General features: G+C 55.4%; 7 protein-coding genes across 12 annotated transcripts in view; 1 reads left to right on the top strand and 6 right to left on the bottom strand.

Moving 5' to 3' along the window:
• Positions 1 to 1921, bottom strand: part of TVP23C (trans-golgi network vesicle protein 23 homolog C) — a 9899-nt gene extending 7978 nt beyond the window's left edge. For 2 of the 6 annotated variants that reach the window (XR_012676691.1, XM_075169802.1), the window contains exons 1-3: positions 1829 to 1921; positions 914 to 996; positions 1 to 45 (exon numbers count right to left, since the gene is read on the bottom strand). The exon at positions 1 to 45 is cut by the window's left edge and continues 100 nt beyond it. Coding sequence is in view for 1 of the 6 variants with exons in the window: in XM_075169802.1 (XP_075025903.1) it covers positions 1 to 45; positions 914 to 996; positions 1829 to 1840 (140 nt within the window). In the remaining 5 variants the exon portion in view is untranslated. Of the gene's footprint in view, positions 46 to 366; positions 685 to 913; positions 999 to 1789 lie in introns of those variants that run through there. The other 4 variants (XM_075169803.1, XM_075169804.1, XM_075169805.1 and 1 more) reach the window with 4 other exon arrangements.
• A 4785-nt stretch (positions 1922 to 6706) lies between these two features.
• Positions 6707 to 18312, bottom strand: FBXW10B (F-box and WD repeat domain containing 10B). Its single transcript, XM_075170137.1, has 12 exons — positions 18109 to 18312; positions 17881 to 18008; positions 16790 to 16903; positions 16144 to 16256; positions 15504 to 15707; positions 14380 to 14501; positions 13685 to 13833; positions 12596 to 12738; positions 11729 to 11887; positions 10647 to 10846; positions 9451 to 9639; positions 6707 to 7858 (listed from the first exon to the last, which is right to left on the bottom strand). The coding sequence occupies exons 1-12, from the start codon at positions 18227 to 18229 to the stop codon at positions 6993 to 6995; spliced, it is 2508 nt and encodes an 835-aa protein (XP_075026238.1). The 5' UTR covers positions 18230 to 18312; the 3' UTR covers positions 6707 to 6992.
• A 5878-nt stretch (positions 18313 to 24190) lies between these two features.
• On the bottom strand, positions 24191 to 29085 carry LOC142091170 (cytochrome P450 2C5-like). The gene is made up of 9 exons (XM_075170108.1): positions 28770 to 29085; positions 28106 to 28268; positions 27586 to 27735; positions 26632 to 26792; positions 26282 to 26458; positions 26036 to 26177; positions 25426 to 25613; positions 24603 to 24744; positions 24191 to 24406 (listed from the first exon to the last, which is right to left on the bottom strand). The coding sequence occupies exons 1-9, from the start codon at positions 28944 to 28946 to the stop codon at positions 24213 to 24215; spliced, it is 1494 nt and encodes a 497-aa protein (XP_075026209.1). The 5' UTR covers positions 28947 to 29085; the 3' UTR covers positions 24191 to 24212.
• A 12115-nt stretch (positions 29086 to 41200) lies between these two features.
• Positions 41201 to 73808, top strand: ARHGAP44 (Rho GTPase activating protein 44). Its single transcript, XM_075170136.1, has 20 exons — positions 41201 to 41253; positions 53514 to 53553; positions 56187 to 56291; positions 56382 to 56458; positions 57274 to 57385; positions 58253 to 58329; positions 59117 to 59234; positions 60814 to 60882; positions 60968 to 61049; positions 61879 to 62006; positions 62151 to 62262; positions 64120 to 64201; positions 65062 to 65142; positions 65229 to 65342; positions 65481 to 65572; positions 65871 to 66051; positions 66588 to 66605; positions 66901 to 67122; positions 69720 to 70069; positions 72890 to 73808. Exons 1-20 carry the CDS (start codon positions 41201 to 41203, stop codon positions 73039 to 73041), a joined length of 2265 nt encoding a protein of 754 aa, XP_075026237.1. The 3' UTR covers positions 73042 to 73808.
• Positions 73809 to 76215: 2407 nt separating this feature from the next.
• USP43 (ubiquitin specific peptidase 43) lies at positions 76216 to 95336 on the bottom strand. Its single transcript, XM_075170135.1, has 15 exons — positions 94812 to 95336; positions 91607 to 91747; positions 87807 to 87907; positions 84467 to 84559; positions 84001 to 84136; positions 83797 to 83920; positions 82940 to 83102; positions 82713 to 82824; positions 82050 to 82153; positions 81698 to 81775; positions 81468 to 81597; positions 80923 to 81271; positions 80098 to 80256; positions 77830 to 77967; positions 76216 to 77747 (listed from the first exon to the last, which is right to left on the bottom strand). The coding sequence occupies exons 1-15, from the start codon at positions 95334 to 95336 to the stop codon at positions 77032 to 77034; spliced, it is 3069 nt and encodes a 1022-aa protein (XP_075026236.1). The 3' UTR covers positions 76216 to 77031.
• Positions 95337 to 104376: 9040 nt separating this feature from the next.
• On the bottom strand, positions 104377 to 125626 carry CFAP52 (cilia and flagella associated protein 52). The gene is made up of 14 exons (XM_075170107.1): positions 125527 to 125626; positions 124154 to 124353; positions 123268 to 123404; positions 122482 to 122610; positions 121357 to 121456; positions 120773 to 120889; positions 113813 to 113913; positions 112676 to 112846; positions 110656 to 110804; positions 109837 to 109982; positions 107523 to 107674; positions 106786 to 106888; positions 106504 to 106615; positions 104377 to 105701 (listed from the first exon to the last, which is right to left on the bottom strand). Exons 1-14 carry the CDS (start codon positions 125603 to 125605, stop codon positions 105526 to 105528), a joined length of 1872 nt encoding a protein of 623 aa, XP_075026208.1. The 5' UTR covers positions 125606 to 125626; the 3' UTR covers positions 104377 to 105525.
• A 2365-nt stretch (positions 125627 to 127991) lies between these two features.
• LOC142091168 (TBC1 domain family member 24-like) lies at positions 127992 to 136721 on the bottom strand. The gene is made up of 7 exons (XM_075170106.1): positions 136619 to 136721; positions 133539 to 134574; positions 133085 to 133243; positions 131575 to 131638; positions 129996 to 130091; positions 128998 to 129274; positions 127992 to 128137 (listed from the first exon to the last, which is right to left on the bottom strand). The coding sequence occupies exons 1-7, from the start codon at positions 136719 to 136721 to the stop codon at positions 127992 to 127994; spliced, it is 1881 nt and encodes a 626-aa protein (XP_075026207.1).
• Positions 136722 to 137200: the final 479 nt, after the last annotated feature.

Below are 137200 nucleotides of genomic sequence, written 5' to 3'. Positions count from 1 at the left end.
GCACTGACTCGGAAGAATAAGTGGAAAAATGATGCCACTGGATGCCTGGAATGAAGTACAGTACAGTCACAGCTCTTTCAGACAAGACTGAAGCAATTTCAGAGAAACAACATTGCCAAGGCGATCTCCCGCCAACTCACAGGATAACGATCAGCATCGTAACATGAACCCAGTGTGCAATGACTGCTGAAAATATGGGAAATAAACTGACTAGAAGCTCGTCATAAGGAAGACACACTCTACATGCAGTGATATCCCACGTGCAGGCAGAATTTGGGGTGGAAGGGGACAGGGAGTTTTACCTGGTGTTCAATGTAAGGCAATTTTTATGGGGTAAATTTAAAAAAGTTCTGACAGAGGAAATACCTCTGAAGGAAAGATCACATTTCTCAACACAGCAGACTTGCCCTTCTTTCTGATTTCTGCAGCTTCCAGATCAGAGAAGTGCAGTACAGAGCCAGGGTCACCACAGCATCTGTGTATGGACGCCGCTCTGTGGCAGCAGTTTGGGCAGAACGAGGAAGGAGGCGGCTGGACCGACTACGCCAGGACATGGCAGACAGCAGGGCAGCACCAAACATACTCGAGAACGAAGACTGGGGAAGAAAAAATGGACTAGCCCAGAACCAGCACTCCACACGCTGAGAACCTCCCATCACACAGTCATTGTACCAGTGTAGATCCCTTACACACAGAAAGACAAACACATATTAAACGTGAGGGCATCCAGAGCCATGAAGGCACAGATCTACAAATCCCAGCTGAGCATCTGGAACTGGCACTCTCAGTTATCTGGAAGTTACTCTCCATTACCTCTAAATAAAGAAGGTATTTGCCGATGTAATATGGCAGTCCTTCCTTCCTCAGGCTTCTGCCTGGAACTCATCTAGAAACTCTCTCTACGGTCACTGACCTTATTTTTGACTTTTTTGATCTCCTGGATACATCATCATCCGCGTCAAAGAGAGACACATCCTCAATGTCATCATTGCTGTCCTAAAGCGGGGAACAGATGCAAAGAGTTCAGAAAAAAGAATCTGTTTGCAACTTCAAGCAGGGACAGTTTTGATTACCCAGAACATTATGATGGCACCTTAAGATAAAAATGAATTTGGGAAGAACGTGAAGATTTAATCACATACAAAAGAAAGAAATACAGTAATTGGATTCTATTCTATTCTATGTTTTGATTTGTGTTTTGTGAAACCTGCACAAACTCGCAGGGCAACTCCAAGGCTCCGTTCTGCACCCAGGCACCTAACTTCACAGCCTAGTCTAGGGTCCTTTATTCGTCAATCCTCTTAGAGAACTTATTACCCTGTACAAAAGCTATTCCTATGTCAGGCAACAGGTTCACATCCTCCTGCATTTTGGTGAAATACTGCTGACGGAATGAGAATTGATTATTTTTACAGACAGGGCACGTCTCTGTTGCAGAGATGTGACACCAGCAGCACCAGACTTGCCCAGAAACCCCTTTCCTTGAGCCCAGCCCTGCCTCAACGCCTTTCAGCCGGGACAGCTACGAGCAGCATTACAGAACAACAAACTGCCCAGTCCCCCTGATTTTTAATCGATTCCGGATCGATTCCGAGCGGGTTCTGCAGTGTTCCGCCTCCCCAGCGCGCTGGCAGCGCAGCCCCGGCGGCTGCAGGCCTATGACAGCAGCAAGCGCCTATCTACCGCCCCCCCCCGTGCCCGGACGCTGTCGCTGTCGCAGCGGCCCCGGCCCCGGCCCCGGCCCCGGCCCCGGCCCCGGCCCCGGCCCCGCTCCCTGCTCAGGCCCTACCCGGCCCCGCTCCCGGCTGCCCGGCGGGAGCCGCCTCACCTGCCGTAGCATGATCGGAGCTCCCTCACTTCCGCTTGCCGCGGTGCGTCACCGTCGCGGGCCAATCCCGGCACGCACCGCCACGCCCCTCCCTCCCGCGCGTGCGCGCTGCGGGGACGGAGCGGGAGACGTGGCCGCACGCCTCCCCTCCCCCCCCCCCCCGTGCCGGTGATGTCCGTTAGGGGCCCCGGTTCCCGCCGGCCGCGCCGTGAGGGAGGGCGGCGGCCCCCGGCCAAGAGGCGCCTCAGCGCCAGGGAGGCGAGCGGGGCCCTGGGGGGCTCCTCCAGGAGTAATCCCCGGGGCGTCAGGCGGGGGGAGCCCGAGGGAGAGCTTCCAGGGGAAAGCGGCTTTTCTGAAGCCTTCCCCGGGAGACGCACTCGGAGGAGCAGGCGCCCTTCCAAAGCCGGGCTCCGGGTTTTCAGCCGCCCTCTTCACTCGCCCGGGGCAGGCGGGGGTCCACGCCCGCTAACGCAAGCCGCCTGTACACCGCTCCCAGCTCTCGCCTCACTGAGTAGGTAATAAAAATCTCTGCTCCAGGTACAAGTCAAAAAAAAAAAAAAAATCAAGCAACTGGAGGTCTAGAAGATGTGATAGAAAAAGCTCAAACTGGAATAACGCCCTCAGATCGGTATTTTTAGAATATAAGGAAAAACTGAGCAGCCGCGCTGAAAAGAAAGGGGAAACGTTCATCTTCAATTTTTACAAAGTCTACAGAAAGGCACGCAGCTTGCAGGGAAAAAAGTGCAAGTTGTTGGGGCCCTGATTTCAAAATTGCTCATTACAGCAATTGGCGCGAGCGTACGCGAGGAGCGAAACCCAAGGATCCGTCCGCAGCTGCAAGCTCGCTCACGTTCCAAGGAAACCATCTGCAAACAGCTCATCTGAAACGCGCTGCCCGACGTTCTTTGTACCTGAACAATTTAGGCAGAAAACACGCGTTGGGGAAGAAATGAGTAAACTCCTGCTTCGTTTATAAAGGAGGATGACAAAGTTAACTATACGGTTATTCCTTCCAATTGTTCTTCCATCCGTTTTGGCCAGTGCAAAGGAACAAAGAGGTTGTCTTGCAATGAGGCGTGACATTGTTTTATTACTTGCCGCCTATTTGAAGGATCATTACTTGATCCTATTTGAAGCAAAAAGGATCTCTCCCTTTCTGGATCACTCTGGTTTCAGCTGTAACTGCCTACCGGGTGGATCTGGCCATTGCTGTATTCTTGAAGGACTATGTATTTAGTTCAGATTTCGTTATTTTGGGGACTAGCTCATCCTTTGGTGTATTCATATGCCTTAAAAAAGATTTCAGACCTGTAAGACTATGACCTCTATAACAAGTCAATCATCAAAGCAAAGATGTAGAAATCCAGAGCTTTTTCAGGACAAAAAAGTCTCTAATTGGTCTGACCCAGGAGTACTTTGAGCTGTTTTGGTACCTCTTCTGCTTCACTTCTCCCACATGCTGGTGGAAGAGGGAAGAGCAAGCAAGGGGGACCTGTGTGAGCTCTCCTTTAGCACTAGCATGTGTCAATAGCAACGGTCCCTGGTTGTTAGTTAAAAATACCATCATCTAAAGCAATAATGTGGAAGCATATCAAGTGCTGGTACCACCGATGCATTCTCGTTGGACAATCTTCCCTGTGGTTTCTTTGCAAAAATCTAAAACCTGGTTGTGGTGCGGCATAAGAGATACTACAGAAATTACCATCAGTGTTGCTGCCACATAGTTAATATGTTGTTACTGTTGGAGAAAGGCAAATTTCTTGGGACCTCTGAAGATACGCAGCACCACTGCCTAACCTCTGCGTTAAACTATCAAAAAATAAAACAAACCAAAAAAAGTCAACCAAAAATTCTACTGAAAAACCTCTGAAGGAAACAGTCACCTGTTTGGGTTTTTTTTTCCTTTTTTTTTTTTTTTTTAAAGCATATGGCCAAACATTTGCTTTGAGGACAAAGCAAAAAAAATACTAATAGTACTTTACGCTTTATTATTCTGTGATCAATACAGCACTTTCACACACAGCATTCCCTCCCAGATGACCCCCAGGTGCGGTTCGATACCGGGCACAGGGCACACTCCACGCCGGGGAGCAGCTCTCTGCTGCTTTCACCTTGTTCGGGCATTGCTGTTGGACAAAGCTCCCGTTCCTCTGGGCATTCCCACCCACCACCACCGGTACCTGCTGGGGGGCAGCGATGCATCAGGCTCCTGCGTACACTGTCCCCAAAACGCAGCTGGGGCCCCGGACCCCACAGTTAGAGCCATCCAGGGGGAAGACCAAGGCGTGGAGCTGCGGCTACAGGGAAGATCCCCAGGCACGCAGACTGTAACCCCGGGGCTCCAGGATTAATAGCCCTGCTCACTCATAAAAAGCTCTGTTATCTGCTAGTGGCATAAGTGACACAGCCCTCCCTCTCTTGACTTTCTCAAAAACTGTACTGGATTAAAATTAACACTTTATTTCTATGTAACACCTGAAAAACCACAGCAGAAAGGCACCATAGAAATAAGCGTGTTATGCAGCAAGTCAGAAGACTTAATGTTCATCATGTAAAGACCTGGCTGTTTAATGGTCTTTCTCAGACATCTTTAATTTTTTTTTGTTGTTTTCTAATTTAGAAAGGGCAGATGTAGAGTTGTTAGAATCACCGCTATCTTAAGTCTGAAATACACGATCTAATCTCATGGTGTGTGATCCAGCCACGAACACGTAAAATGTCCTTTTGCTTCAATACTGCCTGCACACAGTTTTGTTTTCACATCAATTTAAAGACAATATTAAAAAATCCATTTTGTTTACCTAGTTAACAAGTACACTTGCAATGCTCACTTAAGTCAGCATGCCATTTCACAGGCAATCCAAAGCTATTGCTGATAAATACAATACTATATAAAAACTTAATTTACTTTTCATATTTTTGCTGTTGCCTCTTTTTAATACTTTCTTGCTCCTTTTCTGTTCACCGTGTGAAGCGTCAGGCACCATTCCTCTGCTGAAATACAAACACTTCTAGCTATAACCAACACTCGGGTGAAAGCACGTTTTGTTCAGAAGCGCTTGTCAAGCTATACAGACAAAATTGCCTTGACATCAGTACGGTATCATCACATCAGGATAACACGATCTACGCTTTGGGGATGACAAATAAAAAGTTAATGGCACCTAATTACAACAAAACTCTACTGAAACTCTTGCCACCACTCTGTCTGGCTTTATCTCTGCTTGCGGGTGCATCATCCCTGCACAACACCAGTGCTGCCCACAGCACCCCCAGTTGTCACCTCTGCACACCCGAAAGCCAGGTGCGCAGAAAGGTCAATTTAATTCAGAAGTGAATTGTTAAGATAGTAAAACAACCTCCTTGTAGTTACCTCCATAAGTGACTTCACGTACCGTGTATGACGTCTTCCCATACATTAATTCCCTTCCAATGCATCTCTGATGCCCAGCTCCCAGCTTTACATCCACTATGCTGAGCTAAAGCCGATCGCAGAAGATCTTGGTCCAGCTCTGCCTTTGTAGGTCATCTCACACCGCCTCCGTTCGCCGTAGCATCTTGTAAGTGCCTGCGGACCCACACCTGCAGGGACGTGCTGATTTACTGGCTCCAAATAGGAAGACAACACTCTAATCCTCGCTTCGGCATGATTAAAAAGGCATCAGCCTTTCCGTGATGTTTTTCCACCGGGCTCCCTCTATTAGATGCTTTTTTTCCAGGGGGGTTGTGCCAAAGGGCCTCTGGCTGCAGCTGCGCTTATGCCAGATTTCTTGTGAGAAAGTGCCATCCCGTGGCTAAGTGTGAAATCCTTGCCGCCTCGCGTCTCAAAACTAACGTCAGGCAAAGCCACCCCAGACAACTATAATCCGTGTTATATAGCACAGACGAGCTGCAATAAGGCTAATTGCCAACCTCCCACCCTCACTCATCCCCAGCCTGGCATTTCAGCAGCAAATCTGAATTGCAACAGTCCAACTCCCCCATCTTTATTAGTTTCTGGCTTCTTTGTAGTTTTACATGGACACTTAGTTTTTATTACCTGTTTCTTATTATTCTTTAGGGAACAACTATTGTTATTTTTCACTGTTAGCAAGGTCTGGCTTAATCACAGGGTTTGGAAGTTGAAGACGACATTAAAATAAACAAACCAAAACTAATCACCACCCTACTGCACGGAGAGTTTCACAGACTTTCATCTCAAACTGCTGCTGAAAGGACTCTTGACGTGACCTTGGGCAGGAGTGTCCTGCCTCAAGCCTCTAATGCAGGAAAATAACAGAGAGGTTTCTGGTACACTGGCCCAAATACTTGAAGTTAGACAATTAGAGAGGTTTTTATCTTCCCAACTTAAGCCAAGGTAAGTCCTGAGCATTAGTGGAAATCAAGAACATTTAGGCATTATTATCCACAAAAACAAAGAAAGGGAAACCACTACCTTTATTTTTTATTTAATACAAATTAGATTTTAAGCTGCTTTCCAGCTGGGTGGCCCCAGCCCCTCCTGATGCCTGGGGCTGCTCCTCCCCAGGGGCAGGACTTGGCACTTCCCCTCGCTGGACTTCACCAGGTCTCTCTCAGCCCATGTCTCCAGCCTGTCCAGGTCCCTCTGGGTGGCAGCAGGACCCTCTGGTGCATCAGCCACTCCTCCCGGTTTGGTGTCACCTGCCAACTTGCTGAGGGTGCGCCCTGCCCCATCGTCCACGTCATTAATGAAGATGTTAAACAAAATCAGACCTAGCATTGACCCTTGGGCTACACTACTAGTTACTGGCCTCCAACTAGACTTTGTGCAACTGATCACCACCCTCTGGGCTCAGCTGCTCAGGCCGTTTTCAGTCCACGCTTCTTCAGCTTATAGACTCTAATCAATCCACATAAACTCTAATAAGATTTTTTTATTATTATTCACACACAGTTGAGCCATATATGAGTGTCAAACAGTGCTGTGTCTGTAGTAACAACAGGTCTAGCAAGATAAATCCAGGAGAGGACTCAGACCATTCACTGTCTTGAGAAATAGCTGAATATACCAATAATATCTCTTAGAAAAACTTACAGCAGAGATGTCTTTTATACTTAGAAACCAGAGGGATCTTGACATGGCAGACTCAGCTGGACACCTGAATTCCCAGATACGGGTTGGTTGTTGGACTACGGGATTACCTCAGATAAATGTATTAAGCCCAAGTTCAGGAGCAGCTATTTTCCCCTCCTCAGTAAAAGAGTCTATAGGTAGGCCTTTAATTTTCCTTAACCAGGCCTTCTTGCATGCTCTTTGCTGGTCTTCTGTGAGCTTTGCCTGGTGTGCCTGATACTGAGCTACAGTAGCTGCCTCATACCCCTCCTTCTGTTTTCCTGTCAGAAGCCTGAACCCACTGTCACTCCGGGAAGGGTCTGCAGCATACGGACAAAAGGGTTTTTTCCTCCTGGAAACAGCTTCATTTTTCCTTTGTGCAATCATCGCTTGTGTCGATTTGATCAGTTCAGAAGAAGCTGTAAAGGGATCTATAAGCTGAACCCCATCTTTGGTGAGAGGAATAGCTCTACCATGACCACTGTGAGCTTTCTTTTCTCGCAGCAAACCACAAGTCTTGGGACGTACAACAGAGGGAGCAGGGATGGAGGAATGCACAGTGGGCCCATGCAAAGAGTTTTTCAGCTTGAGCTGCAGCATTTTGGTTTCAAAGGGTATAGAAATTTTTTTCATAGTCAGAGAATCACGGTGCAATCTCACACGTTGGAGCTGGAGTGACTGATCCTTTTTGTGTTGCAGAGGGGTTTTGTATATTTGTACCTTTTCAGGGCGGCGTTGCTGACGTTCCCATGCTTCCCTGACTTCTGCAGTGTGCTTAATACTGGAGCTGACTGGGGCCGATTTGCAGGCGTTCTGCAGCATGTTGACCGTTAAGAAGAATTTGTAGGGGGACATTGGACAACTTGGGCCTCTTCTCTTTTCATGCTGCAAAGTGGCTTCTGCCCCGTCGGGATGTGCAGGTACGTAGAGAGAAGGGCCATGTTCAGATTTGCCATCTGTTTCCAAAAATAAAACAACACATTTGAGTTGAGGATAGTTTTTGTGATCGTTGGTGGCAGGGTAGTACTCTGAGTAAGACTCAGGGATGGGTGCTGGACAGGCAGGCGTATGGACAGTCCCAGTTAATCCACAGAACAGGCAGCATAGGAAGCCACAAGCCAATGGTGCCCATTTCGGTTTGCTCATCCTTGGCCTCACTAGTGACGCTGCCAACGTCAGAGGTAATTCTGTCTCGGTTAACTGAGGAGTGCTCCTTGCCGTAGCCTGTATGGGTCAAACTAAAGTCAGATTCCGTAACATAGGTTGTATTTTGTGTGGATGGTGTGGTATCCGCCTTGTTTGAAACTATGGTTTCTAAAAGGAATGAGGTTCCCCACCACCTCTTCCCATGCACCCCTTTCTTGTCCTACAGTTTGTGCTTTGGGAAAAGGCTTCAAGACAGGGCCAGTTCCTGGTAGAAATCCTTGAAGTAGCCAACACCTGAGAACCACTTTGAACCATTACTACTCAGAGCTGCATTTACGTTGGAAATCACAAGATGTGCTTCATAGCCTAGCTTTGCTGCCTCAAGGGATGCGAGGAGTGACCTGCGCTGTATGACAGACACATCAAGATGGATTGGGCGATTATGGCCTTGACTAAGAACTAGATGGGGATTATATGGCCTTGACTAAGAACTAGATGGGGATTATGACACAGTCTGCATAAGTCCCATGGCCCTGCCGTAGCAATTCACTCATCACTTTGCTTTGCAATGTAATGCTATTCACGTATCATTGCTTTGCAACCCAATTCTGATTTTCCGGACTGGTTAACTGAAACTTCTGCCCTCTAGAAATGTATTTCAGAGAACATTAAGTTACAGTGCAGAAAGCAGAAAGGCAGAATACAGCAAAACAAACTCATGAAAATTACTGCTTGTTCCTCATTCACAGAATTTAGGACTGTTTAATCCGCACATACATATGACCCTGCATCTTAGCTACAAACGCTAGGAGTTTGGGGTTAGAGACTTGGAATTGGTACAGCTCTTCTGAAGTAAGATGTCAGAGTAGGTCTTAAACTTTAAAGATCCCAACAGATTCTGAATATAAATCCTGAGAAAAACTAACTTAAGGAGACAAATACCATATGGCCCTAGACTATGTTTGTGATCTCAGTACTATCTCATTTTCAAGTGTCAGGTTGCCCCGTCTTTCCTGGCTGAGACAATTTACATAATATTTTTTAAACAATTTTGAGTTACTGCTATTGATTAAATACCAACTACTTGAATAAATTTTATGCAGAATTCTCCTGCACCTGATAAAGAAATCAAAAATAGAATAAGGAGACAATAAAAAACCTAAATACCAGAGAACTAAACCTTATAGCTAGAGCTGAGCACTTGTCCTGTTTATTGGATTGATCTAAAGCAGCTTCTGTAACCGTCACAGGCTCTGCAAGTGATCTGTTTTACCGCTGCAAACCTTTCATTCAGAATGGGCCTGGCTTCTAGACATCCTTACCTTTTGTTTAATCCATTCATTTATCTTAGATGCACTTGTTTGAAGAATTACTGTCCTACCTAGCTGTGAAGAGTCCTTACCAGTATCTGCTGGGATTCTTGCAGAACGTGCTCTCGCTGACTTTTCTGAGGCAAAGGCATGGGGTTGTTTGGTGCCAGGAATGAAAAGCTTTTTCTGCTGCTCTGCCTGAATACGGAAAGACTTTTCAATCTTGAGAAAATGCTGCTGTTGCTGGCAAGCTGCTGATTTCATCAGTTCATAGCCGAGAGCTAGAAAACAGAAGAAAAAGTAATCTCTAAACTTCACTGGTGTTAAACTTATTTTTTTATTAAATAAAATCTTCATAACTGATGGGATTTCAAGCCTTGGGTTACTGTTTTGCCTCTTATCACAGCTTTTAAAGGTCTAGGTATTAGAAGTATTCCAAAGATATTTGCTTAGCAGAAAACCTCACAGAATTCAAAGATGACAGCAAACATTGATTTTTTTTAAGTATTAAGTATGTATACACAACCCATACTTTTTTTGCCACTGAAATTAAAATACATTGCACTCCCTGTTTGTTTCCTGTGTCTACAAACTGTACGTCTTTTACCAAGTAGAGCTGCATCAAGGAGGTTAGCGTCTGATGGCCTTAAAAGCATGAAAACTTTCTTAGCCCATGAGTTTATCTGCAATATACAGTCTGATTGCAGAGCAGGAAGATTTGTGATACATACTGTATTAAATAACTGCCGATTTAAAAAAAATAACATCATAACGTTACAATTTAAAAGGTGCCTGCTTGTGTGCAATTGCATTTCCCAGTGGTGGCAGATCCTGAATGCAGGTGTCCTATGGTTTTCTAAAGTATTTTCTAATAAATAATTCAAGCACTGAATCAGCGGCATGTATCCATGCATGCCAGCTGTAAGAATATAAATCATACTACTGATTTACTGGTTTCTCTGTTACTCAGTTAGAAAGTGACAGTGCCTGTCTTGAGAAACGTGTTGAATTTATACCAAACCTTTCTAAAAAGGTACAAAGGTTTTACAAAAGCCTGGAAATGACAGAACTATCGAAATGCAAGAGCACATCTACCAGACTGCGCTTTAAAAAAGCAGAGAGTCTGTATATTGATTCAGATGAAGGCAGTGGGTACTCAAACTATTTCTAACTCATTTTATAAAACGATGCCGAGTATTGCAGAGGCTGTACATAGTGCGTTGAGATGCTCCACAGCCTTTCGGTGACCAGCAGTGGATCCAGCAAGACAGCACGAGCTGATCAGCACCTTGCGTCTCCAGAACGAGTCGATGCGTCTGCCCGAGGTCGTGGCGTTTCGTTCGCTGACGGTGAAGCGGGGTTCTGCTTGAAGTCCCCTTGCGCTGGTTTTTCTTCCCCACCATCTCTCGGTCAGCATCTAAGGTATAGTCCCACCTGACATCCTCAAACTGGAGCATCAGCAGACTAGTTGGTGAATTGATCACCATCCTGGAGAAGGGAAGGAAAAGCCGTTAAAAGCACAGAAATCATTAACACAGCAGTTACTACCTAAGGGACCCATTTGCTTCTGTGCAATACAAAACCCGAGGGCGCTTAAACAGATCCGAGATAACTATCGCCTGTTTAAGGAAGCAGTAGCAATTAGTCCCATCAATCAGATGCTGTACATTGTAACTCATGCTCTGCATGAGCTCCATGAGGCTCTTTTCATTCAGCTCTGTGGCAAAATTAGTTTTAAAATAATGATGAAAATTGCCAACAGTGGACTGAGCTAGATCAGTGCAATGCCAAAAGAAGCTGGAGATACCATATTATTAGGGACATTTAAACCTAAATTGGAGGGTTGTACTCGGTCTGATTGGGATGAAGTTAGTTTTCTTCATAGCAGCCCATATGTCGCTGTGGTTTAGAGTTGTGCCCAAAACAGCACTGATCACACACCAGTGTTTTAGCTATTTCTTACACAGAAGCTGGGAACTACCTTTAGTTTAGAGGTGCGGAAGTGGATGAACCTGGGAGGATTTTCCATTATTGGCTTTTATAAAGAGACAGTAGGTCAGGGAACAGGCAAAGGCTCTGTCAGGCCTTGGCTTGATTCTCCAACCTCTTATGAAATTTGGGTTCTGCATTCAGCTTTACAGTTGGGTCCACATCTTAAGTTGTATAGAAACAGGAAATTGTACATTGCTGAATGGACTAAGAAAAATCTCTTTTCAGCCATTGTTAACAAAATCAGATTATTAAAGCAGTCAATAAGCAGTAGAGCCCTTTAAAACTTGTTTGTGAGAAGGACAGTAGAAGGAAAAATACACAATTCCTTAAATTACAATGTAATCTACCTAATTTGGTTCAGAGACCGATGGCACCAACCTATTTCCTGTAACACAGAAAGAAGATACGGGGTCCCCTCTGCTATTGGCCATCAACACTTTCAGGCAGCTTCCAGTCAAGTAGTTAAAGATACGAATCTTTCCGTCAGCACAGCCGCTGATGACTCGGAGATAGAGGAACTCCAGAGACAGAACTTCCCTGAAAACAACAGGTAAGTGTCGGTACATTCACCATGCTTTCACAAGGAGACACGATCAACTACCTCTTTTGTCTTGGAGGAGATGCAGAGGTCTGCCTCATCAACAGGCTAAAGAGAGGAGCTGATCATTATTAGACCTTTTAAATATCTTGACGTCCTTCATAATCACTCCATGTCCAAACCAACCAACCCAGTGCATCCTCATAGCACCCAGTATGGTTATGACCATCTGCTGCATTTTAAATTTAATTTTGATGTCTAGGAAAGTAAATGAAAACAATAGTTTTCACAGTTCTAATATACAATTAAAGTATTAGAAAATGACGTAACATACAGCTGGTAGGGTTCAGCGTGTAACTCGGCCACCTCCAACACAGACAGTGTCTGTTCTTGACCAGGTTGTGTCATACCCTGTTGCATACAGCTTGGGATCCTTGAAATATTGGACTAGGCACTGTCAGTCTTAAGTCATCCCTGTTTGTGAACAAGTGCTTGCGTATTTGCATTTGTTATAGGTCTAAACTGACAAACGCTGGTTGTGACCACGAAGTGCCTGACACTGTTTTTAAAATTAAGATTGTTGCAAGCAAGGATCTTTCAAATACTAGGACTGGTAATTAAGGCATTTTCTGTTCCTACAAGGGAGACATTTTCTTTGCAGATTTAGTAGACTGTTGAATACAACTTGAAACACGTCCGATTCCTACTTCGGGTGGCGGAAAGCTATTAGGCATCTCTTAAGGTTTCCCAACATGCTCCATCCCAGGACATATCCATCGGTGCTTCCTGTGACTAGGTGCCACTGATCAAAGGACAAGCACTTAACTGGGCCTTGGTGCCCCTCTAATGTCTGCAAAGTAAAAGAAATAGGTGCAACACTGTCAGCAATCTGGATATAAGTATGCCAAGATATCTTATGACATTCACAATACCAGCCTCATATACTCTATTGTAGTTTTATTGGGTGTTACTATAACATACCAATACACCCTATGGATAACTGTGTTAGTTTTATAGTCACTTACAAGAAATATTCTGGGCTTGTTGCTGATGATGAGCTACTGGCATGGAATTAACATCCATTTTCCATCTTTATTACATATGCTAAATAGATGTTACTGCACCAAGACCTTTGTCATCTATTGACCATTCACCCAGGTGAGAAGAGATTGGACTGCCCTGAATGTAGTGGAAAGGGCAATTGCAAACTTAGCTCAGCCGGAGCTGGGCTATCTTGCATCTGAGATGCATCTCGATTTGCAACTCTCTTCCCCACAGGTAGAAAGAGCTTCACTCCTCTCAGATGTGGCCTAATATTAATTCTGGACACCTGCTAAGGTAATTAGCAAACTCTGGCCTCAGCCTTTACATTGCAGAGCAGCTATCCAGCTGCTTCAGCTTTATAAACTGGTTCTGAGAGCAAGTTTCATATTTTGGGCTAACTCATGATACCCCCAACGCCAAGAGCTGTTAGTCAAGCCCTTCCACCCTCTTCCCAGGTTCTGAATGTTTCTACAGAAGCAGGGGTGACTATCTACAGAAAACAAGTAGTGATGGGGGTTAAGCAAGGCAAATCAAACCCTGGGTTAAAATTGACAGTTGTTTGCAAATCAGGTTTTATATTATTTGCTCATGAATAATTCTGCAGTTTCTTTTATCAGTTTAGACTGCTTTTGGCTTTGTTTTTAGGGATTAGTTTCTTTTAGAAAGTCTTTGGCAAAAACAAAAAGCTATGATAAACTAGCACTGGAGATTTTTGACCGTTTGGCACAAAATTATCCACCTAAGAAACTTACTTTGATCAGAGTGCCCGTATCAGCACACCAGACTTTCACCAGCCCTCGGTCACACCCACTGACAACATGAGTGCCATCCATTTTAACCACCCAAACAACACTGTTGTGCTTCAGAGTCTTGAGACATTTCCCACTCTCCAGGTTCCACACTGTTAGGGACAAAGGAGAGAAATATTAAAAATATATATGCCCCAATGATAAGTTTTGCTGAGTACAACATGAATTAAAAGAATTACAGTTGCACATCGTACCTGTAGCTCTGCGTGTAGCCAAGTGTTGACTTAAAAAGTATAATTGCATGGCAAAAATTTTAAATGCAAAGTCCAGAAAATAGCACACCCTTTTCATCCTTATTCTATAAGCTAATAATAAGGAAACCTCTGGCAAAGCTGAAAGTTGGTACCACTTTCCCAAGAGTTGGTCCAGCCCTATAGCCACAAAGGCATTAAAACTGAATAAAAGCAGAAATAAGGAGAATTTATTCAATGACACAGAGACCTTGCGTGTGCGTGTGTCCACAGCTTAGGCTGTTCTGGAAGCAAATGTATGAGGCACTAAAATTCACCCTCCGATTTATAGACTTACTTTCATACTCTCACACTGCATGTGTCACACTCATAATAACTCTCAAGTACTCTGCCCATTGCTCGCTACTATTTGCCTTTGCCCGGGAAGCTGCTAGTTTTGGCTCTCACCTTTCACCATCCCATCTCTGGCTCCTGACACAAACTGCTCTTCGTGTAAATCCAAGCAGGTGATTGTCCCACAGTGACCATTAAAGATTTTCACACAAGCACCACTGTATATATTCCAGCATCTACAAAGGACCAACGGAAAAGGGAATACAGTGATTAACTTGACTGATGGCTTATTCATGTTATTCATTATTTCCTACTTAACAGGCCCAGCTCTTCTCCCATACTCACTATGTTAAAATCAGGAGTCATTCCACTAAGGTGTCAGAGGATTTGGAACGATCAAGTCAGGCTTAGTATTAAATTTTTACCCATATACTTTGTTCTTCTGCCTCCAAACAGCCTGGAAACGTGTGGCTAGATTTCACCTTTGGCATGGTTACCTTCAATTAACCTTAAAATGTAGAGCTTTACAGATAAGGTTGTTTCTTTACTGACCGGTGCCAAGATGATTTCTGTTGACTTTATCTAAAGAACTCAGGCCTGCACCTTAAACAAACAGCCCTTGGAGTGGGAAGAGCAGAGAGGACAGAGCCTAAGTCGGTATAAACTCCCTTTTTGTTAAATGCTGCCTTTGATGAAGTCGTGCAATTGCCGTACTAGAGCCGGACAACCTGCTGCTTAGCTTTTTACCCCTCACCATGATAGTTTTGAGATTTAGTGATAAAATGTAAGAGCTGCTCATCTCCACCCCTTGTCTCAGGGTGCGGTACCTGGAAAGCAGCAGCTGTACAGCAGGTACCAGGGTCTTGAGCCTGCTTAGCACAACAGGCCTTCTGAAACGTCACGGAGAAACCCAGCCTCCCTGAACTCGATGCTGACCTTAGCGAGGCCAGAATCTCACTGCAAGTGCCTATGGGAAACATACCTGGTGTTTTAAGATGCTTTAGGAAAATCTGTGCATCACTTATCTTCCTATTTTATCATTCAGTACTGGGTGAAACTGGGAAACAGAAGCTGTCCTATGCGAGTAGGGAATGTGTTTCCTTATCTACTGTCCTTCATTACTCTAATGAAAATTATAGGAAGGAGGATTCCTAAAGATCGGGGTGGAAGGACTAGTTTCATTTTTCCTAGATTTGCCAAGGGCTGGCATCCCGGGGCACAGTCCCCATGCTGCTCACCTGATGCTGAGATCAAAGCTTGCACTGAGAACAAACCCTTTCTTCTCATTGAGGAACAGTGCTTTGATGCTCCCAGCGTGGCCAGAGAGCAGAGGCGGCACTTCTTTCATTCTTGACATACCAAGAAGCCTCACTTTTCGGTCTGCAGAGCCAATGGCTACCAAGTTTCCACCACTGTAATGGATTATTCTGCTTCGGTCTGATCTGGAGAAGAACCAGTGACTGAGGTGAGCTTTAGCCAGCTAACAAGGTACAACAGGCATTTATCTGATGCTTAATGGTCCTCGTTGAGCAACCTGATGGGCAATACGCTTAAGCGGGTGAATCCTTTGCAGGGCACACAACCAAGGTCCCTAGTTCTGCATAACCATGTTTGCATCTGGAGGGTAAGCTTAAAGAGGGGAGAGGGCTCCTCCCGGCCCTATATCCCTTGTGTTACACTGCGGATTGCTTACCCTTGTGTCTTAAAAAATAGCTTATCTTGGTATCTTTATAAATAACTGGAGTTGACACTGAAGATTTCTTAACACTGGTGCCGAGAGACCCTTCTCTGGCCATACATTCCCCCAGAAGGATTGCAAGGAGCGGGATAGGTTTTCAGAAGCCACTGTTTGGCCCTACAGCTGGGCAGTCTACTCACTGGTCTGTGAGGACACGAATATTGTAGGTGCCACAGAAGACATTTCTCTCTTCCAACTGAATCGTGTCAGTTTGCAGACCGTGATAGGCTGCCTGCAGATTGTATTCCTCCTCCTGATGGAAAGAAATAGGGAAATACAAGTCGAGAAGGGGGAATGCAGCATTATTCCATCAGCTTGGTCATCACTATAGTGATGAGACCAACAGAGACAGAAAGTGCTGGTAAGGAACACCCAGACTGCAGGAACTTCACGTTAGTGCAGAAACGAGGGGTGTTCCCGTGCCACGTTCTGTGGCAAAAATGGAAGACCTGACAGCTGCAGCCTTTATTCTTTGGGGAAAAGGCCGTGTTGTCGTGATGCTGCCCAGCCTTGCCAGCACCCCGGCCTATGCATGCGACTGGGGGGACACATCAGGTCAAGGCAGGAGTTCAGGGATGCAGGCTCCCTCCCATGCAAAAAGGGGCTGAGCAAGCTTTGGTCCTGACAAATTGCTCATGATGGTGCAAGCCAGAAGCAGGAGTAGGAGAAGAGCAAAGCAACTCCAAATTCACTGTCCTGTCTTCCAAGACCACCATGTCCTCCTTCCTCCCCAAATACTGAAATGCAAATACAATGAAACATGGAAGGCAAACAACTTCAACATACCTTCGTTTTACTTTCCCAGTTCACTTCGATGACATCACCCTCTTCATTTAACTGCGGAATTGCCACATCGACTGTTTTAGCATAGTTTGAAACTGCTCCTCTAGGGCATAACCCCTGGAATAAACCGGTAGAGGCAACACAGTTACTGCAGAGCCCATGCACACAAAGGACGCTGCTCATGTGCTGATGCTGAAGTTACATGCAAAGCTGAGCTGCACTCACTGGCTTCTTGTTATTGTTTAAGAGACCTGGCTTGCATTTACCACTTTGTTGGTATAAGATTTAACTTCTTGTGAAAAATAATTGCTTTTTGGTTTTTTTTTGGGTTTTTTTGTTTGTTTTTTTTTTTTTGAAACTCTAGTCTTAAGCTTTTAATAAGCTGCAAAACTTCAAAGTGCATCTCATCTTTGGCGAGCACTCAGTTGATTCAGAATCCAAACCCACTAAGATGAGAGGCTCTTAAGAATCTTAAATATTGATAAAGATGTCATTTTTGGTGTGTGAAACCTTCCATTAAGCCTTCTTTGAGTGCTAGCACAGAACTGAGATTTCTATGCTGTCTTCACAAATCAAAGCATGCAAAGACTCCCAACTACCTCTGGGGATTTACCTTTACACTTAGCTTGGTGTATGGCAGGTCTATACTAACCAGGACAAGCCTTTCCTAAAAGTTCTGCTTTACCAGCTCTGACTTCTCACAAAGAAACCTAGCATTTCCATCTTCCTATGTGAAGCAAATAAAGCTCATTTTTGAGCTGCCTCAGGGAGCCATTGTAGCTCTGCCCCATTTCCACTAGCTCCTGGAAGTCCAGTACTTGCATTTGTGACCAAACTCTGCTTTCTTGATTACAAGAATGTTTTGATCTATCTTTAGAGTCGCAGGCTCTCTAAAGGTCAGTAAAAGCTATTCTGTTGTGCTTACTTGTGACAGCATGAACATCTAACCTGGCTTAGCTCTGCAGGTGGAGGAAGAAGGAACAGAGCAAAGTTGGGAGGTAGCGTCTAATAAAAGCATCTCCATCTAATGGCTTGGGCAGAAAAACACCCTCTTTTTAGTGTGCATAATAATGGCAGAAGCCCAGGCATCATACCTGCAAATACAGGATCTTCTCCTGTACTATGCTTTGACACGCACGTTCCCTCTTGACTTCGTTGGCCAGAGAAGCCCAGCATCTACTCACAGCAGCACATGCATTGAGGGATTTTTGATCCAAAAGCCCTGAGAAATTAAAGGGACAGATTGGCTAACCGCCATCCACACTAGAAACCATTCATTACCCTTAGGGGAAACCACCCCTGGGAAATCAGAGCAGCTTTACCCAGGATGTACATGGACAGGTGAGGTGGCAGGCAGCGAATGAAGTCCTTGGATTGGCCGGCATTAGAGAGCAACTGGAGAGATGCAGGAACCACGGTGACATCTTGATCAGCTAACGACATAACAGCTGAGTTGTCCCCTGCATCAGGACCCTCCTGGATGAGGCACTCGGTGTTTTGGGGCCAGAAGCGCGTTGCTGGTGGTTGACCACCTAGAAGACAGGGGAATTTACAGTCTTGTAAGTGCTTGAGCTTTGGTGGCTATTAACAGTACCGTCGTTAGTAATGCGCTGCACGAGGGGGTTGATCTTAGTCTGCCTCTCCTGCTAATCCCTTTGGTGCGGTACCATTCAAAGGAAAATGCTGAAAACGCTCAGGGTCTTGCAGGACAGTTCACACCAGTGGGGTCTGAGGGCAGAGAGTGACAGCTCTTCCCACTCACCACTGCCCTGAAGGGTAGCCAGGGCTCTTCACAGCTGGAAAAATCCAGTGATCAGAGGGGCCATGGGAGACCCTGGGTGAGCTTGGCGGGGACGCAGTGTGACAGTTTTCTCTTTACAGATACTTTACCTCCTCCAGCTCTATCTACAGCAGTCACCAGTATGGGAGAGTGACTGTCCCAGACTCTAAGGGGGAAATACCAAAACAACCTCATGCCAAGGACATAGCACTTCTTTACTGAAAAGAGTGGAAAACCTTCTCTTCCTTTAGCCATTGGATTTTCTTCAGTGAAAAAATGACTTGGGTTATGACATTGCAGAAGGAAAGAGAGGGGGACAAATTTCTCCGTTGTCCCCGAGATAATGGAAGGGTAAACACAGCTAACGCCCTTCTCACATCAGTAGTTTTTGCCTACATCTCTAGCATCTTTGCCAAACTTCAACCCCCCCCAGTGTAAGGCTTTCCTTCCTTTTAGGTGCAACACCAGCCACAGCGCTAGGTTTTGAAATTCAGGTTGTGCTGGTGGAAGACCTTACACCTGGCAGAACAACATCTCAATCAGCAGAAGGGAAGACACTGTCTTTCGTCTCTTCGCTATGAACATACTGTCAGCACCTCAGCAAAGTCGGGAAGTAACTCAGAACAAAGCCAAGCATCCGTTGAATGGCATCACCTCCTCTGGCATGGCACTTTGAACTTTCCAGCTAACTATTGCCATGGTCTGCCATGCTTTTTTCCAAAATGACCCAGAACAGAGCTGTTCCTAGGCAGTGCCAGTTGTTAGTGTCCTGGTATGAAACACCATAGATTTTTTTTTCCCCCCTCTAGTATTAAATATTCAGGTAGTGGTACCCATCATACTAAGCTGGCCAGTTCTTGCAGATGAGGTTTTACTTTTAAGAGCTGCAGAAGAAGCACTAGCAGGCCATAGTGGAAATCGAATCTGGGCACTGGGCTGAGGACAGCTGTCTTCCTTGAAGCTGCTTTGGGATTCAGCAGATGATCCATCTACATCTTCCTCTGGAAGAATTAAGCAAAGAGTCAAACCTTACAGTAGGCATCTTAGAGCTGGATTAGGGGATTGCAGAAGTTAGAATAGTAAGTATCTAATAAATAAATTATGCTATATTATTTATTCTATCCCTTCTAGCTGTGCAGAATTAGTCCCTTCAGCGCTTTCTTTAGTATGGTTTTCATCATTTAAAACATTCAATTCACAACCACCTCTCCTGAGATGCGTTGCCCAGAAGAATTAATGACGAAGTTGTTTTCATTACGTTGTTGTCAACTATACTCCATTATAAGCTATATTCCTCTTCGCATTAACGATCACCTCATTTACAGGGGTACTGCACACATGCAGGCTGACACTGAGGCAGAGCTGGCCCTGGGAGGCTGATGCTGGGTCAGGATAAAGCCACTGGGTCTGAGTCCCACCTGGCCCCATCTCCTGCTGCCAGGAACACCCCATTCCCTCCATGACCTGTGCTCACCCCCGGCTTTGCCCACTCATTTCCTACAGCTGGAAGGAGCAGAGACCTAAACGATACCAGATTTGCAGTATTAACCAGAAGGTTAATAGCTCAAGGAAAATAAAGCTACAATTAATAGTTGTGTTGGCTGGGCGGTTTCTTTCAGCAGTTTTGTACCGCCCGCATGGGGAATTTTGCCACATGCAATAAAATACCTGCTAGAGAGGGGAACAGCCAGAGCAGCAGCATCGGGAGCTGCCAGACTGCTGCAGATGACAGAAAGGAACCTGGGTAACGTTACCTCCATCTTGGCATCTCCCCCGACCGCAGGCTGGCCCAGAGCATGACCCGAGAAAGCTCAGAGGCAGATCTTGGTCTCCGGGACAGAGAGAGAGTGACTGCAGCACTCCACATTCCCGAAGGACACGAGATACCCTCGCAAACAACTGATAATCCCAGCCCCACCACTCTGCACACAAAAGCTCATTCCCCAGACAAGGAAGAACAGCAGCAAGGACCTGCGGGCTGTTTCTCTCCGCCGCTGGCCCTGCGGGGAAGGGCTCTGCTGAAAGCCACGCACCGGCGTCATGGGTGACATCCTCCTGCCCAGCGCACAGCTACTTTCAGTCGGTGTTAAACTCGGCCACCTTGCAAGTCTCAAGCTGGGAGAAACCAAGAGGATTTCTGGAGCTCGGCACAGCCCCAGCAAAGCAGTAGCTGCCTTTCCTGCGCCGATAACCTCAAAAGGCACTAAAGGGAAAACCACCACGGCGTCAGCGTCCCCAACATCCAACCCTGCAGGCCTGGCTGCCCGAGGTGCGAGGGTTTTGGTCCAGGTTTCTGCCTGATAAACAGTAAATGAAGCATCACCTGAAGGTCCGTGCCGCGTCCCAGTATCCCCACGCCCGGGTCCCACGCACAGTTGGTGGCGCCCGGGGTGGCCACCGGTACCTTCACCGGCCCCGGTGATGCCGGAGCCCCGGTCCCGCGGTTCGATGCCGCCGGCGGGCACCGAGCCGGTACCGCTTACCCGCCCATCCCCGCCGCGTCGCGGCTGCTAGGAGACACCCGCTACCGTAAACCTCCGACCTCCCTGCCGTATTGCTGCTAATAGCCGCCCCTGCCGCAAGCAAAGAGCCGCTAAACGGCACCCGGCGGGTTTCGGGGTGACTGCTGCCTCCTCCTCGGCTCTGCCCGGGGGGCGAGGATGGGGAGCCCGCGGGCAGGGCAGGGGCACAGGCACCGCAGAGCCCCCGGAGCACAAGTCAGCTGGAAAGTAAAGCAAACGGATGTAAAAAGTCCCAGGGAAGCGGGAGCACAGTTGGCCTTTGGACACCACAGTGTGTGGTTTTTAGACACAGAAACCCAGAGGCTATAAATGTAAGCTGGGCAGTGCTGATCCAGGGGGTGTTTGGGAAGAGATTGTACAAAGATGCTTCGGTCAAACACACATTTTTTACTTAGTTTCCCAAGTCCCAGGCTTCCCCAGGTTGAACAAAAGACCTGGTTTAGTCATTTAATGAGTCAAAAGCACATGTAGAAAAAGAGTAAAGGCTGGTTCATCCACCATTTGGGAGAAAGTAGGAGGATTAACTAGGTCATAAAAAAAACCCCTTTTGACAAGAAGACAGAGCAGTTCAGAACAGCCCAGGTGGGAAAGCAGCAGAACAGGCAGGCAGCAAGAAACTCGTACCCCCCTCATCCCTTGCAGAGACGAGCACAAGACCCCACGTACCTGCATCTTGCTCCATGCAGCAGGTTTGGGGCTCTCACTGCGCCCATTTGGCTCTTTCACCCGTTGTAGGCAGGAGTGGAAATAACAGCGCTGGATGGAAACACGACGCTTTCAGCCCTGCAGAGATTTGAGTGCTGCCAGTGCAGTGATTTCAAGTTTGGTGTCTGCAAAACAAACATGCTGTGCAAAGCTGGCAACTCTACAGGCTCAGACACCCAAACCGCCATCCCATGCACATCCCCACACGGGATTTTAATGCAACTCTTCGGCAGAGTGAGCAGAGAAGAGCAGGGCTCCAGTCTCAGCCATTCTTCTCCAGTGCAGGGTTGTTTTCCTGCCACAAAGAGCTACTTACAGCAAGTCCGCTCCTTTTCACCAGTTCCAAACCCAGCTACAGGCTGCCTCTGTGTGCTTGCTTGTTTAAATAAATCGAAGCTTGGAGTTCCTCTCTGCAGAAATCACAACCCCTCCCAGAGATGCATTTCACTCCCTATGCACAGAAATACTCCTCTCACAGTGGTATCAAGGAAATAATCTTCTACTTGCAAAATGGGATGGCAGCACCCGCCATCGAGAAACTGCTGTCCCACGGTGAGAGAAGTCCCCAACATCCCCAATCTCCCCTACCTCCAGGAGGGTGCAGCCACCTCTCCCTGGGGCAGGCTCCCTGCTGTCCCCCTCTCCACGCTTGCAGCAAGGCAGCACCCCACCAAAACCAGCCCTGAGACCCCAATTGCCTCCCTGCCCTCCAGTCCCAGGCTCCATCGAGACCCCGAGCCCCACTGCTGAGACAATACCCTCTGCAACAAGCCCAGCCGCCTGGCCAGGAGCAACCGGAGGGCTGGGAGCACATCCCACACTGCCAGCTCCTCTCAAATAACCCCCAGACTTACTGTACCAGCTGCACATGAGCACACAGAGCTGCACTGGCACCTGCCAGTATTTGCTAGAGGTAAATATTGACGTGAAGGACCTCAGAGAAGCACAGCCCAGTTAGCTGAGATAGCAAGCTGAATTTTTTTTTTTTTTAATCTCTTTTCTTTTCCCACATAATCCTCCTGAGCTACAGCTCTTCTATGCTGCAACTCAGCCCTTTTATTGGAAACCTGTGCTTCTTCTCCAGTTGAAATCATTTCAGCTAGAGCTCAGGTGGCTCTGCCTGTCCCTGGTGCAGGCAGGGCTGCCTGCCTGGGGAGCCTGCCCCACGGCCAGAGCCATGGGGATTAGTGCTTTGAAGCAAGCAATAAATTCCTGAGATGCATAAAATTCATTTGAAGATTAAAGCCGGGGAGGCAAATCAGCTAAAACAAACTGAATGTTTTCCTGGCTCAATCTGTCCTGGGACACACAAAAACCTGGGAAAGATGAAGACACCCCGGGAATAGACACGGACCTGAAGTCCTGTATCTGAGAGGTTTGCACTGGGAAGAACTGGACACAATGGGAAACATACTGGTTCTCCAAGGCCTGGAGACACATTCAGCTGCCCGCTGGCGGAAGGAGGAGCCCGGGCCATTGCTGAGGCTGGGTGGGGTCGGCATGTGTCCGGGTCATTTTTCCCTTGCACAGGTATTTAAAGAGAAAACCCTTTTCTTTAAAGTCCCAATGTTTTGGAATAAAGGCTGGAGCGTGCCTAGGGGCCAGCAAGCAAACCCCTCTTCATGCAGGGGTAGTTAAAGTAGCGCAAGCACAGAAGACGTATTGAGCACCCTGAGAAGGAAACAGTGACCTTGGTGGTAAAATACTTCTTGCTTCCCAAGCACAGCACCCCTCTCCTATAGCACGTTTCCTCCTTGTGCATCATTTTTTAACATTTTGGTGGCCTAAAGGGTGTTTACAAGGGTTTCATCCCCTGTGCACTGGGATGCGGGGAGGGGAGCGAGCGCGATTTGCAGCGTCATGGACTTTGCATGATGCGGGAGGGTCCAGAGAGGGGGCAAAGCAGGGAAGCAGAAGTGTTAGGTACCCCCAACTTGTCACCTTGGTTGTCGTGGCTGGCTCACACACCACCTGTGAAGGGCAAGGAAGCCTGAGCATCACCGCCCTTGCGTCAGGAGGCACCGCAAGTTCCTTATAAACACCAACATCCAGTTATGGTGGTTATTTTTATTGCACTCTTAATCTCTCATCAAAATGAGGGAACACCCAGCTGAGCCTGGGGAGCCACAGACAGCCCTGCCACAAGGAGCCGGAGGTTCAACCAGAGCCGATAGATACGGCGGGAGGAAAACCAGTGCTGTCTTCCTCATGTTACTGGGATGTGGAGGGGAAGGGTTGGGAGCCAGGATGCCCATGGAGCTGGTGGCAGAGCTGTGTGGCAGATCTCTGAGGAGAAGCTTGAAGCGACCCTCCTGCTTGGTGGTTGCCGCTGTAGAGCTCACGGTTTCATGACTTGCTCTGATTTTGGAAGAAGTGAAGGCACCAAGAAGACCCCTTCCTTCTCCCCGCTGCTCTCTGCTTAAGAAGACACCGGGCGCCGAATAGCGAAGAACTTGCCCGGTATTGCCCTCCTCTCTATCTCGAGCCATAGGGAGAATAAATCCGTCTCCTTGTACTCGACGGCGAGCTGGAAGGTGAAGCTCTGCAGCAGCGTGGTGAGGAAAAGGAAGAGCTCGATGCGGGCCAGCGCCTCTCCTGGGCACATCCGCTTCCCTGGGGGCACAGAAAAGGAGGGTCGGCACCGGGCTGATGGCCTCATCCAGCATTTGGGGAAAAAAAGGCATAAGTGATAGCGAGAAAGCTCATATGAAGGGTATAACTGGTGTCAACATTCATGCTGCCGGTCCCTGGAGCGGAGCCGCTGCAGGCAGGGTGCTGGCAAAGGTGGGGTGCAGGGCTGAGCACTGACCTGCCGAGAAAGCCATGAAGGCTTCGCGCTTCCTGAACTCGCCCTTCTCATCCAAGAAGTGGCCTGGATCGACTTCTTTGGGGTTCTCCCACTGGGTTGGATCCGTATGCACGGAAGAAAATACCGGAACAACAGCTGTGTCCTGCGGGAGAGGGATGGGGCAGAGGAGCAAGGAGGGACATCGGCATAGGGCTCTGCTGAGCTGAATGAGCACGTGAGGAGCACCTGGGGGGCACAGGGGGAGGCTGGGTGCACACCCCGATGCCCACCCAGATGCCCGTGGGGAGGCAGCCCGGAGCGGCTCTGTGCCAGGCAGGGACAACTAACGTGGGGCTCCCATGGTCCTGCCGGTCTCCGTGCAGCTCATGAGACAGAAGTTATTGAGTTATTCCCATTGATTTCTGTTAAAACGCCTCTCGCTGCCCAAAGTCCAAAGGAGGGAGGTGTTCCTTCAAGGTGGGTGTTGTGCAAAAGGCTTGGAGTCAAACCCGGACCGGCAGCCGTCCCCAGATCTGCCGAGGAGGTGGGGGCTGGCTTGGCCCCGCGCCGGGGCGAGCTCCGGCTCCCAACCCCATCACCCCTGGTGGCAAGAGGTGTTTTCCAGGACAGGCAAGGGACATGGGTATGTGGGCATAACTGGCAGCAGTATTCACCTCCCCCTACTCCACTAAAGAGTTATTGCCATCGCCCCCCACTGAAGATTGAGAAACACCCAGGACCTTCAGGAGTGAGCAAACAGGCCAGGGGCAAAAGCAAATCTCCTTCAAGCCCCCTGCCACCCCTCCCCTCGGGGACACAGAGAGTCCGGGGACACGACATTTACCTTGGGGATGTAATGGCCCCTGAACACGATGTCCCGCGTCGTCATCCGCGGGAAGTTCTCGATGCGGGTCTTGTGGAAGCGCTGCAGCTCGTGGATCACCGCGTTGGTGTACGGCATCCTCAGCTTGTCCTCCGTGCTGGGGGCACGGCCGGCGCCCACCACCACATCAATCTCCTCTTGGACCTTGGCTGGGGAAAAGGCAGGCGTAGAGCTGTGGTGCTTGTTGTGCAGAGCCACCCCCGTGATTTCTCACTGCCCTCCATGGACACCTATCCTAGAGCCAAAGGATGACCTAGCAGAGAGGGAGCGACCTGGCATAACCCCTCGGACAGACCAGAAATAGGCTGTCTGTCCGCATACCTCCCTGGACCAGGCAGGTTCAGGGCATCTCTCATGGGCCAGTCCGGGGCCATCTGCACGGGCAGGGATGGGGAGAAGGGAGCAGGTACCCGGATCCCTCTGGCCTGTGTGTATCTGTGTCTAATGGCTCTCACCCTTGGGTGACCCATTCAGGATGATTGGGACCCTCCAGGGCTGGAACTCTGTCTGCACCTTTGCTGCACCGTGACCTCCTCAGGCACAGGGCGCAGTCGCATTTTGCTGCTCTTACCTTGAATATGGGGGTATTTTGCCAGGATCAAGAGGAAAAAGACCAGGGTGTTGCTAGTGGTCACTGTCCCGGCACCAAAGAGGTTGAATACTGACATGACCAAGTCTTCATTGCTGTACATATTCTCCGGTCTGCTCTTCTCCTGCAAGGATGCAGTGGGGAGGGGATTCAGTATCGTCTGCGTGATTTTCCAGGCTGCAGCCGGGTCTGGAGGGCAACCCTCGCCCCGCTTTGCACCACCTCTACCTTCTCCGCTTTCATAAGGAAACAGTCGATGTAGTCCCGGGGGCAGCTGGGATCCAGCGTCAGCTTGTGAAGCTCGACTCTTTCTCGGATGTAGTCCTTCAGCTTCTCGCACTCGGCCAGGGCTTTCCTGTGTGGCCCTGGGAGGTGGTGCATGATGTTGGGGAAGGTGTTGTAGACCTGCGGATGGAGGAGGCACAGGAGGGCTCAGGTGCCTGGATGGAGCCTCCTGCACCTTCCCTCAAAGCCATGCTGTCCCATCAAAGCCAAGGAGTGACCCAAAGCCAAGGAGCATCCCTTGACTGCCCGAGCGCATCAGACAGAAGGGTGCTGAGCACAGCAAGGACGCCTACCACAGCGATGGGGGAGAGGAAGAAGCTGATGTAGTTCCCGATCACATTCAGTAACTCCAGAAAGGCCGTGTCGCTGTAGCTGTAACGGCTCCCGAAGACAACAGAGCAGATCACGTTGGAAACTGCATGTCTGAACGTCGTCATGGGCTCAAAGGCGTTTCCTGCAGCCACAGAAGAGACAAGAAAGGCGTCAAAAAGTCAACAGTTATTTATCTGCTTCAACACAGAAAACACCCTTCCTCCCCCTTCCTCCCCCTTCCTTTGAGCTCTGAGCCACAGTTGAATCTGCCAGGTCTAAGAGCCGAAGCAAAAAGTCCTCCTGAGCTGTGGGCTCCTAAATCTACCTCCCTGCTCCTAAACCCCTCCCCAGTGCTTGGGACTGAGGAAAGCAGAGGCACCTCCAGGTGCTTTGGGCTCCCACTGAGGTGTCCTGGAGATCTGGGGGGGCTGCAGGGCATCTCCCTGCGGTGACCAGCCCCTCGCCAGCACCGCTCATCAGAGTCAGAGGGGCCAGCGTACAACTGAGCCTCCATCTCCTCTTATACTCAGGAAGCCCCAGAAGAGGTGGTGGCACTGGCAGCAGCTCAGGTTTGTTGGAGAGGAGGACATCACCATGATGACCCTGCAGTCACCAGGGCAGTGTCCTATTTGTGCATTCTCAGTGCCATGCAGTTTAGTTTCCTGTTTCTGTTCTTTTGGCATGAAATGTTCCTCGGTGGTCCCCCACCGCGTGCACCAGTTCAGGAGCAGGATCTTCCACCCTGGCCTTTAAGCCATGACTGTACCACATCCCTTCTGCCCTCTCTGGGTGGGATGGAGCTAGGTCTAAGCCATCTCTCTACAAGGATCATCCACATCAGCCGTTGCAAAAAGCTCCAGAAACCACACATCCCGTGAGACTGTTGTGTGTCCTCCACCTGCCCCAGGGACCAGGGTGGACAGGACCCACGTCACCTTCGAGTTTTGCCAGCAGCTCCACCAGGTGCTGGGCCTCCTGCTGCACCCGCTGCGACATGGAGTTCTTCCCCATCCCAAAGTCCCGCAGGGTGCTGAGCGTGAACCTCCGCAGCTCCCGCCACTTCTCCTCGTTGTTGGAGACAAAACCTGGAGAAAGGCATTGGAGACCACTCACCTGCCCGCCCCACCAGTCCTCCCCGGGAACGGGGGACCCTGCTCTGAGCCCCGCTGAGGAGCAGTAGGGCACTGAGCCAGAAGACAACCCTGGTGTGTGCACAGTGTCCTTGAAAGGCTGAGGATCTCTACAGAAACTCAGAACAAAGCTGGAACTGCCTAACTGGACTTAATGTTGTCCTCAGACAAGAGGCTTAATAGATGGAGGGACTTGCAGCGTGGGAAATTACTATTTGAGGTCTTGGGTGTTGAGTCCTTCACTAGACTTGAGCATGGCTAGCTGCAGTCAGGGTCTTTCTACTCAAAGAGCAAGAAAGTGCCTAGAAGAAATCCAGACACCTACCGTAATCTTTCGATAGCTGTGCCAGGAGGGGTATTTCAGGTCTCCCTCCAAACTCCTCGGAGTGGCCCAGCAGAGCATCCTTCACCACCTCGTACCCGCAGAGCACCACCACCGGCTTCAGCCCCAGCCAGACGGTGAAGACGGGACCGTACGTGCTGCTCAGCTGGGGGAGGACAGGAAAGCTGCAGTGAACGAGGGTCCCACACCCCAGTTTAATTTTAAAGGAGGTCTCGTGGCCACAACGCTGGCAAATGCACGAGCAGGGTGGGGAAGCGCCTCCCTCGAAGCCGGCGTCCTCGCCCCGCTCCCACCCTGGCCCTGTCCCCGGGGGGTTTCTGATCCCGCTGCCACTTTGGGCGTTCAAAGCATCATCTTTGGGAAGCAGCTCTGGATGGTGGCAGTGCCACAGCCTGGAGAGGGATTCGTGTCAGCACCCTGGGTCCCTTACAGGAGCAGAATGACTTCAATAACAGTGTTGATTATGCTCCCAGATTAGGCAATTCTGGCAGAGCAAGAGAAGAGGGAGGGAAAGAGAGAAAAGAAAGTTGGGAAAAGAGTCACCCGCACAATTCCCCGTTTATTTTGGCATGGGGCATTCACGCTTTCTCTCCTGCTGCCCTGCCAGGGCTGGGAGTGGGTCCAGCACCACCAGCTCCTCTCTTACCTTCTCGTAGGTCCTGTAGAGGGGCAGGACATCCTTTTGGCATAGGTTGCCCAGAATGGGCCACGGGGCCGGTCCTGGAGGCAGCCGGCTTCTCTTCTTGTCGCTTCTCCAGACCAGGAACCACAGGATGGAGAGGAGGAGGAGGGTAACGAGCATCCCGGCCGATCCAGCATCCATCCTCACCCCGTGCTGCTGAGCAGGGAAAAAAAAAATCAAGAAATTCCCCCTCCAGGGAGAAAATCACAACTGAGCAGTGAGCAGAGAGGAGCCGAAACCCGCTGCCTCTGCCCTTCCTTGCGCTCTATATAGGCACAGCCCTTCCTACGTCCCTGGGGTTGTCTCCTGCGTGTCCCCCTCGCCGCTCCCCGGGCGGTCAGTGACACGGAAATGCTGGTTTCTCCCAACCAAGCACATACCTGGCCCCGCGGTGTTGTAACACAGGTCTCAAAGACCTGACACGGAGTGCTGGAAGCATTGCAAAACCCCACAGGCGTGCAGGGGGAGGTAGCGGCTCTCTCCTCCCTGCGTTGCTCCTCCTCTACAATTTTTGCTCGGTGCTCCCTTTTGAAAAGTCACCTCGCATGTCACCGCAAGGTCGTTGCTCGTCTTGTCACTGCCTTGCTTACCAGTGCAGTGACCCAAGAGGGAATGTTCTTGTAAACGTTAACCGAGGGAGCCCAGGAGCGGGGCATGCGCGGCTGGTCAGGTACCTGTTGGGTGACAATTTTCCATCAAACTCCTTTCTGATGGAAAATGGATCAGAACATAGGAAAAACACTTTTTTTTTTTTTCTGAAATATTTTGCAAATCCGCTTGGGTTTTGCAGGAACATCAATCCAAGGTGTTGCCGTTATTACAGGTGTAGGATTAACTCTTCCCCGGGCTCCTCCGGCTTTTTTGGGGCTCTTCCGATGCTTTTGAACATCTTGCTCTGAGCACCAGCACATCTGGCTGCGCGCGAGCACGTCTGGCGCTGGCTCAGCCACCTCACCTCTGGTCGAGAGCGCTTGCAGCCCTTGGCCGAGCGAGCTGGTGACAAGCCAGTTCCCAGCGAAGGGAGCGATTTCCCCTGGAGGAGAGGGCTGGAGGAAGAGAGGGAGGAGGTTTGAATTCATGCTGGTCCCTGCAGTGGAAGGAGACCCTCAGCAGAGGGCATTAAATGGTATTCGCTGAGAGGAGCCTGAATTATAACCCTCACCCAGAGCAGAGGAAAGCAGCATTCCCCGGCGTCCAGCCACAGGATGAATGGCCGGGAGCCAGGATCGCCTTTGGGCAGGGCCGATGGAAACAGCCAGGACCTCTGCACTTGCACCCTTTTTTTGGCCACGCAGTGGGGCGGTTCGCAGGTGTCGGGCCAGGGATGCTCGACACCGCTGGCTGGGCTCGTCCCAGCCGGACTCTGCTTTCCCGTGGCCGCGGTGCAATTCCTTCCACGTACGCACCAAATCTCTCTCAAATCGCCAAAAAGCAACTGGCAATGAACCTCCCGCAGCCCTGGGACTGCTCTCTTTCAGTATTTTGATTTTTTTTCCCCTTGCTCCATGCTGCCGGGGGGTGGAGGAGGCTCCTGCCTCCACCAGCACCCCAATCGCACTCCACAAAAGGGGTTTCGGGGGGAGAGGGTCATGGCAGCCGGAGGGGCAGCCCCACAGCCCAGTGCCAGGAGCCCCATAGCTCAGACCCACGGGGGCTGAGGGCAGGAGGTTACCGTGACTCATTTGTTTACCCCCTCCCATCCCATCCCGTTCCTGCTCTTCCCACGGATCGCTCTAAATTCTTGGCTTGGGTGCCTGCAAGTGGGGAACTTTGCTCGGGGAGGTGATGTAGTGACTGGGATTTTGGCAGGGGGGTGAACAGCCTCTCGGTGACCGACACCATTTTTCCCTTGGCAGCCAAACAATACAAAGGAATCACTTGAACAACAGGAAAAGAAACAGCCGTGGGGATTAATTTGAGCTGCAAAGTTTAAATCCGATGGAAAATTCCCTCTTCTGCGGGTGAGCTCAGGCAGAGCCCGTGGCCGCCTGCTTGGACACCGATAGCATTTCAGTGCGACGCTTATTGCTACAGCAGGTTTTTTGAAAGACAAATGTCTCTAATGCAATAATAAAAGCATTATTAATAGAGAAAACAAAAAAATCACCCTGGGCATTAGGAGTGCGTAAGTCCAGGTCACCCAACAAACAGTTTAACAAGAAAGAACTCCCAGGGACGATGAAATTTTGTATTTGTCTTCTTGAACTGCTTAATAAACTTTGCTTTAAGTTTCTCTTCATAGTCTGCAGAATAAATTAAACCAGAAGACCCGCAATATAGTGTCCCTATTATAGCATTTGTCAAGCGTGTAGGAAAAAAAAAGGGAAAGGTAGAAGTTGTTGACTAAACTTTTAGCAGCTGAATGCCACTTTGCCTGAAGACAGCTCAGGAGGGAAGAGCACAGACGGGCTTTGGTGCAGCCGCTTCTGCACTTTGGGGGGCTGGGACCTAAAGTGAGCCCAAACCGCTTCATATGGACCCAAAACTGTTGGTACTTTGTCCGTCTTTCTACTGATTTTCTTATAAGGGCTTTTGGAGAGCAGGGGTCTGTAGAGAAGCAGGCTGCTGGAAGGCTTTGAGATGCCTTCAGGAGCAGTCGGTGGGACCTTTCTGCCCCAAAACCTAAAATAGTAGGGACGGGTCAGCTAAAAACCCACATGGAAGGACCCACGTGACGTGAACAAAAAACAGGAGGATATTTTGACTTCTAAAAAAAAATTTCAAAATCCATTTGGAGATTGCCAGGGCCTTTGGATTTTAATTCAAAGTCATGTTTTGGGACAGAACTCATGCAGAAATAACATGTAAAAGCAATCAAGGAGCTGAGCAGCCCATGCCTGCCCCACATTGTCTGGATGCTCCCAGGGCGCAGGGGGAACGTTTGGTCCTGGCCATGCCCAGTCCCGGTGCCCGGATGGAGCCCGGCTCCTGCCTGCCACGCTGCGACTCTGCAGGGGGACGGGGAAAAACATTGCTCAATTAAATGGTCATGTTGCTGGATGAGACCCAAAATATATCAGAGGGGTAGATTCAAGGAATTAGAAAAAATGATGCTCATGGGATATTTTTCGGTGTAGACGTGTATTTGGAAAAGCTGCGAGGCAAACACGGCAGTGCTGAAGTGAGAGAAGATGACTCCAGTTAAATAAAGAAGTCAATAAACTGTCTGGATTATTAGATCTAGGAAGATCTGCCGGAGGAAATCATAACGGTTTTTCCTGTCTCTCAGCAGTGATACCTCGCAGTTGGTGTCAAAAAACCTTGGCAAGGATCAGGACACGTCCCGTGACACGGGGAGGAGGATGGGGAGCAGAGTCACGGCACGGCTGGGAATAGGGTCTGGCTCGCGGCCGCAGAAACACCAAGTCACCGAGGCTGAAGGCACCTCTGGAGGTCATCTCCTCCAACCCCCTGGTCCAGCAGGGCCAGCGGGAGGAGGCTGCTCCAGGCTGTGCCTAGTTGGGCTTTGAATATCTCCAAGGGTAGAGTCTCCACAACCTCTCTGAGGAACCTCTTCCCATGTTGGACCACCCTCAGTAAAATAGTATTTTCTTATGTTTAAGGAGAATTTCCTAGATTTCAGTTTCTGCCCATTGCTTCTTGTCCCTTGGCACCACTGAGAAGAGTCTGGCCCTGTCTGCTTCACCCACCTCCATCAGGCATTTATCCACGTGGATAAGATCTCCCTGAGCCTTCTCCTCTTCAGGCTGAACCATCCCAGTTCTCTCAGCCTCTCCTCGTCAAAAAGATGCTCCAGGCCCTCAGTGATGGCTGGACTCGCTCCAGCATGTCCATGTCTCTCTTGCCCTGGGGACCCCAACACGGTACACAAACCCCAGATGTTTCTCACCGGTGCTGAGCAGAGGGGCAGGATCTGCCCCTCGACCTGCTGGCGATGCTCTGCTTAATGCAGCACAGGAGGCTGGTGGCCGCATTTGGTCTGAGAGCGCATTGCTGGCCCATGGTCAGCTTGGTGTCCACCAGGACCCCCGGGGCCATCTCTGCCAAGCTGCTTTCCAGCTGGGTGGCCCCAGCCCCTCCTGGTGCCTGGGGCTGCTCCTCCCCAGGGGCAGGACTTGGCACTTCCCCTCGCTGGACTTCACCAGGTCTCTCTCAGCCCATGTCTCCAGCCTGTCCAGGTCCCTCTGGGTGGCAGCAGGACCCTCTGGTGCATCAGCCACTCCTCCCGGTTTGGTGGCACCTGCCAACTTGCTGAGGGTGCGCCCTGCCCCATCGTCCATGTCATTAATGAAGATGTCAGACAGCATTTCTGGAGACTTCTGGTCCACAGGCTTTCAAACACAGCCTTCGTGGCAGCACCGGTGGGTAGCTGTTACACCATGCGAGGCTTCAGCCTGGGCTTTGCGGAGCCCACCCTACCTCCATGCCCTCCTCCTCGCACCCTTCACGTTGAAGCCATTTTTCAAGGCTGATGCCCAGATCCCACCTTGGGTATGAAGCAAAGTTACGCCCGCGGGTTCCCCTGATCTCGTGCTTTTCTTCAGCTCTGCTGGCTTAGAGTAAGCCGTTACACTTAACACTAAGGCAATTAATATCATCCTAATGCAATTTTCCCTCCGTCAGCAGCCCAAAGCCGGGGCACTCTGGAGGTGCTCTGCTCACCCCAGGGCCTCGACCGCGCAGAACGAAGGATGCGTAAAAATAGCTGCAAACCATTTTAGTCTCTCCTCTTTTTCCCTCTGCAAGCGCAGGGGTGAGACAGCCCCGGCGGCCGCTCGCTGCGTAGCCCAGGCCAGCTAATGACTAATGGGAGTATTTTTGGTTGCTCTTAATAATGCAGCAGTACTCGCTGCATCGGAGTCTGGCCGTAATTATAGGGCGAGTGTCATTTGTCATCGCTGTCATCTCCTCTCGCTGGGGTGTAGCTCCACGGCAGTGTGATGCTAGAGCCCCATTCACACTCCTGGGAGTCATTTCTGGGGTTTGCTATGGGATCCCTCAAGAAAATCCAGTTTTACAACCCAGAACTGCTCTGGTTTGTAGGAGAGGCATGGTTTGATTTGTCTCAGTAATAAAAATGTGTTTTGTTTGGTCGCAGGGCTTTTTCCAGTGTGAGGCAGGCAAAGTGGTGGAGCAGAAGCCCTTCGCCTGCTCGCTGTCCTCGTGCTGTTACTACTCACCTGCGTGTCTCAGCTGAGGTCCTCGGCCGAGCCACCCGCCACGGTGGCTGCTCGTTGGAGATGGATAGCATCAGCGCGTTGTGGTCTTAGCTCTGGTAACGGCCCTGGCAGCGTGGGCACTGAGCAGGGCTTTGGGCTTTAAGATACCTACAAGCCCAACCCTGCACCTTGGAGGGTTCAGCACTGGGAGCATCGGGTCCTTCCTTCATCCATCTACACGTCGCGGTTAAACCAAGCAGACGTTTGGTCTGGTTTTCCATGGCTTGCTCATCCCAGGAGGAGGACAAGGCTTTCTCCAGTGCCAACATGCTTCTTCTGGTCCTAATATCCGTGAGACATCTCAAAGGTCTCTGGGAGCGCTGTGGGACACTGGGGACGGCTCCTGCTGCAAGTGGGAGAGGCAGGCAGGTAGTCCTGCCTCCCGTCTTGCCAAGAAGGAAGACGTAATTCAAGCATGAAGATGAAGCAATTCCCATTTGCGTTCAATAAATGTCATCATCAGTTTGCTTCTAGTCTACCGTGGTTTTAGTTTTAATACAGGGGCAGCAGCGGGCGATCTGTACAGCGGTGGCAAAGGAGAGCAGAGCATGATCCCAGTGTTGGGAACAGCCGTGGAGAGGGTAATGGTTAATCAGGGACTGCCAGCCTTCGTTTTGATTCCTTCAGTGGTCAGAAAAAAAAGAGAGACAGACAGTTTGCCCGTTAATCAGAGTTTGCACAGAAGGCAAACGAAGGTAGACTGTGTTTGAAGTGCCTGCGGGATCAATTCTGCTCCAAAGCGATGCACATCAAAGGCGGGCATGCCCTGAAGGTCGCTCAGCCCAGGAGAGCCGGGCATGAAGACAGCCCACGTATCTATTAATATTTGGCCGGAGACACGCACTGGCAGAGCGTGGTCCTGGTCTGCGGGTGCAGGAACACCCCTGCCGCCGCACCGTAAATCGAATAAGCTGGATGAATCACCAACGGGTGGAAATTCATCACCACCGTGGGAAACGACCTCAAGCACCGCCTTTGTGATTGGACCGAAAAATGTGATTAAACTTTCCTATAATGTTTTAATTAGTAATCTTCCCCCTGCTTCCCCATACCTCCTGTCCGACGTGTGTCGGCCACGGCCGGGCGTGAGGGGTGGCTGTAGTGGATTTCCAGCCGCACCAGGCGCTTCCCATACGGCCTCCCCTTGCTTAATTACACAGTATTAATCTCTCCCTGTAACTCCCTGGAGAGCAAGGCTGGCTGTGACAGGGAGGATCAGTTTGTGCTGCTTGTACTCGGTCTGGATTATGGACAAAAGGTGTAATTGTGTGCTCCGAATCACTCCAGAAAAGGAGCCCGCTGCTCTCCCTGCACCCTTGCTCCTAATGGGAATAGTTGCACTGGTCCCACTCCCAGTTCTCGGTAAACATGGCTCTATTTTTAAACAAGATGATGCAGCTTTCCAGGGTGGGTTGCCTTGTGAGTTGCCAATGAGAACGTGCCAGGAGCCCAAGTACCATCCAGAAATGTTTGGAGAGAGCAAATCTTGTGCCGTGCGCATGGAAAATTAGCTGAGCCTTCGTGTGCTCCCATTTTCCCTGCTAGTGAGATGGGCATCCCAGCGGGGACGTTAGTGAGTTGTTATGAAAATCATTTAAAGGCTGTAAAATACAAGGGATTTCTTAGAACAGCTGCACTGCCCTGAAACCTTCGTGTCCTGCTGTTCACCGTTCCTGTAATAATTACAAAGAGGAGAAAAAAATCCCCCTCCTTCTCCCCTGCCACCTTGCAAACACGCCACGTCCTTATCCAGGGCACGCCGTTCCTTTGCTCTGTGTGTGTGTATTTACCACATCTTATAAACCTCATTAAAATATGTTAATTCCAAGAAAGGGAAAAAATAGCACTTGCACTCGACGTGGCTGAGCGCGATGCTTACACCCTCCCGAGCACATCTGGGAGACATGCACCCGGGGAGCCGGGCTGGTGGCCTGGCCCTGGCACCGCGTCCCTGCAGACGGGACGGCATGCTCCCCGGGGACAGGGAGCACCTCCGCCGGGGGCTTTCTGGCTGGAGCTGCAAAAACCTTCCTCTGTGTTTCTGTAATAAGTCACAGGTCCTGGGCTTTGTTTTCGGGGCTCCCTGCCCTGTCCCTCTGGCCGGGGAGGGCAGAGGGGTGCTTGGTGTGCCCTGCGCACCCGACCGAGCCATACGGCTTTGGGCTGGGGACAAGGGACTCTGGCCATGGCTGTATGTCAGCCAGGTCCCCTCTCCCAGGGCATCTAACCCCTGGTATCTGTGTCACCGCCGGCCACAGGCGAGGCAGGGAGGGATCCCTGCGGAGTGGAAGCAGGAGGGAGCCAGGAGCCGGACCCTCCACGGGAGCCGCCGGCACAGCCCCGAGCAGCAGCATCGCTCGTTACCCATGCAAAAAGGGGCAGCTCCGGTGCCATATGCGACGCGGCGGGACGGGCGCTGCTGAGCCAGGTAAGCAGATGGCAGGTGGAGCCGAGCTGCCCTTCCCTGGGCGAGTGGCTTCGGGGGCACGGCAGCGTGCCAGGCGGCAGCGGCCAAACCCGAGTGGGCGTGGGGAGGGCTGCGGCACAGTCGGCATTGCAGCGAAGCCCTGCTGCTTGGGAATGTGCTCCTTTGTCGCTTCTTAGTGCCCGAATGATTATTTACATTTGCATGGGAATAAACCAGAGAGCAGAGAGTCCGGTGCCTCCTGGTTTTTGGGGAACGGTGTCCTGCGGAGGATGAAGGCTTGTGCTCCAGCAGCAGCTCGGCCACAGGGTTTTGGTGGTGGTTGTGGGACGGTGGGTGCCAGCCAGGTTCGGCCAGGCTCGCCCGCAGCAGGCGGGTGCCCGCTAACCAAATGACAAGGGGTGGGACCTTACTGCGAGCTCTCCGGCCGTTTCCCCCGCTCCCCGCCTCCCTTTCCTCCTGTTTTCCTGCTGCGGGAATTGCACAGGCACCGCTTCCATCACGCCCTTCGTTATCTCTGCCTCCTGGAACAGAAAACAGGGAAATATGATTAAAGCCCTTTCGCAGGGGAACTTACCAGCCTGCGGAAAGGCCATTAGCTTCATCGCTGCTGGGGGAGAGCATCCTTGGTGCTCGCAGGGCTGTCATCAAGACAGCAGGGGCTATTGCTCCTGGGACGTTCACACCACGTAGCCCAAGCACGGCACCCACCAAAGCCCGAGAAGAAGCACGGTGGGATGTGACATTCACTTGTGACGTGTTTTGGGAGCAGGTCGGGTCACGGAGGGATGGATGTGGGTCAGGAGGAGCCTGCGCTGGACCTACGGGTAGGGGCAACTGGGCCAGCGCCCGGTTCACGTCAGGGCTGTTAATTATCATGTGGTTTTCCACTAAAATGGGTTGCTTTGATGCTAATTTGCTTTGACCCATCTGGGCCGATGCTATCTGATCTTGGAGGTTCAACAGCTCCGAGATGGTGGGGGGGTGGATGGGAGGGACAGCTCGATCACCATGTGTACAAGGCAAGAAGGTTAAAGCCAGAAGCAAGCTGAGGTGGCTAGATTGACCTTATTGGCACCACTGTGTTGGTGAAGACAAGAAGAATCCTCCCTGACATGGTGTTTTGAAGCAGCCTTTGGGCCGGGAGAAGGTGGGCACCATTACAGTGTCCTACAGGGTTTTTCCCAGGGTTGTGTCCATGAGTTTTACCCTTCCTGCTCCAGTGAAAGGTTGTAAACCATCTCTCCAGCAACGTCTCAAAACATCACATGGTGGGAACCACAGTTCTGAACTCTGCAGCTCTCCGTACCTCTTCAAAGGAGCCAAAATTCCCTGTATCCACCCCTAGACACCCCATAAAATGTCCCCTTTTGCCGTCCTGCAGTAATCGTGCAATTAAGAGTGGAAAAATAGAGAGAAGCAGCACTGGGCCTGCACCAGCTGATGCCAGGGGAGATGCCAGCAGCTCCCTGGCTGCAAAACGTTCCTGGATCCTAAGACGGGTTGTGCCTGTGATGCACCGAAAGTGTCACAGCAGCACAGGGACAAAAGGCACCCCTGGGTGCAGCCTCCCACCCCACTCCCGTGGGCACAGTCCCATGGGAAGACCCCACACTGGGGCACCGTCAGAGGCTTTGGGTTGCTGCAGCGGGAGCCCCGGTCCCTCACCCCCATCCCGCTGGACGGAGGTGCTCAGGAGTGGCTGAGCAGAGCTGGAGCTGCTGCTGGGATTGCTCCTGGTGTGTCCCAGCCCGGCCGGGGAGCTCGGCCACCTTCCCCTCCATCCCGGCGAGCCTGCGGTACCCGATCTCAGCCCTCATGTGACAACAGCTAAATTTAGTGACGGGTGCTTGCAGGAGCTCTGGAGCATCCTCCTCGCTGCCAGTCCCAGGGCTTCGCAGCACAAAGACCCCCCACCAGCAGCCTAGACCCCCCGCCAGCCACCCGTGAGCCCCAAAACGGGGATGTTCCCCCATCAGTCCTTGCCCTCCTGCACCGGGGGGGTCCCTGCGTGACCTGCCCAGGCACAGCGGTTGACAGACCCAAACCCCATCCCTGCGGTGCTGCAAACTCCCCTGGACTGGCAGACACTGGGCTGGGACTTCACCTCCTGGGGCAGCCCGGTGCAACCCCGCAGCGGGTGCGGTGCAGGGGAAGGAGCTATGTTGTTGGGCTGGGGAAAGCGGGAGCACAAAATTAGGCTGGATTTGAGCTCAAGCCCTGGGGCTGCTGTGAGCGATGCTGTTCCCACCGATATTACTCTTGCTTTGTCACCTCCTGGCAGTCTCAGGGGGGTTTCAGTCACTTAAGATGTCCATCATCACTCCTCGGCGCTTAATATTAACCGAGAGCATCCTCGCTCTTCCCCAGACAGCTCAAGGGGGGTTATTATGGGGTTGCCTAGGATTTTTTTGCCTGATTTTGTAAGCTCTGCATGTTAGACCCCCAGTAAAACATCCCTGGGAGCTGCCTGCTTTGAGGAGCTTGCGAGAGAGGCAGCGCAGGCAGCTGCCCAAACGCCGAGAGCAGGGAGACGTGGTGTGGTGCTGCCTGCGGGCGCGGGGAGCGGGCGTGAGTTTTGCAAGAAAACGGTAACGGGGGGGAAGGAGCATTATTTTACAAATAATGTAAAAACCAAAAAAGCCTGGGAACGTCCTCAGATGACACCGAGCAAAGGAAGAGAGGGGCTGCTGTGCGGCCCCCGGCACAGCACAACTCGGGGAGCAAACAAGCGCTACCCCCAGCACGGTCCACCCAGGGCAGCTTTTGCTCTCCGTAAATGCAAAATTTCTTGGCTTTTTCCATTAAATGAGCATTGATTTATTTTTTCCCTGGGTTTTCAGAAAGCTGGAAGGAGCACGGCTGGGGCTTGATCATTTATTTTTTTAGGAATTGTGCTCCGGTTTGTTTGGACTGACCGAAATAGCAGCTGCAGTATCCCATCTTCTTAGTTTGGGGGATGATCGACGGCGTGCCTAGAAGCTCGTGGGAACTGCTGACTACTGGAAAATCCTGTCAGTCCTAAAAGAGGCTGTAAAAATCCTGGGAACACCTTTCTAGCCCCATTTTGCAGATAGGAAGGCTGAGGCCAAGGGCTGCGACGGAGCAGATGCTTTGCAGGGCGCAAGAGCGACCGTGGGTTTCCTGACCCTGTTTTAGCGCGGTGAAACATGGACGTATGGAAAAGGTCTGGGGATAATGGGGTTTCAAAGTGGAGCTCGCAGCCCGGTGCAGGGCTGCCTGAATGCTCTGCTGCCCGAGCCCGGCTGCTGCAATGGGAGAGAGCGGCCACTGGCCCAGCCCGGCCGGTGCGGGGCTGCGTCCGCGGGCAGCGCTACCCTCCGAGCACGTCTCCGAGGGCTGGATCCAGATGCAGGACGGGGAGAGTGGGATGGGGAGTCTGCAGGTGCCTTCAGAAAGCATCACCGGGCTTTTCCTAAGCAGGTTTCACGTCATCACAGGGATCAGTGCCTTAGATTTCTTTATTCCACACCAAGAAGCTACAGGGAATCTAAATCAATCAAGTGTCCTTCAAACTGGGGTTGATGCCAGCGTGGGCAGAGCAGCCCTTTTGGGGCTCAGCTCAGGCCCTGGGCAGGCAGGGGGGTGATGGTACGGGTGAGCATCACCCCACCTTCTCCCCCAGGGTCTGCAGAGCCTGGGCGGCGTGGAGCAGCCAGGCAGCCAGGTCCCCCGGCTGGGACGGCTCCTGCTGCCCTGCCCGGGCGCTGCGGGCAGGCTCCTGCTCCGGCTCCTCCGGCGCTGCCCAGGGATGCGCAGCAGCGGGATGCTGTTTAAACTTGCTGCTGCCCCGAGCAAATTCTCGGAGCTCCGGAGAGCAGAGATGGGGGATAGTGGGGGGAATGGTGGGGGACAGTGGGGGGATGCTGGGGGAATGTCAGGGGGATGCTAGGGGGATGCCAAGGAATGCCAGGGATGATGGAGGGATGCTGGGGCCATGCCAAGGGATGCCAGGGTGACGTCAGGGGGATGTTGGGGGAATGCTGGGGGGATGCCAAGGGATGCTGAGGTGATGTCGGGGGGATGCCAAGGGATGCCAGGGGATCCTGGGGGGATGCTGGGGCCATGCCAAGGGATGCTGAGGTGATGTCGGGGGATGCCAAGGGATGCCAGGGGACGCTGGAGGGATGCTGAGGCCATGTCAAGGGACGCTGAGGGATGCAAAGGGATGCCAGGGGATGCTGGGGCATGCCAGAGGGATGCCAGGGCCATGCTGAAGGATGCCGGGGGGCTGCCAGAGGGTGCCGGGGCCATGCCAAGAGGTGCCGGGGGGATGCCAGGGGATGCCAGGGCCGTGCCGAGGGATGCTGGGGAGATGCCAGGGAATGCCGAGGCCATGCCGAGGGATGCTGGGGGGATGCCAGGGATGCTGGGGCCATGCCGAGGGATGCCGAGGCCATGCTGAGGGATGCCGGGGGGATGCCTGGGACCAGGCCCGCTCCAAGGCCCCCCCTGCCCGACAGAGCCCGCCGGGGCGGGCGGCCCCGGACTACATTTCCCAGGGCCGCCGCGGCCGGGGGCGGTGCGGGGCGGTGCGGGGCGGTGCGGCGCGGAGCGGAGCGGGGGGCGCGGAGCGCAGGCGGAGGCGCGGAGCCGCGCAGGGGCGGCGGGCCCGGCTCGGCCCGGCTCGGCCCGCTCGGCCCGGCTCGGCTCGGCTCGGCTCGGCCCGGCCTGGCTGCGCGCCGGGCGAGGATGCGGGAGGGGCGGCCCGCGGCCCCCCGCTGCCCGCCCGCCCTGCCCGCGTAAGGGGCCCCCGCGCCGCCGCCACCATGAAGAAGCAATTCAACCGCATGCGCCAGCTCGCCAACCAGACCGTGGGCAGGTAGGGATGGGGACGGGCCCTGCCCGCGCCCTGCCCGCGCCCTGCCCGCCCAACAGCCCCCATCCCGCACCCTGCCTGCCTCCTGCCTGCTCCCTGCCTGCCCCACTACCCCTGCACCCTGCCCGCGCCCTGCCTGCCCCACTGCCCCCATCCCACACTCTGCCTGCACCCTGCCCGCGCCCTGCCCGCCCCACAGTCCCGATCCCACACTCTACCTGCACCCTGCCCGCGCCCTGCCTGCCCCACTGCCCCCATCCAGCACCCTGCCTGCCTCCTGCCTGCTCCCTGCCTGCCCCACAGCCCCAGTCCCACGCTCTACCTGTGGCCTGCCTGCCCCTGCTCTCTGCCTGCCCCACTGCCCTGACCCTGCACCCTCCTAGTGTCCTGCCTGCCCTGCTGCCCCTGCTCCCTGCCTGCTCCCTGCCTGCCCCACTGCCCTGATCCTGCACCCTACCCATGTCCTGCCTGCCCCACTGCCCCAGCATCCTGCCCCCTCCCTGCCTGCCCTGCTGCCCCTGCTCCCTGTCCGCGCCCTGCCTGCCCCTCTGCCCCCATCCCACACTCTGCCTGCATCCTGCCTGCTCCCTGCCTGCCCTACTGCCCTGATCCTGCACCCCACCTCTGTCCTGCCTGCCCCACTGCCACTCCACAGTGCCCACTCCCTGCCTGCCCCGCTGCCCCTGTTCCGTGCCTGCTCCCTTGCCTGAGCCCTGCTTGCCCCACTGCCTGCTCCCCTGCCTGCTCCCTGCCTGTGCCCTGCCACCCCACTGCCCCTGGGTGCTCCCTGCTCCCCTGCCTGCCCCACTGCCCCTGACCCTGTACCTTGCCTGCACCCTGCCAGCCCCACTGCTCCTGCTCCCTTCCTGTACCCTGCCTGCTCCCTGCCTGCTTCCTATTGCCCCCGTTCCTGTCCCTGCTCCCCTGCCTGCACCTTGCCTGCCCCACTGCCTGTGCTCCCAGCCCTCAACCTTCCTGCTCCCTGTATGCCCCTTCCCCTGCTGCCCTCATCCTGCCTGCTCCGTGCCTGCACCCTGACCACCCCTCTGCCCACACCGTGCCCCGCTGCCTGCACCCTGCCTGCCCCACAGCCTGCACCCTGCCTGCCTCGCTGCCCACACCTCTCCTCCTGCCCATTCCCTGCCTCCTCCCCTGCCTGCAGCCCCAGCCTGCGCCCTGCCTGCTTGTTAACCCCTGCTGGTCCCCCTGCGCCACCCTGCCTGCCCCACGCCCTTTACCCACTGCTTCCCTGCCTGCCCCTGCCCTCACCCTGCCTGCCCCTACCCACTCCCTGCGTCCCAGGGCTGTGCCCACTGCCCGGGCACCCCAGCCCTGATGCTGCGGGGTGCTCCACTGGCCTGCTCCACCCAGCACCCATGGGTGGCCCTGGCGGGCTGTGGGGCAGGGGGTGCAGGCAGGGTACAGAGGGGCACATCGGGGTGCGGGTGGAGGGGCCGTGCCCGCGGGGGTGCCCGTGTGCGCCGATGCGCGGCCAGACCCGGGGTTTGGTGGTGGCTGTTGTGTAATTCCCGGAGATTTTGCAGCTGGTGGCGGGGGGGGGGTGTTATTTATTTTTACCTTCCCAGTGCGGTGCTGGGGCACCAGCACCGGCACCGTCATGGCTGGGGCGTCGGGCTCAGCATCCCCTCGCGGAGCCGAGGGCTTGGACTTCCACTGGCATCTCCTGCCTCTCCCCTCGCCGTGTCCCCCGTGGCGATGGAGGACCCCCGGCCGGCTCTGGGTCCTCGGCCGGGCTGGAGGTGGTGGGTGGTGGCGGGTGGCTGCCGCCCGGCCCCGGCGCACGGGCACGGGGCTGGGGTGGGCACAGGGCACCGCCTCGGGGCTGTGCGGGAGCGTGGTGCGGGAAGGGTGTGCGGGAACGCGGTGGCAGGAACATGGTGTGGGAATGTGATGGCGGAACGCGGTGCGGGAACGCAGTTTGGGAGCGTGCCGCAGGAATGCGGTGCGGGAGCACGGTGCGGGAATGCGGTGCAGGAGTGCGGTGTGAGAACGTGGTGCAGGAGCACGGTGCAAGACTGTAGTGCGGGAGCGTGGTGTGGAAACACGGTGTGGGAATGCGGTGCGGGAGCATGGTGTGGGAATGTGGTGTGGGAGCATGGTGCAGGAGCGTGGTACAGGGAATGCGGTGCGGGAGCGTGGTACAGGAACACGGTGTGGGAACGCGGTGCGGGAGCATGGTCCAGGGAATGCGGTGTGGGAAGGCGGTGCGGGAGCATGGTACAGGAACACGGTGTGGGAACGCGGTGCGGGAGCATGGTGCAGGGAATGCGGTGTAGGAAGGCGGTGTGGGAGCGTGGTACAGGAACACGGTGCAGGAATGCAGTGCGGGAGCATGGTACAGGGAACGCGGTGCGGGAGCATGGTATAGGGAACACGGTGCAGGAACGCGGTACAGGGAACGCGGTGCAGGAACGCGGTGCAGGAGCGCTGGGAGACCGGCGCTTGCCTCCCTTGGGGGAGCAGCAGGAGGAGGCTGTTTTGGGGACAGAGCGTGTGGTTTTCTCCGTGCGTCTGCACTGGGCCGGGTTTGCTCTCCGGACCCGCCGAGGAGCTTTGCCACGTCTCCCGCCGGTGGCCCGGGGGGGCTGCAGGGCAGGGCTGACCCCAGACCCCACCGCTGCCGCGTGGGAGAGGTGCGCCGGGCACCGCGCGTACGCCCGGCTTCAAAATGGTGCCGCTGAGAAGGCGAGCATCCTCCTTCCCGCATCCCCCGGGAGCGCGGGGCCGTGCCGGGCTCCCCGCGGCCCCCGACTCGCAGCCTGCGGAGCGGGGACGGCGGCCGCGGGGCTTGGAGCCGCTAAACCCCTAATCCTCTTAGGGGCTCGCTGCGACGCCGGCTCCTGACGGTACCCGGGCACGGCTGCTGCCTGCGGAGCTGCCTGTGCTGCCGGACTCCTCGGGCTGGGTTTAAGGGCGGGGGGGGGACGTGGCCCCCTCTTTGCTCAGCGCTGGGATGGGGCGGCTGGAGCCTCCGCAGGGCTCGGCAGAAGCTCGGGGACCATCCTCTTCCTCGGATGTTTTATCCCTCTTCCCCACCGCACAGCCCGGAGCAGCCCTCTGCAGCCAGCTGGAAATAAGGAATAATAGATGGAAAGAGGGAATAATAGATGAAAATAGGGAATAATGGATGGAAATAGGGAATAATAAATGGAAATGAGGAGTAATACATGGAAATGAGGAATAATAAATGGAAATAGGGAATAATAAATGAAAATAAGGAATAATTAATGGAAATAAGGAATAATTAATGGAAATAAGGAATAATTAATGGAAATTAGGAGCAATAATAGAAACCTGGGTTTTGTCTCCCCTGGGAGAGGCTCGCCGGGGTACATGCGCCGTAACCCTCTGGGGTCTGAGGGGTGTCCCCTCCTGCTTGTCACCAAACTCCAGTGGGCCACCATCACCCTGCGCTGCCAGCGACCCTGAGTCCAGGGCTGGGGACCACCAGGCTGGATGCTGCCCCGAGGCTGGGGTCCGCACCGCACGTGGAGGTCGTCCCTCGCGGGGGAAGACGGGGGCGTTGGGGACAGTTTGCATGTGGCGGTGACGGTGGTGGCATCCAGCTGGTGTCACTCCTCCCAGCAGCGCCTGGGGGTGGCTGTGTTCCCCCCACCACCACGGGGCTGTGTCCCACAGGACCAGGGGGACAGCGGTGACATCTCCCCAGCCACGCTGCAGGGTGTGCAGAGGGGGACACGGTGGGGGGGTCCCAGCCCCTGGTGGCTTTTCCTACTTTTGGCGGTGCGGTTTCCTTAAAAAAAGGAAGAAAAAAGGCAGCCGAAGGGGAAAAAAACCCATCCGTGGGTCTGCCAGAAGTATCCCCGCAGGGGACAGGCAGGGGACAGGCAGGAGCAGCCCTTTGTCCCTGCGAGGTGGCCGCAGCTGGCACTCGTGCGGGGGGAGCGTGTGGCCGTCTGCAGCCGAGGGACAGGGCTTGGGCAGGGGTGGGTCAGGGTGAGGGTTAAGGTTAGGATCAGGGTCAAGGTTAGGGTCAGGATCGGGGTCAGGGTTAGGGTTAGGGTTAGGATTAAGGTTAATGTCAAGGTCAGGATAAAGGTTAGGGTCAGGATTAGCATCAGGATCAGGATTAGGGTTAGGGTTAGAGTTAGGGTCAAGGTTAGGGTCAGAATTGGGGTCAGGGTTAGGGTTAGGGTTAGGATTAAGGTTAGTGTCAAGGTCAGGATAAAGGTTAGGGTCAGGATTAGGGTTAGGGTCAAGGTTAGGGTCAGGATCAGGGTTAAGGTTAGGGTTAGAGTCAGGACTAGGGTGAGGATCAGGGTCAGGGTTAGGGTTAAGGTTAGTGTCAAGGTCAGGATTATGGTTAGGGTCAGGATTAGGGTCAGAATCCAGGATCAGGGTTGGGGTTAGGGCCAGGTGAGGATGCTGAGTTCATTTCCTTACTTTTCCAAATCCGGTCTTCAGCTCCGGTTCCCGGACTCCGTCGCATTTCTTTGCTGTTCCACTTGCGACGCTGGGGGCGAGCAGGGACCTCCCGGGCCCCTGCGGAGAGCAGAGCACCCGCAGGCACTGGGGTGCCCGGGGTGCGAGTGTGAGGGGGCCAAGCGGAGCAGACCACGCTCTGCTGTGCCCTCAGCACGTTATTTGTTTTCTTTTCTTTCATTTATTTATTTTATTTACTTTCTTTATTTTATTTAGGTCATTTCATAGATAGAAGGAACTGGGGATACTCGTCCCAGCCCAGACCCGCGCTCGGTACCCAACCTTCGGGAGAATTACTGCGCCCAATCTGTAAGGGGCCGTAATATTTATCTCCGCGGGCTGGAAAAAGGGAAGAGGAATCAATAAGTGGCTGTAAAACATTTTGAAGATGGTCTCTGCAAAGCGCTTTTATTTTTTATTTCTATTTATTTACCCGTTTCCTCGGCGGCTGAGCCGGCGGGAGCTCGCAGCCTCCCCTCGAGGTCGCAGGACGGTGGGCAGCAGCGTGCCGCAGCGCTCGCTCCGGCGGCCGAAACAGCTCCCTGAATTTTCCAGAATTGGCTCCATATGGTTTTTTTTTCCATTGGGAATAAAACAGGCGCTTGCAGCCGCGTGCGGAATAGCACGTCTGGGTTCCCGAACGGCACGGCAGGCGCTGGGGGGGACACCGGGCAGGGCGGTTTCAGCTTGGGGGGGTGGGTTTTTGACTCCTGGTCCTTTCTGAGCATCCCAAGATGTATCCCCCATCCCGGGGGACAGCGGTGACATTTCGGGCTGGACGTTGCTTTGGTGGCTCTTGGGGCAGATGCTTTTCCAAGCACCAGGACGTCTGCACGTAAATATAAAGCCTTTAAACACCGAGGTTTTATTCTCCGTGCAGCAAGAATATTCTGCAAGAAATAAGAACGTTTCATTCTGTGTGTATGAAATAAGGACGGAGGGAATAAAAGCACCGCCTGGGATTTTTCCGATGGGATTTGCAGGAGAGAATAACCCTTTAAATAGCTGGGTGCCACGTCTGCACTTTGGGGTGCCAGTGGCTCGCCCTCAGCAGACCCCCCCAGGCTTTTTGGCTTCGCCGAGTGATGCTGCGCCCCTCGGATGGTGCCGGCAGCATCCCCGCAGCCCTGGGGATATTTTTATCCTCCTCGCAAGGCGGCAGCGCTGACAAACTGAAATATTCATGGAGCGGGCTGAAGGTTTTGTCCCCGCGGCCAGCAGCCTCAGGACCTTGCGCTTTACAGGGGCTTCTCTATGATTTTCAAATCAGGACCGAAGCGTGGTCAGGATGTGACCCCGGGGGGGGGGTTTTCCTCTCCCGGGGATGCGCCGGGAGCGAGGAGCAAAGGGCCCTGTGCATCCCGTGCCGGAGGGATGCTGATGCAGAGAGCTCGCAGCCAGGAAGGGGGCAGGAGGAGAGGAAAAGAGGTTTTTCTGCCTTTAAAACTTTAAAATGGGTCCCCCGTTTTGCTCCGATTCCTTTGGTTTTCCCAGCGGTGGGCAGGATGGAGGAAAACTGGACCAGCCTTCCCCACCCGTTTCATCCCGCTTTTCCAGCCTGGCTCAGCCGAAGGTGGGTGAGCTGCTGGGAGCTGAGCCCTGGCACCGTGCCCGCCGGGTGGGCATGGCTGCCCTTAGCCGCGGCTTTGGGACACGGGGACCGTCACTCCGGGTCACCCGCCGGGGCAGGACGAGCCCGGGATGCGCTGGAGGAGGCGCCGGCGGGGCCGTCTCACCGCGTCTCGCTGGATGTTGCAGCTCGGAGTCGTCTCCCTGAGGGATCTGAGCAGCGATTTGAGGAGATAAATATTTGATGTTCAGCTTCTCGCCCGCTAAAATGGCACTGGGAAAAAATCCGCGGCTCCGTTTGGCCTCGGCCGGATCCTGGCTACGAGCCGTCGGGCTGCGTGGCCCCGGGGGTGCGGTGGCGGGGGGAGCTCAGAGGGCGGCCAGAGCTGGGGATGGCGCGGTCCTTGGACCAGCATCCAGCCTGGACCGTGATGCCCAGCGCTGCCAGGGGTTGCCTGGATGAGACCCGAGGGGCTTTCTCCTCCCTCCGGCACACGCGCCGGGTGCTCAGCGCCTTATCCGAGTGGCGTGGTTGAACCTCACCTTACCAACCTCTGAGCTTTGGGGGCTCGAGGACCTTGACTTTTCCCGCGGGTACCAGTCCCCAGGCACGTGCGGCGGCACCGGAGGGAGATGCGGGCAGGACCGGGATGGAGCCGGGCACCGTCCCGGAGCGGGACGGGGGGGATGGCGGGGCAGACCCATCCGTGGGAGTTAACGCTCCCGGCACAGGACGGCCTTGGCCGGGTTTTCGTGCCTCCCTCTGCCTGCACTCGGCCGCGAGGCTATTTTTAGGCTGGAGCAAACAGAAATCAGGGGAACCGGAGTCAGTAATTAAATAGTAATTAAATATTTATGGGCACACTGCAGCGAGGGGGTGGCCGGGGCTGGGGGTGAAAGGGGTGTTTGGTGGGCAAGGGGGTCCCTGGGGCATCGTGGACACGCTCGGCGTCTGGAGACGCATCCTCGCTCCTGCCCGTCCCCGTGCTGGGTTGCCCGCGAGCTGGGTGCGATGGTTTTTTCCCTTCGGAGAAAATATCGCTGCGAAATCCCCGTCGTGCTTTTTTTTGCTGGCTCAGGGTCAAATCCAAGGCTGGGAGCTCCTTGTCTGGGGCGGTTTGAGCATCAGAGGGGGACGGTGGGGGGTGGATGGTCCAGCCGGATGGAGATGCCTGGCACCAGGAGATGCTCCGGCTTTGCTGTAGCTCCCCAGGTCAAGGCACTGGAAGCTCACGTAGTGTTTATTTGGAAAACAACTTAATTGGCTTGATTGGTGTTGATTTCCTGCTGGCAGCAATTAGTTTTTGCAGAAGTGAACGCCCGAACCAAATTGTAGCTGTATCCTCCGCTCGTTTGCTTTTAACTCTCCATATTAATTGTCCCTTTTTTTTCCCCCAGCTGTTTGCAGGGACGCGAGTGTCTGGGTGCTGACTGAGGCTGAGGATCGTCTGGATTTGTGCTGAGAAAAACAGCTCCGGGGTGGAAATCTGGAGGGGAAGGGGAGGAGCGGGCTTTTACTTGCCTAAAGGAAAGATGAAAGCAAGCGTTGAAAGCCGGTAATCCTGGCTGCCTCGCCAAGGAATGCTCCCACGGGATGCGTGTAACTCGTAAGGCACAAAGTTTTGGGGGGATTAGGGACCAGCCAGGGAAACTGGGGAGGGTCCCTGCACCCCTGGTTTGGGTGCTGTTGTTTGCTGAGGCCACATTGCATGAGCAAAAAAAAAAAAAAAGCCCGGTTCCCCGGGGGAGGTCGTGTCCCAGCGCGGGAGCCCTGGCTGCGTCCACCCCGTGAGAGGCGGAGATGGAAATACCCACCTAAAAATGAACGGGTGGAAAGAATTGCCTAAAGCTGATACTGGTTTCAACTGGTGCACAGAGGAGATGCTTCACAGGTGCCCCAGTTGCTGGATAGCCCCTTCCCAGGGCTCTGCTGCACGTGTCAGACCCTTGAACGTCATTCCTGGGTCTGGGGTTGTGGGGTAACCATAGATGGGAGCTGAACCCCACTGCGGCGCAAGGAAAGGGGGGTCCGATGTAGCCCCCCGGCTGGGGAGGACTGGGGGTGCTGGGGAGGAGCTGGGTTGTGCCAGGAGAGGCTGGGCATGCTGGGGAGGATTGGGGGTGCTGGGGAGGAGCTGGGGGGTGCCAGGAGAGGCTGGAGGTGCTGCAGAGGAACTGAGGGTACTGCAGAGGAACTGGGGGTGCCAGGAGGGGCTGGGGGTGCCAGGAGAAACTGGGGGTGCTGGGGAGGAGCTGGGGTGTGCCAGGAGGGGCTGGGGGTGCTGGGGAGGAGCTGAGGGTGCTGGGAGGAACTGGGGTGTGCCAGGAGGGGCTGGGGTTGCTGGGGAGGACTGGGAATGCTGCAGAGGAGCTGGGGGGTGCCAGGAGAGGCTGGGGGGTGCTGGGGAGGAACTGGGGGTGCTGCAGAGGAACTGGGAGGTGTGAGCAGGAGCTGGGGTTGCTGGGGTGGCCTGGGGGTGCTGAGGAGGAGCTGGGGGTGCCGAGGAGGGGCTGGGGGTGCTAGGGAGGAACTGGGGAGTGCCAGGAGGGGCTGGGGGATGCTGGGGATGGACTGGGGGGTGTTGGGGATGGGCTGGGGTGTGCCTGGAGGGGCTGGGGGATTCCTAGGATGGAAGCAAGATGCCAGGCTGGGTCAGGGAGAGCATCTGTGCTGGAGCCAGACACATTTCCCAGCATCGGTCGCATCCAGACTGGTTCCTCTTGACGCTGTTAATGGGTTTCTGTAGGGTTGCGGTTTCGGAAGCGCCTTGGGGCTCCACGTGCTCCGAACGAAGCGCTTGAGAGCAAACCAAGAGCTGGGGCTCCTGATTCCCGGTGGGGATTCCCATCTCCCGGGGGATGGGAAGCCAAGGCGAGAGGGCTCGGGGGAGGCACGGGGACCCACAGCCGTCCTCGAGTGGGGTGCTGTTCGGAGCAGGAGGGAACACGATATGGGGAGGGAGAAGAAAGCAGGAACCAAAAAGGTTTGTTGAAGAGGGGGGGCTGAGCGGAGATGCTCAGGGCTGAGCCCGCTGAAGCTGCTTTGCCAAAATCCTCGGCGAGACGCTGCCATCCCGCCCCCAGCAAAGCAGCCGGATAATATTTCTCCATCCCTTTTGGGTGCCCTGGGGAAATCCCTGGGTACCAAGGAGGTGGCACTGGGGCACCAGGGTCTCTTTGAGCATCGCTGGGTGCCGGCAAGGGCTCAGCACCCAAAAAATACCCTCCTTGGGCAGGATCGAGCCTGGGGCCGGCAGGAGAGTCTCCGTCTCCCCGGCTGCTCCCTGGCAGGGCGTGCGTTTTGCCACCAAGCATCGCTTGCTGCAGGTTTGCAGGATGGCTCATAAAACCATATAAGCTCCTGTAAAACCGTGTTAACTTTAGGCTGAGACTTTAGAAACAGAACGGATATAATGGGATTTTTCCCGCTGGCATTAGCAGCACGGAGCTGTAACGCGATGCAATGTCAGTGGAGTAGGATGATGTTATTTTTTTAGTCTTTACGCTTAAAATGGTCACGGGGAGCGGCTTGGGCTGGGTTTTCTGTGGGTTTGGAGGCGCCGCTCGGTTCTCGCGCCCCTGGATGTGATTTGCAGGTTCTGGAGCGCTGGCGGCGGGAGCGAGTACAGAGACGAGGGGAATTCTTTGTATTTTTTTGGTGCATTCCGGAAAATTAATAAGGAGCTTTAGGTGGGGTGGCAGGACCCCGGCAGGACTGTGCACGTGTACGCTTGCAGCTGCTGAACTGCGTCCGATGGAGCTGCAGCCGGGTACGTCCGCGGGGCCGGGCTCTCCTGCGGGAGCTCTTTGCCGTGGCTGCTGGTGGCATCACCCGTAGGTTCCAGGTGCCCTGAGGCAGGAGACTTTTCCCCTGCATTGGCTTTGCAAAAACACCCCGTGGTGGCTTCTGACGCCACGTTTTACCCCGTTCTGCAAGACAAGGCGCGGGAGCGGGGGGATGCCTGGCTCCGGATGCCGGTGCTGGCAGGACGTGGTACCCGGCTCCCACCGCCGCAGCCCTGCCACATGCCCGTGCCACCGCCGGTGGCTGCAGCGTGTCCCCAAGGCCACGCAGAGACCCCCATCCCCATCGCAAGCCAGAGGGGAGGAGAAAGCATCCCGGCTCCCACAGATGCCAAAACCAGGCAGGGAAACCCGTGCTCCCGCGGCGTGCCCATCGCTCCGCCGCGTCCCCGGGCAGCTGTGTCAAGCGGCTCCAACAGCCTCCTTGCTTATTCCTATCCATAAAATGCCGCAGCCTTTTTTTCCCCTCCCTTTTTAAAGCCCAATTAATCGCTGGCAGGCTCCCCAACCTGCTTAAGCATCCCGGGATGTGGCAGGGCTGGCGCGGGTGGCTGTGCCGGAGCTGGGGGATGCTCTCTGTTAAAGCCACTGAGGTTTCTCACGCTGAGGAAATGCTTAAAAGCAGAACAAGACCAGATTTTTCTTATTTTGTTTGAAACGTCGTTTTCTGCTTCCCGAATGCACGTCAGAGCGTAACACGTGTCAGTTTGTGGCTGCTGGGAGAGAGAGACCTGCCGGCACGGGACCATGGGGTCTGCAAAACCCATCCGTCAGCCCGGCTGGAAGAGCAGAAAACGCACTAAAAACGTCATTTTTGGGGGAATATTTTCCCAACGGTGCAAGGGCAGGAGGGACTTCTTTCTCCCCCGGCCTTTTTTTAAAGTTTGGAAATGATTTCTGGAGCGCAGAGCGAGCGGCAGGGATGCCTGCACGTGGGTGCGCGACGCTCGCCTGCATCCCTGCCACCTCCTTCTCCTTCGGGATGCTAAATATATCCTGAGCCGGGAAGCAGGGACGGCCGTTGTGTCTGTGCCGGTGGATATTTGCTGTTTTCTTCCCCGTTTGTGTTAATTCTGCGGCGTTTCCAACCCTGTCCGTAAACGATAGCGAAGGTGATTTGCAGAAGAGGAGGAGAACCTGAGCAGCCCTGGCTCCCGGGTGGCCAGCGCATCGCTTGCGTTTCATATAGAAGATATTGCAATGCGTTCATTTAAATCCCTTTTTTTTTTTTTTTTCAAATTAAAATAAAGAGGGGTTGGGGTTTTTTTTTTTTTTTCATTTTTTAAAACAAACTTAAATCAGACACTGGGACAATTTTCGTACACAAACCAGATTTAATGCAGTTAATTTACACTTTATAAAAGTCTTTGGTCGTGGTGTATTTGCGGATGAGCCCGTAGACCAAGCCCTGCCCTGGCTGGTGCCGCTGCCGTGCCGGGCTCGCTCTTTGAACCTTGCTCTGCTGGTGCTTATTCCTTATTTCCACTTTTTCAATACTTCACTCGGTCTCTTAAAGCCGAGAAATCAGCTTGGATAGCAGAAAGCAACCAGGGCTCAGGCAATAAAGGTATTTTTTTAAAGGATGAGAGCACCGAGCTTTCATTGTTTGTTAACGAACCTTTAGGGACCAATTGGCTAAATCACAGCTCTGCCCAAGCGCATCTTGACGGAGGTCATTTTTCAAAGAGAGATGATGCACTAAAGTTGTAAAAAACCCCTAAGAAAATGAATAAATGATCCAGACTGTGACGGTTTAAATAAGCCTGAGCGGATCTGGTGAGGAATGGCCGCAGGGGCTCCGTGGGCAGGGATGCTGCGGGTCCGTGCGTGGCCGAGGAGGGTCTTGCAGAGGGTTCGTGTCTCCTTCTGCACCCCCGGTGCTCCTCGCTAGCAAAGACAGCGATGACACGAGCTCTGGAGTGGTAAATCCGTCTCCGACGAGCAGCCGGGAGGGTTACGGTGAAGCCCCGGGCAGCAGCTGCCGCCGCAGATTCAGTCGGCTGCGTCGGACCGAAGAGGCTCAGTCGTGCGGAGGGGTTGTGTCCTTGAAATCCGCGGTGCTGAGGGTCTGCACGGCCCGGGGAGCTGCTTCTCGTGCCGCCTCCCTCTGCAGCACTGCCCGCATCCTCCTGGGAATTTAGCATCCCTGTTTTGCTGGGGATAATAGAAAAATAAGGGGGAGATCAGGGGAGGACCCTAAATTGGTGGGGGATGTGGCACCCTCACAGTGAGCCGTGAAGATGCTCCATCCTTTGCTTATTTAGGAGATGAGGCGATGGCTGGTGGGACCAGAGAGCCTTAAATCACCGGCTGCATCCCGATGGAAAAGCACGTTCAGCCGTGCCCGGTACCACAGCGTGCAGCCCCGGCGCTGCCGCGTGTGCCGGACCCTTCGCCGACGCTTTATGTTCTTTCTTGTCTTGCAGGGCTGAGAAGACGGAGGTTTTGAGCGAAGATCTCCTGCAGGTGAGGTCCTCTGCGGCTAGTCCGACCTGCACCCAGGGTGCCTGTGGGTGCCCAGGCACCCACCCGTGGGTGCTGGATGCGGCAGCAGCTCCGTGCCGGTCGGTGCTGCGGTGTCCTGCAGCGATGAGATGGGCTGGGAGGAAGAGGAGGGGGTTGGGAGGGTGGGAAGCAGATTTTCTCCCTCCCACACGCCCTCCCAGCCCTTTCCCAGCCTGGTTTTCAGGTCAGCTGGAATTGGATCCAGTCCTGTCTCCAGGATGGCAACCTGACACGGCCGGCAGGATTGCGGGCGCCTGCGTCTCCCGTCTCTGCTGCAAAACCTGCCCTGGGGATGGGACGTGTGACAGCAGGGGACAGTCCCCAAAGCTGATGGGTTGGCTGACTTCAGGAAAACAAACCCGAGCCAAAACCCTCACGTGGTGCCTTGGAGCGTGGGCTGTGACGCTCGGGTCACGGTCCCTTGGGGACATCTCGTCTTGGTGCTTTTTGCACCAGGGAGGGGGGCGGCTGAGAAAGTGCCAGGGCCGTGAATTCACAAATCCATCGCTGGATTCCGGAGGTTTCTAACACACCCCCACATTCTTTAAATCATCAATCTCGTAACTTGGGCACCGATGAGCAAAACAGCTGCCCAGGCGGCGGTGAGGGTGCTCAGCCCTCCTCATCCTCACGGCGCGGGCATCCCCTGGCATCAGCCAGTCCGGCCGTTCTTGGATCCGCTTCAAAACTTGTTTTGGGGATAAGCTGATGTATTTATACCAGCTTGGGAATTTGGTCTGTGCCATTGCTGTCAGGTAGCGGATTCTGCCGAAACAGCCAGAGAACCGGGGTGCAAGGGTGCTGGTGGCAGGAGGCGGTGACCTGCAGGTGACGGTGGCTGCAGAGTGACCTTTAGTTCTTTCTGGTCACCGTGTCCTGCCTACGTGTTGCCCTCGCTTGGACCTACGGGTGCTGCTCCCTGCACGCGTCAGGCTTTAGCCAGAGCCGTGTGTTAGCCAAAAATGTGAGCGGGGTTTGAGTGAGCTGTCCCTAAAGGCGAAACTGCGCTGGAAGAGGTGAAACGAAGCTCTGTTTGCAAATGTTCCAGCCGAGCACATCGGTTAATCCCTCCCACAGCCTCTTGCTGCTTTTCTGGGGATTTAGCAGCCGTTTCCATCACGACTGGGACCAGCCGGACCCGTGCAGGGTGGGCACGAGGTTTGGTCTCCGGTTGCACCAGCACCGGCACCACGCACGGCGGCGGTGGGTTGGTTTGCGGTTCGGCAGCGCCGTCCTCGCGGTGCTCACCCCTGCGAGTCAGTCCCCAGCCTTGGAGATTTGGTTTTTTTTTTTTTTTTTCCCTTTCTTCACCACCAGTGCTGGTGGCAGGGATGGGGCAGGGTGCGGCGGTGACGTGCCGCAGGGATGGGCGGCCCTCGTAGGACGGACGGAGCCAGCAACCAGAGGGAACATCAATAATGAACCTTTTTTCTTTCTATTTTAATTTTGGGGGTTTCTCCTTGCAAACTCTGAGCTCTCCTCGGCACTGAGAGCCGGACCCTGCTCTTCCAGCCGTCCGGTGACATCCCGGCGCTGGTTGGCATCTGCGTCGGCACCAGCGAGGGCGCGCCTGGCTTCGGCGCCGTTGCACGGGAGATTTTGGCACCTTTTGGAGAGGCGGGTGGTTTTGCAGAGAAGGCGGTCGGTGCTGCCTTGTCTGGGTGTCTCCCAAGGAGTCAGGTCGTGTTGGCGGGGGTCTCTCTCCAGGGATGGGTGGGGAACGCAAACCCTTTCGGGTGTCGTGTCTAATTGCCTCCAGTTCAGCTCATCTGTATGGGTGTGCACCCGTATATGTGCCCTTCTGAACATTGTACCCTTTCCTTGCAACATATACACGGACGTGTATATATATATAGATTAAAAAAAAAGCTATATATCATTATATATATTATAGAAGTAATATTTATATATAAAAATAATAGATCTCCATGATGCCTGGCTGAGGCAGAGCATGCTCTGCCCTCCCTGCGGTGGCTCCCACGAGATGCCTCCTGCCCGGAGGACTCGCACGCTGGAGAAGCTCAGCACTTCTCCCACCTCCCCCAAGCAGGGAGCATTTCTTTTTTTCCAGATTATTTCCCAAGATTTTGAGCTTTAGGGAATATTTTTTTTTTTCCGGGCTATTTCCCAAGAGTTTGAGATTTCCATGTTTACCCTGAGTCTCTCAGCTTCAGTTTATGGCAGCTCTTGTTTGCCCGTGTTTAATGACTCATCTCGCTGAGTAGTGGGATGAACTTAATTTAATCAAGGCGGAGGCAGATAAGGCAATTTGCAGCCTTGGGTTGGAGCTGCGGCCAGTTTGGTTTGTGGCAGGGCACCTCCTGCCCTCGCCGGGGACCCAAGGGCTTTGGAGGCTGCTCTGGGTCCAGCCCCAGCCTTGCTCGGGGGGTTAAGATGGTGAAGCCTGGTGAAACCTTCTCCTGCTCAAAGCATCCCTGCCCTGGGAAGGAGTTGGGCTCCGGGGCTGTTGCATCTGATGGAGCAGCAATTAAAATCGCTTTGATTGAAAAGCAAGAAGTCCCTTACATCCCTGCGCGGGGGGGAGTCCAGGACCAGGCGGGATACCCCGGTGATGGGCACCGCTACATCCGCAGGTGGAGAAGCGCCTGGAGCTGGTGAAGCAGGTCTCCCACAGCACCCACAAGAAGCTGACGGCATGTCTGCAGGGCCAGCAAGGCGTGGATGCCGACAAGCGCTCGGTGAGGCTTGGGCAGGGCTTTGAGGATGCCGGGCGGGCTGCCGGCGGCGGCGGGGCTGGCGGGGTGGGAAACGCAGCCCTCTCTTTGCAGAAGAAGCTGCCGCTGACGACGCTGGCGCAGTGCTTGATGGAGGGATCGGCTGTGCTGGGAGACGACTCCCTGCTGGGGTAAGGGGGACCCGGGTCTCCCCGGGTGCTCTGCCGCTGCCGGGGTGCTGCTGCTGGGAATTGCTGCGGTTCCTTATCTGTGATGCCAGATAACGGGGGCGGGGGTTCAGAGCGGTGTCGGAGGGGTGGGATGCTCGTGTGATCTCGGTGGTCCAGTTTCCTTTATTCTTCTCCTTGTGATGCGCTGGGGTCCTTTAGTCATGCAGTATACAATGTAAACTATATATATACATCATAGAATCAGAGAATCATAGGATCATAGAATAGTTTGGGTTGGAAGGGACCTTTAAAGCTCGTCCAGTCCAACCCCCCAGCCATGGACAGGGACATCTCCAACCGGATCAGATTGCTCAGAGCCCCGTCCAACCTGACCTTGAATGTTCCCAGGGATGGGGCAGCTACCACCTCCCTGGGCAACCCGTGCCAGTGTTTCACCACCCTCATCCGAATAAACTTCTTCCTTATATCTGGTCTGAATCTCCCCTCTTTCAGTTTAAAACCATTCCCCCTTGTCCTGTCACAACAGGCCCTCCTAAAATGTTTGTCCCCGTCTTTCTTACAAGCCCCCTTTAAGTATTGAAAGGCTGCAATAAGGTCTTAAGAAAATCCATATGATTTCAGACTATAATTGATACAATAGTTAGGGAACAAGATTTTTCCTAACTGCCCACGGCTGCTGCCCTCCCTCCAGCCCTCTGCCAAGGAAGGGCTGCCCCGCGCCACTGCCGAGACCCCCGGGGGCTTTGGGTGGCCGTCGCCCACCCCCGTGGGCGCAGGATGGCTGCCCATCACTCCCCCGCCGGGTGCCCTTGCAGGAAGATGCTGCGGCTGTGCGGGGAGGCGGAGGACAAGCTGGCTCAGGAGCTCATCCACTTCGAGCTGCAGGTGGAGAGGGACGTCATCGAGCCCCTCTTCGTGCTGGCCGAGGTGAGCGGCGAGGTCCCCGGGTCGGGGGGTCCCCAGATTGGGGTGTCACCGCACTGGGGAATCGCACCCAAAACAAGCTGCGAGGAAAGCGGGGTTTTCACTGCTTCGGTAGCGTATTTGGTTCCTGGCCCCTGCGAGAGACCTTCCCCCTTTGAGATATTTGCTAATTGCTTTAATTGGCCCGCGGGGTTTGCACGTTCAGCTGGGCTGGCTGCTGGGGTGGTGGTCCCCGCCGGGCCCCTTCGCCTGCCCTCGCTGCTCTTGCTCTTTTCTGCCTCTCCTGAAGGCAGAATTATTCTGACCCATTATTTCTGACCCGTTTTTCCAAGCTCCAAACACATACCATTGTTCTTTGGGACATTTTTTTTTCCCCTCCCTTTCCCCGCTGCTGCCAACTTTGGTTTTCTATTTTACCCAACACTTTTTCCCACCTTTTACATCTCCCAAAATGTCCCAGACTTGGTTCTGATTTTATCTTCCCCGGTAGAAACAGCAAGAGCCTTATCGCACCAGGATGGGCGAGCAGAGCCGGACTACAGCTTTATTTTTTGCCAAATCCTTTGCCAAACAGTGCCCGTGCACGGGAGGCTTTGCATTGCCATCCCCAAAAGCCCCTTTCCTGCCTTCAACCAGCTCCCCGATGCAGGAGGCTTTGATCCCCCAAGGATGCTCCTCTCAGGGATGCGGGTTCTGCGGTCGGGGCTGTCGGGGGGAGGACACGGCCCAGGTGGGGACATGGAGGAGGGACGAGCTGTGCCATCTCCTTAATGATGTTTAAATAAGGAGCCTGCCTTGCACCAGCCCAAACTCCCAGCGTCGCCTCTCCGGGGACGTTTATCTCCTCCCGTTCCTATGTGTTGGCTGCAGGTGGAAATCCCGAATATCCAAAAGCAGAGGAAGCACTTGGCGAAGCTCGTGCTGGACATGGACTCCTCCAGGACGCGGTAGGAAGCGGCTTCAAAGCTGCTTTATAATAAATAAAAATTCCCAAGCGATGGGTAGCGCCGGGGAGGGCGCGTCCCGGAGCGCTGGTACCGCAGCTCCCTTGGGACCATAAGTCTCGGCCACGTCTCCGTGTGCCTTGAAGTCCAGCTCTGCAATGAGCCAAGGTTTCTGCTTTTGTCTGCAGAAGCCGCAGATCCCTTTTCCTTTCCTTTTTCTGCCCTCTGCAGAAAAGAGCATTTTTTTCTGGCACAAATCTTTTTGTTTTTTGTTCTTTTCCCTATCTCGGTGAGGTCTTACGTGATGGCAAAGAGCCGGGTGCTCCTGCCGCTGTAGAGTAGCGCTGGGGTGGAGCTGGGATGACCCTTGGGATTGTCGCGTGTCCCAGATGCTGCGGTGGGACCCAGCTTTGGGTTTTGCCTGGGGCCGTTGAGTTGGCCAAGCCCCGCACATCCTAGGGAGAGATTTGGGAGGTGTCCACAGTCCCCAACGTCATGTCCGGGCTCTCCCATCGCCTTCCTCTCTTCTCCCGCCTGGATGAGGCTCATTCTCCTGCTGAAAATAATTGCTTAATTAGAGCCCAATGCGTGCAGCTGGTTTTGGGAACTGGGGATATTTAGGGTTGGGAGTGGATGTTGCATCCCAGCCTGCGTTGGGACCATCTCCGTGCTGCTCAGCCCTGGGGACCGTGGTGGGCTTGGCTTCCCTGGACTAAGTCCACTGGGATCCGGCCACCGCTCTGCGCGGGTCCCCGTCCCTCCCCGTGACAGCTCTGCCCTCTCTCCGCAGGTGGCAGCAGTCCGCGAAGTCCTCGGGTTTGGCCAGCAACCTGCAGCCCGTGGGCACCAAAGCCGACGCTCTCAGGGAGGAGATGGAGGAGGCGGCCAACAGAGTGGAGATTTGCAGGGTACCCGCGGGTCCCGGGGGGATCACTTCTTGCTGGGGTGGGGGGACCTCGGCATCCCAGGCACCGTGGAAAACCTGCAGCCTCCCCTCTTACCCCATTCTTCACCCTCTTCCCACCCCGGTGAAACCCTCCTCCGGCTGGACCCATGCCCAAAGGCAGCCCGGCGGCAGCCCTGACCCTCTCCCCATCACCACCGGGCGCTGCCGGGGCTCGCCGGGTGCTCGAGGTGCCACCCTTGAGAGGCAGCAGCTGCACCGGAGCTGCCGCATGTGGGTGATGCTTGCTAGCCAAGCAGGACGTCCCCGGTTCCTCTGTCCCCATCCTCCATGTCCCGCTGGAGCCAGAGAGCGTCCCCTTCCCAGGGGACCTGTCCCAGCAGGAGCCAGCGAGCTCAGCACCGAGTAAACCCAGCCCTGGCACGGAGACCTGCGGGAAACGCCAGCGCGTGCCGAGCCCACCCGTGCCACCCGGCCACGTCACCCCCCCGCCATCCCGCGGGAGCACGACCCACCCAGCTGGTCACGTTGGGTGTGAAAAGTGTCCGAGCGAGGGGGGACGCTGCTGCCATCGTCATGGGCTGCGGGATTCAGCGATGAAACCCGCAGGCAATTTTGTGTGGCTTTAAATTCCCCCGGGCAGAAGATGCAAAGGGCCGGGTGAACCTTGCGCCGGTTTTGGGTGGGTTTTGGGCAGGAGATGGAGCTGGGTGCCTGTCTCAAATCCCGGCTCTTTTCTCCGGGGCCACAACTAGAACCCGCGTAGCCTTTAAAATCCAGTCCCAAACTCGTGCTGTCTTACAGCATCACAGCCCCGTGCACCCAGCAATTCCCAGCAAACCAGTTGGGCCAGGAGCTGCCCCCAGTATATTCACCGTACTGATGGTGGATGTTGCAACCGGGACGTGCTTGCAATGTTTGAAAACCCTGATGGTTTTCCTCCAATTGAGTTATTCCAAGGGGATTCTCAGAAAATAGCAACTCGGGAAGCGGCAAAGTCTATTTTGCGAGCGTGAGGACAGAGAGACGTGTCCTGGAGCCGAGGGGCTCGTTGCAATTCGGAGCAAGAAGCACCCGATGCCCCATCAGTCTGATCGGCACCGGGCGCTCGGGATGCTACCCACGGCAGCCGAGCCGTGCGCGCTGCTTCGCTGTGCAGCAATTAGCCCTGTGGTTAACGAGCCACTTGCAAGCGAGGAGCAATGCAGCGAGGTGTTGGGATGAGCAAACTTGGGGTTTAATTTGCGCCGTTCAGCCCGCCGGGAGGTGCAGCCTTTGCCTGACAGGGTGTTTCCCAGTAACTCTCGTTTCCAGAGGGCTCGTTGCGAGGCGCCCGTTAATTGTGGGCTCTGGAAGGAGGAGCGGGGGCGAGGGTGGAGCCGTTGGCACGGCAGCAGAAGGCAGAGCCCCGCGGTGCTGCCGTATATTCAACATCCCAAGCACGTCTCGAGCGGGTGCTGCCACGTGCCACGTTGGCTCCTGGTGGGACCGAGCTGGTCCCTCCCGGTGGCCTCCGAAAAGGCCATCACGGTGGCATCAGGGCAGCACGAATGGGACGGTGACTAATTCTCTGCTCTCCGCAGGACCAGCTCTCGGCTGACATGTACAATTTTGTGGCCAAAGAAGTAGACTATGCAAACTATTTTCAAACCGTAAGTGCCACCCGTCCCCACGGGACTCCTCCGTCCCCGTCCCTGGCCGTAGGGGTGACAGCCGGTGCCGTCTCTCCCCCCCCAGCTGATCGAGGTGCAGGCAGAGTATCATCGGAAATCCTTAGCGCTTTTGCAGAATGTCCTGCCTCAAATTAAAGCCCAGCAGGGTAAGTGCCCGGGGGGTCTGTCCCGCTCCTGCATGTGACGCCAAGGGCTCTGCGTCACGCCGGAGCCGTGCAGGGCTTTGCCACGGCGATGAGCCGGCTGCGGCGTGACCCCGTGGTGCTGGGTTTGTGGCTGAGCATCCTCCCTTTGCTCGCCCCGTCTGCATCCCCCCTGCCCCGGCGCTGGGGAGGGGATCCCCATCCCACTTGGTTGCGGCGGGGCGCAGGATCCGACCAGCTTCATGGAGGGGAGGGGGGGGGGAAACCTGCCCGAATATCCCCAGCGAGCGCAGGACCGGAGGTGGGAACCCAGCACCAAGGAGGGGGGTCCTGGGGCTTCGCTTTGCGCTGTGCAACCTCCGTAGGAGCTGGGTTGGGAGACCGAGATCGGGGAAAGCCCCGCGCGATGGCCCCGAGAGCAGCGCATTCCCCGGCGCAGGGCTCGGGGTGCTGCAGCGGGGCAGGGAGTGATTTGTATTTTATTTTTTTCTCTCAATCCCACAAAATATTCCTGCCTCAAACTGTGATGGAAGAAAGGGGAATATATTGCAAAGGTTTGCCCGTGATTGCTCCCCCCGGAAAACGTTATCCAGCCCCTTTGAAATGTCCCGTGTGATGATTGGAAAACATTTTGTTTGGATTTCATCTTTAAAAAGCACTTCCCGAGCCGCCCAGGACAGAGGTGCGGGGTCCTGTTGTTTTAGCAACACCCAAACGGAATATTTTGCTGCCGAAACGTTGTGATCCGAGGGCCTTTCGGGGAGGGGATGCCAGATCCGGCACCATCCCCGCCGTGTCCTCTCCTTCCTCTCACCCCCTCTGCCCGTCACAGAGGCGTGGATGGAGAAGCCCTCCTTCGGGAAGCCCTTGGAGGAGCACCTGGCCGTCAGCGGGCGGGAGATCGCCTTCCCCGTGGAGGCGTGCGTGACGATGCTGCTGGAGTGCGGCATGCAGGAGGAGGTGGGTCCCATGTCCTACCACCCTCGGTTGGGCGTGGTGGAAGGGGACACGGGTGCCTCCAAGGTGGGGACAAGGAACTGGGGGGTTTTGGGGACATCCCCCGCCCCAAAGCTTGTCCGACACTGTCCTGTGTCCTCTGTGAAGGGTCTCTTCCGAGTGGCTCCCTCGGCCTCCAAGCTGAAGAAGCTCAAGGCCGCCCTGGACTGCTGCGTGGTGGACGTGCAGGAGTACTCGGCCGACCCGCACGCCATCGCAGGTAGAGGCTGCCTCGGGGCGGGGGGTTGGTGGTGTGCGGGATGGCCCATCCAGCCCCCAAGCGCCAACCGTGGGCACCCAGAGGGTGGTCATCAGTGGCATGAAGTCTAGTTGGAGGCCAGTAACTAGCGGTGTAGTCCAGGGGTTGATACTAGGTCCCATCCTGACTAACATCTTCATTAATGACGTGGACGATGGGGCAGGGCGCACCCTCAGCAAGTTGGCAGGTGCCACCAAACTGGGAGGAGTGGCTGATGCACCAGAGGGTCCTGCTGCCATCCAGAGGGACCTGGACAGGCTGGAGACATGGGCTGAGAGAGACCTGGTGAAGTCCAGCGAGGGGAAGTGCCAAGTCCTGCCCCTGGGGAGGAGCAGCCCCAGGCACCAGGAGGGGCTGGGGCCACCCAGCTGGAAAGCAGCTTGGCAGAGATGGCCCCGGGGGTCCTGGTGGACACCAAGCTGACCATGGGCCAGCAACGTGAAGGCGAATGGTGTCCTGGGCTGCATTGGGAGGAGTGATGCCAGCAGGTCAAGAGAGGTGATCCTTCTCCTGTGCTCAGCACTGGTGAGGCCACACCTGGAGTGCTGGGTCCGGTGCTGGGCACTACAAGAGAGAGATGGAGAGACTCTCCAGTGAAAGGCCGTGAAGATGATGAAGGGCCTGGAGCATGTCTCCTAGGAGGAAAGGCTGAAGGAGCTGGGACACTTCAGCCTGGAGCAGAGAAGGCTCAGGGGGATCTCATCGATGGATAGAAGCACCTGCAGGGAGGGTGCAAAGAAGACAGAACTCTTTCCAGTGGTGCCCAGTGCCAGGACCAGAGGCAATGGGCACCAACTGAACCACGGGAGGTTCCCTCTGAACATCAGGAGACACTTTGTCACCGTGTGGGTGACCAAGCACTGGCACAGGTTGCCCGGGGAGGTGGTGGAGTCTCCATCCTTGGAGATACTCAAAAGCCATCAGGACATGGTCATGGGCAACCAGCTCTGGGTGGTCCTGCTGGAGGAGGGGATTAGACCAGATGACCTTTAGAGGTCCCTTCCTACCTCAACCCTTCTGTGATTTGTCCCAAAGCCTTTGAACAGCAAAGAGAACTGCAGGTGCAGAAATACAGCTCATGGTGGAAGTGGGGGTGTTTAGGAGTTGCCATCCACCGAGGAGCACAAACCCCAACCCGCATGTGCCCTCCCCGGCCAAGGGCTCGAGCAGCACTTTTGGTCGCAGGCGAGGAAGAAGATGGATGCAATCGTAATCTGAGGTGGCATCGGGGCCCTGGTGACACTAATGAGGGTGACGCTAATGAGGGTGATGCTGATCAGGAGAGGCTCCGCAGGAGCAAGGAGGGGTCGGGAAGATTTACAGGTGTTATCATCAAGCTTGCCATCTTCTCTCTACCTCTTCTGCGGCCAAGACCCTCTCCAAGCCCAGAGCTGAGCCCGCGGGGCTGCTATTAAGCATTAATTGGGTTTAAATGCCAGTCAGCTGCCCCTGTCCTGGGCTGGGCGCTCTGGCGGGTGCAGGATTGGACCCTGGTTTCCTACTGACTGCAGTGGGAACCTTTTCCCAGCGCAAGGAGCTGTGAACGTCCTAGGCAAAAAAGGAGTGATGAAGAGCTGGGTGAACACCTGGTGGAGGCAAAAATGGTGGAGGGAATTGGGGAGGTGCTAGGAGGGACTAGGTGGGGGTGGCAGGGTGGTTGCTGGGGGTCAGGAGATGCTACGGGCTCCACCGAGCTGGAGGGACTAATGGGTGCTTTGGGATGCATCGGTGGGGAGTGAAACTGCTCGGTGCCTGGTGGCCAGTGCCACCCGCGGCGCCTCCTGTGGTGCTGAGCCCCGTGTCCCTTGTGTGCCGCAGGAGCCCTCAAGTCCTACCTGCGAGAGCTGCCGGAGCCCCTCATGACGTTCGAGCTGTACGAAGAGTGGATCCAGGCCTCCAAGTGAGTCTGGGGCATCTCCCCCATTCCTCCATGACACGGGTGGTGGCATCTTGGGTCCCCATGAGTTAGTTCTGATATGGCTCACAGCATTTGGGATGTTTCCTCCAGGGTCTGAGAGCCAGGAGGGTTCCAGTGATGCTCCTTGAGCATTGTAGGTCCCAGCAGCAGGGGTGTCCTTGGTGTCCCCCAATGCTGGTGTCCCCACTGTCGTCCAGAGCACCCTGGCCAAGGTGGCTGAGCTCTCCCAGCATCTTTCGGCAAGCCCTTGGGTGCCGGGCGCTGGTGCCATTTCTGGATGGGCGTGCAAACCCTGGGGGCCAGCTGGCTGAGGGAGCTCCCACCTGCTTTGCTGGGGTGCTCTGCACCGTGAAACCCCCAAACCCAGCAGGATTGGGCCAGCTGAGGTGGCACCAGCGTGCCTGCTCCACCGCGGGAGGTGTTTGGGGTAGGGGGTGAGGGGCAGAGGGAGGTAGGAGAAGGAGCATCTCCTTTTAGGGTGGGAACCACCTCAGGGGTGCTTGAATATAGGTCTGACCACGTCCCCACCTGCCCTGGAGTGCTGGAACATGGCAGGGACGTGGCGGTGGCTCGACAGAGGGGACGGTCCCCGAGGGTGGCACGTGGGGGAGCAGGCTGTTGTTTTGGGGGGCTGCTTGCAGTAATCTCCCCTTCCAAAGCAAACACATCCCCAAGGTGAGGAGAGCCGAAAGGTTTCCTTCTCATTTTGGCCGGTTTTTGGGAGTTCATTTATTTATATAATGTTGGCAGCAGCCTGAGGGTCTCGCAGGGTCCCCGAGGGCAGGACTGGCCCCGGGGTGGGGTGGGGATGGGGGCTGACCCTCTCGCCCACCTCCCCGCAGCATCCCGGAGCAGGAGAAGCGGCTGCAGGCTCTCTGGAGCGCCTGCGAGAAGCTGCCCAAAGCCAACTACAACAACATCAGGTGAGCCCGGGACCCCCCGGGACCCGGGGAGGGGCCGGAGGGGGTGCGATCCTGATCCACCGACACGGCTCGGCTCTGCTTTCCAGGTACCTGATTAAATTCCTGGCCAAGCTGACCGAGTACCAGGACACGAATAAAATGACGCCGAGTAACGTGGCCATCGTGCTGGGGCCCAACCTCCTCTGGCCGCAGGCGGACGGGTAAGGTATCCGGGTGGAAAGCGAGCGTGCCAGAGGGATGCTGGGGAAGGGGGTGAGGGGGGATCCGGGGCTAAAATCCCACTGGGAATAAGGCCGGGCTGCGGTGGGGTTGCTGAGCCACTGCCCACCGCCTTGCAGGAACATGACGGAGATGATGACGACCGTCTCGCTGCAGATCGTGGGCATCATCGAGCCGCTGATCCAGCACGCCGACTGGTTCTTCCCCGGAGGTAGGCTGTGCCCCATGGCCATGGCGGGGCAGGATGGGCTTCGTGGGACCTCCCGGCCCTCCCTGGGGTGCGGGTGCTGAGCTCCCATCTTTATTTTTGCCAACTCCCTCTGCTTGCCTTGGCTTGGCGGGGGGAGGCCTCAGGCAGAGATCTGGCAAGACTCATCACAGCAGTGAGCCCAACCCAGCTCCTCCAGGACCCCCCCAAGCATTCCTGCAGTGTCAATACCCCCATCCCACCCCTCACTGAGGACACACAACCCAACCTTCCCCCTCCTCTCCTTTCCCCCCCTCCCCAGACATCGAGTTCAACGTGACGGGCAACTACGGCAGCCCCATGCATGTCAACCACAACGCCAACTACAGCTCCATGCCCTCCCCGGACATGGACCACGCGGACCGCCGGCAGCACGACCAGGCGCGGCGACCCCTCAGCGTGGCCACGGACAACATGATGCTGGAGTTTTACAAGAAGGATGGGTAGGGTCTTTGCGGTGCTAGGGTTTGTGGAGAGGTGGGGGGTGGCACTGAGCTGGTGGAGGTGGGGTGGTCCTGAGGTGGGAGGACCCCCATGCTGGGCTCTTTGGGATGCTCAGGTGAGTCCGGGGCTTGATGCCTGCCCCCAGCCCACTGGAGACGGGAGTGGGATGGCCCATGGTGTGGCAGAGGGGCTGTGCCGTGATGGGGTTGGGTGCCCTGGTGTCCCCAAGGTCTGCAGGCTCTGCTCGTGGGGAAAGCTCCCCACTGCCAGCCTGTGCGTGCCCCCCTCCCCGTGCCACCTCACAGGGACCACAGCCGGTCAGGTCAGGTCCAAAAAACACCCCAGGGCTCTTCCCATCTCCAAAAAATGTCCTGAGCTCTCCCCATCACCGGCATAGCCTGGTCCCCGCCGTGCCCCTCTCTGGAAGCCCCTTGACCTCGCCGCTCCTTTCCCGAGCAGCGGGCTCTCACCCTGCGCACTGTCGAGTTTCGGGGGTTTTTTTTACACTAATAATCGTGTGTTTCTACCCATGCAGCCTTAGGAAAATCCAAAGGTACTGTATCCTCTGCAGCGGAGCTGGGAAGGTGCTGGGAGGGTGCTGGGAGGATGCTGGGAGGATGCTGGGAAGATGCTGGGAGGATACTGGTGCCTGCTGGTACCTGGGGAAGGGAGAAGTGGCCGGTGGGTGACACAAGCACATCCCACGCTACCACCCCTGCCCTATTGCCATGGAGGTTCATTCCCAGCAGCTTCCTGGTCCTTTGGGGACCAAGCACCCCAAAGGAGCCGTGACGCGGTGCCGGCGGTCCCCTCCAGGCGCTGAGAGCCTGTCTCTGTGTCCCCCCCAGCATGGGCGTCAGGGTGATGGACACCTCGTGGGTGGCTCGCCGAGGCACCTCAGCGGTGCGCAAGGCGTCCTCCACCCCGCCGGCCGCTCAGCCCCCCGCGCCGCCCGCCGAGCTCCCCGCCGCACCCCACTCGCCCATTCCCGAGCAATCGCCGGATATTTCAGCTACCCCTTCCCCGCCTCCCACCAGCTTCGGCTTCCCCCCGGGAGCCGAGCGGACAAGGTAAGGCCACCGGCACCCCCGTGTCCCCAACCCGAGAATCCTCCCCATGTGTGAATCCAGCAGCAAAACAATCCCACAGCCAGGCCAGAGGCAGCGGGAGAGGATGCTCAGCATCCCTGGGATGGGAGTGACATCCCGGGGACAGTGAGAGGAGAGGATGCTCAGCATCCCTGGGACGGGAGTGACATCCCAGGGACAGTGAGAGGAGAGGATGCTCAGCATCCCTGGGACGGGAGTGACATCCCAGGGACAGTGAGAGGAGAGGATGCTCAGCATCCCTGGGACGGGAGTGACATCCCGGGGACAGCGGGAGGAGAGGATGCTCAGCATCCCTGGGACAGGAGCAGCATCCCGGGGACAGTGGGAGGAGAGGATGCTCAGCACCCTTGGGAGAGAAGCGACATCCCAGGGACAGCGGGAGGAGAGGATGCTCAGCGTCCCTGGGACAGGAGTGACATTGCGGGGACAGCGGGAGGAGAGGATGCTCAGCATCCCTGGGAGAGGAGTGACATCCCGGGGACAGCGGGAGGAGAGGATGCTCGGCACCCTTGGGAGAGAAGCGACATCCCAGGGACAGCGGGAGGAGAGGATGCTCAGCGTCCCTGGGACAGGAGTGACATTGCGGGGACAGCGGGAGGAGAGGATGCTCAGCATCCCTGGGACGGGAGTGACATCGTGGGGACAGCGGGAGGAGAGGATGCTCAGCATCCCTAGGACAGGAGTGACATTGCGGGGACAGTGGGAGGAGAGGATGCTCGGCACCCTTGGGACAGGAGCAGCATCCCGGGGACAGCGGGAGGAGAGGGTGCTCAGCATCCCTGGGAAAGGAGTGACATCCCGGGGACAGCGGGAGGAGAGGATGCTCAGCATCCCTGGGACAGGAGCAGCATCCCGGGGACAGCGGGAGGAGAGGATGCTCAGCGTCCCTGGGAAAGGAGTGACATCCCGGGGACAGTGGGAGAGGATGCTCAGCACCCTGGGACAGGAGCAGCATCCCGGGGACAGCGGGAGGAGAGGATGCTCAGGACCCCTGCAGCCACCACAATGTCCCCATCCCGCCGGCCCGCGGGAACCGTGCTGCCTTGGGGATTTTCCTGCGGGTCCTTGCCCGGCTGGCAGCGGGTGTCGCTGGGCTGTAGTGAAATTGGGGCTGGAGGTGCAAGGAGGGTGCAAGGAAAAGCCCGGAGGAGCCCAGCCTCCCCCGAGCCCCAGGTCTGTGTCTGACTTTAATTTGCACAGGCCAGATGGGAGAAAGCACCTAAATTCCACTTTTCTGCCCCAAAAAGGGGTGCTGAGCTTTGCATCCACCCATGAGCCATGCGCTGCCCTGGAGTGCACCCATGGGTGGGGGTGGCAGCCCCGGGTGGGTCGTGCCGTGGGGCTGGATCCTGGTGTGGTGGGACGAGGCGGGGGGGTTCGGCACCGCAAGGGCTCGGCCGCCGCTCTCCCCTGTCCCCCCCGCCAACGCTTCTGCTCTTTTATTATTTTTTCCTCCGTTTTATTTTTTTTTTGCCTTTTTTTATGGTGTTGCTGGACTTTTTGCAGCAGGGGGGACCCGGCGTCTGCCTGGCCGAATGGCGGCTCCAGCCCCCCCTGCCCCGAGGCCGAGCGGGTCCCCCGGCTCCTGGCCCCGGCCCCATCCCTCCGGAGCCTCCATCCTCCCTCCTCCTCCTCCTCCCTCCTCCTCCTCCTCCCCCTGTGGCACTGCCCCCAAACCGGGCCCCCCCCGCATCCCCCGGCCCGGCGGGGGAACCGCGGGAAACCCCAAACCGGGGGGGGGGGTGTCACGGCTGTCCCCCGGCTGTCCCCCGGTCCACGTGCCGAGGCTGGAGCGAAACCCCCGGGACCCCCCGGCCCCCCCAGCCCTGCCCGGGGGCTGCGCTCCGGGCCTCCGCCCGCCGGGGGGCGCGGGGGGGCAGCGGGGGGAACGGGTGGGGGTGCGGGGAGGCTCTCACGGCTCTCCCTTCTTCTTCGTTCTCTTTTTTTGTTATTTTCCTTTTTATTTTCGTTTTTATTTTTTTATTATTATAAATTTTTAATTTTTAATTTTTTATTTAATTTTGGTTTAAATTTTTTTTCTAATTTTATTTTAATTTTAAATTTTTTATTTTTTCTATTATTATTTTTATTATTTTTCTTTCTTTCTTTCTTTTAATTTTTCAATTTTTTAATTATTTCGTTCTATTTTGTTTTTTTTAAATTTTTTTTTATTATTTTTATTTTAATTCTTTGAATTTTTTATTTTTCACGATTTGTTCTTATTTTTCATTTCCTTTTTCATTTTTACTTCCTTTTTTTAAATTTTATTTTTGATTCTTTTTTTAATTATTATTATCATATTCTCTTTTCTTTTCATTTCTTTTCCTGTCCCCCCCCCCCAGCACTTTAAGACCCAAGGAGCCCTCCCCGGGGGCCGGGCAGCACAGAGGCAGCCCCGGGCCCGGGCAGCAGCCGCCCGCCGCCCCCCCCGAGCAGAGCCCGCACGCCCTGCGCAAAGGTAGGCGCGGGGCCGGGGGGGTGACGGGGGGGGGTCCCCGCTCGGTGTGACCCCCCCCAGCACCCTGACCCCCCCCTTCTCTCTGTCTCGCAGTGGCCAGGAAGCTGGCGCCCATCCCGCCCCGGGCGGCCGCGGGGGAGCAGGGGGGGGGGCAGCCCTCCCCCGCCAGCCTCTCCCCCACCCCCCCCAGCACCCCCTCCCCCTACGGCCCCTGCCCGTCCCCCGGGCAGCCCTCCCCCCCCCCGCCGCCGCCTCCTCCGCCCCCCCCCCTCCTGCCCCCCCCCGCAGCCGCCGCCGCCGCCGCCCCCAAGTCCCGACCCACCCCCAAACCGCGGCCGCGGCCCGCGCTGCCCCCGCCGCCCCAGCCCCCCCCAGCCGCCCCCGGCCCCCCCCAGCCCCCGGAGCTGCCCCGCCTGGACGCCGCGGGCCCCGGGGACGGCGGGCTGACAGGTAACCCCGGGCTGCGGGGGGGCTCGGCTGGTGGCAGGGGTACAAGGGGGGGGGGGGCAGCGGCTTGTGTCCCAGGGTTTGGGGGTGGCGGTGGCCCTGGGAGGGGGGCGGTGGCCCCGGGAAGGTGGCAATATCGCTCAGGAGGGGGGGGATGTCCCCAGGAGGGTGACAAAGCCCCTGGGAAGGTGGAATTGTCCCCAGGAAGGTGACATTGGCCCTGGGAAGGTGGTGATGTCCCCAGGAAGGTGGCAATATCCCTCAGGAGGGTGGGGATGTCCCCAGGAGGGTGACAAAGCCCCTGGGAAGGTGGAAGTGTCCCCAGGAAGGTGGCATTGTCCCTGGGAAGGTGGTGATGTCCCCAGGAAGGTGGCAATATCCCTCAGGACGGTGGGGATGTCCCCAGGAGGGTGACAAAGCCCCTGGGAAGGTGGAAGTGTCCCTGGGAAGGTGGAAGTGTCCCCAGGAACGTGACAATGTCCCTGGATAGGTGGAAGTGTCCTTAGGTGGCAACATCCCTGGGAAGGTGGTGGTGTCCCTGGGAAGGTGGCAGTGTCCCCAGGAAGGTGACAATGTCCCTGGGAAGGTGATGATGGGAAGGTGATGATGTCCCCAGGAATGTACCTGGAAAAGTGGAACTGTCCCCAGGAAGGTGGTGATAACCCCAGGAAGGTGACAATGTACTCGGGACGGTGGCAACATCTTTGGGAAGTTGGCCATGTCCCTGGGAAGGTGGCAGTGTCCCTCGGAAGGTGACAATGTCCTTGGAAAGGTGGAACTGTCACTGGGAATGTGGCAGCATCACTGGGAAGGTGGTGGTGTCCCCAGGAAGGTGGCCATGTCCCTGGGAAGGTGGTGATGTACTTGGGGAGGTGGTGATGGGAAGGTGATGATGTTCCCAAGAAGGTGACAATGTCCCTGGAAAGGTGGAAGTGCCACCACGACGGTGGTGATGTCCCTGGGAATGTGGCAGTGTCCCCAGGTGTCCCCAGGAAGGTGGTGATGTCCCCAGGAATGTGGCAGTGTCCCCAGGTGTCCCCAGGAAGGTGGCAACATCCCTGGGAAGGTGGGAGTGTCGCTGGGAAGGTGGCAGCATCCTTGGGAAGGTGTTGATGTCCCCAGGAAGGTGGCAATGCTCTTGGCAAGGCAAAACTGTCCCCTGGAGGGTGGCAGTGTCCCCAGGAAGGTGGCATCCTCCCCAGGAAGCACCACGAGGCTGTGCCACTGCTCCTGCTGTTCTACCCTTGTCCCTGGGGTTTGTTGGTGTCCCCTGGTGTCCCTGCAGCCCTGGGGGCTGCCCTGTTTGAGCAGGACGGTCACGGTGATGCTTTGGAAGTGCCAGGTGGCATCGGGGACACCGGGGGACACGGAGGCTGGGGGGCCGTGGGGCCAGGCACGGCTGGGAGCCCCCCGGCTCTGGCCCAGCTGGCCATGGGGTCCCGCAGGGCTCTGCTCTCGTGTGCCCGTCCTGCCTGCAGGGACAGCGCCGGTGGCAGCGAGCCCCCGGGCACCCTGCAGGGCTGGGGCCAGGCGTTCCCCAGGCGGGCTGCCTGCGTTGGTGCGGCGCTGGCATCACACCCTGCCATTGCACCCTGGCACCAGTGCAGCCCCAGCATTGCTGTGGCCCTGGCACTGCTCCCTGGCATTGCATGCCAGCATTGCACCCAGGCACGAGTGCAGCCTGGCATTGCACCCTGGCATTGCACCCAGGCATCAGCGCAGCCCTGACATCACACCCAGGCATCGCACCCTGGCATCGGTGCAGCCCAGGCATTGCAGCGGTGTAGCTCTGGCATTGCATGCAGGCGTCAGTGCAGTCCTGGTATTGCACCCTGGCATTGCACCCTGGCATCGGTGCAGCCCAGGCATGGCACTGGTGAAGCTCTGGTGTTGCATGCAGGCATTGGTGCAGCCCTGACATCACACCCAGGCATTGCACGCAGGCATCGGTGCAGCCCAGGCATTGCACCAGTGAAGCTCTGGCATTGCGTGCAAGCATTGGTGTAGCCCTGGCATTGCAGCGGTGAAGCCCTGGCATTGCACGCAGGCATTGGTGCAGCCCTGGCATTGCAGCGGTGAAGCCCTGGCATTGCACGCAGGCATTGCTGCAGCTCTGGCATTGCACACTGGCATTGGTGCAGCCCTGGCATTGCACCCTGACATTGCATCCTGGCATCGGTGCAGCCCAGGCATTGCACTGGTGAAGCTCTGGCATTGCACACGGGCATCGGTGCAGCCCTGGCATTGCACCCCGGCATCGGTGCAGCCCTGGCATTGTACCTGGGCATTGGTGCAGCCCCAGCATTGCACCCTGGCATCGGTGCAGCCCTGGCATTGCACCGGTGAAGCTCAGGCATTGCATGCCAGTATCGGTGCAGCCCTGGCGTTGCACCCTGACATTGCACCCTGGCATGGGTGCAGCTCCCCCACCGTGTGCCCGTTGCGGGGTCCCCGAGCCGGCAGCAGGGCCTGGCAGGCGCAAGCAGAAGGGCCTTTTCTACCTGGGGGTGGGTGGCTCCGCTCTCAGCAAGGGACAGCGGTGACACCGCCTGCCTCGGGCTGTGGGTCACCCTCTGTCCCGTCACACGTGCTGCCTCGCCCTGTGGGTCCCTTGGGAGAGGGGACAGCGCTCAGTGGGAGCAGAGCAGAGCAGCGCGAGGGACAGGCAGCATGCGGGGACGGCGGGGCTGGTGCCACAGGCTCCGGCTCGGTGGCACAGAGCAGGGACCCACGGTGACAGCCTTGGTTGTGGCACCCACACGGCGCCAGCCCCGGCGAGGTGTCCTGCCACCGCGGCGTCCCCCTGACTCTGCCCTCCCGCAGGTCTGCTCCGTTTTGAGGTCCCCTCCCTCCACGTCCCCCCGGATGCCACCCTGCGCCGGGACCCGCCGGAGGCACCGCAGAGACTCTCAGGGCCGGGCCCGGCTGCCCGGCAGGAGGAGGAGGAGGAGGAATCGGAGAGCACGGCCCTATGACAGTGTCCCTGTCCCCAAGCTCATCCTTGCGGCACCCAGGGGCCAGCACCGGCCACCGGCACCGAGGGCCACCGGCACGCCGGTTTTGGGTGGCAAAGCGCCCGGTTTGGGGGCGGTCGCTGTTCTTTATTTCATTTTTTTTCGCCTTATCCAGACTTTGCCTTTCGACTGGGTGCCTGCGCCCCCCCCCCTCGCCCCGACCCCGCAGCACCCACGGTCCTGGGGCGACGCCACCATCTCCTCCGTGTCCCGACGGCGGGTGCCACCGGGTACCGGCCAGGTGACAACGAGCTTGCTGGTGCTTTGCAGCGGGATTTCATTTCTTTGGCTTCTCCCCCCCTCCGCTTTTTCGCCGGAGCAGGATGGGACCTGACCAGCAATAACCTGGGGACGCAGGATGCGGCCCCCCGGGCTCTTGGGGTGCCGGCGGGCGAGGGTGCGCGTCCCTCGGCACCCACTGTCCCCATGGGTTGGTGGCTTTGGTCGTGCATGTGAAGACAAATTAACCTTTTATCCTTTCCAGAGAGATAAGAGAGATATATATATATCGGCAGAGATATATATATATTATATATTTGTATATATATAGAGAAAAAATATATAGAGATTTGTTTTATTTGGAGCCATTCCCGCCCCCCCGGTGCAGAGAGGGAGGATGGAAATGGCAGCGCTTCGCCCCCCGCTCGCGCCGTGCCCCTCGCCCCAGGTGGGCACCCGGGGGGCACCAGCACCCCAAAGCAATCAATAAATCCCTGTGCCACTGGCTGCGAACTGCCCGGCAGCGCCGGCGTTTGGTTAATGGGCACCGGCAGGGGGGGGGGTTGGGGGGGGAGATGTGAGGTTGGGTGAGGGTTGGGGGGGGTAAAATGGTGGGGTGAGGTCTGTGGGGGATGTTGGGGTCCTGGTCCCGTGGGATGGGGCGGCACCAGGCGTGGGGTGGTGCTAGGGTGGATTTGGGTGGCCCTAGGCTGGATTTGGGGTGATCCCAGCCCAGATTTGGGGTGGTCCCAGGTTGGATTTGGGGTGATCCCAGCCCAGATTTGGGGTGGTCCCAGATTGGATTTGGGGTGGTCCCAGGTTGGATTTGGGGTGATCCCAGCCCAGATTTGGGGTGGTCCCAGGTTGGATTTGGGGTGATCCCAGCCCAGATTTGGGGTGGTCCCAGGTTGGATTTGGGGTGGTCCCAGGTTGGATTTGGGGTGATCCCAGCCCAGATTTGGGGTGGTCCCAGGTTGGATTTGGGGTGATCCCAGCCCAGATTTGGGGTGGTCCCAGGTTGGATTTGGGGTGATCCCAGCCCAGATTTGGGGTGGTCCCAGGTTGGATTTGGGGTGATCCCAGCCCAGATTTGGGGTGGTCCCAGGTTGGATTTGGGGTGATCCCAGCCCAGATTTGGGGTGGTCCCAGATTGGATTTGGAGTGATCCCAGCCCGGATTTGGGGTGATCCCAGCCTGGATTGGTGCCCACTGATGGATTTAGGACACGGACACTTGGAGGGCGCTTTGCTGTAGGAAGTGGGGTTTAACAAGGGTTGGGGTGATAAAATGATGGGGTTTGCTCGGTGCAGGCTGTCGTGGTCCTCGTTCCATGGGATGGGGCAGCGCCAGGCTTGGGGTGGTCCCAGCCCAGATTTGGGGTGGTCCCAGCCCAGATTTGGGGTGGTCCCAGCCTGGGTCCCAGCCCAGATTTGGGGTGGTCCCAGGTTGGATTTGGGGTGATCCCAACCTAGATTTGGGTGATCCCAGCCCAGATTTGGGGTGATCCCAATCTAGGGGGGCCTCTCTGGTGGAGGGGAGATTGGAAATCCCCCACCCCAAAAAGAGATGCATGGCTGGGAAGGGTCGCACACCCCTAAGCAGCCCCTGTGCAACCCCTGGGCTCAGCACCGCTCCCCCAGCACCCCGAAGCCGGTGCAATGCACACAAGCCGAGGCTGGGTGCAGGGGGGCTCATGGGGTGCAGGGGACTTGTGGGGTACAGGAGCTGCTGGGGGTCTGCAGCCCGTGACATGCCACCAGGAACCCCAGGGCCACCTCTGACACCAGCAGCTCTGGGACCTGCTCCAGGAGGGTGTCAGGGATACTTGGGTGCTCTGGATGTTGCAGCCAGAAGGTCTCAGATGTTCATGTTGGGTCATAAGGGTGGCATCAAAACCCTCCACCCAACAGCATCTCTCAGAGCACCTACCACCCTCCAAATCCAACAGCCTTTGGCAATGGTGGCAAAGCACTGGGCAGCACGGCCGTCCCTCCCAGCTGATCCCCATCCCCATGGCACGGCACCCCATGGACACTGGCATGCCATGGCACTGCATGGATGGTGACATCCCATAGCCAGGGACATCCCATGGCCGATCACACCCCGTGACCAGTGGCATCTCATGGTTGGTGCCCTGGGGAACCTGCTGTGCCCAGGGATGCTGTTTGCCTGGGTGACACATGGGTGTCAAGCCCACGTTCGTCCCCTGCTGCAAAGCAGGGTCACAGCCATGGCACCAGCGGTGGCACAGCAAGGGCCTTAGCCTGGAGCAGCCCTCCAGCAAGGGATGGTCTCCTCTACCTTCATCTCCACCTCCACCTCAATCCAATCCTACTTTCTCCATCTCTACTTCCACCTCCACCTCCATCTCCTCCAGTTCTACCTCCATCTCGGTCCCTGTCTCCTCCATCAGCGCCACCTCCTCCACTTCCACCTTCATCTCCTCCACCTCCACCCCAATCCCACCTCCATCTCTTCCACCCATAGCCCACCTCCATCTCCATGTCTGCCTCCAGCACCCCATTCCTCTCCTCCACTTCTGCCTCCATCTCCTCCATCTCCACCTTGATCCCACCTCCTCCACCTCCATCCCTGCCTCCTGCTGTGGCTGCACCAAGTTTCTCCTGACATTCCCTTCCTCTGCCTTGGTGGGCACGGCCGCATGGTACCATGACTCTGGTGCTCTTGGTGCTGCCACCACGCCCAGGACCTCCCACCAGGCACACGGCCACCACCCTGGGCAGGATCCGGCCAACACCGACCCCCGGCCAAGCCCCACTCCTAGGTTGCTCCCCACCACCCCAAGCCACAGCGCACACCACAGCACTGGGACCACCACGGATGGGACCCGAGGCCCTTCCCACCCCCTGGAGACATCCCCCGGGATGGGCACTGCCCCCAGGCACCGCACCAGGCTCCTTTCACGGGTCTTTAATAGAAACCGCCGGCGGTGGGGCCGCAGCCCCCGCGTACAAAAGCTGGCTGGAGGAATCGCGTATTGCATAGACCTGGGTGTGGGGGACCCGCCTGCCCCCCCAAAATAGTCGCCTTTTAGAAAACAAAAAGCGTCTCTGAATAAAACTCTCCTGGTACAATAAATACTCTCACGTCTTGGAGCTGACGGAGCCGGGGAGCCCGCGCCTGCCCGCCCGCTCCCTGGGAAGGGGCATGGGGAGGCGAGCGGGCGATGCCCCCGGTTCAGGATGCCCCTCGGTCGGGATGCCCCTGGTTTCCGAGCCACCGGTTTGGGATGACCCCAGTTTGGAAAGCCCCTGGGTTAGGATGCCCTGATTTAAGAGCCTCTGGTTCAGGGTGCTCCCAGTTTGGGATACCCCCAGTTTGGGAGTCCCTGGTTTGGGATACCCTGGTTTGGGAGCCTCCAATTTGGGATGCCCCGAGTTTGGGAGCCTCCAATTTGGGATGCCCCCAGTTTGGGAGTCCCTGGTTTGGGATACCCTGGTTTGGGAGCCTCCAATTTGGGATACCCCCAGTTTGGGAGCCTCCGGTTTGGAAGGCTTTGGCACCCTGAATGCTTCCAGTTTGGGGATGCCCCAGTTCAGGAACCCCCAGGTTGGGATGTTCCTGGTTCAGGATGACCCCGCTTTGGGATGCCCTTGTTTGGGATCCCCTGGTTCAGGACCCCGTGGGTTGAAACACCCCCAGTTTGGGATAGCCCCAGTTTGGGAGCCCCCAGTTCAGGATGGCCGCAGTTCAGGAGCCCCCGCTTCGGGCTCAGAAGCTGGACTCGGGCACGGCCGAGCGGCGCAGGGAGCCCGTGGGCTGCCGTCCCCGCTGCAGCGTGGCCCCGGGGGGACCCCGGACGGGCAGGGGGGCCCCCCCCGCGCCCCTGCCCAGCGAGGCCGAGCGCCGCAGGCCCCCCTCGGGGCGCGGGGGGAGGCTGGCCGAGCTCTGCGAGCGCGCCATGGCCGCCGGGTCGGGGGACAGGCCTGCCGGGGGGACACCCGCGTCCCCCTCCCGCCGTGGCAGCCCGGGGTGGTGGAGCCCCCCCGTCCCCTCCCCGCTCCGCCCCGGGCTGCTCTGGCTTTTGGGGGGCAGGCGCAGGGACCCCTCGGCCCCGGCGCTGGCGGCTCGCCGCAGCATGGGCACACGGAGAGGCCGGCGGGGGGCTCGGGGGGTGCCCGGCTCCTCCTGCCCCTTGCCGGGCTGTTTTGGGGGGCCGGCTGGCACGGGGCTGGGGGCCGGGGGGGGGCTGGGGCCGCTCTCCCCACCCGTGCCCAGCGGGAGGAGGGAGCGGCGGGTGCAGCGGGGCCGGCGCCCCGATTCCAGGTAGGCCACCAGCTCCCCGGGGACCCCCGGCCGGCCCCGCTCCTTGCCGGCGAAGGACCAGCGCGGGGGCACGGCCCTGGGGGGGCCATCGGCGGGCGAGAGCTTGACGCTGAGGCTGCGGCCCTGGACGCCCCGCACCAAGGGTCTGGCCTCGAAGCCACCTGCAATTAAAAAAATAGGAAGTTGGGAAGAGGCGGGAGCCACCCCGGGGTGCTGGGGTGGGGAGGGGGTGCTCAGCGTCACCTTTCTCCGGGGCGGCGGTGGCATCAGGGGTGCCGGGCGGGGAGGGTGGGGTGGGCGAGGGACGCGAGGCCGTGGTGTCCCGCGTGCTGCCGCCCAGGCGGGCCAGCCAGTGGTCCGGGAGCGAGGAGGCAGTGGAGCCTGCGGGGAGCGGGAGGTTGGGCTGGGCTGCGGGGCGAGGGGTCCCAGCATGCCCACACCCTGGGGCGAGGGGTCCCGCCGTGCCCGCACCCCGGGGCGAGGGGTCCCGCCGTGCCCGCACCCCGGGGCGAGGGGTCCCACCATGCCCGCACGCCAGGGCGAGGGGTCCCACTGTGCCCGCACCCTGGGGCGAGGGGTCCCAGCATGCCCACACCCCGGGGCGAGGGGTCCCGCCGTGCCCCCCGGGGCGAGGGGTCCCGCCATGCCCGCACGCCAGGGCGAGGGGTCCCGCCGAGCCCGCACCCCGGGGCGAGGGGTCCCGCCATGCCCACACCCTGGGGCGAGGGGTCCCGCCGTGCCCGCACCCTGGGGCGAGGGGTCCCGCCATGCCCACACCTCAGGGCGAGGGGTCCCAGCATGCCCACACCCTGGGGCGAGGGGTCCTGCCATGCCCGGGGCGAGGGGTCCCGCCGCGCCCACACCCTGGGGCGAGGGGTCCCAGCATGCCCACACCCTGGGGCGAGGGGTCCCGCCATGCCCACACCCCGGGGCGAGGGGTCCCGCTATGCCCACACCCTGGGGCGAGGGGTCCCGCCATGCCCACACGCCAGGGCGAGGGGTCCCGCCGTGCCCGCACCCCGGGGCGAGGGGTCCCAGCATGCCCACACCCCGGGGCGAGGGGTCCCAGCATGCCCACACCCCGGGGCGAGGGGTTCCGCCATTCCCGCACCCTGGGGCGAGGGGTCCCACTGTGCCCACACCCTGGGGCGAGGGGTCCCAGCATGCCCACACCCCGGGGCGAGGGGTTCCGCCATTCCCGCACCCTGGGGCGAGGGGTCCCACTGTGCCCACACCCTGGGGCGAGGGGTCCCAGCATGCCCACACCCCGGGGCGAGGGGTCCCACTATGCCCGAATCCCAGGGCAAGGGGTCCCGCCATTCCCGCACCCCGGGGCGAGGGGTCCCACTGTGCCCGCACCCCAGGGCAAGGGGTCCCACCATGCCCGCACCCCAAGGTGGTCGCTGCTGCAGCAATGGGGAAACACGGGGCTGTGACCAGCTGTGCATGCATGTGTGCGCACATGCATATACGTGTGTGTGCGCCAGCACGTGGCGAGCGTGAGCACGCCATGCTGCACACGCCATGCTGTGCGCTACGCGGCTGCGCTTTCAAGCCCAGGGCGCGTGTGGACCTGTGAGGCTGCACACGCCAGCTGTGCTGTGTGACTGCATGCCCACCACGCTGCACACCTGCATGCACATGTACGTGCATGTGTGTGCGCTCGGCTGGGCTGTGTGACTGCGTGCATGCGTGCCTGTTTGTGCATGTATGTGCAAGGGTGTGCATATGGCTGCGCTGTGTGTGCACAACACTGCACGCGGGTGTGTGCAGCACGTGTGTGCACACTTGGCTGTGCCTGCTGTACTGCCCATGCACAGGTGTGCATGCGGGTCCGTGTGCATGCAGCTCTGCTGTGTGTGTGCACACACCATGCTGTGTGCGCACGTGCTGAATGCACGCACATTTGGCTCTGCTGCGTGTGCACATACCATACTGCATGCATGCGCGCTCAGCTGGCCCGTGTGAGCGACTGCGCACATGCACCTACCGCACTGTTCGTGCACGCGTCTGCAAGAGCGTGCATTTGGCTCTGCTGTGTCTGCACAGGCACGCATGTGCACGTGAGCACACTTAGCTATACTCTGTGTGTGTACATAGGTGCCTGCCATACTGTCCATGCACAGGTGTGCGTGTGTGTCCATGTGTGCATGCAGCTGTGCTCTGTGCATGTACATGCCTGCCTACCGTACTGTCCATGCATGGGTGTGCACGCGTGTCCATGTGCATGTGTGTGTGCAGCTGTGCTGCATGTGTGCACATGCATTAGTGCTCTGTGTGTGTGCACGTCTGCGCGCACCATTCTGTGCACGCATGCAGCGGTGCTGTGCGCACACCCCATTCTGTGTGCGTGTGCTGGACACACGCGCATTTAGCTCTGCTGCACGTCCATGTACCACACTCTGTGTGCCCATGCGTGCACTCGGCCGTGCCACATGTGCCCACGGCCGTGGCCTCGGGGCACCCGGGCGCTGTTGGGGCGCAGGCGGGCAGGGAGGTGGGGGTGCTCACCCCTGACGGAGCTGCCGGCCGACCATGCGGGCACGGCGTTGCGGCGCTGGTAGAAGAGGATGTAGGCGCTGCGGGTGCTCACCTCCGCCTCCTGCACCCCCTCCACCCTGCTGTCGTCGTAGCTGTACCAGCGCCCGTCCAGGGCGTTGCAGCAGTAGGCTGGGGGTGGGGGGTGAGGGGGGGACACAAGGGGTGAGGGGGGGACGTGGGCTCTGCCCTGGCACCCCCAGGGTGCAGTGGGGAGTGTGAGCCCTGTGGCACAGGGACAGCCTGGGGGTGCAGGACACTGCTGGGGGGCACGTCCCAGTGCCATACCTGCCCTGGCGTGGCTGCAAGGCCATCCTGTGTCCCCCCTGCGCCCCGGCTCCCCTGTGCTGTGCCCCATGGCAGACACCCCTGAGGTGCCCCCCAACTCCACGCTGTGCCCCCACAGCACATCCCCGAGTTCCCCCCCCAAACCCACACTGTGCCCGTAGCATATCCCCCTGAGGTGCCCACCTTAACCCCACCCTTAACGCCTGCAGTGCCCCCCAAACCCCTGCCATGCCCCCTGAAGTGCCCCCCACCCTGCTGCCATGCCCCACGCCCCACACCCCTTGCAGTGCCCCCAAACCCCACGCCGCGCCCCACGGCCCACCCCCTACCGTGGCCCCCAACCGCACACAGTGCCCCATGGCACACCCCCTGCGGTGCCCCCCCAAACCCCCCATCTTGCCCCGTGGCATAACCCTGCAGTGCCCCCCAGCCCCCACAGCACACCTCCACCATGCCCCCACCCCACTTCCACGCCCCGAGCCCCCCCCACGCACCCCCCCCCACGCTCACCGGTGTAGTGGCCGCCCTGCATGCTGCCGTGGTGGTTGCAGACGGCGTACAGGTCGTAGAGGTAGTCGCGGGGGCAGCTCGGGGGCAGGCAGAGGGGGGGCTGCCAGGGCGCCCAGCGCCCCAATAGCTGCCCGCCGGCCTGGCCCCGCTGCGCCATGTGGGGGGCCATATCGAGACCCCGCAGGGGGAACCTCACCAGCGTGGTGAGTTTGTGCCGGTGCTCAGCCACCTGGCGAAAGCGCTTGAGGTGGATGATGAGGATGTCGGGCAGCGTCCAGAGGCTCAGCTTCACCGTGCCCTGCTGGGGCACCTTGCAGTGCGGGCAGCGCCAGGCGTCATCCGGGGCCAGCTGGGGACACCACATGCCATGGCCACCTCTCTCCCCAGCATCCCCCGCCACCTCCAAAGCCACCCCCCGGCACCGCCAACCGGCAGGGCTTGCCCTCAGCGGCAGCTCTGCCGGGTGCGGGCAGGGTGCGGGCAGGGTGCGGGCAGGGTGCGGGCAGGGTGCCCGCTGCCCACGCGGCTGGCAGGGTGCCCGGTACCTGCTCCTCCTTGGTGTAGAGCTGGAAGCACTCATCCAGCGTGCAGCTGTGCTGCTGCCGGTGCGCTTGCTGCTGCAGCCGCACGCTCTCCGCGTCCTGCACCACCTCCTCCTGGATGTTGCCGAAAAGGCTGCGTGGGAGTGGGGGGGGGTGGACACGACACCGAGGTGGTCACGGAGGGTGACCTGGGTGCTGGCGTGTCCCCCCCACCCTGGGTGTGAGGGACTCACCGCTCTTTGGTGCTCGCGTCCCACTCCACCGTCAGCTTCACGTGGGGAGGGCCACCCGCCCCGCTCAGCTGCAGCGCTCTGGGGGCGAGGACGAGGTGAGAGGTCCCCCAAAACCCCTCTGTCCCCGTGGGGCCACCTCCTTGCCAGCCCGTGGTGGCAGGCGGGGATGGCCACCACCTCCCTGAGCAGCACCCACGGTGGGGACACGGGGCTGAGGACCCAGTCCCTGGTGAGCAGGAACATCACTGGCCACCCTTGGGGACACTGTGGCCAGCCACGGTGACACCACTGGCCACCTCCGGGGAACGAGGGGACAGTCTGGGGACAATCCCGTCCCCACGGGCGCCCTTACCTGTCGACGGCGGGGTGGCAGAGAGGGCGGGGGTCCTGCGGGGACAGGTAGGCGCAGGGGGCCGAGCCCCCAGCCAGGCGGATGCGGAAGAGGGCTCCCGCGCCCTGCAAGGGGAGAGGGGGCTGTGGGGGGCTGGGTGGGGGGCAGAGCCCCCCCGGCCCTCTGGTGTCACCCCGGGGGGAGCTGTGCTTTGTGACGCCGGACAAAAAAAAGCCCTAAAAATCAGATTTCTTTGGTCCTCGTGGCTGGGTTGGCAGGGGACACCCGTGGGGACGGGGACGGGGACGCGGGGCTGGGGGATGACACCGCTGCGGTGCGGCTGGGGGGCAAAGGGGCAGCACGGGGGACACCAGCACCCGCGGGATGGTGGCACCTGGGCACTGGGGAGGGTTGGTTGGGCTGGGGCAGCTCTGTGGTGGGAGCTGGGTGGCACTGCAAGCAGCAATGGTGACACTGGGGCCACCCATGGTGACACCATTGGCCACCTGTAGTGACAATGCAACCACCCACAGGACAGCATGACCACCCACAGGGCCACCCACGGAGACACCTCGGCCACCCCTGGCTCCTTCCCCTCCGTGGCCGCAGTGCCAGCAGGTGCCAGCAGCCCCGGCCGAGCGTGTCCCCGGGAGGGGACAGCGGTGTCCCCCGCCTCCAGCTCACCTGCGCCCGCACCTCTCCCCGCAGCAGGGCCCGCAGCTGGGCCAGGATGCTCTGCTGGAGCTGCTCCCAGGAGACGCCCCGCTCCTCCCGCAGCACCAGCGGTGGCCCGAACCTGGGGACAGCGGGGGACACCCGGCTGGGGGGAGGGGGGGGACACCCCCGCACCCCCTCCCTCCCTGGCAGGGAGGGCAGCGCGCAGGCAAAGCGCCGGCAGGGCGGGCAGGTACCTGGCGAGCTGGGGACCGTCGCCCGCCGTGTTGCAGAGCAGCAGCAGGATGCGGCCGCCCGCCCCGCGGTGCAGGCAGTCGGAGGAGCGGGCAGCAGCGGGCAGCAGGCGCTGCCCCTCCGGCTGGGCCGCCCCGGGGGAGGCGGGCAGGCTGCGGGGGCACCCTGCGGGCAGGGCAGGGGTGAGCGCCCGGTCCCCACTCCCCTCCGCCTCTCCGGTCAGGGGTAATTAAGGGGCTCTCATTTAGCACAGGCGTTAATTAGTGTGTGGGACCCTCCCTGCCAGGTCCCCTGCCTGCTGCTGGGGGCTGCCTGTGCTCCTCTGCCTGCAGCGCTGCCTGCTGCACCCCCACGCTTCCCACCAATCACAGCCCAGGGGATGTGGCCTCTGCCAATCACAGCAGAGCATGCCTGCCCCCCCACCAATCACAGGCAGGAGGGGAGAGGGAAAACAAGGCTCCCACCAATCACAGCAGAGCACACCTGCCTCCCACCAACCACACCATGAGTGCCAAGACTCCCACCAATCACAGCAGAGAGGACACACCTCCCACCAATCATAGCAAAGCACACCTGCCTCCCACCAATCACAACAAAGGATATCAGTCTCCCACCAATCCCAGCAGAGACCACCTCCCTCCAATCCCAGTGGAGAGCAGCTGCCTCTGACCAATCACAGCAGACAGGACACCACTCCCCCACCAATCACAGCGCACCTCCCAGCCACCAATCACTGCGAGGAGAACCACTGCCTCCCACCAATCCCAGGGAAGCTCCCACCACCCCCAGCACCACACAAGCCGCTCCCAACCAATCAGGGCTGCGCCACCAGCCAATCGGGACGGGAGGGGGGCGGTACCTGCGTGGCGGGCCGGGGGGGGCTGGAAGGCGTAGAGGGCAGCCCCCTCCCCGGCAGCACCCAGCTCCTCCGCGTCGCCCAGGGAGCGCAGGAAGCCCCGCGGGGACACCTCGGCCAGGATCACCTGCGGGACGGCACCCAGCACCCTCAGTGTCCCTGACGGGGAGGGTGTCCCCCTGTGTGTCGTCCCCCCCCCCCCATTACCTGCTCTGGGGGGATGCGTCCCTCCCGTGCCACCATCTCCCGCAGGTCGGCCACGGTGCCGAGCAGGGGCACGGCCAGCCCCACCCGCACGAACCGCCGGCGCTCGCACTGCAGCACCAGGGTGACGTTGAGAGCCCTGGGGACACCAGAGAGGGGACACACACACACACCTCCCTCAGTGGGGAAAGCCACCACGCGCCGCGCTGAGACCCGACGCCACTCGTGACCACGCCTGAGGGAGCCGCGTCCCAGCGTGGCGGCTCTGACTCCAGGGTAGCAAACACCCATGGGACACAGCTCCGGTGGCAGTGGCTGTCACCTGTCCCAACGCTGCCACCACCTCCCAAATTAATTATGTACCCCCAAATATGCAAATTACTCTCATTGGAGCCAAAACCCCACTGAGCGGTGGCCGTGCTTCTCACCGTGCCGGCGAGCGGCTGGGGAGGCGCGGAGCCAGGCTCACCTGGTCTGGCGCAGCGGGATGGGCAGGGAGATGCACAGGAAGGGGTCAAAGGTGTTGCTTTGCTTCAGGCAGTGAGGGCATGTCAGGGAGGACCTGCAAAACATGGGCAGGGCGCGTCACCAGCAAGGGGGTGGCACCCCCAGCGTCCCCACCCTGGGGCTGCAGTGCCCCGCCACTGGTATCGTACCCCGGGTACCGCATCCCACAGGGCTCAGATGGCCCCAGCATCACGCAGGGTTTGTACGACCTCCTGCCAAGGTGAGGCACCACAGTCCATACCTGCCTGCCCAGCCCAATTGTCTGTTCACTCTGAAACCTACTAAAGGTGCTCGCAGTAACTGGTGCTACAGAAGCCAGAGTGAAATCCCAGGGCTGGAGGCTGGGGGGTCTCCCACTCCCACGTGTGGCTGTGGCCCCAAACCCCTGCCAAAATCCTGCTCTCCCTCCCAAGGGCTCGCAGAGCCCGGGGTGGCTTCTGGCTCCTGGAGGCTTTGGGGTAACCCCAGCCCGTCCGGGTAGGGTTTAAGCCGGGACAACGCCTTGGGGTGCTGGGAGGGGACAGGACCTGTCCTGAAAACCAGGGCTGTGGCTGGGCTGCAGGGAGGAGGCGGTGATGGGCAGCAAGAGGGCAGCTGCCTGCAGCTCCGTGACAAACCCCCGCGTGCTCCCCAGGGAGACAGTGCTGGCCCCTCGCCCGCCCTGGCACCCGTGGCCAGAGCCAGGGGCGGTGGTGGCACCGGCTGGTGACCATCCCACCGGCACGCTGCCCCCAGGGGACACCACGGTCCTGCCGCACTCCCCATCCACCGGCTGCCTGCCACCACCGCAGGGCTGGACTCTGCACCCGCCGGGGTGGTATCCCCATCAGCACCACAGGGACAGATCCTGCACCCACCAGGGTTGCACCGCCAGCACGGCCTGCCTGGGGACAGTGAGGGGGGACCCGGCCACTCTGCTGGGGGGCACAGGGCCACCCGGGAGGAGCGGGTCCCCCTGCCAGCGGGGAGGCTTCCCCATCTCCCACAGCATCCTGCAGGAGATGTTCCACCAAAGCCTGCCTTAAACCAACCTTTAATGCCAATCACATCTTACCCCCTATTTCTTTTGAATTCTATCTTTTTAATTTCTTTTTTTTCCCTCCTTTTTATTTAACAAGAAGGGGAAAAATAAATTAAAAACCAAATCAAAATCCTCAGCCCTTGTTATCCGTCACCTCGAATAGCCACCGAGCTCCCTGGGAAGCAGCCACAGCAATTAATAAATCCTTCTGCACACAGACGGGCGCTGGCACGCAGAAGGGGATGGATAATTAAAACGCCTTTTCTTCATACAGGGCGAGGGATTAATTGAGAGAGGAGGAAGGACCTGTGGTGCCAGATGTGTCCCCTCACGCCTGCAATGCCATGGCACAGGGTGGCCAGATGCTGGCCCACCCGAGCATCCCGTCAGTCTCAGGCAGATGAAGATGTGGGGTGTCCCATCACTGGTCCTCTGGGGCAGCCGTGGGACAACCCAAATCCTGAGTCCTATGAAGAACCACAGAAGGGTTTGGCTTGGGAAAGACCTTTAAAGGTCATCTAGTCCAACCCCCCAGCCATGGGCAGGGACATCTCCAACCAGATCAGGTTGCTCAGAGCCCCGTCCAACCTGACCTTGGATGTTCCCAGGGATGGGGCAGCTACCACCTCTCTGGGCAACCTGTGCCAGGGTTTCACCACCTCATCATAACAAATTTCGTCCTTATATCTCGTCTGAATCTGCCCTCTTTTAGTTTAAAACCATTCCCCCTTGTCCTGTCGCAACAGGCCCTGCTAAAAAGTTTGTCCCCATCTTTCTTATGAGCCCCCTTTAAGTGCTGAAAGGCTGCAATAAGGTTTCCCCAGAGCCTTCTCTTCTCCAGGCTGAACAACCCCACCTCTCTCAGCCTTCCTCACAGCAGAGGTGTTCCATCCCTCTGATCATTTTGGTGGCCTCCTCTGGACCCGCTCCAACAGGTCCATGTCTTTCTTCTGCTGAGGACCCCTGAGCTGGACGCAGCACTGCAGGGGGGGTCTCACCGGAGCAGAGCAGAGGGGCAGAATCCCCTCCCTCGACCTGCTGGCCACGCTGCTGGTGATGCAGCCCAGGACACGGTTGGCCTTCTGGGCTGCCAGCGCACATTGCGGGTCACATCCAGCTTTTCGTCCACCAGTACCCCAAGTCCTTCTCGGCAGGGCTGCTCTCCATCCCTTCATCCCCCAGCCTGTATTGGTACCGGGGGTTGCCCCGACCCGGGTGCAGGACCAGTATGGACCCTTGAGGGACATCACGCCTTACTGGGTTGCTCCACCACCCTTCGCCTCCACGCCGAACACGCGCTGGTGGAGGACAACCAGGAGGAAGCGCGTCCCCTGCCCAAGCCCTGCCCGTCTCCCCAGGCTGAGCCCCCCCAGCCCCGCCGGTTGCACTGCTATCACGGTGCAAAATCAGCTGTCCCGGCAAAAGCCACCTCCTGGTGGCCCTCCCCACCCTGGGGATAACGAAGGCAACTACTTAGGGTTCGTTAGGGCCAAGGCGAGGCGGGCGGGGGGGTCTCCGAAGGCAGGGGGTATGAAATGCCCAGGGAAGGCACGTGGCGGGTGGAAGCCGGGGCAGGGCTGGGGTCTGCCCACGTCCGTGTCCGTGCCAGGAGGTGACAGTGGATGTGGCTGATGTCACCCCCTGTGCCCTCCCTCCCAAGGACCAGGCATCCACCCGCACCAAAAACCGTCCCTGGGACGCGCTTCAGACCCTGCTCTGGATCAGGCCATACTAAAACCACTTTGCTCCCTCTGGCCAAGAGCTGCCCGGCCCGTCACCCCCACCCCATTGCACCTGCACAGCCCGGACAACGCCGCCAGCATTGCACCGTGCAAATAAAACACAGTTCCATCCTAATTTTGCTGCTCCCGGTGCTTCCCAGCTAATTACCGGGAGCTCCGGGGCTGAGACAGGGGCGGGAGCAGGCAGGACACCCCGCTCGCTGCCACGGGGATTCAGGCTCCAACCCTCCCCGTATCTTTTTTGGCACTTGCAAAAATATTTGCTGCCATTGAAGTGGACTAAGAAATGCCCTGAAACCCCTCGCTTGGCGTTTCACCCCCAGCCACAGCTGCACCGCCCGCAGGGGAAGCAGCTCCCATGCCCGGGCTGGGTGGGATGGATGGATGGAGCCTCCCTGCAGGGCTGAGCGCACCCCGGCTCATCCCTTCCCTGGGCTCACGGAGCCCGGCCACCCACCAGTAAAGCCCCTCCAGCGCTGCCCGGGGCTCGCAGGAGGATGAAGCCCCCGGCCGGGCAGGATCCGGCCCTCCCCGCTCACCTGTACTGCGCCTGGAAGTGGCTCTGCACGAAGCTCTGCCCGCGGGGGTGCTGGGCGGCCGGCGCGGAGCTGCTGGCACCGCCGCTCCCGTCCTCGCCAGGCTGCCGGGGCAAGAGACAAGCGGGGTGAGCGAGGCGCCCGGGTGATCCCCCCACCCTTGAGGGGTTAGGGACACGTCCCAGTGAACCAAGCCCAGTTTCGGTGTCCCCATGGGTTGAAGGTGATGCCGAAGAGAGACCAGCCCGGCACCCACCGGTCCCGTGCCCTCCAGGCTCCCTGCGTGCCTTCTCCTGGGGAAATTTTGGGATACATCCCATTCATCAGCCAGCGTGGGGCACTAAGGGTTAATCCGCATCCCAGCCCCAGCACCCACCCGTGGGCAGGGGGTCTGCAGCGGCGAGACCCCCAGGGGCCACCCAAGGCAGCCCCCGCATCCGGAGCTCCTGGACACCGAGGAATTGGAGCTGGGAATGCATTCGAGCCCGGCTGAAATGTTCCAGGAGGGAAAACCTGGGTGAGTCAGCTGGGACGGCTTATCCATGCCCGCAGCACGGGCACCCCTGGCAGGGGAAAGCTTGGCGGGGGGGAAAGCCGGTCCCCCCGCAACATCCCCCCCCAGGGAGCCCCAGCACCCACGGGCACACACCTGCAGGGTCGGCAGCCCCGGCAGGGAGGTACCCACAGCACCCCAGCACCCGCTGCGCCGGCAAACACACTCATGGGTGCTGGGACCGGCCGTGCTGCGGGGAGCTGGGGCGTGGGTGGGCGAGACGGTGGGATGCAGGTGTCCGTGTGTCTGCGTGCGTGTCCGTGTGTCTGCGTGCGTGTCCGTGTGTCTGCAAGATGAGCTCCTGGAGCGGGTGTGCACGTTCCTGGGCACGCACCCGCCTGAGGCAAACGCAGCCGGGTGCAAATTAACCACGGGCAAATCACCAGAACCGGGGAACTAAAAAAAGCCCCGGCTGGCGCGATGCCCTCCCAGGCAGGTGTGCCAGCGCGGGGCTGCCAGCGCCGCCCAGAAAATGAGCCCCGCTGCTGCGTGTTTCCCCAGCAGCAAGCCCAGGCACGGCACCCGGTATAGCACCCGGCACGCCAAGCTCAGGCACAGCACCCCAACACAGCACCCCAAGCCCAGGCATGGCACCCAGCACCCCAACCCACTGCCCCAGAGACGGGCTTTGGGGGGCCCCGTGTCCGGCGCAATGCCATTCCACCAGCATCCCCGAGCGGGCACGGGACGCAGCCGTGGGGAGCGCTTGCTCTGCTGCCGACCTTGGCCACCTCCCCACGTCACCGTGTCCCCTGGCTCAGCCCCCCACCTCTACCCCCACCGCAGACACCTGACCTCTCTCCGGGCCTGATGCTCCTGGCACCCTGAGCCACCGCAGCCAGCCATGCTCCTCGGCTGGGTGCCCGCACCCATTCCCCCTGGCAAGCCCATGGCACATCCCTGAGCAACAGCAGGAGCAACACTGGGTCCCCTTCCCCGACAGAAACCGGCTCTTCCATGGCCGGAGGCTGCCTCAGGGTGGGCAAGGAGCCATCCCCCCTGCTTGGTGCATGGGGAAACTGAGGCACGGTCTCTGCTCTCCCCAGGGACTGACACCGAGGACAACCCGACGCTGGCGGGCTGCCTGCGTCCCTGCCGCTCGCTCCCAGGGCTGGCACAGGACCCTTTCCTCCATCCCGAGGAAAGGCCGGACGCCCGGCCGGGGAGGCAGCCTTCTTTGCCAAATTTGGGGGATGCGAGCACCCTGCGGGAGGCAAGACGTGCCCCGCACCCAGGACACCCCAAGAGGAGCCGGGTCCTCTGCTCCGCTCCCTAGGGAATGGGGATGTTGGGACACGACACAGCTAAACCTGCCCGGTTAGGAGACACCTCCCTGCCCGCACCCTGCCTGCTGTCTCCCTGCCTGCCCACTGCCCCGGGAACCGCAGGGAGCCCCCGTCCCCACACACAGGGGCTGGGAGCCACCGGCTTCACCCCCTGCCTCGGGCACACGGAGCCTGATGGCAGAAGAGACGTTGCAGAAAGGAGCCTTGGTAATTTGGGAAAGGACTGGGCTGTTTTGGGGTAAGAAGAGGAGATTTTGGTGTCGCGATGAGCAAGACTGAAAATCAATGAGGTATTTGGCCGGGAGGCGGATTTTCCTCGTGCCATCTGCTGGCACCGGGTCCTGCTGAGCCTGACGTGTCCTTACGGGCTGCGCGGGGCCGGGGTCCATCTGGTGTGGCAGAGAGGGGACCTGGACGGTGCCTGTGCCCCACACAGCCCCCAAAATCCCCCCAAAACCCAAGGGGACACCTCCTCCTCCTCCTCCTCCAGCCCTCCTGGCAGCCAAGCCTTGGTCCCCACCCCGGTGGCCCCAAAGCCCGCTAGGTGCCATGGCAGTCACCTCGTGGGCATCCATCAAACAGCCAGGAGGGTATTTCCACCCCTCCAGCCTGCCCGGCTCCGTGCCCTGGCCCACCAACCTCCTCATCTCCTGCTTCCCACCGGCTGAGCCCCGCGGTCCCTGAGCCTGGGCACGGGCTCGACCCGGAGCGAACCGTCCCCACCATCCCCACCCTTCGGTCTCTGCGCAAACCTCCTCCCCCAGCCCGCATTGCCCAAAACCGGGACGGGTGCGTGCGTGCCCACTTCCGTCCAGATACTTCAAAGCCGTTTATTCAGGCTCACGGCCCCCACCGGGCACCCCCTCCCCAAGGACACGGGCGCATGGGTGCCACTCAGGTGGCATCCCCCAAAAGGGGCCAAGACTGGGAGATGCCAAGCAAAACCCAGGGTGCCGGGGGGGGACACAAAGGGTCCCGTCCTCAGAGCCAGGCGGCACCCCGGGCATTGCCACGGCACTGCCTCCAGCGCGGGCAGCCGAGGGCACCGCCGGCGTCACGCCACAGCCCACGGCACGCGTTGGCACCTCGCATTTAACAAGGGAGTGAGGGGAGCTGCCCGCTGCCAGGCTCTCCCAAACAGCCCGGGGTATCTAAATGCCCCTGGGGAAAGGCGGGCAGGGCTGAGGACGGCTCAGCTCAGTGCAGGGATGGCTGCAATCCCCCAGTCAAGAAGGGCTGGAAGCCACGGGGCTGCCCCGGCCAGAGGCTGTGGAGATGGGCACCGCAACCGAGCTCTCCCACGTATGCCCGGGCAGCGGCTGCCCGTGGGGTCCCCAACCCCTCGACCACAGCCACGATGCCCCAAACTGGGGACAGGGAGGATGAAGCTGCTGCCAGGACCCCCAAAGACGGGTGCCACCCCCGAAGTGGGGACAGCGCGCTTCCCGAGGCGGCAAACGCCGGCTGCACAAATCCACCCGCTGCAACAGGCAGCGCCCCGGCAGGCAGGCAGCCGGCAGGCAGGGCCGGGGCGACGCCGCGAGCGCAGTAATTAAGATGGAGACTTAATTACTTGTTTTGCCAGCAGCAAAGCTACCGCGCGCTGTAATTACGGCGGGCTTAGCTGGAGGTGGGGAGGGATGGGGGGGCTGGAGCTCCTCCTGACCGAGCAACCCCAAGAAACAGGGTGACCACCAGAACCGGGGTGCTCAGCCGGACGGGCTCCTGCCGACACCCCCACACTCTCCCAGCACCCCAGCAGCCCCGCAGCAGCCAGATCCCACCATCCTCCCCCCGCTCCACTGGCCAAACCACATCACCCGCATCCCCATCCCATCCCAGAGTGGGGGGGACAACTCCAGCCCACCCCTTCCCAGGACACCTCGGCTTCCCCAGTCCCAGACCTGGCATGGACACCCCACTCTGAGCCAGGGTGTGCGGCCACCCCGGCGGGGGCCACCCACCTCCTCGGGGACGCGGGTCTGCTGGGCGGGGGAGGCGGCACCCAGGTCCTCGTGCATGCGGTCCAGCAGCCAGAGCAGGAACTCGAGGGCGTCGTGCTGCGCGTTGCCCCGAAACTGCGAGCTGTGCTTGGAGACGATGTTCTGCAAGAGACGGGCAGGGAGGGCGCTGAGCCTCGGGCCATGCTGCCTGGCACTAACGAACGGCCAGTTCGTTAGCACCCATCACAAAAACCCCATCCTTGCTTCCTGCCTGCAACAGCGTCTGCCCTTGTCCTGCCCCTGCAGAGACACCGCAGCCACCTCGGGGACAGCAGAGCAGTGGGGACACCGGCACACGCGGCCAAGACGGCAGCTCCGTAGCCCATCACCATGGTGTCCCGGCTTTCAGCTGCCGGGATGAGGCCAGGAGGGGACAGCTTGCTGCAGGCGAGGGGACAGGGCGCACCCCAACAAACCCATACAGGCAAGCCCAGCCCATGGGGACCCAGCGGCGTCACCCACCCCGCACCCTCCGACAGCATCAACTTGGTGTAAAAGCCAGGGGAAGGCAATTCCCAGCGTTGGGATTACCTGGCAGGCAGCAGCTCTCCCCCAGGCCCTGCCTGCACATGCCACCCCATCACCAGCCCAGTGCCTCCCCGTGCCTCAGTTTCCCCAGCCAGGCGATGCTGGCGGTGCCAGCCCAGCCACCCTGGAAGAGACAAGGGCTGCTCATACAGTCAAGCAAACGTGCGGCCCGTGGGCAGGGGAGCTGCCAGCCCTGCCTGCCCTGCCCGCACAGGCAGGAGGAAAGCCCTGGAGCAAACCACCTGCATCCCAAAACTGGGGATGCTCGGCCCATCGGAGTCCGGCACTCAGCACCCTCCGACTGAAGCGGAGCGGGTAAGACTGGGGAGGGGGACCAGAGATGTCCCTGATGGAGCCACATGCCAGGGGGTTCCCGCTGCCCCCCTGCTCCAAGGGCAGTGCTGGGGAGGGGGTGCTACCTGCCCTGCCAGGCTCTGTCCCTCTACCCAAACGCCCAGGTCCCCGTGCCACCAACCGGAGCATCCCCCTGCCCGCGCCTGGATCAGGCCCTGACCTCTGCACCTGCCCCCCCCCCCAGCCACCGGCCACACCACGGCATTTTGGCTAATTAGCATTAATTTCACTGTTAGGCAAGCAGCGCGATGCCCTAACTGGGGGGTGTCCCCTCGCTGGGGGCTGCGGGAAGAATGTCACTGGAAATGCTGTGGGGCTGTGAGACAGGATGGGACCTGGGGACAGGCAGGTGCCCCATGGGGCGGCTGCCAGCTCACAGGGGGTCCCTCCTCCGAGACCCACCTGGGTGGCACCCGCGGCGGGGTCCATCGCCAGCTCCCAGCCCAGCAGTCCCAGGCTGGGGTCACCTCTCTGCCCTGAGCACCAGCAGAGCCAGGATGGGTCCCTAACCCTGAAAGAGCAGGATGCACAGGGCTGGGAAACCCACTCCCTGTGGGAAGGGGGTCCAGGGAGCACCCCAAAAGGCAGAGCTGGGGGTCCCTGAGGAATCATCTCTGAGCCTGGGCTGGCAGTGGCTGCTCAGAGCCGAACAGGAAAGGACGATTTTGGGAGCTCAGTCCCAAAACCAGCACTGGGAGGGAGAAACCCCAACCATCCGTGCTGATTTTAACCAGCACGCCGGGACCTGCCGGGACAGGGCTCAGACCTCCAGCATCACCAGGAAACACCCCGAGCCAAGACCCCCTCCGGCCACCCGCCACGCCGGCCCCGCTCACAGCGACACAAGCATCCCGGTACAAGCAGAGGGAGCAAGGCCACCATAGATGGGCTTCAAGCAAAATGAGTCGCAGACTCGGCTCTTATTTAAAAAAAATCTTATTTAGGCAGATTTAAAAAAAAAAAAAAAAATAAGGTGGAAATTCATGGAAGATGCAGATAACCACCCGGAGGGAGGAAATTCAAAGCGAAGGCTGGAAGCTTTGGGGTTTTTTTTGCTCTGTGCCTAAGGAACGTGTGTGTTTGGGAGCAGAGGGCATGGAAATATTGTGCCCAGCACTGCAAGAGCTGGTTACTTTGCTACAGTGGAATTAAAGGCCATGAGCACCCTGCTCCCCCAGGAGCACCCACTGCACCCCGGCAATCCCTGCAGGGTGGGTGCTGCCACTCTCCAGGCAGGGAAGGGAGGCAGGCAGGTCCCCCTGGGAAAGGGGGGGCAGAGCAGTGGGTACCCCGGCCCCTGCCCATGCAGGACCAGCCCGGCTGCCGCCACAGGAGCTGGCAGCGCTGCCGGAAACCCCGACTTCCCAGCAGCTTCTCCGTGCCCCCAGCACTTTGCAAAGGTCCCTGCTGAAATGTCACCCGTGGGCACGTGCCCCTGAGCGCGGGGGGCTGCCATGCCAGGCTAAAAGCATTGCTCTGCGCCCGACACCCTGTCCCCGTCCCCAAGCCGGGCGCAGGCCTCCAGCACGCTGGCATGTGCCCAGCAGGGATGTGACATGCACACGGGGCCTGAGGCCACTGAGTTGGGCTCCCGTGGCACCATCCCGCCTTACCCCACTACCATGGCCAGCATCGCGCTCACCCGTATGGCCCCATGGGGTGTCGGAGCTCGCCCGCCCAAGGAGGTCAGAGCTCAGGTGAAGGCAGCCTGGCCGGAGGTGGGCGATGGCAGCGGGGCGGGGGGCACAGCAGGGCGGGGGGGGGGGGTCTGGCAGGGCAGGGCAAGGCCCGTGGGGAGGATGAGGCAGGGGAGTGGGTGATGTGAGCAGGGGGTGCTGGCGGGTGCTGGGAGTGGGAAATGCAGGTGGGTGCTGTAAGCAGGGGGGTGCTGGTGGGTGCTGAGAGTGGGGGGATGCAAGTGGGTCCTGTGAGTTTGGGGTGCCGGTGGGTGGCAGGGGCAGGGGGTGCCGGTGGGGTGTTGGGGGCGGGAGATGCTGGTGGGTCCTGTGGGCTGGGGGTGCTGGGGGGTGCTGGGGGCAGGGAGTGCTGGTGGGGTGCTGGGAGCGGGAGATGCTGGTGGGGTGTTGGGAGCTGGGGGTGCCGGTGGGTGCCAGGGGCAGGCGGTGCCGGTGGGGTGTGGGGAGTGGGAGATGCTGATGGGTGTTGGGAGCTGGGGGTGCCGGTGGGTGCCAGTGGGTGCCGGGGGCAGGACGCGCCGTCGGGATGCGCAGGGCAGGGCGTGGCGGGAGGCCGCGGAGACGGGCGCGCCCGGCGGGGCCGGTACCTTGAACTCGGCGGAGAGCTGCGGCGTGTAGTCGCGGGTCCAGAGGGCGCGGACCAGGGCCGCCAGCCGGTGGGTGACCTCGGCGCGGGCCCCGCGGGCGCGGTAGCGGCCGAGCGCCAGGAACTCGGCCAGCGGCGCCGTGTTGCTCAGGCACTGCACCACCGCGTTCATGAAGCAGGTGTTCCCGTGGTTCCGCAGCCCCTGCGCGCCCGGCGGCCGCTCCCCGCCGCTCCCGCTCCCGCTCCCCGCCGCCGCCCCCCCGGGCCGCCGCCGCTGCCGCTCCCCGCCGGGGCCGCCCCCCCGGAACCCGCCTTCGTCGTCCTCCGGGGCGGCGCGGCGCCTCCCGCGGCCCCCAGCCAGGCGCGCCCAGGTGCGGAGCAGCCGCCCGGCCAGGCTGCCCAGGGAGCGCAGGGCACGCCGCCGCCGCCCGCCCCCTGCCCGCCGCCCCGCCGGGCTCCCCCCGCCGCCGCCCCGCCGCCGCCCGGGGCCGCCGCCCCCCCCCGCCGCCGCCGCCGCCGTGCTCATGGCCCCGGGCGGCCGCCGCCCTCCCCCGGCCCCTCCGGCCCCGGCCCCGCCGCGGCGCGCATGGCCCCGGGCGGGCGCTGGGCGCTGGGCGCCGCCGGTGCCGGTGCCGGTGCGGGGGCCGGAGGGGCCGGGCGGGCGGTTTTGTGCGCGGCCGGCTCCTCCCCCGGCCGGGCTGGCTCTGGGAGAAGGGAGAGGGAAGGGAGCCGGGAGGAGGAGGAGGAGGAGGAGGCGGAGGGAGCAGGGAGCTGCTGCTGCCGCTGGCGGCAGGCGGCATAGGCGGCCGAGCCCCGGCTGCCCCGGCGTCCCCAGCATCACCCCGGGTACCCAGGCCGCTGCCCCCAGAATCGCCCCGGATACCCCGCCTGCTGCCCCCAGCATCACCCCGGGGTACCCCCACCTGCTGCCCCCTCCATGGCCCCAGGGCTTTCCAAGGAGTCCCAGCCATGCCCCCCCGGCATCCCCCACGGTCCCCAGCATCACCTCAGGGCTTTCCTGGGAGTCCCAGCTATATCTCCCCAGTGTCCCCCACCAGCCCCAGCATCACCCCAGTGTCCCCCTGCCCGCTGCCCCCTCCACGGCCCCAGGGCTTTCCCAAGAGTCCCAGCCGTGTCCCCCCAGCATCCCCCACCACCCCCAGCGTCACCCCAGGGGTTTCCTGGGAGTCCCAGCCATGCCCCACCAGCACTGCCCCCACCGTATCACATCGCTGTGAGGTTCCCCAATCCTGCCACCTCTGGGTGCTCTTAGCTGGGACGGTGGGACAATGGTCACCTCTGTGCCCACCACACTGAGGTTTTGGGACATAATGGGGCTCCCTCCACACAGAGCCACAAAACCAAGGTCGCCAACCCAGCTCTGGCAGATCCCGGAGGCTTTGGCCGCCTTCTGCCCACCCCACACCGGTTTGGCACTGGGTGCGGTATTCGTTTGGGGTCCATCAGAGCTTGGCTGGGGAGGGACACTGCCACCTTCCCCCTGCCACAGGGATCAGCACCTGAGCCCTCCCTGCGTGGCCGGGGGGACACACAGGATGACCAGGGACCACCAGGTCAGCTCCCTGCTCTGCACCTGCAGCACCGCCAGCAGAGGAAACCCACTGTGGTTTTGACAGGCGGTTTTCAGACGGATCATTCCCCCGCTCCGGCTGGATCCATCCCACGGCACCACGCCGGCACAAGGAGAGGCATTCCACGGGACTGGAATCGCCCTCCACTCGACTGCAACCCGGCGGCAGCGTGTTCCTCTTCAAACAGCTGCGGGAGACTCAAATCCCCCAACCACGTGAGGCTGGGACCCGCTCGCCTCTGCAAACAACCCCGAGGTTAACTCTGGCCCGGGACTGCTTTGACAGCTCCCACCAAACCGCGGAGATAACAGCCCCGAGCAGAGACAGGAGGCGGCAGGGCTGCCCCGGGCACCGACGAGCCCGGGCACCTCTCGGGCAGCTGCTGTCCTTAAGCAGGGCCAAGGGGCTGGGGAGGGACGGAGCGGGAAGGAGATCCCTCTGCCAGGCAGGAGTGCCACTAAGTGTCACCTTGCTGCAGGGCAAGGGGGGGGTGGCAGTGGCCCCATTGCAGCCATGTGGCTCTTCTCTCCCTGCGGAGCTGCCGAGGCTGATGCTGAGCTGGGGAGGGGGTCCCCGGGGAGCTGAGCTTGGCTGTGGGTGCTGCAGGCTCTCTTCCATCCCCACAGGTCTCGGCAGCATCCAGCAGCATCTCCCTGTGTCCCAGGGAAGGGTCTGCTGTGCCAGGCAGCTTCCCCACCGCCTTCCCTGCCCCACGAGCACCCTGGGCATGGGGATGCGCTGCAGGCCCTGCCCCGGAGGCGGCTGGAGGTGACGTGGGCTCAGAAGAGATGGGGCAAAATGATGGAGGAAGGGCCAGGAGGTGCTGTGGGATGTCGCGAGCCCTCCTCCCCGTGGGGCAGGGCGTCCCTGCGCCGTGGGTGTGAGTTCAGGCGAGGTGGTGGCAGGGAGACGGTGACCTCCCTGGGGAACGCCAGACTGGCGACTGTCAGCGTGGTGGGCACGGAGGAGGGCAGAGAGGCAGTGGGCAGGCGCGGGCAGAGGGCTGTGCGCTGCCGCCGGGGCCAGACGTGATCTCAGACAAAATCCATCACGGCCTGGCGATGCCGAGCAGATGGTGGGGATCAGCTGCCCGCGGATCCTCGGGGGACGGCTCTACGGCGAGTGGCCCCAGGGTGCCGGCAGGCTCAGGAGCTGCTTATCCAGAGAGGAGAGAGGACTGAGCCCAGATGAAGTTTTCTTCCCCACCGCAGCCAGCCCTGATGGGTACGGGATGTCCTCCGAGAGCCTGGCGCTGGTGGGAGGCACCCCCTGTCCCCCCTGCCAGGCCTCCCGGAGAAGAAGCCCCCGTCTAGGAGCTGTCTCCATCCCGGGGGGCTGCTGCCCCGGGGCCAGCCTGGGCACTCGGTCTTTTCTCTCCTCCCAGTGAGATGGGAATGAAGGCGGGAAGCAGACCTGCCTGGAGGGATGGAGCCGACCCTCCTGCGACCTGGGGGACAGGCTCCGGGGCTCGGCAGCGTTTGGAGGGGGTGGGATGCGGTGCGGTGGCTCCGTGCAGGATCTGGCCCTGGAGAAACCCACTCGCACCAGTTGGCTCGCTGCTCCCAGCCTGGCTAAGGAAAGCTGCTGGCACTGCGGGAGGGTCTCGCTGTCTCGGGCAGTTTGGGAACGGCATCAAGGCTGAGCCAAAACTCCAGTACAAACACTCCAAGCTCAGAGGTTTGACTTTCAAACTCTGCACCCACGGTTAAAGCTCATTTCTCAGCATCCTCCTGGCCAGAGAGCTGTGAAATCCATCTTTACAAAGCCAATATATAAAATGCTCCTTTGGGAAAGGCATCCTTAAAATTAGGTTCCCTTCTCCTATACAAAGGTCGCAATCCATAAAGCAAAGCCCCGAGCGCTCGCTGGGACTCCTGGCAGCTTCATGGCCCTTCTTACAGCACGGTCCTGCTGCAAACCCCTACGAGATGGAAACAGGAATCCACTGGAGCATTTGCATGAGGATATAGGGATTTTTTCTATCTGAATTATTTAACAAAGGCAGGTTGTGCTTCACACAGTGTGGGAAGAATGGAGTTTATCAAATCTAGAAAGCTCCTGGCTCGTTGAAAATAAAAGTACTTGTTGTTTCTCCCTAGTTGGTTTTGGCTGGATGCTCAAGTCCGGCAACATCCCACCTGAGCCAAAACAGCAGTGGTGAGAGCGAGAGGGGCAACCTGAACAGGGCTTAATGCCGAATTAAGTAGAACCAGAAATCCAAAGCAACTTGATAATGAAAGCAAGGAAAAGCCTAAAGAAAAAGCGAGGGGAGCCAGAAAATCAAAGAGGCAGGAGCCAGATTGAGAGAGTCAGATCACAAACCGGCGTTTGTTAGAAGGGGATGGACAGAAAGCGAGACCTGATGAACACATGAAAGGGAAATAGTCTAAAATGCGACAGTGAAACAGAGTCAAGTCAAAAAAACCCAAACCTGCCAGAATTAGAAAGTATTAGGTAATGAAAGCGGCTCTCCTGGAGTCCCCGGCAACCTGCCACAAAGCAGAGCAGCTAAATAGCACCGAGAGTCTCTCTGATTCCCAGCTGCCCCCTGCGATGCTAACGTGGGGAATATTAACAGCACACATCAGCCAACGACTTAAAACTCTGCTCCGATTTTTATTTAGCAGCGTCTTTCCAAGCTCTGGGGCACAGGCGTCCTGCAAGGCCGGCAGCACAGCCCGCCCGGCTCCCGGAGCAGGCAGGCGGCAGGCAGCGATGCCCTTCCGACAGGTAACGCCAGCGTATTCCGATCCAAAGCAATTCGCACGCTGGAGTGAGCGCCAGGATTGCTCGCTATGCTAATCTTCCTTTCAATAATATCGTATTTGCGATCTTCCCTCTTCTTCAAATCGTTCTGAACATGATGCCTTCCTATTCAGGCTAAATCAAATATTTATCGGCGCTGCAGCACGCCAGCAGCGCTGGGTTGCGTCAGCACTTTCTCCCTAAAATGTCTTTTTCGGGAGCTCCTGGCTGTCTCCAGCTTCTGCCTTTCAAGCTGCTGTTTTCTGCCTACCAGGCTTAGACTTTGGAGGAAATTTGGGGTGGGGAAAATCTACTTGTCAAATGCAAAGAGAGGGGGGAAAATGCCTGCTTGCTATTATGGAAAATTCCTTGTTGTTACAGCATGAGCTGTCCCGGTGCCTTGGACACCAGACTGCTGGGATGAATGTAAAAACATGGATAGTTTGGGGTTGATGAGGGAGACGCGGTGACAGGACGCCGTTAGAAACGTCTCCTCTGGCTGGGCAAGAATCTCTACACCGGGGAGGCACTTGGATATTAGGATGAGCGCAAGAAAAAAATCCGGAATAGATCTGAGCTGAGCTGATTCGGGCCTGGCAGAAATCCATTTTCATGCTGCCAAATCACAATAAAAATAATAATAAAAAAGAGAAATCTTCATACATGCTCGCTGGGCTTTGCCATAGGACAATGTTTTCTTTATTTAAGCCTCTCCCGCTCTCTTGGCACGGGCTGGGAACATCTGTGTGGTGGAGTGGAAATGTGCTTTCAACACCCCCGTCCCGCTGCCGGGGCTCGCAGCCCTCTGGCAGGTGAGGGTGAGCTGCGGGGAGACAAGGTGGGTCTGGGAGAACCAGCATGGTCCAGTTGCTGCCCATCTCACTGCCTGCACCACTGCCTGTCCCGCTGCCTGCACAGCTGCCTGAGCACCGGGCAGATTGGGGCGGCGATGTTGGTGCAGGGCTTTGCAGACTTCGGTAATGGCAAGCGCTTTCTGGGTGCAAGCAAGGGCAACTGAAGCCTGCGGTGGTTTTTAAGAGATTCTTTAAGTCCCAAGGAAATTCGTAATGCTGGTCTGCTGCAAAATAGGGCTGATAATCTGATCGCACCATTATTGGGGGGATGATTACAGAATCACCAGCAACCCCGTGTCTAATGGTGACATCCGATTTTATGGCTCAAGGCAGAAAGAGAAAGCTTCCCCCTGCAGAACATACCTCCTTATTCACCCTCTCCAACTATAATTAAATTATAGATAGCAAACTAAGTTATTTAGTACCCCTATTAAAGATGCATGGGTCCTGCCTTTTTTTGGAGTATGTTTGAGGAGGAACAGCATCAAGGCAGGTAAATGCTGCTTTTCCAGGGATCTCGCATCAAGCTGATGAATAGCGATGAACATGCTCCATCGGTTTTGAACATGAAAGGCCAGCAGATAACCCTGAGCTGCAGGAACTTCTGCACTTTGTTTGCAGCAATTTTGCTTTGTTTTTAATGCATATGTATGGTCCCTGGCTGCTTCACTGAGCAGGTATCTCCAGGCTATTTTCACCCATTATCCCCTCTGAACTGAGATGATGTGATCTCTGCAGCAGGCACTGAAACTGGGGGTGGGAAGGGAGAGCCGAGCCCCGATACACCAGCGGTGAGCAGGGCTTGTGCTGCGGAAACCGCCTGGGGCTCTCCCAGGTGTCACAGCCAGGCTGGGGGAGCTCAGAGGATTCGGGTGGGAATCAGCCTCGCACCTTGGGTATCTCCAGGATAAACAAAACCAGCTCGCAGAACTACACACATTAAACTCCATGTTTGCTCAACCAGCAACCTCATTTTTTGCTGGGGGACTGGGAAAGCACCGGTTTGGTGCTGGGAGGCAGGACCCTTCTGCTCATCTCGCCCCTCTAGCATGCAGCACGGCTCCGGGGGACAGGGCAGACCCGGGAGCACCAGCAGAAACCCAGCCTGATGCAAGGGGAGGTGTGTTTGTGAGGAAGGATGGGGAGCTGATTCAGGTCTGATGTTAAACGGGTCTCCAGGAACTCAGCTAAGGGCCAGTGGCCAGGGAAGGTACGTCCAGGTGGGCAACGAAGCTGTAGGTGCTCGAGGTTGCAACAGGCTGCAGCAGTTTCCCCCTCTCCCAGGGGAGCTCATACAACCCGAGACCCCAGCCACTCGCACGGGGCAGGGTACAGACACAGCGCTCAGCAAGGATCTCTGTAAAGCCATCGCTTGTGGCCAGGCGCCACTGGAATTCCTCACAGGTCTCCCAGCAGATCCACGGCCTAGCTGGCCAGAGATGCTGAGATGCACCAGAAAAGGAGTGCCTTCTCTGGAGGTTTGGCAAACATCGTTCTGCCTCAGGCTCTGCCAACCTTCAGCTCCTAGCCCGGCTGGTCTGGAAGCTGCTGGAGGAGAGCTGAGCCAAATGCTATCACTCCCTTACTGCCCTGCTACCTGGCAGAGAGGAAAGCCCGGGCAACTGGGGGAAGCGGTCAGGACGCACATGAACAAGCCCTTAAAGGACCTGCAAAGTCCAGACTGATTGGAAATAGCACAGGGCAGCGGTCAAAGCCCCAGAAAGCGAGCAGAGATGCCTTGCTCATCGCCGACAGATCGAGGGGATGTCTCCTGCTAACCTTTGCCCAAAATCCCGTTGTTTAGAGTTGTGGCACTACGATGGCTTTGCTCTGCAATCTCCAGCAAGATGTCCGTGCTGTGACCTTTCTTGGCAAGGTCTGGGTAAGCTGAATTCCCCAGGGACTTGTTGTCCACTTTGAGCCGGGAGCTGGGCTCCCTGTTTCCCAGCACAGTGGCCCAGCCCAGCCGTGTGTTAGAGCACCTGCTGGGACGAGCACAGGGGTATTTATTTCCACACAAACAGACACCCCGAGGTGCTGGGAGATGTGCAAATCAACAACAAAAAAAAATTAACTTCAGATGTTAGTGTGTTAAAAGACCTTACTATGAAGCTTTTGTGCTGAGGACATGAAGGCAAGAAGGGTGATGCAAGCCTTTCTGCAGGGCTGTACGTCAGCAGCGTCCGTGGCCTGAGCTCAGGAGAAAGCAGCTCACAGAGGGGGAATGGCATCAGGGGGTTGGAAGCCAAATTCTTGGTGGTAAGGGGCTCTGATCCCAGCATTGTGCTGTGAATTGATGTACAGCTAGAAACCTGGGTCTCCCATCTCATGGCCCAATGCTGTAAAGCCGATGACTGCTTTCACCAAGAGTCAGACATCACTGAAGTCTGTTTAACACAACTTTCTTTTGTTTCCCCTAACAATAAGAATTATACAGCCATTTCCAAAACCCACCATACGCCTGATTTTCACTGACATTCCCTTCATCCCCTTCCCCAGGCCCACAGGGACCAGAATTTAACTCCACTTTAACATCACTGGAGTCGATCAAGACAGCGTAAGGGAGCTTGGTGGAACCACGGTGCCCGTGCATTTCTGTCCTGCCCCTGGTCGCTCCTCCTCCTGACGAGAATTCAGCTAGATAGGGGCAGAGATGTCAGGAGCATATGCAACGGGTATGCAAACATGCCTTCTGCCAGTGACACCTCTTTGCTTTTGCTGACGTGACTGGAGCGACATGAGCTCCCTTTGCCTCTGCGAAGAGGGGGGCACTGAAACTCCCCAGCGCTTTATGGTAATAGCGCATTCGTTACGGCTGATTCTGTGTACGAGTATTATAGATCTCCATTATTAACCGGGCTGTTCTTCATGACTAATGATAGCGTAATGAATACATTCACGCTGTAAAATACAATGTGCCTGCTGTCAGGCAAATGCACAATGGGGAAATTTGTGACTGCAGTTCATGTTTTCCAAACACAACCTGACTTCTGGTGGAAGAGCAGCACAGGTTACCCTGCATGTCTGCTTCTTGGCGTTATTCATGTAGGTCACATCCATCTGTAAAGCTCCAGGGGCTCCCTGGAGACCCCGGCCGTGCTGGTGAGGAGCATGTATGGCTCTTAGCACTTGTGTGAGACGTGCCGGCAGGGGCAAGGTTGTGCTGGGGGAACGAGTGCTGCCAAGCTGCTGCCTAGCTGAGCACTACTTGGAAAGTAGGCGAGCTTGCCAGTGCCTGGCTCAGCCACGGGGCCCATCTTTTCCAAAGGTCAGACAGCTACTTGCAGTCACAGCCTACGTGGTTATTGCCTCTACTTCCTATACAGTATGTGGGGCAGTGCCCCAAATCATCTACCCCTACAGCAGCAAGGATATGATGGCACAGCTTTGTGCATGGACACTAGGGTGGGGGTCTAACGGAGCACAGGGGAGATGCTGTGCTGCTGCTACAGCGTACCAACCACCACCCTGTGACCTACATCGGCTGGCTACGCTGAAGCAAGAAAATTCAACCAGTGTCCATGCTTAAAATTTGGGCTGGCTTCAGTAAAGTGATGCTGCTTCACACTGAAAAGAAAGATGGGCAGGACAGGGCTTCTTCAAAGAAGCTGCGCTCTTACTTTTCAAATCTGTAAGGTGACAGACACAGGGCCTGAGCCTCCTGGCTGGCTCTAACAAACAGAAAGTGTGGTTTACCAGCCTTTACTCTTAGCGTGCCAACTCCTGTCTTCCACAGAGTCAGTGGGTGACGGTGGCCAGATGAGTCAGGAAGCCTGTCTCACTTTGCTGCCTCCGAGCCGTGAAGAACCAGCTGGTGCAGGAGGAGTGTGCAGGGCTTTGGTCTTTACACCCCAGGAACAGCCACACCAAAACAGGACTTTGGCTCTCCGATGGGTACTTGGATTCTCCTCCCACCTGTAATGACAGGTTTGGTGTGATCTGATGGGAACGGAACTGCTTTGCTGACGTGGGACTCTGCCGGACAGTTATCTGCATCTCAAAACCCCGCACCTCGGAGAGCATGGGGAGCTGGCGGTGACATGGGTCTTCGGGACTGCCTGGTTAGCTCTCACAGGCTCCACTTCTGTTTTCGTTCTTCTAGCAGAAGCACAAATGTTTTGCCTGTCTGTCCTACATTCCAGCGGTTTGATCCTGCCTTCCAAACCACAGCGAGCATTGCTGCAGAGCTTGTAAAACCTGCTGGAGTGTTTATCGCTGCATAGCATCAAGTCTTGACTCCAAAGAAAAAGAGGAAGGAATGACTTAATTCCTTTGCTAAAGACTCCATTAATAAGAGCAGAGATATTTCAACCAGAAGGAATATGACCTGCATAGTGTTTGATGGACAACATAGGTGCACAGATACCCTCCCGAGCCAGTCCAAAAGGATCCACTTTTATTGTGCTACGAGCAGTAAACATTTTTAGTGGCATATAAAGAGTAATAAGCAATCATACCTTTAAATTCCTATCCCCCATTGCCTAGCAGAACAGCTAATACTATCAATACAGGTATGACAGTATCTAGCTGACACTGCCTTTAAATCATCATCTTAGTTAACTAAAACATCTGTAAGCCTTAACATTAAGGAATGCAACGTTTCGCTACCATTTTAATTTATGACAGAATTCTCACAGGCCTTCAATGCCTGCAAAAGAAATATTTACTTCACTTGCATCACTTCACAGGCTGGCTACCTACACTGATCTTTAAACAAACAGTATCTTGAGAGCTGTTGGTTTTAAAACTAGATATGGTACCAGCTACTCATTCTCAGACTAAATACATATTTCATGCAAATGTGGAGCCCGTTTGAAAAATTAGGCCAATGACCAGGAATTTGAGTGTGGCTAGCTGGAAACATCCAGGCGTTTTTAGACATGACTGCACTCTCACTCTTGTAAACCAGGCCCCCGAAGAGAGTTTTAAATTGGACACCGCAAATGAAGAAGCCCCGACATCCTTGTATTCCTTTGAGACAGTGATTTAAAAGCTTGACTCAAAAGAGCTTCCCAGTTAAACGCCTGAGTTGGAGCTGAGGGCTTTTTCCTTAATCAGGACCAGACAAATTAAAATGAACACAGAAGACTGAATTTACACAACAAATTATTCATTAAAGGAAGGGACAGAAGGGGGTAGGGAAGAGAAAGAGAGACCACGTGAAAGCAAGAGAGAGCCCACAAATGAGCAGACATACAAGTAAGACTACGCTAGGAGACTACCAGGAAAGGTGGCAGTAACAACGTGCAAGTGTTATAACAACAGCCTAGATGATTTTCAGAAGTGATGAATCCTTTCACACCAATCTAAAAGGAACAGCAAATTCTTAGCCCCCCTGAAAAAAATCAGACCTATTTATTCACTGCTAGAAAGGATATCTGAAGGATCTGGTAAATGCATACCAGAGAGTATAAAAATAGTATCTCCTCTAACAGTATAAATGCTTTAAAACAACTTCAGTAAGAGAAAAGGATTGCTAGGGCTGGCCGAGGAAGTAGCAGCCTAGCAGCTCCTGTGCCAGCTGTTAGTGCAAGTCTGGGTATTTCCAGAGCAGGATGGCACCATCCGCACTCACACTCACAATGTACTTGTTCCCAGGGCAGATTTTGAGACGGGTGATGTTGCCACTGTGGCCCACTCCAACATGAGTCACTGCACCCTTGTTATAGTCCCACAGTTTCACTAGATGGTCATCACCACCTGCATTAGGCACAAAGGAAGAACATGATTACACAGAGTTCTGCTGCTTTTTGTTCCCAGATCACAGGCAGGGGAATACTTAGGCATTCATTCGACTTAGGAAGAGTGGGATGCATTGTCTTGGGCATTATGGCAAAAACTACTTCTTTTCAACTGAAGTAGAGAGTCAGTGTCCAGTAGAATGCTCAGGACCTGCACCAGCAGATCACAGTGAGCTATGGCTGGCAATTGGTACCAATAATATGGAGGGCCTTTGAAAGGCTCTTAACCAACATTCGTTTAAGAGGTTAATCTAAGAGAACCCGTGCTGACATCAAATCTGTGGGTTTTAACTATAGTTGTTACACACAATACCATAGCTCGCCTATGCTAGTGCTAGGCTCCCAGAAGAGATGTCATGATGGTGGGGAACATGTGAGCCTGAGGCTGGATGGAGCCTGGAGTCATTCCCACTTGCAAACCAAAGAGACTGCCAGGCTTCTGGAGTAGGGCACTTGAACGAATCATTCAAGTGCACGCTGAACACCACCGAACTCAATGAGGAGCAGGGCAAGGTGAAACCTTTGGAGACATTTGAACCTTGTCTTCACCTTTACATTATATCTTGCAAGACTGAACCATAGTATCTTCCAAGTCTGAACCACAGCCTTTTTCTAAGTATTTTTCCTCAGTGATTCATGTTATTTTCCCCTTTAGCCGACCCTTCCTTTTAGTTTTTTCTTTACTGAGATCCTTGGTTCATTGCCTTCCTTTTCCTGCTCTTAATATGACCTTCTCTTTTCTAGTTTCAACACCTACTCACCTGTAACAAAGTATGCCCCATCTGATGTGATGTCCATCCCATTGATGGAACCCGATACAGACCCTTCCACTTCTCTGATTGCAGAGCCATCAAACACTTCCCAGTATCCAATCTAGAGAGCAGACCAGAGAGGAGGGCTCAGTTGTGCATGAATAGCACACAGATTTCAGCACTGCCCTGTAACACAACCTTCTGTGGAGGTACAGGAGCTTCATCACATAACAAGCGCTAGACTTTGTGTTTTGGAAGTACTGCAGACAGAATTCCTGCAGTTTTGCTTACCCTTCTGTCTGTTCCACTGGTGATTATCTGGTACTCTTCAGGATGGTAACACACACATTTGAACAACGTGTTGGCTAGAATCATTTGTATTCTTACAAAACGCCTGCAAAACACCCCCAAAACAGGATAGAGCAATAGGGTCAAAAAACAAACTTTGATTGCCTGAACTATCTCTGCTTATGCTATACATCAGATCTCTCTTTCTACTTGGATATTTTCAGGTATTGGTCTGAGTTCAGGGTTTCATGAAGCCTATTAGGGTCATCACTTCTGTTCCCTATCACAGCTGCCTTGTAAAACTTTTGATCTGCTGTCATTTGAAATTAATTTTTTTAATCCAGAATGCTTTCTAGGTGCTATTCACTATGCAAAAATTTCCTTATTCTTACCACAATGCAGAAAGTCTGCAGATCTGCAGTAGTTTGACAAGAGTTGTACACTGCTAGAAAATGGAGCTAGTGGGAAACTTAGGAAATCACCTGCTCCACCCCCTTGGGCAAGGAGGATCCAATACAAGTCAACAACTTGAGACAAATGTTTGTCTAAACTTTTCTGAAAAGTTTCTAGCATTGGAGGTTCTACATTCCCTGACTTGATTGTTCTTTCTAGTAATTTTTATTTCCTAATGCTTTTTTTCCCCTCCTCCTCACTATGTGGTGTCCCAAATAGGGCACAGTGAGCCAAGAGAGACATTACCAGCACTTTAAGTGCCTTCCAATACTTATCCGTCTCCTTACACAATATCCCAGATGATGCAGGTTCCATCAAGGCTGGCTGTGACGCACTCTCGGTCATTCTTCTTAATCTTAATGCAGGACACAGCAGATACGTGCTCCTTCAGAACTTCCCCCAGTTTGTGAGTCCTCTCACCAATCTCCCAGACCCTCACCTGAAAATCAGCAACAAACATCTGCTCTTGTACCACCTAGTCCTGACTGAGCTCAGGAGGATGCCTAAGGCTTTCCTGAACTCTTCTTTTTTCTTATAATACATACAGCAACTCAATCTCAAGGGACTGTCTCTATTTTCCTGTGGGTTATTCATGCAGCTGACCCATAAAACTGAACTGAGTTCTTGAGAGTGTAATCCACTTGGTTCAGGAATTCCTGACCGTTAATCCCAGACCTTGTTTTTGCCAAGTTCCCACTCTCCCATGCTTCAGTTTACTTATCTCTCAATCAGGAAAAAGTCATGAAAATATCCATGATATATTTCCAGGGGTGCTTTAAAGATCAAAGAGCAAGACTTCTGAAATGGAATATAAAAAAGCTACCTGTTATTTGTGCTACATATAATGCCAGTAAGTAAATACAAAACAGCTCTTCAAATCTTTGATGTGAAATATGTGCCTGAAAGCACCTCTTTTCCCAGTGGTGGTAACAGCAAAAATCTTTCTGCTTTGAGGACTTGATCCTTCACACGTTGCATATATTTTCCCATTAGTGCCAAACTTCATGATATCTATTCACTTTTACATTCTGCTAAGGTCAAATCCTAGTGAAAATTTAGAAATTTAGACACAGACATCAAAAGCAGAGAGAGCTGACCTTCCACGTTTTCAAGTCTGATGCTGAGTTACCTATGGGATCTGGATGTCCAATTCCCACTTGCTAAATGATCAGAACATCCAGATCTCTTAAGCAACCCTGAACGTCACAGCTTTCAGGTGATTGATTTTGACAGAACCATTAGCATTTCAGAACACCTTTTTTTTGTGTTCCAAATGAATACTGCAAGTGCTCCCCTGCAGTTCTCATTTCTACTTAACCAACCTTTAGCTTTAATTCTGTCTCAGCTGTCGTTTTCAATTCAGAGATCAACTAACCAGAGCCTGTGCCATTCTGTCTGTGTTGATACAGAATCTAGGTCCTCCATCTTCTGCATCCTCTGGCACTAATCATCCAAGGTACTTAACTGTTCTTTATTAGTGAAGGGTTGAAGTGGCTCATCATCTCTAATGTCTTTATGCAGTGAAACAAGGCAGTGCTGCCGTTACTGCTCTACAGGAGAGCTGAGGTTCAGAATGATTCAGAAAGATGGTTCAATGATTAGGACATTAGCCTGAGATTTGGAAGACCTAAGTTCAACTCCTCACTCTTCAAGACTTCCCGTGCAATCTCCAGCATGGCACACTGAACACTTGAGATCAGGGTACACAAACAAAGCGCAGAGCGGTTAAATCAGAGTCAGGAATCCACGCACAATTACATGTCTGGTTGTGAGTGCTTGCCAGAACGCAGAGAGGAAGTCCAAAGCAAGGCAAGAAACTGAACATGAGCCTTCCAAGTCTAATTATTTATTTTTAATATAAATAAACCCCCTGTGTTTCAATTATTTAAACATTAGGAGAGGATTGTCACTTTACAGATTGAAAAGGGCCACAACTATATGAAATGCATGGAGTAGCCAAAGTACATGGTTTTTGTTTTGTATGGCCAGAAAAAATTGTTGAAATGCACAGGTATGATGCCTACAACATATTTTCTTATTTTTATTGTTATTTGCATTGGAATGTTTCCATAATTGTATTAGAAACTGAGTTATTATTAGAGTCTTTTATTAACACCATCACCAAAACTAGATAGTACCATCCCAGAAAATTAGGAAGTTACCCCATAGACACTATAGCGATATAAAGTGAACTTTGTACTATTAAATCAATTCATACAGGTCAATTTAGACAGGACTAGGACTTCCAAAGCAATGACAAAAAGAAAACCTGTGCTAAAGCACAGTTAGACAGAGGCTTGCAAACAAAGACTAATGCAGATAAGCCAATATAGGGGAGAGACAAATGAACTAAAAGGATTAAGAGCATATTCTGCATTAGAAGGATTTCCAGGACTACCATGCTGGAAGAAATCGGGGCATTGTTTTACATTATGCCCTCTGAGAGCAAGAGATTTGCATATATCAAAGGCTAGTATTTTTGAACTCAGTCCTTTGCTCAAGGGAAAGCTAAGAATAGCTCACTTTCTGACTAAGCAGTTACAATTCGCAGGTCCTGTGATGAGAGCACAGAGCTGCTCCAGGTTTTTAAGCAAAAATTACCTGCCCTTCACCTCCTCCACTAATGATTCGTTTACAGTCACTTGTAGCAGCAATTGCCGTCACACCCAAGCTATGGGCATGGTTAATCACATACATTAGCCGTCCAGTCTCTGGCATGAAGGCACGGATTTTCCCGTCATTCCAAGCTGGTGAATAAAAAGAAACAGATTACCCAGGTGCACAGACTTTCCTCATATTATTGTCTCCCTTTCCTTTCCAAATGAACCCCTTTTTTTATTAAGTTCCTTTATAAGGCCCACCCTGTAAGATCAGCAGCATACATGTGAAAACCACTGTACTGCAGAGCTATAGCCCCAAATAAACTATTGAAATTTAATACCTTTTTGATTCTGGCTATGGGCAAATTGGTTTGGTAACAATGGGGGGACTGCATTGCTGCTCTAGAACTGCAGTAGTTCCTGTGTAAGCAATTTGCATATGGTGATGGGTAGCAGGGTTTATGCAAAAGAAGTTCTCCATACATCACAGGTTAATCTGTTGCATACAACAAGGTTAATATTTTGGAATTAGGTCTTCTGAATAAGACTGAACTGAGTAGTGAATTGCTGGAATTCACATCCAAAGCGAGGTCTCAAAACCTTGCCTTCCACTGACACTGTAACTGCAGTACCAGGATACTGGGGGCTGTAAGCAAAGTTCATCGGATGAGCTGCAAGCAAAGAGGCCTTTGGGTCAAGTAATGAACTGAATTTAAACCCATTCCCAATTTAAACCTCTCTTCATTCTAACATACTGATGTTCATTCAATTTGGCAACACTTAAAGACTGGACTCAGCCATGGGTCTGGACTATCATTACCTGAAATGATGCTTTTGCCATCCCTCATAAACTCCATGGCATGGCAGGTCATGTTGGGGATGACGATTCGTAGGAGCTCCCTGTTTTCCGGGGTGTGCCACACCCGAATATCATTTTTGGAGCAGGTACCGAACAAGTCAGAAGTTCCCCTGAAGAATTCAGAGAGGAGAGATAATGAGGAAGGGCATACAGAAAATGTTCCTTTCTTTGTCAGACCTTAAATCATCCTTCAAAGCTTAGCTGTTTCTAACATGCAACTGTTCCCAATAGGGATCACCATGGTTAAGACAAAGGCCTTTTTCGTAGGATCACTTTTCTCACATAACATTCCCCTGGTCTGGTTTCTACTCAAAGATGCATTTTAAGGAACATTTAAAGTGAAACTAAAAGAATTCTTTATACCTTTTTGAAGTTGTGACATTTATTTCCCATATTCAATCTCTAAACAACTTCACGTGTTGTATATAATAGACACAAAAGTGGGTGTAGAGGTGCTGACTGCCCAGATTTAACATCAGGGACTAACAGCAGCCTCATATTGTAAAGATGTCATTTTTTATCTTGCTTACTGGATGATTCCTATTCAACATCGCTGAAGGCAATAGAAATGATGGCAAAAGCCTGTTCATAATATACTTGTTATACATGTTTGAATAAAAAAAGACTTGCAGCATTTCAAAAGCTATGGGACCGAATGCTTTGAAATAAGCTCTAAACCATACATCCTAGGGATATGACAGAAAGTGAAATCTAGAAAGGTACCACAAGCTTTTGTTCAACATCACCATCAACGCCCGGAAAGATGAACCCGGACAGAGAAAACTGGCACAACAAAAGTGTGGCACCTTTTAAGCCCAGCTTGTGCGGGTGCTTTATAAAGCAGGTTAACATCAGCAACTGAGGTATTCTGAAATAAGACAGAACAGGGAAATTAAGCCTGTATTTCCCAATCAGTGATATGCTCTGTCCAAGAGCAGTTAACAGATAAAAAGTTTAAACATATATGCAAGGATGTAGTCCGTAGTCCTTACAATAATCACTAAATCCAGCTCATCCAAATACCTGTGATGCAGATGTGTCAGTCAGGTATATTAGCATCAGATTACCCTAAAGCTCCAAATGATTTTCTCATTAAATTAGAAGGATGTGGATTTTTCAGGCTGGTGACAAGCAGGGAGGAGGGCTTCTTGCATTGTGCGCTTTGCTGTACCTTGATAAGATTTGATCCTCTGTGCCGTGTCAAGAAGCGACGCAATAACAACATGCCAAAAATAAAAACTTTCATTGGGATCAAACTCCCATTCTCTTTTTGGAGAGGAAACAACTGATCCATTGTGGGGTTTTTTTTTTTTTAAACAAAGTGTCATGATCCTACTATACAGGAAGAGGGAACGTTTGCTGTCTGTTCACAAGACAAAAGCAGACAGAAGACACACCAGTATACCCAGCATCTCTCGTCACAAGCCTAGAATTTAATAGAACATGCCATATTGTCAAACATGAAATCGTAAGTGAGGCTGAGACACCCAAAAAGCCTCTTTGAACAGTTCTGTTAGTCAGGTTTCAGCTGATGTTACAGGTGAGTAGAAAAGCAGACACCTCTACAAGCTCTAGCTGCAACAGGGTACACAAAAGCAGACTTTCAGGATTCACATGCTGGCAGACTAAGAGGCGCGAGTCTCATAGCACCGATCCTAGGAGAAATGGGGGAGGTTGCCATCGCTGCCATTACCCAAACATAAATAACTCTAGTCTTTTTATTTCAAATTCTTTTTGTAGATAGATGATTTTTCCAATTCTCAAACTGAACTGCTGCCTTCTGCTTTCAAGCAGCAGCTCACCGTCACCCTTGCATTTCACTGGTAGGTGACAGCATTGCCCGTATAAACCATCCCGTAGGGACGTTAATAGGCTTTGGGTTCCTGTTGGTTAAAAGGTGTTTACATAGGTATCCTCACCTTACTGGCAGCTTACTCAAACTTTTTCGCCAGCCAAAAGCATCCCAGCCAGTTATACTCACAACGGAAAAACGATGTCGTGGACGGCTTCATTATGACAAGCAGCAATCAGCTCCTCTTTAAACGCATTGTAGTTAATTCGATAAATCTGGCACTCATTTGTCCCTACAAAGAACTGGTGACCCTGACCTCTGCATGTCAGGGAAGTGACAGCGCCTTGAACTTGGATTTTCCTGTTAAGAAAAAGAAGATGTTTAGCCTGACATTGACCTCGAGGTACTTATTTTCCAGCTTCCCTTTTCCCCTGACTCTATGGAGTCTTGACTTTCTTTGCTTCCCCAAAAAGCTCCATACTAGGCTGTGATATCAATATGCAAGAACGTGATCAGGACTAACATCTCATTCCCAGTCACGTGTTAATACTTCATATGATCTTGCCTGTCCCACCTGCTACTCTGCCAGGGCTCGCAAAGGCAGTGCTTTGGAGACTTTGTTTTCTGGACCAGGGCCTAAGGTAACAGCATCTTTGTTGATATTCTTGCTCAAGTGCACTTAAATATCCCATATTCAAGAATATTTCCAGACAGTTTAGATCTTCTATTGTTTCAATTGTACAAAGCTAAGCTTGCAGAACTGTACGCTTAAGTTGGCTACTCAAACAATGCAAAATGAATAGCTGCGAGCCCAATTTTCAAATTACATACTGGGAAATGATGCCTGCAGCTTTCTATTTTGTATGCAGAAAAAAGCTTTGCAAGTACTCCAGCAGTTCCAGACATGTGCCTATAAAATTAGCGGAGCCCTCCTTTATAATCCCATGTCCTCCAACAAACCCTCTTTTACATGGCAAATACTACTCTTTCTCAGTTGGCATAAATAAGCATAATTTTACTGACTTCAACAAACCTGTCTCACTTTGCACCAATTTGGGATCTGAGTCCTAATGCCTAAAAGGAAACAATAGTCGTTTAAAATGAACAATGAGTAGGGCAATTCACTTCTGTGCAAACGCATGCAGTAATTTTCAGTCTGCTTCAACTTCATTATGTTGGAACCATACTGTCTATTTTGTCTCCAGGATTGAAAAACTGAGATTTATTTGGATTATGCCTTTACGTAGAAAAGATTGGTTCTTATACTGTGACCCTTTGGGGGAATTGTCACCTCTACCCTCCTGATTCTCCCATCTACAAACTCACTTCATTACTTTGTAGTTTGAGCCTTTACAGAGAGCTACGATCCCTCCTCCGGTGCCGACTATTAAATCTCCTGTCTTCAGCAAAAGCAAAGCTGTGAGTCCCTAGGAGAAAAAGGGATTAAAACACAATTGGATGGAAGCAGAGTCTCTTTATTGCTGCAGCCATGCTGAATAGTACAACGGAGTCTCTATCATGCTCCCGATGGTCGTGCTTATGTCACTCAAATATGGCTTTATCGGTATTCTTTGACTGACCTAGGCTAAAGAGTGACTCTCTAGACAGAGAAGGGAGAAAAGAGTTATTAATTTCAGGTATGTATGAACTAATACAGTATGAGGAGCAAGCAAACAGCATCATCGTGGATCCTTCAGAGCAGCTGGGACCACATAAGAGTCTACATATCCTTACCTCATTCCAGCAAGCAATACACACATTTTGTATCAGTGCCTCCACTTTTCCTTCCACTGGTTCTTCAACTATCAGACATGAAAACAACAGAGGATAAAACTCAGCCTAAGCATCCTTTCCTATAGCTCCTTTTAGGACAGATCTCTGTGTCCCAGACCTCTCTCCCTGTCTGAAAGACACAATCCCATCTCCCACCTATCAGTAATAAAACACATTTGTCACAGAAAGGGTTTGGAAATTAGTCAGCCCATCATCAACATGGGTTTCTGCTGTTTACTAAGATGATTAGATCAACAGGAGGTCAGCCATTAGAAAAAGGAGAAATGCTTTTCGGTGGATAAAGTACCAGACTACAGTAAAAAACTGACAACAACAAAATCAACAAACAGCTAAACGAAAACAGTCCTCAGCCTTGCCACAAAATTTCAAGTATAAGAAAAGTCAGTCTCTGCTTCAGTTCTGCTACCTGTGAAGTACTATTACTCTTCCATATACAGGAAAACAGATAAATTCTTGAAAATTTCTGAGAGACTCCAAGATAGGCTGCAAGAGGGGAGAAATTACTTCTATGGGGTTAAATCCTGATATTCTTACTCAGAAAAATATCCCTACTAGCTTGGGGGAACATATGCATGAGTGAAATGGAAAGGAAAAGAAAAAAGGAAATAAAGGAGCTTTATGCCATCAAAACTTGGACTGAAAACTAAGCTCTGTCATAAAGCAAGCGTGTACAAGAGGCACTTCTACTCTCACCAAGAGGGCAGAAACTCATTGCCGTCAGTTGTTCCAAGTCAGAAAGGCCAGCTGGTAGCAGCTCCAGGCTCCCCGTGACTTGTAAGGAATCTGTTGAGCTTGACATTTTAAGTTGCAATACAGACTCCAGCAGCACTTGCCACTACCTAGGTGAATAAGCATTATTGCCAACTGTTGTGATAGTACCAGCAGTTTCACAATATTAAGATTTTTTTCCTTTAAGCCCAAGCTCATAGAGCCATTATGTGAAAACAACGATTTCTGTTTGGTGGAGTTTTTTCTGGAAAAAAAAACCCCCATCTCTAGCATTTAGTGTTGTGAAAGCATGAAGAAGTGAATTCTCAAAGAATAACAAAGAGGCAAATCAGAATAATTCTGCATTTATTCTTTAGGAAGAAATCACTGTCATGTGCTCGGTCTGTGATTTTTGAACAAACACAGGTGTCAGCACTTTATGATAAAGTTTGACATCTAAGCGGCACCACCCAGCATTCCTGTTCTTTTCAAGCATTAATCTGGCCTAACCCCAGTAAATTTTCAGGATTAAACACTTTCAGAGTGTTTAAAAGAATAAAAACCAGAAAGTGTTGATTTTCTGTGTGGAAAGGATGAAGCTCTAAGGAAGGAGAGAGAGGAAGTGAAGAAAGAAGAGAAAACAAAATGGACATTTGAGCTATTTAGATCTGGAAAGGATGTTGCAAAAGCCACAGACAAGGTCTGATGAATTTGGAAAAATTACTTTGGTTCAATTATCCAACCAAATAGAAGCAATTGGTTGTTTTTAAAGTCTTGCTTATACTTTTTGAAGAAAAAAAAAAAAAATCAGCACATATGTAACTGCGCATTCCAGTGCTGACATTCCAGGCAGCCTTGCACCTACCTACGCATCAGCTTAAGGACTATTTAACTTCAGGATCAAATAAATATGGACTGCAGGAGAAAAAAAAAATCGAAAAAAGTTTTCCTGATTTGTAATCTATTTGCACTGGATTTCTTCATCAGTCTGTCTCCACAATAGCATATCCACAGTCTCCTGTAATATCAGGACTGATCACTGTGAAAAACCCAACCTCCAGAGAGGATTTTATGCCATGCTATCACAACACTACCAGGCAGGAAGCCAGGTTGCATGCAAATATTCTTAGCAAAAGCATGAGAACAAAGGGATTCTTTTTAATTAGAAATATGATCCTCAAGCAGAACTGTTTCTGACCAATGTTTTTTAAAATTTCCTATGAGGTGTTGGCAGCATTTTGCGAGTCCCCTGTTATCACAGGCCCATCAACTGTCTTTTGATGTACTGTTTTGCAGGTTTTCCTGTAAAAGACTTCCACCTCAAATGCCCTTTGGGTTTAGCATTATGGCAGGTGGCGGCATTAGAAATCAAACCTATGACTACATAGTTTATCTGATTACAGCTCCCTGCTACTTGCTAATAAATTAAAGTTTTTGCAGCACTGCCAAGACTGCTTTGATTTTTCCAAGGTATTCTTTTCAGTTCTTCAATTTGAGAGGGAAGCGGGTATTATTAAGACAGAAAAAAAAAAAATTAAAGTGGCCAGGATTCATTGCCAGGCTTTCAAAATGATCAGAGTTTGATTTCAACCTTGACTTGACAATTGTGCCTCTTTCTTGTCCAGTCTGTTCTTTGAATCACCTCGAGCAAACAGATAGCTTTATAAATTGCACTTGTTATTCATGGAGTCAAGCAGTTCATGTTAACGATGTGATGAATGCTCTATTTTATATACTTTCTTGTAGATGAAATGCAGAGTCTAATGTAGGAGGTTAAAAATATCACCATTCATTATTTACTTCTTACAAAAAGAAACCACCGCTTTGAAGTATGATTATAAATAAAAACACCAGCAAAAATCCAGCCTGCCCATTCCCTTCCCTGCAGGGATACTTGCTCTTTGTCCCATTCTGATCTCTTGCAAAGTTCTTGAGTGCTCTATGAACTCTTCCAGTGCAGCTCCTTTAAATATTTTTTTTTTTACAATGCAAATCACGCCAACTATTTCTGAAAATGCATTTGCAATTGTACATCCCACTTTGCATCTGAACGGGTGCCTTATAGCTCCTCAAGACTGGACGGGGATAAAAATTAATTTTGTTGTTTATTCCAGTATTTATAGACGTCACAGAAATACACTTAAACTTAATTCCACGTAGATGGAAAACAGGTTGCTTCATCATACCAGTGAACTATTCTGCCACTCCTCTTCAAAACAGAAACAATGAAATCTTCAGATCGTGTCTATATAATAAACACATTCTTATATATCTAAAGGCAAAGTTCCTTTAAGGTTGACCAAACTTATTTTCAATAAACATCTTCTCCTCACCCAAGCAGTATCTAAACTCTTTCTTTAAAGATATGCTCGTCGTGGGGTGGCTGCGGATTCCAGATTTAGAGTTTAATGGTATGCTATTGGCTCATTAATTCCCCGGTGTGACTGGTGAACAAGGTTTTCGGAGATACAGGATAATGTTCGTTCACGAATATGCATCTTTTCAGATAGAACTGCAATGAAGTGATGAAAACTGTTCCAAGGGGAGGGAGGCCGGACAGTTCCACCACTGGAGGCTGTACGGCCAGCCTCCCTGCCAGGGAGCGGGCGAAATGGCTGGTTAGGAAAGTGCGTGTCCCAAAAGCCATGCTTTGGACCAGTCATGCCTACCTCGAAACAGCATGGCTCACTTCTGAAACAAGCTATACGGCAGCTTTGCTTTGCACGGCTAGAGAGGTGAGAATTTTTGTTACAAGTACTAATACATGGTACATTTTCAAGAAAGAGACAAAAGATGTCTTGTGAAATACACACAGCTCTGCAGGGGGGTAAAAAATAAAAATCAACACCACTTCTAGGGTTAGCAATATGATGTACTAAACTGTGTAGAAACAAGGATGCAAATACTTTTGTTTTGATAAATACTGTGTTTTTGACTTGAAAAAACATCTGCAAAATACCTCTCTTGGCATTGAAGGCTATGCTACAATTGGGAATTTCTGCCATAAAACATTAGATCGTACGTGTGTTCAGCGAGGACTTGTTGACAGTCGTGTGACAAGGTATTATTTGTAAGTAGAGATGTGCAATGGGTGGGTGGAAAAGGATTCGCAGTATAGAGCTAGGAAGGGAGAACTGGAAGGTATGAAAGTGAATCTGGCAGTAGCTGGAGATAAAAATGTACCAGCACCTTCTCACTGACTGCAAGAATACAGGTTTGACCTGATGAATTTCCCTTTTCAGGCATATGGAAACTGCATTGGTAAGAGTGAGGGAAGAGAGCAGAGAGGAAGAAAGCAAGAGAAGGGGTGATAGGGTTGAGCACGTATCTGACTGAAAAGCCTGTCTTTGAACAGAAATGTCTGTTTTAAGCAACAGGGCAAAAGAGGAGATTGGAAGGACTACTTGTTATTTACATCCAATGCGAACGTCTCCTTTCCTCTCCCTTCTCCCAAAATGCCCAGTGGTATATCTCAAGTAGCTGCCATTACATAACACTAAAAAAACAAAGTTTAAGTCAGGTTAATGCCTACCAGCTCAGGTCTCATCCACAAGGCCAGCAGGCAGCTGTGACGAGATCCACTTCTGGATCTTCTCCCTAGCATCTTGTCAGTCTCTTGCATAGTCAAAAGTCCTGTTTTTCTTCAGCTTTTCACTATCAGAAGCAATGTCAGCTGAAACTCACAATGCTCCAAAGGTCTCTGCCACAGACTGCAGTTCCTATGGATTTGCTTGATGATAAAACCCCTCACAGTACAGATGGGGTCTGGCTTTGAGACTCTGCTTTTCTCTAAGAGGCCCTAGGCCCTCTTCCAACCCCCAAATTGCACGGCATCCTGCTAATGACCCTATTTGATCGCTTCTTTAGCAATGGTCTCAGAATTATATTTTTTGTGAAGTTTTGTTTCAAATGCATTCGGCACCTTTCCCTCACCCCTGAGTTCAGGACCTTGTGTGGCTTCAACCAGGTACTCTAGGCAAGGTACACACACGGCTAGATGTAGAAGGACTCAAAGCATGCAAGCATTTAAAAGGGGAGGTGATAATCAATCACCAAGACCTTGGCATAAGAGACAGCAGAGATCAGCCAGGACATGGGTCCTGTGCGGATGCAAAGCCCTGCAGGATGACTGCTGGAAGACTAGCTTAACAGCGTGCAGTACAGGTATACCCACAGGAGTATGCATCTTCAGCAAACTTACGATTTCCATCAGGAAAACAAAATACATACATTCTTGTCACTTAGTATGTACACAGTTAAAGTACTTACATTCCTACAATGCAAGTGGGAAAAACGATTAATAACTTCTCCAACCTTCTGAAATAGATAAACATGGAAATATATTTCAAAGAATTCAATGGCTCCAAGTCATCCCAGAGATATGGGCCTGCATGTGTAACGCAAGAAACACTACATTTTGAATGGGCACATATATGGTCTGTATATACATGTGTTGGTACAAGCAAAGTTCAGGAGGTTTAGAGAAACAAGTCCAGAGTAGCTTTTTCGTTGGGGTTGACTGCTGAATTTTTCTTACAGTTCTTGTTAGTCTTGTGTTTGCTCTCAAACAAGATCTGCTTCTTTGTAGGACAGCTTCCCCATCGCATCCCTACCTGCATTTGGTACTTCCATCTGCATTGCTTCCCCTGCTGCTAATAGAATAATACCCCTGGTTGCCAATAGAATCACAAAATACATTCAATCTCATGCAAGGAAGTTTTTCAGGGAAGTGTTTAAATTCCTTAAGTATCACTCCCTCCACCGGGTATAAACCGAGAAGCTACAACAAGTCAACAGCAACAAATATATAAAAAGATAGCAACAAATAGAGAGATCAAGAACAAGTGTACTAGCTGGTGCTGATTGTTTATCATTACAGCTCCCTGCATGCAGAATTCTTGTACAATGAAAGGCCAAAACCTCCTTATTCAGGAGATACTCCTGTCTGAGGCTACTCATACCAAGACCCATGAGTCCCAATTATAGTTACGAACTTTGGGGTTATGAATTCAAGCACTCAGAAATTAAAAAGCAATAGAATCAATGTACCCTGTGCAACCTTGTTTTGTCCCAATTGTGCACATGCATTATAATAAACTGCTTAATTATATCATCTATACTACCTTTTTCAGTAAGACCTCTGCCTCATCAGTGGCAGAATCAGAATTTCAAGACGACGACCTCCTGAAGGGAAGGGGGAGGAACGGTACGGGGAACAAACACAAAAATCCAGGAGGTTGGGGTTTTTTTAAGAGCAGTTGTAGTGTTTTGAAGTTTTTCCAAAATACCCTTCCTGTGGCAAACAGCTGTCTTGGAAAATTTCAGCCCAGACAATTTAACAAATCTGTAAGATCTGAATATAGGACCTTAGAGCAGTAAGTGTGGGAAAGCCTCTCAAATAAGCACTTCTACCGGTCTTCCTGGGAACATCCTCTGTCTCACTCCAGCTAGTAACTTCCTAAAAAAAAAAGAACTCAGGAACTACTCCATTTTTGTGATTGTTTTTCACTTTTTATGATTTTTACCAGTTTTATTATAAAAGAGAGTTTGTGGGATGACACATGAGATCCAAGTAAAACCCAAATTCTGAGCCAAATGAAACTGAAGCTGGGCTAACGGTCTCAGACTTTAGGATCACAACTGAGACACAAAGAACTAATAGCACAGAAAAAGGGTTAGTCTGTGAATCGACTTTGTAATGGTTCTCCTGGAGGTTGCCCTACTTTCAGTTAGTAACAAAGAGGAGGATAAGGAAAAAATTCGAGTCACAGAGCTGCTACTCACCGAGCTAAACTTCTCCTTCTGGGGCCCATAGTCAGTCATCAGCTTGTTGTTTGTACTCACTTTCAGGACATCACCACTTGATGTGCCAACATAAAAATAATTATCATCATCTGACATCTATAGGAAAGCATAAAAAAAAGAGATCATGGTCTGGATACCGAGACACTTGTCCCAAGCCTAGCACTGGCCTGCATACATACCTTTTTTTCAGTGTATTGCCAAGATTTAATCTGAGGGGATAAAGCCAATGTTTTCAACCTGTCACACTCAAAGATCCATAACACTGCTGAATGCAAGACATTTTCTAACCAAATCTAGATAATATTTTGAAGCAAAAGTGGGATTCTCTGGGTGCTAAAGCCTGTGATTAAAATACATGCTGCTTCTCTTCAAAAGCATTCAAAACATTCTTTCCAAGGATAAAGAAACTGTGGGAGACCATCTGCCATGAGCCAACACTTAGTAATTCACTGCCATCGTGCAGTTGTAATTGGCATTTCTAGCATTACTATAAAAGCTCATGGGTTTTCTCTAGTCTGTAGAGAGTTTCTTAGTTTAGTCAAATCATTTTGGCTGAAACTTACCTTAACACACATGATCACTCTTCTCAATTGTCCTGTCTGGCATTCAGTCGGTCGGATTTTCCTATTTGCTAGATCCAGTTCCCATACTCGAATGGTCCCACTATAAGAACGAATACAGTGGGATCAAATCCATATATGCAGAAACATCCAAGTTTTTTTACTACTGGAAGAATTAAAAAGCCTTTACAAGGCTACATTATTCTGAAATTTTAATAAGGAGGAAAAGAACAATATCAGGCCAGAAGTCTCTGTCTTTTCTGCTGTCTCTTACGGTAACTTTTTCCAGGTAAATCAAAAATCTTAAAGGTTCACCAAAAACATATATGAGGGTTACGGAGGAGTATGTAACAACCTTGACACTTCATTTCCCAGAGAGACATGCACTGTGGAAATCTTAGTTCCTAGAATAGGAAATGAATGGTACAGGACACTCAACTATTTTCTAGCACAATTTAATTGACAACATAGGAGCCAATATAAAATCTTTACACACAGTTGCCCTTACATTCAACAAAGTGTTAAAATTGCAAACACCAGCACTTGTAAGTGCAACTGCAGCCAAGAGCATCCAAAGCCTTCCCAGATTTAAAGGGAGGTGCAGGTCCTAACACATTCAAATGTCAGGCTAGATACATGGGGGCTGTCTCAAATCCATGCAAAATGTGACTTTTTGTACGAACTTTTGTAACAAGCCAGTGACCAACTGTACATCACATCTGGTGAGGATAGGAGATGATCCAACGACCTACAAGATATCATTGTTTCTACATTAATTAACCATTGTACAGAGCCACTCATTGACTGCTTTTCTTGTGTAAACACTGGCAACTAAATATTTTAAACACTGCATGGGGAATGCTGAGTACAAAATTCTGCTATCAGGAACAGAAGTGACGCATGTGGGTCCCTGTGTACTGCTTTGAAAACATATTATTATGTGTAGAACAAGCAGAAATGCCTTAAAGGGACAAGCTGATGGATATTCGTGGGTCCATTCAGAGCAAAAAGAAAAACCATGAGCACACAGTTGCTTAAATTTCCTTGTATTTAAGTAAAGATTCTTTGTAAAAGGAAATAGGTCCACGGGTTCTTTCCCTCATTTCTTTCATCTAAATAAAACCTTACTTTCCAGCAGTAACAAACATCTCGTCTCTGCAGCTGGAGCACACCACGACGGTCGCACTCCCTGCGCTGCGTGCCGAGGCAGGGCTCCCGCAGACAGCCTCTCTCTTACCAACGTGCCACACAACCACGCTGCAGGAGAAGGAGGGGCTTTAAATAGCTTTGCTTTTTGACATTACTTAAAAACAAATTACTGAAAAACAAAAGCAAGACAAAACCTATTTTCCTGCAGTCTGTTCCCACCAGGACACACAACAAAAGTAACTTTGTAGAGATTTTACCCAAGAAAAACCTTATCACAAATGTGTGGAATTGCAGTTTACATCCCCTGCTCCTGCAGCAAGGGTATGTGTATTTGTCAGATTCCTTCTGCTGAGCAAGACTCAAATCATACCTTAGGCCACTTGTGAAATCTAATTTAAAATAACTCTTTATTCCATTCTTACTTGTCTGTGTGTCAAAGCAAGCCCTCAGTGAATTTTATACTCCTTCAGGGCAGTGCATTAAGCCAGCTAACTGTGCAGGCTACATAAGGGTTCTGGGCGATGACACCAGCTTAAGAATTAGCTGCTCCCCTTGCTTTCTCCCTCAGCTGTTTCCCCATACCTTGCGCTCTGCCCACAGTACCCACCCGGCTTCCCATCGGACAGAGCTGGATCACTGAGGAAAAACATCAATAGGGGAAAGAACCAGACTGCCAGAAGAGGGAAGAGTAAGTACTCCCTAAGAGCATTCTTCGATACCCTACAACTTGTCAGAAATCTTGTGCAAAGAAGCTGAAACGGTTACCTGCCGTCATCCTGGCCTCCCAGTGACACGAGATAAAGGCTGTTCGGAGAAAACGCTAGTCCTTCAATTTTACCCTTATGCAGTGACAGCCGAGCAAGTAACTCCTTCTTCGGGAAATCCCACAGAATGACATCTGCCTGAGGTGCAAAGCAGAAGGGGTCAAAGCCAGAGCATTAGATACAACACGCAGGATTGGATATAACAACTTTCTCTGGCAGGAAAGTTGTTAGAAGCAGCCCGGCTTAAGGTTAGCTTCTATCCAGCCCAAAGCTCCACTGACATGAATTCGCTTCAGATTAGGTGCTCTAAGAAGCATTATTCCAGCTTACCGGTCGAGTAGCTCTACTTCATTTCAGAATCAAAATTTACCCTGAGACATTGAGTATTTGACTTAGATTTTTAAATACTGAAAAAGCTAACACTTGATTCCTTCCAGGCATCTCAGGGTCTTTTCAAATAGGCAAAAATTAAACCATAAAGAACTTTAGAGGTCTAAAAATGCAGGTGGGTACCTGTCAAGGGCTTTTGAAAGCACCTCTGGAACTCAAGTCTCTGAGCTTTAAATATAACATCATTTATTAATTAATGTCTAATGAGATTTAGGCTGCCACATGCCCACAACACTTTGGATAAAAAGGACCGAAACTAAGAAATCCTTCAATCTAGTTAACTCAATCCTCGGGAATCTGCTTAATACTTTACAAAAACATAAAGGCATATCCAGCAATGGACTAGCCACAATTTCCCATTCTCTGCAACGTCCTCCCACTCTAGGCATTTGTTTTCCAACAAAAGAAAAAATAAACAAAAGGTGTTCCCACCGCTGGCAAGCCAACTCCCATTTCTTTGGTCAGTATTAAGTGGTTAAAATCAGAACATTATCCACCTTGAAGCCCACAAAAGTGACTTGTCCAGAAGCAACGTACATCCCGTTCCTGGATATGACAATGCAGGAGACATTATTGGTGTGGCCGTGCAAGAAAGTCTGTTTCTTACTGTCCAGGTCTTGAATAACTACAGTACATCCCAGGGGATACAGAACATGCTCCTTATCAGGGTGGCAGATGAGGCCACAGGGTATATGCCCTGCAAGAGAAAGGAGTGAAAAGTCTGCTGGCTGTTAACGGTTCTGGGAGCTGCAGGCAAATTCTCTTCCCCTGCCTGAAGCACGCAGTCCCAAGAGCAGGCTGACCTCCTCCCAACACCTCTGCACCAGTGGCCTTGCTTATCGCCATCCCTAAGGGGAAATCGCTTGTTCCCCAAGGTTGATCTCACAAGGAGGGCAAAACCAAGAGCTTTCCAGTCCCCCCAAAGCCGTTCAGCAGAACAACCCCGTGTAAAACTCAAGGGTTTTGGACGCGCTGTGCTTCCTACAGCTACCAGCAGATTCAACTGGCCAGAGGTCTCAGCCCTTCAGCACAGAGGGTTCTCCAAGAGCACCTGCTGATTTACGGAGGCCACATCACCAGTCCATATTGCCATGACCTGCCTCAAAATAGCTGCAAAGCCACAAATTTCCTGAGAAGGCAGTCGGCTGGAGAAGCCCTGGCACCTAGCCCCCAGCCCTGGGTCACAGGAGTGTTTACGACAGCATTTTGTGCAATCTGAGTTGGTTTTATTTTGAAATGAAACTCTTCTCATGCTAGTAAGCTGGGTAATTAGAAATAATAATAATAATAATCCTGCAATTCAGTCAAACTTTTCCTGTTCTTAACTTTGCATCTGTCTCTTACCATGCCCCTCTTACCATGGGCATGGGGCACGGGGCAAGGGGAGCACAAGGAGGCGGCGAGGGGGGCAGGAGGGACCCCGTACACCCGCTGCTCCTGGCTTACCCCACAGCACCACGGCCCCAGCCAAGACCCACGGCTGCCCCACACCTGCCCCCATACCCCACTCCCACCCCCCCACGGTGCCCCATACCTCCCCAGCTGCCCCTATGGTGCCCCATACCCCCTCAGTTGTCCCCCATGGTGCCCCATATCCCCTCAGTTGCTCCATACCCCCCCAGCTGCCCCTATTGTGTCCCATGCCCCCTCAGTTGTCCCCCATGGTGCCCCATACCCCCTCAGTTGCCCCTATGGTGCCCCATACCCCCTGAGTTGTGCCCCATGGTGCCCCATACCCCCTCGGTTGCCCCCTATGGTGCCCCATAGCCCCTGAGTTGCGCCCCATGGTGCCCCATACCCCCTCGGTTGCCCCCTATGGTGCCCCATACCCCCCCAGCTGTGCCCCACGGTGCCCCTCGCCCCGCACTACCGTTGAAGCCGATGGCCGCCCGCAGCTCGAGCTCGCCCACCCCTCCCGCCGCCGCCGCCGCCGCCGCCGCCGCCGCCATCTCCCCGCGCTGGGGACGCGGCGCCATGGCAACCGCGCCTGCGCGCCGGACCCTGCCGCGCGCCCCGGCCGGCAGGGGGCGATGTCGGGCGGCGGGCGCGGAGCGGCGGCGGCCTGCGCCTGCCCCGAGGCGGTGCCGTGGGCCGGCCGCGCCTCCCCGCCTGCCCGGGCCGGCCGGGGGCTGCCCCCGTTACCGGCAGGCGCGCACCTGCCGGAGGGGCTGAAGCGCAAAACTCCCCGGCTAATGAATCCCGGCTTGGCCTGGCGTCCTGCCCTCAGGAGCGCGGGACTCGGCGCCCACCGCTGCTGAGGCGCGATGCCTGGGTCTGGGGTACCGGCCGGCAGCCCGGGGGGCTGCGCCTTCTAGGCAAGAAGGGGCGGCAGGGCTCGGCTGCCGTGGGGGAGAGGGTCTCGGCCTGGGCTGCCGGTGAGGGAGGCGAAGCTGGGCCAGAGCGGCGGCCATCGCTGGTGCTGCCCTTCACCCCGCTCCTGGCCCCGATTCACCTGGGCCGCCGAGAGCCCTCAGAGAGCAGCAGCGGGTCTGTGCTGACCCTGCTGCCGTCAAGTGACGGCACGACACAGATGAAAGATCTCTTTATATCCCGTTACAAGTCCCCTCGGCCTCCCGGGCCCTCTGCTTCCCCTGCGTGGTTTCGGGTTTTTCTTTTATTCTCCAAGAGTTTTGAACTTTATTCAAATAATGGAATAAAGCGTAAGAAGAAAGGACTGTAGCGTCCCTTTCAGAAACAGCAAAGGCACTCATCAGATTACAGGCAGTGAATGCAGTAAGCGCACTGACATCCATTGTGATTTACGGCTCTAATCGGCGGGCGGCGGAGGTGCACAGCGTGTACAGCCTCAGAGGGACTCACAGGCTCTGCCACCGCATCAGAGACATCCACGGCCTGCACGATACAGCCCCACCACCTGGTATTTTAATACATTAAAGGCCTGCTTCCCCTTTACAAGGAACTGCTCTGAAGACCGCTGAGAGGAGGTCAGGCCGGGTTGCTAATGAAGGGCTTTGCATTTCCAGGCATCTTGTGCATCCTGTACATCTCTGGGGGGAGAGAAACAGCCTCTTGGGAAGGGAGAGGGACTCCCATGGGAAACTTTCAGCCGGACAGAGAGTCCAGTACATGATCACGGAAAGAAAGAAATACTGAGGCCACTCTAGCAGAGCTTTTTAATTGAAGGGAAAGAGTAATTCTGCGGTGTTCTTTCATTTGAGCTCTGCAGGCAAAGGCCAGGCACGGGGGCACGGAGGGCTGTGCCTCTTACCCTGATACCATTTGAAGCAATTCCTAGGTCTGCCGCACGACTGGTACTGTGTGAGCTTGCTGCCATCGCCTCCTCCTGCCCACGTCCTCCTGCCATCGCTGGAAGCAGGCACCGAGGCAGCGATAGCTCCTGCTCTGAATAGCTCGAGAAGTGGAATATATGAAAGATAAAACCGCAAGTGGGAAGCATATTTGGACATGGGAGACGTTCTCATCCTGCAGCCAGAATGATATCTCTATGGCCTACAATCCTCCCACAAGGGTTGCCTTGTCTGACCGAGCTACACGTACACGCTCACATTTCATGTTTTAAAATGGCATGTCTGCCGTTGTCCTGACCCCAGGTAGTTGGGACACGTTGGTTAAGGCTCATATGTATTCACTGCTCGCAGTCTTACATCAGCCCTTTGTGGTGAATATAGATCTTCAGTTTAATACAAAAATGACAAGGCAGGTACACAGCTGGGGGGTTCTTGTTGGCTGCCGGTGTATAAACACCAGGTAGGACTTTGCTAATCACTGATCAGCAGTTTCAAGATGGACAAAAAGAGTCCCAATTTGTGTTGGATCGTGATCAGTGCGTGATCCCGGGGGAGTCCTGGTAACCCGCAGAGACTACAAAATTCTGCGTATGGCTTGAAGGGTGGTGCTGGGCAAGGGACCACAGGGAAGCGGGTCTGAGAGTGTTTCTGGTGAGCTTTGTACCTCGGTGTTGGGTTTTGCCTAGGCTCAAAATTCCTATAAAATCTACCTGTGCTGCGGTACCACTGCTTTGCTGTTGAGCCGCAAGCCGCAAACAGGCCAGGGAGGTGTGAGAAACACCTGACTGGCTCACCTTCCCTCCAGCATCCTAAACTGGGACAGACTGGGTGGAGCGGGCTGGGTCTAAACTGTGGGAGAGGATCTCAAACGTCCCCAAAGGCAGCACCCACAGTCCCATTCCGCATTGCCCTCTCTCCACACCACCATGACGGCTGACCGTGGAGGGGAGGGTGGTGAGTGGCGCTGCCAGCAGAGACCGCAGCAGGCGGGCTGGGGTGGCGGCCAGCGCGGCGAGGGGTCCCCATCTCTGTGGACGGCGCGGTGAGGGGCTGTCCCCCACGGGACTTAGGCATTTTGAAAGCCCCACACTTCCAAGAGCTGCACCTTGAAGTTCTCCTGGCAGAGCGGAGGGTTGTCGAAGGTCTCGCAGTGCTCCGTGTGCCCCCAGAGCAGGTTGTTGTCAAGGGAGAGAGCTTGGCCTCCCCCTCCACCTGCAAAAGCAAAAGCAAGATGGTCAAGATGTGCTGTCCCCCCATCGCTGCTCAAGCAGGGACGCTGGCCCAGCCGACGAGGTCTCTCAGGACTGCGCCCATCTCAGCTTTCTGTCCTTTGGCCACAGCGCAGAGCTGGGCTGGGGATGCCCTGAGCTGCCTTCTAATCGGGATGTCAGCGTGGAGGCAGAGCTCCCGGAGAGCTATCTGCAGGGCAGCTGGCACACGGCAGCCAGTGCGAGAGGTTGCCCTGGTAGCACAAGCTGAATTATTAAACTGCTTGGAGAGCTGGAGAACAAGGAAAGCTCCTTGCATCCCCACAGCCAGGCTTGCCCTGATCCTGCTCCTGAGTGCTGAAAGGGAGGCAGAGGCTGTGCTGCAGGCATTTCTGACTTGCTGCGGTCCTCTGCCAAACCCACTCCGGCGGTGGTGGGGTACAAAGATTCAACCCCCATGCCCAAGCCTGACCCAGCAGACGGCAGACGTCTGCTCTGGGTGACCGTGCCCGGCCCTTCCTCGGGCTGATCCCCACATCCCACACAAAGCGGAGCAAAGGGCTGGGAAAGGACACGCCAGCCCCAAGGGTGCAGACCTCACCAGGAGGTTTGGGCTACGGTTCTCCCCCTCGGCTGGCAGAGAGCTCTGGGGCAGAAGGAGCATCCTTGCCCTTGTGCAGCTTTGCACTCTCCTGCTACTTTGAGGAAGAGGGGAATGACTTCATCTCCCCTGACTTTAAGTTCATATCCTAAACCAGGAGGTCTTTGCCTCTACAGGCAGCTCAGATTTTAATCTGGAATAGAGCCCTTCTCAGCCAAAGCAGCAGTGTGTTGGTGGGTGGGTGCCCACCATTCGTTAATTACCGATAATGATCCCTTCCCGTGACCCGGACATGAACATGGAGGCTGTTTTGGAAGGCAGAAGGAAATGCCTGATGGCCAGAAACGGGGAGAGACGGCCTTTCCTCTGTGGCGTGGGCACGGTGAGATGGTTCGAGCTGGTGCTGCGGTCGTCCGGGGAGGAGCTGAGGAGGGATGCGGGAGAGGGAGAAGGTGACCGCTGGCGTGAGCGTGGCACAGCTTTGGCCAGCTCCGGCTTCTTGATGAACACCCACTCGTACCTCTCTGTCTCGGGCTTCACCTGGAAAGCAGGAGAAACGTGGTGAGCCCTGTCCTTCAGGGCATCTCTCCATTGCTGGGGGAAGATGTTGCTGCCTGGCCAGGCAGGTTGGGGACCAAATGCTGCGTGCCAGGTCCGGACCTGCGGCAGGGAGGGGACAAGGCATCCTGGCAGTGCCAGGGCTGCTTTGGAGGTGGCTGTGGCTGAGCATTTGGTTTTGTCTTTGCCAGGCGCTGCCGGAGATGGGCAAACCTGCACTGCCCACATTGCCGGGTGGATGCTGGATGGATGCCAGTGGGATAGCGGATGGATGCTGGACTTTGCCCCCGGGATCTCTTGGACCAACTCAGGTTGCTCCCTCTCCAGGGACGCCGGGGCTGATTTGGGAATGCTCCATCCAGGAGCTGCCCTGAGCAAACAGGGCAGAAACCCGCCCTGCTGTGCATGCAGCCCTGCTGTCATCCCGGGAGGATGCTCCAAGACCCACCCGGGGTTGCTGCACGTTGCCTCGAGGGCTCGGGGCAGGCCGGCTCACCCAAGGCAGGAGTTCGTTCTGCATTTGCTCTGATCCAGCACAGCAATTTCTGTGCTGCTGCCTCCTGCCAGAGCTAAGGGGCAGCGGTCGGACTGTGGTAAGGAAGCAGCTCGGTGCCACCATGCTCTGAGTTGTCAGAAGGGTAAAGGAAAAAGTAATTAACAGACAAACCCATAAGCGTAAACCCGGAAATAAAATGTGACTTACAGTGAACACAAAACACTCCCCTGTCCCAAAAAAGCCCGATGTCGCCCCATTCTTTTTCCTTTCACTCCAGTCGGAGGAGAGAAACGCCCCGCACACCTTCGGGAGAGAGCACAGGGAGCCGTCAGTGCTGCGGGGAGTCAGTGGGGGAGACGGCTGGGACCAGAGCAAGCCCCAGAAACACCGGCCATCGCACGTGCATTCAGGAGGGCAAGGGCTCTGCGAGGTCCCTGGGGGAATCGGAGAGACAAATTCTGCTATCACAGCTAAATCCTGCACTGAGAAGTCACTGGTGCTCTGGACGTGAGTCCGCTCAGCTTCAGTGTGTAAGGGGGAGCTCTGGGAGATTGGGGGGGTTGCTTTTGTGCAGCAGAGGCGATTGCAGTGAGCTGTGTGCCGGTTGATTGAGCAGGGTCGGTTTGGCTGTGCTGGTGCGTTCCCTGGCCTGGGCTTGGGAGCATGAGCTGTGCCTCCTACCCCTGAGCCCAATCCAGCTCCCAGCAATGGAAAGGAATAACTGTGTGGCTCAAAGCGTTATATGAACAGTATTGCAACATGCTGTGGACGGTGGTCTGGGAGTCCCTTGTCCTCAGCTGGCCCCTGGACGGTGGCAAGGTGGTCGCCTATTTTATGAGTCTTTAGAGAAAATGTGTTTTAAAATGGCAAAGACTCCGGTACCACATTTTTTTTACCTACAAGGCTTTTAACCAGTCCCGGGGGTTCTTCCACCTGCAGTCAGGCTGATCCTGGTGTGGACGTCCTTGATTTGACCACAGCTGGAGGAGACCTACCGAGAGGTGGGAACTTGTGCCTGTCCTTGGCACTAGCTAAGGAATAAAATGAGCTAAAACGTGTAGGAAACAAGGTTTTATAAGTCACCTTCTCTTGTCTGCACAAGGCCCTAGGGGGTGGCGGGGTGTTTATCTCCGCACCACGCTGAAGTGTCAGGCTTGGGAAATCAGGACTGGTAGGTCAATAAATCTTTGGGACGCCTGAACAATTTACAGAACTTGCCTCCGCTGTTTGATGAACAGTGGAGAGAGAAAATACGGGTTTATGAGCCACTCTCAGAGTCCCTGGGAAGAGGCTTGGCTCAGGGTTTTTCTGCACTTATTTCACAACTTTCAAATAATGTAGAAGCTGTCCTTATTTCTCCTCCATTTCCCTTGTGTGGCTGCTCTTGCAATCAGAGAGAGATCCGTGCATTTAATGCATTGAAAGCAAGTCCTGGCTCAGGCAAAGCATCTGCTGACTTCAGGAAAGTCTGCTTAGCAAGGACTTCATGATTTAGTCTGTATTCGCAATAAAAGAGTATCACTCATGGCCTCTCTCCATCTCACTCACTCCTCCTCTGTTTCCCCCCCGCAGCACCCTTTAGACCAGCCTGTGTCTAAGGTGGCTCTTGGTGCTGGGGGGTGCAGTTTGTTCTCTCCTGGGAGCTGGGACAGACCCCGGGGCAGGGCAGGAGAGGGACCACGCAGCCCCATGGCTGCTCCAAGAAGTGCCGGTGGGGTCAACCACCCTGTCCCCTTCCCCACATCGGCACCAGTGTAGCCCACTTCTCTGCTTGGGAAATACTTACCTCCCCCTCTGTTGTTTTTATGAGCAGCACCGTCGGTTCGTAGCCTTCACAGCATGCGTAAAACCTGCAGAGATGAACAAGGAGACTGGGTTGGTGGGGGTCTGAGACCCAGGAGCAGCATGCCACGCAGAGAGCCCGGGTGTGCGGCAAGCACGAGGCTGTAAAGGCGAGTGGAGAGTGGCGGCTGCTCTTCTCAGCCTATTGCTGTGCCCGAGGGAGCTCGTGGAAGGACAGCAGCTCATGTAGCTCGAGCAGCTTCAGTGTTTGTGCAGGAACGGAGGGAGTTGGCTTATGGGACTTCTCAAGTCATCATTTTTGCTTGGTGAAGCAGGTAATAGCTCAGATAAATCCAAACACTAAATCCTCCCACCCTACCCTCAGGCACCAGGGTGGGGGAGATGCTTCATGGGGGGAGTTTACCAAATGAGATTGCTTTTAATCTGGATGTGTTTCGTAATCTGGACTCTGCACCCTGTTGCTGCCTTGGAAAGGTGCAGGGCTGTGCTTCCTGGGATGGGGCTGCACCACTCTGCCATGGGGCGCCTGCTCGCCTCTCACGGGCTGGGGGAGCACGCTCGTGGTGCTAACGGAGGCACTACCACCGCACCCCACCTTTAAACATCGCCCTGAGAACTGGGACGGCGTGGGCAGCATCCAGTCCCTGGACTCCCGGCACCCCTTCCCGGTCGGCAGTGAGCTGCATCTCAGTAGAGAAACGCCCCGGCACTGAGCGTGGCGGGGGTGTCCCTGCTTCCCACCGCACCCTTCGCTCCATGGCTGTGGCAGTGGGTGTCACTGGGCCCTGGGTTGACTCCAGTGCCGCCACTGGTCTTTCTATTGCAATTTTGGGCATTGGCCATGACACTTGGGCTCTCTTAACTTGCGTTTTGATGTCTTCCCCATCGCAGGATGTACCCACATGCTGCCCCTGCCCTGAGCTCTGCCTGCTCTGCGAGTGCAACCTCTCAGCTTAACGTGCTCCTACAGAGGAGCAGGTTTGGGTTTCCTGCCTGAAAACATTCATGCAAAGGCAGCCTTAGCCCACTGGAAGGTTTTTGCCACTTCACAGCTTGAGAAGTCAATGGCAAACTTGTTTTCCAGCTCAGTTTTGAGCCGCAGCACTGACTGCAGCGTCCAGCAGCCGCCCTGTGCGCCGTGCCACTGGGAGGCAAGCGGAGCCCTGGAGATGGCACGCTGGCTGGACCTGGCCGATTGTATCATGCCTGGCACGGCGTGGCACAGGGGACGTCCCCCTGCACAGCACATCCGCAGGGCTCAGTGTTCCCCGTGCAGTGCCGAGTTGCTGATTGCCATCTGACTGAGCTTCAGCCCTCTGCCCTACAGCCAGCGCTGGCCCAGACCATGCTCAAGATCTTGAATCGAGCCCAGGAGACCTCAGATGTACCCCGTGGACACTACATGTTGCTCCTTTCTATACCACCAACCTCCACTCAGTTTTACGCCTGGCCCATCTGACCCAACCTCATCCGACGGGCAGATGACGCTTTACCTCTGCAGGCTGCACCCATCTTCTGAGGTGGAGAAAAGCAGCAGCGGGGGGAAGAGGGAGAAGCGCTCAGGGATCCAGGACCAGACGATGCGCATCTCCTGAGCCGTTACAATGCTGGAGCTGAAGTTCTGCATGTCCACGGCCAGGTGGAACGACTGCCTGGGTGAGGGAGGACTTCCGTTACTGCCAAGCTGGGGTGCCCAACTGCTTTTAGGGGTGCAGCCCCCACGCATCAGGTTTTGTCATGCTTTTTGCATCGTGAGCTTTCTGTTAACATTGCTGGCTCTAACTGTACGGTGCCTCCTAACAGGGTTCCCCACGAGAGGGCTGTGAGGCACCCAGCGTGGCCAAAGCTACGGGAGATACCTCAAGCTCCCTCCATGTTGTATCTCCACTGTAACTCATATTTTGTCTGCTTAGCCCCAAAAGCTGGCAAACAGAGAGGTCTCCTTACCTGCTCTGCACCATGGTTATGCCCCTTTCCATTAACGCCTTCCTGTTGGCCATCTGGAGAAGCCAGATTTCCTTGCGGGAGAACAGCCGGATGCCAAAGGCTCTCTCTAGGAGTTTGTCGACAGTCACGTGCTCAGCAATGTTCTGCACGAACGCCTGCAGGTCTGCCTTGATGTCGGTCCCCTCCAGCTCAGCGGAGGTCACCGAGAGCCTGTACTGCTTCAGCAAGGCCAGAGCAATGCGGTAGAGGACCTTCTGCCCCTCCAGCAGGTAGACATCAAAGACGCGGATGGCGTAATTGAAGGGGAGGTCGTGAAAGAGCCACGATAACCATTCGGAGTAGACCTCAAAGACGTTCTCAGAGGTGCTGGCTATAAGTTTGTGAGCTGCTGGGCAGTGCTTGTTGGCCAGATCCCCAAAAGTCATGCAGGAGGCCTGGTGGGCCAGGAAGGACTGGTCAATGTAGCTGGTGTGGGGAGCGTTGCTGGCAATGAGGCGAGCGATGTTCTCGAAGCACTGAGCTTCATCTTCGCTGTAGTGCAGCAGCAGAGCCACCAGCGAGGGGAGGATCGGGCTGTAGGTTATGTCAGGGAAAAGGTTGCCAACACAGATGAGAATCTTCTTCAAGGCGGTGACCCCTTCCAGGTTGAGGCAGTACGTGGGCATGGAGCATCCTTCCAGGAACTCGGGCAAAGGGTGGGAGCTCACACTCAGCTTCCCAAAGAGCCGACTCGTCACATCCCTGTAGACGAGAGCATCTGGGGTGACGAGCCGGCAGGCGACCTTCTGGATGAGCTGGTGGTAGACCTGAGCTCTCAGAGCGCGGCTCGCTGCCCAGTAACCTTCTCTTGCCAGCTTCTTCAGCTCCTTCGGGGGCTTGCTGAGGATGTCTCGGGGGATATGCGCCTGTTGCTCCGGGTCTGGCATCCTGTCCCAATCCACGAACTGTCCACAGCCCAGACAAGAGGAGGCGTCGATGTCCCAGGTGTCAGCCTCGGATGTGATCACAATGGTGACTGGAGATGAGCCAAACATCTCTGTAGGACAAAGACCTTTTATTCAACACGCTTCACTGGCCCAGCTGACAGCGTTTCGCCCTGGCTGACGGCGCTTTGAAGTCTTACAGCAATGTCTTGTATTTCAATAGTTATTCTCCCCCCTGCAAAGGGAAGGTTTTCAGAAGGCTTTGCCTGGCTGGAGCTGCTCGCTTTGCCCTCGCCAGCTCCCATCGGCTCAGGCCCCTGGTGAAACCGCTGTCCAGGGGCTGGGGGAAGCCTGCGGCCAGGTACTAGCTGGATGTCAGGGCTGCTTCTCCACACCATGAGGGGCTTTGCACCCCTCAAAAAGCTCCTGACTTCCCAGCCTGTGACCTGCCGAGAGGGAGGTGCAGAGAGCAGGGACACAATCCCTGTCCCCCGGGAATGACCATGGGACAGCAGCGTTACACCACCAAGGATAACGAGCAGCTTGGTTATCTCTGCCGAGATAACCTCTGTGACGCACCCAGCATGGCCAAAGCTACGGGAGATACCTCAAGCTCCCTCCATGTTGTATCTCCACTGTAACTCATATTTTGTCTGCTTAGCCCCAAAAGCTGGCAAACAGAGAGGTCTCCTTACCTACTCTGCACCTTGGTTATGCTCAGCCCAGCTCAGGGGTGAGGAGGGACCTCATGGACAGTGGGGGCCCAAGTGATGCTGAGGCCAAGAGGGACCATTTACATCGTGTCCCCTCCCAAGGACAGAGCGGGGCGGGAGGCAATATCCTGTCCGGGTCTGGCAGCCCAGGACCAGACTGCTACGAGCCCAGACGGAGCAGGCAAAGCCGGCCTCAGGTGTTTGCCCTCCCTCTTACTGCCTCCTGCCAAAGTCTCCTGCAAAAGTCTCCCGACCTCTCCGGCCACTCGGGTGCCAGAGGGAAGGCGCAAGGAGAAGATGCTGCAGTGAGAGGGGCTCGCCGAGGGTGCAGGGATGGTCTGCAGGGTGCTAAGGGGTTCCCATTTCTCACATGCCTCCATGCACCTGGAGGGACCCCATCCAGGGGACCACACGCAGGGGTTGGCGAGCATTTGGGAAGCCCCTTGGAGAAAGAAGGTCCCCGGGGGACCCTCGGGGAAGGCTCCCGCACACAGGATGGTGGCAGGGCTGTGGCAGCCGCCAGCCCGGTTCTGGGAAGAGCAGAGTTTGAGCTCCTCCTAGAGAGAAGTGAGCGGCATTTTCCCTGTGGTTGCAAGAGAGCTCAGCTCCAAACCCTGTACAGGGAGACGGGAGTTGTCTCTGCGTGGGTGAGTTCTGCTAGGCGGTGATTAATTAGCAAGGGTAAAGTTGATTAGCGCACACGTTATTTTTCTGATGTATTTATCTTGGATGTGCTCAGTTGGGTTGGGGAGTCTAGGATGGATTTGCACTGAGCCAAACCTCTCTGCTCTGGCCCCAAGGGGATACGGGGGGACAGCACGGTCCCGGCCCCGTGTACTGCGTGCGTGGCAGCACGTGGGGGCACGTCGAGGGGGTCTGGGCACCCGGGCTGCTCCCAGGCTGGGTCCGGCTCTGGCTCCTGCTCTCCAGTTCAGTTTGGCCCCGGCTCAAGATCAGCAAAACCAGCAGATCAGGTTCAGTTCTGGTTCAGGGAAAGGGCAGCAGTTTTAACCGGTTGCTGCTCAGCCTGACTCCCTGCTTGGAAGACAGACAGACCCCGAGTACAGCCAGGCAGGCTTCTAGCCGTAGAAACCAGGCTAAAACGAACGTTGGGGTTGAAGCGGGGCTGTTTGCACCACCGTGGTCCCCACGTTCACCTTTTCCTCGCAGCCAGCCACATCACAAGGGTGCTGCCCTGCCCAAAGTACTGTGGAGCACCAACCCAAGCCCACCCGGTCGCCAGTGCCCCGACCCAGGGTGCTGGCTGGTGACTCCAGCTCTGCCCGCCCTGGGATACAGCGGGGATGTTGGTGAAGGAAACATGGATCTGCTCCAGCCCCTCTCCTGCGCTGGATGTGGCCCCGGCACCAGCAGCATCAGCGCGAGCCTCCTGCATCTTCGCCAGCGCGAGATGCGCGGCTGTCCCCGACTGCAGCTCACTCACCTTGCCCGGTGCCCGCGTTATCGCCCTCGGCCGGCTCGGCCATGGGGAAGCCACCGGCCGCCCCCCCGGGGGAGCGGGGCAGGCTGAGCCCCACCTGCAGCATGTGCCCAGGCTCCGGTGCACCCCGCTGCCAGGTCCCCTCTGTCCCCGTCACCTGCCCTGACTTTTAAGGTGAGTGCCAGCCCGCTGGCACAGGAGGTTTATTTGGTGTAAATAGGGCGAGGGGTGGAGCAGCTCCCGCGCCCGCGTCGCCCCTTCCTGCCCCAATTCTGCGCCGAGGCCGGGGGGGGGATGTAAACACCCCGTGGGATGAGATAGCCATCAAACCAGCAACACGACCATTAAACTTAATCATTTATTTTTCCCAAGGATAACCTTCATTTTCCCGCTCCGGGGTTCGCTCCCTTCACCAGCGTCACGGGGCAGGGAGGGTGCCGCAGGGGTGAGGGAGGGCCGGAGCTGCCGAACCGCCTGCTGCGGCAATCGCCCGTCCTTGAACGAAGGAAACATCAACACGGCGAGTGGGGTTGCAACCGCTTCCCGCTGGATGGTCCCGGGGGAGTCGGAAAGAGAAGCACGTGA

This window comes from Calonectris borealis, chromosome 20 (assembly GCF_964195595.1).
Source record: "Calonectris borealis chromosome 20, bCalBor7.hap1.2, whole genome shotgun sequence".
In the NCBI taxonomy this organism is placed as follows: Eukaryota; Metazoa; Chordata; class Aves; order Procellariiformes; family Procellariidae; genus Calonectris; species Calonectris borealis.
The sequence above is the reverse complement of the archived record's forward strand: the minus strand, read 5'-3'. Positions and strand labels throughout refer to the sequence as shown.

Excerpts from the sequence above, each read along its gene's own strand:
- USP43 (XM_075170135.1), bottom strand. The coding sequence starts at position 95,336 with ATGAGCACGGCGGCGGCGGCGGCGGGGGGGGGCGGCGGCCCCGGGCGG. Across the intron at positions 84,137-84,466 it reads ATCCCGCTGCGCCAGACCAG|GGCTCTCAACGTCACCCTGG; the intron begins GTGAGCCTGGCT and ends TGGTGTCCCCAG. Across the intron at positions 77,968-80,097 it reads GGCCGGCAGCTCCGTCAGGG|GCTCCACTGCCTCCTCGCTC; the intron begins GTGAGCACCCCC and ends CGCTCCCCGCAG.
- LOC142091170 (XM_075170108.1), bottom strand. The coding sequence starts at position 28,946 with ATGGATGCTGGATCGGCCGGGATGCTCGTTACCCTCCTCCTCCTCTCC. Across the intron at positions 26,178-26,281 it reads TCCTTATGAAAGCGGAGAAG|GAGAAGAGCAGACCGGAGAA; the intron begins GTAGAGGTGGTG and ends GCATCCTTGCAG. Across the intron at positions 24,407-24,602 it reads CTTCATGGCTTTCTCGGCAG|GGAAGCGGATGTGCCCAGGA; the intron begins GTCAGTGCTCAG and ends CTGTGCCCCCAG.
- CFAP52 (XM_075170107.1), bottom strand. The coding sequence starts at position 125,605 with ATGGCGGCGGCGGCGGCGGCGGCGGCGGCGGCGGGAGGGGTGGGCGAG. Across the intron at positions 113,914-120,772 it reads AGAAGGAGAAGTTTAGCTCG|GGACTCACAGCTTTGCTTTT; the intron begins GTGAGTAGCAGC and ends TTTTTCTCCTAG. Across the intron at positions 109,983-110,655 it reads TGGCAAAAGCATCATTTCAG|CTTGGAATGACGGGAAAATC; the intron begins GTAATGATAGTC and ends TTTATTCACCAG.
- FBXW10B (XM_075170137.1), bottom strand. The coding sequence starts at position 18,229 with ATGTCGTTAGCTGATCAAGATGTCACCGTGGTTCCTGCATCTCTCCAG. Across the intron at positions 15,708-16,143 it reads ATTCGTGTCCTCACAGACCA|ATCAGACCGAAGCAGAATAA; the intron begins GTGAGTAGACTG and ends GTTCTTCTCCAG. Across the intron at positions 11,888-12,595 it reads ATAGCTTTCCGCCACCCGAA|GGAAGTTCTGTCTCTGGAGT; the intron begins GTAGGAATCGGA and ends TGTTGTTTTCAG.
- LOC142091168 (XM_075170106.1), bottom strand. The coding sequence starts at position 136,721 with ATGCTGCAGGTGGGGCTCAGCCTGCCCCGCTCCCCCGGGGGGGCGGCC. Across the intron at positions 133,244-133,538 it reads ATAACCATGGTGCAGAGCAG|GCAGTCGTTCCACCTGGCCG; the intron begins GTAAGGAGACCT and ends TCCCTCACCCAG. Across the intron at positions 128,138-128,997 it reads ACGGGAAGGGATCATTATCG|GTGGAGGGGGAGGCCAAGCT; the intron begins GTAATTAACGAA and ends TTGCTTTTGCAG.
- ARHGAP44 (XM_075170136.1), top strand. The coding sequence starts at position 41,201 with ATGAAGAAGCAATTCAACCGCATGCGCCAGCTCGCCAACCAGACCGTG. Across the intron at positions 59,235-60,813 it reads ACAGAGTGGAGATTTGCAGG|GACCAGCTCTCGGCTGACAT; the intron begins GTACCCGCGGGT and ends TGCTCTCCGCAG. Across the intron at positions 70,070-72,889 it reads CGGGGACGGCGGGCTGACAG|GTCTGCTCCGTTTTGAGGTC; the intron begins GTAACCCCGGGC and ends GCCCTCCCGCAG.